Raw genomic sequence first — 144,179 nt, 5'->3', positions numbered from 1 at the left:
TAAATGAAATTCTTTTAGCCATCTTTCCTGGGTATGGAATCTGCTGGTATTCATGAAACAACATACAACAGTATTATGAAGTGTGATATTGATATTCGAAAAGATCTCTACGCAAACAACGTTTTGTCTGGTGGTTCGACAATGTACCCAGGTATTGCAGATAGGATGCAGGTTGGTTTTTCCATTAGCTAAAAAAAATTTGGTTTTCAGATAATGTTTGAATCAAAGTATTGTATGCCTTAACGTTCGGATGTGAATGTGAAACTTTTTTATTTTACTTAAAAATATTCGTGCAAATTTCCAGAAAGAAATCACAGCTCTGGCACCAAGCACAATGAAAATTAAAATTATTGCACCACCAGAACGCAAATATTCCGTATGGATTGGTGGTTCTATCTTGGCTTCTCTATCCACCTTCCAACAGGTAAATCTAATTCTTAGCATTTCCTTTTTTCACTAATAAGTTAGGAATAAATTCGAATCAATGTAAAAATAAGAGAGAGAAGCTTCAGCTAATAAAAGCACTATCAAGTGAGAATAATTGATAATGATAATATATATATCAGTGAATCAATTTTAAATAAATTTGCAGATGTGGATCTCGAAGCAAGAATATGATGAATCTGGCCCATCAATTGTGCATCGTAAATGCTTCTAAAAAACTATAATCAAAAATTTGTTCGCAAGGGAGCAACTCAATATGATGAGTTGCGTATATTCTGCGTTCACGCTAGCTGGGCGACGTGTTCGCATTTTAACCTTACGCAGAACATGTTTTTAAACTGTAATATCAATTTCCACTCCCTACTTCATTTCTTTTACTACCAAAAATTTGCAAAAACTAGTTATTTTGTCAACACTGTGTCACACGAAATTTTCAATCGCCTGCATATGAACTGAGTAAATGAATGAATTTATGTGCTGTTTCTGGTCGTTAAACATACTTCTTCTTGTTGAAATAAATCAATTTCTTGGCTTATTTGATAATACAAAAAAAAAAAAAAAACTTTAGTAAAGATTTTTGTGGCTTTTTTTTTAGCATTTGAAATAAAGATTATTTATTATGTGTAGTCATTCATATTTCCCATCCTGTATAATAATCACTGTCCACTGCGGTGATAAGACGAATCAGAATTTTTGCTTTGTGATAGTCGATGAAATGACTCGTTTCCTTCAAATAAAGTTTACGAAAGTTATCAACTATAATTTTTTGTAAGATTATGCTACGATGTTTCTTATTAAAGAAGGAACATTTTTTCAGATTTCTCATCCTCTTTTACTTCGTAATCAGAAATTCCAAACTGAACTGATAGGATAATTTCTAGACATCTGCGCCAAAAAGATAGAGGTATATAATCTGTTATCTTAACTTTTCTAGATAGACATTTGACTAGCTAGATAACAGATAAATCTTCTCTAATGGGTAATTAATTTATTTGTATAGTATTTCAGCACAAATTACAGCAGACTTTATGGTCAGAAACAGATTGTGTAAAATAAGACTAAAGCTAATATCACTCTCTCATTTTCATTCAGTACATTCTCTCAAATGATACTAATAATATTTGTTGTAAAATGGCGGTTGTTGTCGTTGTTGACGTGAGCAGTGATGTATACGAGAAGAATATTAGCTTTCATCCTTATATTCAAATGATTCTTCCTTTCTTTTTATGTTTTTCTAAATCGAACATAAATCTAAAATTTACATTTTAAAACAGTCAACGATAAAGAAAATTACTCGAAATTCTTTTTCAAATCATAATACTGAACACCGCTGAAATATTAAAAGTATCTTTGTATAAAAACTATTGCATCTTCCATCGTATTTAAATCCCCAATAACTCTCTTCAAATCATCTTGCTTGCAACAGCAACTGATAAGCTGATGGAAAATTTTTTTTAAAAGAACTAGTGAAAAACAAACTATTTAAGAAATTTTGATATAAGTGTGAAAATTTGCTTTTCAGTCAAAATTTTAGGGATCATAGGAGGATCAATCATTATAACCTTGTTGACTAAAATTGCAAGCGGCACAAAATTTAAAGTGTATTACAAAGGCTAAAATAATGATGATCAATAATAATAATACTTAGAACAAAAATATCTTCTTGCCGACTTTTCTTTTTTTTTTTTAAAAAAAAAAGGAGAAAAAAGATAAACTATTCGTATGGAAAAAGAATTCCGAAATGTCTAATATTTTTGAATAAATTACAAAGAAATGATAACAACATATCAACATTTAATCTTCTTAATTCTTCAATAAATCATTGATGTCTAACACGCAATTCGCTGTATTAAAAGTATTGAATTTCCGATGGATAACAAAGCAACCAAAGATGAAATTGAAAGTATAATAGAGTAATACTTATCAGTTATTACCATAGCAAAAACTTTTCAAGAAGCGATTATTTGAAGAATTTATATTTTCATCTATCTTATCATTTTCCTGGAATGCTGCAAATTCAATTTCAATAGTACAATCATTAATTAAAACTTTTACAAACTGATGCTACAGAGTAATCTACAACAATCGTGATGCTTCTAAAACTTAAGATTTTGAAAAATAATTGCAATTGGTAATTGCTATAAAGATTTTATAAATCAATTATTTGAGGAATTACAAGAAATATTAAATATTTTGTTTTAATATGGACAAAAAGAAAAAAGAAAATTCTTACAGTTTTAATAGAAAAATTTTATTAGAATCACTAAAGTTTTAATGTTGTCATATAATTAATGATTGATATATAGGATTCATAGAAAAATCAAAGTTTTTGAAGGAGAATCTGAGATGATCCTTGAGAAAATATTCCAACATAAGATTGGTTTGCAAGAGTGGACAATCAAAATAATATTTTGAAACAGATGACGAAAATTAAGGACATGATAGAATTAATTTTTAATTGCTTGTGCGATATTTTCAAATTGTGTTTTTCATTTATTTTAAACAACAAAAAATCCCGCGCAAATGCTGAAAAAACAATTTTTGCTTGATTTTCGATGAAAACTTTCATTATGTTATCTCTACAAAGGATACAACTTTGAATTATTGAGAAAGATTTTTCAACTTTTCTTCAACTCATCGACTTCAGATTCCTAATGCGGTAAAAACTTAAAATTTTAATTTCTTATTAATGAGTAGAAATCAGAAAAAAAAAAGACTTAATTGACTAATATTGGACTATGGCATATTGTTTGTAATGACTTGAAGTCATTAAATGCTCTCATATCACCAAGAAAAGAAATTTATTCCTTCAGAAGTATAAATTAGTTAAAAGATATGCAAATGACAAAAGAAGTAAAATCGGTGTAATTCGAAAATTTTTCGGATATAAAAATGGCTGAATGAATATTAAGATGATATTGTGCCAAATTATATTTTAAACTGTATGCAATTTTTATTTCATTTAAAAATTAATTGTGACATATTATTAAGAATGCTTCATTTATTTTATCTTTTATCTTTAGCTATCATTTCTTTACATTATCGGTGTCTTTAACAATTCCAGCTTTTTTTTTTTTTTTTTGGCTCAAAAATAAAAAATTTAAATTATACGTCACATACCATTACAAGGTAAAAATAAAACAACAAAAAATACAATTTGTTTGTCGTGGAATATATTGACTGCCAGATATTTTACTTTGCCTCAAACTTGGGTAGTTAAAACCAACAAATCAATATAATAACAATGCGTAACGAAAAGTATAATAAGATGATATCAAAAACTACCCCAAAGTGTAGAATGAATAACTGTAATGGAGGACGGTTGTTTAGAACTGAACTGATCAGATATCCGGTAGGGGACATTTAACTGATGTGAGACAAAGATTGCTAACAAAGGGTTTTTGTTGTATGAGAAAAAGGAATTAGCATAATGGCTTAAATGATCTAATGATCTACACATAGATCAGTTACAAATGTGAAATTATTTGGACAATGACATCTATCAAAGGTATTAGAATTTGAATGCAATTTAAATGGATCGTTTTTTGCGACATTGTTGATGAAATTAGGATAATAAGAATTTTGAAAGCGAATGGTAATTTTTAAAAGTTAGAATAATTTTTAAACTTTTTGCCATGAAATATTTTGATAAAATTATCAATTAAATTAAACAATACCAGACAACCCATAAAAATAGCAAATTTACTAATTCATAATATAATTTTTTTTTTTCATGTTATTTTTACTATTACAGTTTAAATTTAAAAAGTGAGGAAGTTTTTGACTTAATTATATAACAAAATTAACTTTATAAGGTAGTACTATTTCTCTCTTCCAATCATTATTCTGTTATCAGAATAATAAAGCATTAAATGTATTCCATGGAAATTAAAAATTTTAAGCAACAAAAAGAAAAGCTATATTAAATAATACAAACAAACAAAAAAAATAGCAATACGCTATGATCATTTCAATTATTCCTAAAAATAAAACAAAAGAGAAAAATCAGTCAGATTTGGGATTATTTTCAGATTTTTCTTCACAAACAAAAAAATGAGAAAGATTGTTGAAAAGCACAGAGACAGTTGTTGTTATTGTTGTTGTTATTATCGTTATTATTGTTATTGTTGTATGGTTTGTTTGTTGCTATTACTGTCACTGTTTTTATCTTCCAGTCTATATCTCATTGTTATTGTTTTCAAAATAATTCTTAAACAATTCCATCATTCTTTTTCATTTCTTCTGCACAAGCAAAATTATCTTTCTTTGTAGCAATATCTAACTGCCTGGGTATCTCTTTACTTGTCTATTGTTTTATCAATCTATCTATCTAATCATTCCTCTATCAATTCATACCTTTCTTTTATCATTTCTCTCTATCCATCCATCCATCAGTCTACTGCTATCTGAATGAATGTTAAGGAGAGGTAGGTGGGTGTATTAGTTGGTTAAGCTTTTCACGCGAATTCCTCTCTCTTCCCAGTAACATCTACTCTCGAATTCTCAGGAAAAGGACTCATTCGATCCCTCCCCCTCAAGCAATCGCTGAAAAAGTTGCTTGGCTAGAAGCAAGCGATGCCCTTGGTGGCATTATATAAGTCTTAGATATATCTCAGTTCACTGATAGCCCTCACTCACTTCAAGACGACTACCTTACCTTCATGCTTATTATGTTACACTTTCTGTTGCTATCTTCACTTTTTGCAGTTTGTGATGCTTTTTAGAAGTTGAAGAGACTAATCTAAGATTAATTCATTCTTAAATAAGTGAGGTTTAGGAATGACAGGAAATGATACATTTCAAATAAACTAAGTTTCATTACCATAGCTTTTCTATATAATTTATCCAATTTTAATTAGAAAAATTAGGTGAAATAAATGGTAAGATAGAAGTTTTCCATTGTTTTAAAAATTTGATTTTTAAAACAGTGGAAAACTAAGTTACTTTCTTTTTCCAAGTTTTAGGAAAAACAAAAACTTCAAAAGTTTGTAGTCTCGAAAATTTTTAACCAGCTTACAAAAGCGAAAAGCTATGAAATCAAAGTCATATATGGCTTACTAGTATATTGTTTGTTATTTAAGTTATATTTATGGATAAATGAAACGGACTAATAGCTAACGCTGATTTTAAGGACGTACCAATAACATTAGGAAAGTTTGTAGGTTAACCCACCCACCAGTATCAGTTTTAAAAACTATAAATAATGTGCGACGAGGAAGTAGCAGCATTAGTAGTAGATAATGGATCCGGTATGTGCAAAGCCGGATTTGCTGGTGATGATGCACCTCGAGCTGTATTCCCATCAATAGTTGGACGACCAAGGCATCAAGTAAGCTTCTCAGTTCTGCTTGTATATCTAATTGAATTAGAAAATATTGTCCTTCTCAAAGGTATATTCAATCTGAAAACTATAAATTAATTTTAAAAACGACTTTTGCGCATCGATAAAAAAGAGTTTTGCAGGGTGTCATGGTCGGTATGGGTCAAAAGGATTCATATGTAGGCGATGAGGCTCAGTCGAAGAGAGGTATTCTAACACTAAAATATCCAATTGAGCATGGCATTGTCACAAACTGGGATGACATGGAGAAGATCTGGCATCATACTTTCTACAACGAACTTCGAGTTGCTCCCGAGGAACATCCAGTACTGCTTACCGAAGCGCCGTTGAACCCAAAGGCAAACAGAGAAAAGATGACCCAAATTATGTTCGAGACATTCAATACTCCGGCTATGTACGTTGCCATCCAAGCTGTTCTGTCGTTGTACGCATCCGGTCGTACCACTGGTATTGTGCTTGATTCCGGAGATGGTGTTACTCACACGGTACCAATTTACGAAGGTATCATTAAATCGAATCAATCTTTACACTTTTCAATAATCATTTATTTGATTCAGAATATGAACATTTAAATGAGAAGAATCAAACTATGTCTTTTTTATTATATCAATTAAGTTTAATTTTCGTGACAACTCATTTCAAACTTTGGGATAAATTAATTGCACCTTCGTTATTTCAGGTTACGCATTGCCACACGCAATTTTACGTTTGGACCTGGCTGGACGGGACTTGACAGATTACCTAATGAAGATCCTCACTGAACGTGGTTACTCGTTTACGACTACGGCTGAACGAGAAATTGTGCGTGACATTAAAGAGAAGCTATGCTACGTGGCCTTAGATTTCGAACAGGAAATGGCAACTGCTGCATCGTCATCATCTCTCGAGAAATCTTATGAATTGCCTGATGGTCAAGTGATTACCGTTGGCAACGAAAGATTCCGATGCCCAGAAGCTCTATTTCAGGTTAGCTGGACCTTTTTGTGGGGAAAGTTAATATTAAGTGTTTCTTTACTAAATGAAATTCTTTTAGCCATCTTTCCTGGGTATGGAATCTGCTGGTATTCATGAATCAACATACAACAGTATTATGAAGTGTGATATTGATATTCGAAAGGATCTGTATGCTAATATTGTCCTATCCGGTGGCACGACTATGTATCCAGGCATTGCTGATCGAATGCAAGTAAGTTGATTATTATAAGATTATTATTATTATTGTATATTTCTTCAAAATAAGTTAATGTAAAACAAAAAAAAGAAAGAAAGAGATATGCATAATTAATGATCCTCTTTAGGTCTTTATTTCTCCTCGCTATTGTTAATTATTTTACTTATTTTTTTATTTTTTGAAGGATTTAGCTAATTAATGCGAACATTGCAGAAAGAAGTAACTGCTCTGGCACCAAGCACAATGAAAATTAAAATTATTGCACCACCAGAACGCAAATATTCCGTATGGATTGGTGGTTCTATCTTGGCTTCTCTATCCACCTTCCAACAGGTAAATCTAATTCTTAGCGTTTCCTTTTTTCACTAATAAGTTAGGAATAAATTCGAATCAATGTAAAAATAAGAGAGAGAAGCTTCAGCTAATAAAAGCACTATCAAGTGAGAATAATTGATAATGATAATATATATATCAGTGAATCAATTTTAAATAAATTTGCAGATGTGGATCTCGAAGCAAGAATATGATGAATCTGGCCCATCAATTGTGCATCGTAAATGCTTCTAAGCTATTTCATTGCTTGTATATTAATCGAAACATATACCAAAGTGCTCAAACAGCTATTTACAACATGCATGCATACTATGCTTCTTTCATATATCGCCTTCTTACATTTGCTTTTTATCATTATTATCTTATGTGGTGCTGGAAACCTCTCAGAATGATTCTCTAATATTGAAAGAAAGAAGTTCTGCTGTTGTCTGTTTCAAAATTCTATAACAACACTGCCACTTTGGTCAATGTTAATTTTATTGGATGGATTGATAAGAAATTTCTCAGTACCTACATGAAATCCCACTTTTATAAATGTTTTATTAGAAACAAAAAGCATGGAACTGTTGCAATTTTGTATTGTCACATGTTTAATGACAGCAAAATAAATCAAATTATCATTTCATTGTTTGAGCAGTACAACGAATTGATGGTTTATATATTACTGAAATTTGTGTTGAAACTTTTCATATCTCCCGAAACTTTGTAATGGAATGCTTCTAGTACAATTATCACTATCAGCAATTGATTGTTTATTAGCCCTAAAGCACTTTATCAGACATTTTTGAATAGCTTTCTTCTATATGCAGAAATTGTCATTCGTAACAATAAATCGTGAATTGAAGATTTCATTCAATTAATTCAGAGCTATTAACTAATAATGGAATCAAGCAATGTCGTACGTCGCACGAGAACGTCCTGAAATGTTGTATGAGAATGTTCGCATAGTTTAACTTTATTTAAAACACAGATGGATTTTGAAAATATGTTCCATTAAAAATAGTCATCAGTTATCAATAAGCAGCATCTCACTTTGTTTTTTGTTTTTTCTTTCCTTTCTTTTTTTTTTTTACACAACATTTAGATGTTTGATAAGTGAAAAATAATGAATCATCAAATAATTGCATAACATTCATTTCATTTATTTTTTATTTTAATTTTTATATCGAATGCTAAAAGTTATTGCAGTGCAGCAAACAGCGATCGCAAATGATGCGAGTGAGACTAATAAAGCAGTGGTAATTGAAACCTGAAAATGAGATTAGTTTATTCAAATCTTTTAATGTTTAATTCTTATTGCTAAATTCACTTTTATTATTATTTTTTTTTTTTTTTTGAAATATATATTTATCAAGTTGCAAGAGAAATAGAAAAAAAAATGAAAGGTATTAATAACATTTCAAAGAAATTTTAGTATATTCAACCTCTTCATCTTGAATGAATAAGTAGAGGTAATGGAAAGTAACAGCAAGAAAATTACTTTCGAACAAAAGAACTTTTTTTGGGCAAGATGTCGAAGTAAATTTGAATAAGCTATTGTTGTTTCCACTGGGCAACACGAAAACAAGAAATCTTCAAGAAAATAAAATTGTGGTATAAATACACCAATTGGACCAAAGCTAGCAATTCCTGAAGTTCGTTTGAACTGAAATATTTTCATTATATATAATTAGCCTTCAATACTTTAATTTTCAATTTCCAGCATTCAAATAAAGCAGTCTAAAAGCTATGCTGATATTGCAATAAAAACAATTCGAAATTATATAAAAATTGAAAACGCTAATTAATGCTAATTAATAGTTTTTTTTTTTTGAGGTTTTAATAGCTAGCAATCAATTATTAGATTTAAGCTACCTTATTTGATAACATTACTATAATTGGAAAGATGTATGCTTAACATAAAGTGTTAAAGTTTTTTAAGTATAAAAATAACAAGGAAAAGAGTAATAGAATTTTGGAAAAAGGTGTGAATATTAATAAGATTATACCAATATTCATGCAATATTTTAATGTTATTAATATTGATTATATTAATATCAACAATTCATAATAATTTTATTTTTATTCCACTAAATAATGATTGAAATCACGATTAGCCAATCATTTACCGATAAAGGTGAAATGGAACATTGAATCATAATTGGATATATTGTTATTGGTGATAAGAAATCCTTGGTATCAAATAAGAAATCGGGAATAGCTTTCCACTGCAATTGTGGCTTGGTGCGGAGTAATTGTTGAAGTGCTTTTTGTCGACTATCAGGCATAATATCCCAGCCAAGACGAAGCCAAATTTGCCACACTTTGCTGATTTGATTGATGGAAGATTGTTGAAAATTACTGTATTTGTTCAATGGATTAATATTGCTTTCAAAATTATTTGCTCTGTTTGATAACTGACAGAGTGGAACTGATCGAGAATCTCTTTCTGGGATACCATTTTTTAAAAAATTAGCCCTGTGATTATTTTGTTCTGTCCAGCAGTCAACAATACGAAATGGGACTGAAAAATTAGGGTAAAAAAGTTTGCTGTCTAAACTTATGAAAGTTTTAAATTCTTGAAAATAAGAAAAATTTCGTTCAAAAGTAAAATTATATTATTTCTTTTTTTTTTTTCGAGACAATCTTTTCTGTTTTGCTACTATTGAAAAAAATGAATGATTCACTTTTTTTTTGTAACACTAAATTTCTTTATGTAATATTTGAGAATAAATTGTTTGAAATATTTACTATGTTTCGAGGAAATCATTAAACTGAGATCAAAACCAATTTGTACTGATGAATTTATCTCAATTGATTCGCCATTAAGATCAGCAGCTATGATAATATCCTAAATGGAAATAATGAGATTATAAAAGAATTATAGATAAAAAAATAGGAATAGGTCATTAAAACAATCAATGAGGAATCATCATCTTTAATATCATATACATTGATAGTGATAATTTATTCTAAAGATTAGATTAGTTTAAAAAGCGAAATTAGATAAATAAATAAATAAATAAACTAAGCAAATTAGATAAATAAATGAATAAACTAAGCAATGAAATTAAAGTTAAAAACAAAATTGGGACAAAAAAACATACTTTCAACACTTGATCACATGAAATTTCGAATTTATGAATTATTTTACTATCAGCTGTCAATAAAACCTGCAATTATATCATTATTTCTTAACAAATTTAAACTTTTCAATGTTGTGTACTACGTATTGAATATATCTGCCAATGCAATAAATAACCGCCGTATCATTTTAATTATTTAATAAATTTCAAAAAATTTTTCTATTACTTGGTTCTCTAAGGATGACGCATATTCATTACATGAAGCTTTCAGAATTATACTTTAAGAAATAATAACTTTTTGTATTGTATCATTTGATAAGCAAACTTTCGGTATCAGTATACTGATCGGTTGTGAACCTGAATCCATTTCCATTTCACATGTTTTGGTGTAATTTGTGCCGATAAATACAAGTTTCATTGGTTCCTTCAAAATATTTTAATATTTCAAATTATTTGTAATTGAAATTAATGTTACACAACTCCGCTCAGTGCTAAGCTTTCTTAAAATCTAGAATAATTTTTTAAATAGCAAACATAATGTGAATGACATACATATATTTTTATTTTTCGTTGTAAATTATTCAATTCCAATTTAATTTTCAAACCATTTTGTAAACATTCAACAGTAATATATTCATCCAATGCAAATACACCGTTAACTAAAATTGAATTTGTAGAGCATTCCAAAAATTTTTTAAATTGTTAATATATTTCATATACTACGGTATCTGGAGGTACTATCTAGGAACCTTGAAAAAATGAATAATGTCTGATACATCCACTGCAATTTAACTGCTCTATTTGTTTCTGAAAAGAGGCGCATATGTCAAAGTTCATAGAACTCTTTTACAAATAAATTTATTTTTAACTCCTAATACGTAATAAAAATTATAATTTAGAAAAGAAAGAAGACATGAATTCACCATTACCTTTTAGAACTGAAAATATCAATAAAAGAAAACACAGTACATGCATTGCATTTCATTTATTGCTATTTCATAAAATTTCACTATTAAAATATCTTATTTTATAGTATCTAACTAGAACCTTAGACTGAACTCCGCCTTCTAACTTTTAGGCATGATAAATTTGAAATTTTTGATTAACACACTAAAAACCTAACACATGTGACAATGGAGGTAAAAGCTGAAAATGCAAGGAATTTTGATATTTCTTCTGAAGCTATTAGTCATTTGTGTCTGACGTGTACAAGCATGGCAAGCTATTTTTTTTTGACTCATTTAAACAAAATTTGAAAAATTTTTTTACAGAATGTAGAAAACATTCTTCTTTTAAAAACACACACACACACACACAAAATGAATAATTTATCATTGCTGTTTCAATTATTCTTTTTTAAAAAATATCAATTAGTAAGCAATAGAATGATAATAATTCCAATTAGAAATGACACATAAGAAGGAATAATGGGAACAGAAATGACACATAAGAAGGAATAATGGGAACAGTGCAGTGGTAGGTCTTCCCTTTCATCCAGCTTTCTCTACCTCTAATGGATGTGTCATTCATTTCAAATTATGATTTATTAATGGAAAAAATTAGCTATTGAGTGATTTATCTATAAAGCACAATGACACATTTTCTCTCTCACATATTTCATTGAGATATTGCAAAAAAAAAAAAAAAAAAAAAAAAAAAAGAAAAAAAGAAAAACTCTCAGTCAAAGCAGAATGATTAGTTTAGGGGAAAAAAAAACTAAAAAGAAATAAAATATGCGTTGAAAAAGGAACGAATGCCATCTTTGTGATGATGGTGATACAATGGTTGGATACACGACCCAGTGACCCAAATTTCCGGGATTATTTTTCTATCCTCTTTGAACATCGAAACAGCTACCAAAATTTCCACGCTCACTTTCTTTTATCTAATATTAAATGTCTTGATCAGCAACATTGTAATTGCTTTTACTCAAGTTTATCACAAATTCAATTATAACTTTGTTGAAATTTTTAAGTGTATGTAAACAGCCTATGCAAACGTATCATCTAAAAATTTTAACCTGTTTGATAATATTATCAATCCATAATTATCTTCCTATCAACTAGAATGATAAGGAATGAATATGGTGGTAAATATTATCATTTTCCTACACAAATTTCACTCTACAATTTTATAACCTTGAAGAATAGCACGAAATTATTTTCATACATGCACTGTAAAAATACATGTATATAACATTTCCGGTATTAATCAGTTTTCCGGTAGATGTTTTGATCAAATGGAAATTATAGAAGTTTATGAAAATTAAAACAGATTAATTACCCAGAGAAAAAATCAACTGCTTATAATGCATTAAATGAATTCATCGAGTTTTTTCTCTTTCTCTTATGATGAATTTTCTCTTTGATAACCACATGTGAGCAGAAGATTTCTTGTCTCTTGCAAATTTTAAAATTTTATTCGAATTTTACAAATGCCTTTTCTTCTTTTTCTTCCACAAGTTGATTATGATTTATATCGATATCATCTTGAATGTTTGAAATAAAGCTTTCTGTGAACAAAACTATTTAATTTTTCTTGCAGATGAAAAAAGAAAAAAGTATTATTTCATTGCTATCTTACCAGTAAAATTTTCTTTAGCATAAATAGTTAAACATTTTAATTTATTATTTATTTATTTTTTCACTATTACAGTTTTTTGCAAACTAATGAAAAGTTCTGATTGCAAGAGGTAAGCAAATAGCGCAAAAATCTGAATTTTTTATTCCTAAAGGCAACTAATCAAGTAATTCTAACTTTCTATAAGTTTAATTTGATGGAAAACTTTATTGAAATTAAATCAGTAGGATTAAAAGTATGCTGAGAAGCTATAAGAATTTAGTATGTATCACTAAAAAATGGAAATGCTAATGTTTTTAAATATTTTGATATATTAACAGAGAGGGAGAGAGAGAGAGAGAGAAAGAGAGATTTGAGAAATGTTAAATTTAATGATAATATAATATTGATATACTGTAAATTAAGATTAATTATGCCAATATTTTGTAGACGAATGACTTCATCGATACTATATGTGCTATCATATTTATTTGCATTCATATTAGCAGCAAAAATTCCGGAAAAATCGATCAGCAGAGTTCATCGTCCGCAAACGAATTGTAGATTCTCTGTACATAACGGTGGACCAAACGGTGAAGAAATTTCGGGTTAGCACTGCTTAAATTTATTTCAATAAATTTGCTTTCAGAAATTTGAAATTCTCATTTTTAATTATTTTTTTTCTTTACTTTCTTAGATTCTTAATTTAAATAATGAAGAACATAGCATCTGCTAATTATTTCATTAGAAGCATGAATACTCAAAAAAAAAAAAAAAAAAATGCTTGTAATATTAAAATAATTTCTTACTTCAAGCCTATTCTCATATATTCATTAATTAACATTTTGAGTTTGAAAAAAAATAAAATTAAATTTACATTCGGTCTTCACTGTATCACTTTAAATTTAATAAATTGTGCTTACAAATTTGATCACCATCCTGGACGCATATTATTAAGGAAACTTTGATAATTCAATTTAAAATTCGGTGCTTTTCTTAAAGATTTAATTTTTTAGGTACAAATTTGAATTCAGAACTGTATTATAAAATAAAATGTAATAAAGAAAAAGGTTACTGTCTTCATGTTGCCAATTGTACAGTGAAAAGTGATAAGGAAAATACAGAACCGTATCTTATCATTGATGAAAATGGTTGTACCTTGGAGCCAAGCTTATTCGAGCATGTACAGGTAAATTATTCAAATTAGCAAAAGTTTCTCCCGGAGATGGAGAGAATAAATTGAAAGCGAAATGGGAAACAATCACTTCTTGAGTTTTTGAATTCGTTTCTAAATAGAAAGGAGTAATTTATTATCACAATTAAAACTAATTAATAGAAATTAATCATTTTAAGGATAAGAAAAAAGCTAAAGCTTTCATAAATCAAAGACAATTACTGACATTGTCATTGTTAATTTCTCTGACCTTTGATAATACAAAAAATTTTTTGTTTTTCTCAAATTAATTCAGATAGTAGCAAATCTGCTTTTGTTCATCAGTAATTAGAGTTCGATTAAATGAAATTCAAAAATGGTTTAATTTTATTTTTGATTCTAAAATGAATGAAAGGATCATTGCTATTTATCAAATTTTATCAAAATAATAGAAAAAAAAAAAAAAAGATATTAGAAGTGAGTAAATTGAAAGAAATAATTCTGCGGAAAAGTTCAAGGTCATTTCAGTACGAAGATGATTTTACGGCTGGAATATACAATCCGCTTCCGATCCGATTCCGCGGATCAAGCTCATCAGTGCAATTTTTCTGCTCCACAACATTAGTACCAACAATTGATGGTGAATGCTCGCGTAAAATGTGTACCTGGAATGAATATGGTACTAATCATAATTTTGAAAGAAAAAAATAAACTTTCATCTATTGCAAAATGATATTTATCTGTTTGGATTTGGCTTATTTACGTGAAAAGTTACGTGAAAGGTAAACTTGACAACGCCAAAAATTTGCCATTTATTTTTATAAGCCTACTGAAGGCACTGTTAAATCATCATTCAACTATAATAATTTGTTGGTTCACTTTTGTGATTATATATATAATAGCTAATTGATACTGTAACCAAAAAATCATAAGGAGCTAACAAATTTTGAAATACTTACTAATTTTAAGTATATTAATTATTCTACTAGTAATGATATTTATCTTCATTTGATATCTCTTTTCAAATTTAAAAAAAAAGAAAATACAGTCTAAAATTTTGTAAAAGCCAACCATTTATAATAAAGATTGATGTGTAATTCGAATAGTTTACTTAATTTACACAAAAGAAATTTAAATGACTTTTTTACATTATCTTCCACAATTGTTATATTAATATTGACTTTTATCTTCATTTAATTTGCCACTTTTTAGAAAAACAAAAATGCAGACTAAAGTTTTACAAAAGCAAAAACATCTCTTTATTCAAATAAATATGAAATAAGGTGATCATTTCGAAAAGTAAATAAATGAGTCGTATTTCTTTTTGATGATAACGTTATCAGATAATAGATAATATATTGAAATTAAAGCGAATTGAAGCATTTGATTATTTTGTATAAAAATAAGATCAATAAAGTCCGCTTAGAATCTCAAAGTTGAAATATTCATGGCATTGACTTGCTTAATGCATTTTTATCAAATCTAATTAAAAATCTGAGAATAAATAAAAAAAAATGATTGCACTAAAAGCAATTAAAATAGTATTTTATTTTAAACATTATCTGTACCATTTTGAAAGAGAAATTCAACTAACTCTTAATTGATAACATTGATAATCGTAATGATAGCACTTTTTAATTTGTTATATAATTTTATAGTAAAAAGAGAAAGTTCAGATTTTTGGTTTAGAAACTTTAAAAATTTTAATCATCATGAAAAGATTGCACAATCATTTTTAATATTTGGTAATTAAGAAATTTTTTTAATAATTGGTCAATACACAAGTTCTGCTTTGCTTAGATGTTCAAAAGATCATTTGCAACTTTGATCACTCTATGATATTCGAGACATTAAGTCCAGCAGCACTTAATCGAGAATTTAGGACATAATGGAAATATTGAAAAGAGGAAAGAAAAACATCAAAAAAACGAAAAAAAAATGGTGCAAACAACTGAAATTTGAGCAATTGAAAAAGAAATAAGTAATTGAAAATTTTAATGCAAATATTTTGAAACAAAATGTTAATAATAAAGCATAAAATGCTAATGAAGCTAAAACTGATGATTCATCAACATCATTTAATTATTTTGAATCATTTTTACTAACAAAAAAAAAAAAAAAAAAAACTTGATCTTTATTTGATATTATTATTCATCAAATAATCTTCTTCGTCCAGTCAACATCTTTTGGATAATTATAACAATAGCTTTTACGCATCAAACTGCTAAGCAAGTGATAAAATAATAAACCATTGACATTATTTAATCATTTTATTTCAACTTCAAAAGTATTTTTTACTTTATATTTTATCTATTAAAAATGACTTAAATCTTACAATTTAGATCACTTGGATAATTAAACAATGAATTTTATAAAAACAATAGCTCCTATTATTATTATTTAATCATTTTGAGCTCATTTTAATTAACATGATCTTTTTAATTATACATGATTTTTTTCAATAGTAACTAATTCATTTAGTAAAGTATTACTTTCACTTAAATAATATTCTCATCCGCTTACTCTCTCTCTATATGACACTTCTAGTTAAAGTAATTTCTGGTTAAAGTAAGTGTTTCTTAAACAACTTCAAAATTTCTAAAAATTCAATCTTTTAGCATTGATTTAGTGAAAACAAACAAAAGAAACTGATGAAATATATCAATGATAAATGATAAACAAAAAAGGTAATAATAACTTATTATTTGATTTCCGCAAAATTTTCAACAGTAAATGGCTGATTTATTTGATAATTGTTTTTATCAAATTCGTCGGAAAAAGAAAAATGTCACAATAAATTGAATTGGAGGAAAAAATTTTGAAAAAGAAAATGTTGCAACAAACAGAAATTGCAATCAGCACTCAAATAATAATGAAATTACAACTACGAAACAATCATATGCATAAAATATTACCAATTTAATCCTTAGACTAAAACAATTAATTGTAACAACAAAAAAAAGGTGGAATTTTATATGATCAGTTGAAAAGTAATTAAAATGTTTTGCAGTGTTAGAAATAAATATCGGAAATAAGCTAATATATTTGTAATTATCAATTAAACCAAAATTAAAAATTAAAAAATTTTTATAATATGCAAATAATTCTATGTGTATTTTATCAAATAATACAAAAGGCACTATTGAATTAAAATATTTTATCACTCACTGATATTCAATGCCAGTAATTCAATGATTTCCATTCTGTTGTCTAACTTTTAAAATTTGCTTCATCCTTTTAAACATCAAATTGTTTCATCTCAAGTTGAAATTCTGTAATAGCAAGAATGGTTATGAATATATGCCAGAAAGTAATAATTAATTATCAAAGCTAAAATATTTTAAGTGATTCGTTGGTCCAGTAAAGTTACATCAGTGAGATTATCAGTCGATTTAATTAAATGCACTAAATTAAATGATTGGAAAATGATGAGAATCTCATTCTTTATGATGTTAGTCTATACCTATTGGAATGATGAAAGCTTCTTGAGATGTATTCAAAATAACAATGTGAACATTAAACTTAGTTACGTGTTACTATCACACTTTCTTCGGGAGTTTAAATGAACATTTATAAACTGTCACAAGGGTTTAAGAGAAGAAAATATGAGAGCATTGTGAATTAAACAGTGTTTGAACCCTTTAGTCTTTAATTCCAACTAACCTAACCTTAGTATAAAAGACTTCCATTTGAACATTTTTGTCATTTAGAAAAATTCATCTCTCACTATATCTATGGCACATTCATCATTTGATTCAACTTTCTGTTTTGCATTGTTTCAGAACAAAATAAAACTTATCTAATCTCGATACGGATGACACTGTCACATATGTGCACTTATCAGTTCATAATAAAATGTCATTTTAACCAATTTTCATCAATTTACTCTTTTCTCAGCTGATACTTCCGGCCAAACTACAATTGCTGAAGAGAGCAACATCAACAATAAACATTTTTCGAATAGTTTAAATATATTCGATTACAGAGAAAATACCCATACCCATAGGGAATCAGAAACAGATCATAATTGCACTGCGTGAAATTGAAGATACAAGCAATAAAGAATTAAAAATTGAAATTAATCCCATAACAACAGTAAATGTACCTTTGAATGAATGTATCATTTAATTTTATAATTGACTTTTTAATGTCGATTATTCTTTTAATTTTTTAAAGAAATAAAAATATTTTTTCAACTTTGAAACTATGTATATATGTTGAATGTTATGCTTTTGTATTTAATTCTAAGCCATTAAATAAGAAATTGAAAAAATTCGAATTATTAAAAATCATTTCAACTATTTTTTTTTTAATTAGCACTAAACATATATGTTTGATAAGTTAAAACCGATTCATAGTTTCCCAAACAACAAAATTTAATAAAATTTTATTCTTTTTTCATGTTACTTAAGACTTCTGAGAAATTTTCTTCTTATGATTACAGCACTTCAATTGCTACTTCAATGCTTCATGTTCATTTATTTACATTATAGCAATTAATTTCATAGAAATTTTCTACCCCATAGAATAAATTGATTCCGTATTTTCAGATGAAATGAAAAAAAAAAAAAAAGATTAGTTTTTTATTAAAAATTTGATTACTTATTATGTTTATCAGGTAAATTGAAAATACTACAGAGTTGCATTATGTTAAATCATCAAGCAATAGTAGTTGGAAATCCTGATGGTCATTCTTAATCTTATCAATTATAGAATTAGTTTCTTTGTATTCGCAAAATCTTCTGAACAAATTGAAATTGTGTAATGTTTCGAGTTGATCAAAATATAAGAACTGTCAATCTAATGCAATGAAGTAATTAGAAGAAAATAAGAAAAGTTGAAGTTGTTGCTATGTTATCGATGTTTACAATAACAATTGTATCTGTCATAGCATTAACCCCTATTGGTTTATGATTATCATCCGGAGATATGAAAGACATTTTTGACATTTGGAATCTATTAAGGTATATCGTTTCTTGTTATTCATGTTATGTGAAAAAGTTTTATCTAAAACTAAAATGTTATTTAAATGCACTCGGTTAAATTAACATAATAAATGTTGTGAGGGATACAGTACGGGGATTCGGGTATTTTTTACGAAAATCTGCAATCGAAATAAGCACAGTCATATATATCATAACATAACAGTATGAGAATTTGCATTAATCGAATGATTAATCAATTTAAAAAGTTAACCACTAAAGTAATTAATTTGTGAATTCCTTCCATAATTAAATTTGTGTTTTAATTATGAATCGTTTTTTCTCTTTTTTTTTTTTTTTCCACCAGTATCACTTGAGAATCGAAAAACTTATATTTTAATTAGCATTCCATAATAAATAGTATGTTATCATTTCAATTTAAAATAATAATTCAGTTGTTTGTTTCCTCAGCTTAACTGTTTATATTTCTTCTTTTACTCCTTTTTTTTCTCCTTAGTCCTTCTTCTGAACTAACCTTACCCGAACTAACAACAAAACAAGTACTACCTACCCATCCAATCCCTGATTTACCCATTTCATCTCATAACTCATTTGCCGTGACGCTTTGAAAATCACGATCTCATCCAGGCATGTAGGATTTATAGCTTCGATTTTTTTAGACGATTTCCTACCTTTATTTCATTTCCTCATTATGTTTATCAATAAGTTTATTCGCTTCAGCTGATGCTTTATTTCAATCGGATGCTTCTTTAGCGGTCTGAAGAGTTATATAATAATTTAATAGAATGTTTGCTTTTGTTGATGCTATTCCAAGTTATTCAAATTGATTAATTCTTTTATTGTCGTATCAGTTATGGTTAATTATTAGGAATTTAGCAAGTTATTTTAAATTTGATGTAATTCCAGGCAATGACACTTACGCATTCATCACGATTTGCTATTGGTCTTTCTCGGTGAGAGTTTTTTTTCTTCAAATAGTTTTTTCATTCAAAAAATTAGAATATTTGAAGTGTCTCTTCTCTGTCCCCTAGAATGCGATACTTTCCATGTTAGCTTTGTCCTTGTAGTCCATCTTAAGTTGATCCCTCATATCATAGGTGCTGACACCAATCTAGTGAAAGGCACAGGTTACTGATAGTCTGTCTTATGCTAGACTACTTGTTAATATTTTGGAGATTGTGGTTGGATTGTATAAATATTGTCATCTTAATATATCAATTAAAGAAAGATTCCAGTAATCAGCTACACTGGAGTTGTCATTTTGTTGTCTGAAAGCTTATCGATTTTTTTTTTTTTTTTTCATTAATATGGTTTTATCTTGGTTAGTAACTAGGATTTGTAATATTTTTCTTGCAGGTCTATAAAACGAGGTTTCAGTCAAGTGGGTGATCTCGGAAGTGGCAGTGGAAAGGTTCCTTTAATTTTTGGTCATCTCAACTAGTTAGCAACTAGTACGGATTTCATTAGAGTCGTTTTTTTTTTTTTTTTTTTTTTTTGTAAAGAGTTATCAAAACTGATAGTTTCTATCATTTTATTACTCTCTTAAACACAAATAAAAGCATGAGAAAGGTGGGGATTTTATTAATTGTGTGTCAAAATATTTCGGCAAAGCTATTTAGAATAGACATATGACGAGACGAGATGAAGTCCTTTGTAGATAACTGAGAAATTTTCTCACAGCCTGCAACTATTATATATCTATTCAGTAGTTTTTTTTAACCTTCCTTTTTTTTTCGTATTGAACGAAGAATGAAAGAAAAAGTCTCCTTGATCATTAATGTTTATTTCCAAATAGTTTTTCAGTTTACTTATATTTAGGGTGGCGGAGCTGGCGGATCAATACGTGATGCTGGTGGCGCTTTCGGAAAACGACAAGCTGCACGCGAGGAGGAATATTTCAAAAATCTGGTAAAAATGTTATGTCATTTTATTGTTCTTCAGACTTATACTGTGCACTTTATCATATTAGCTCCAAGATTGTTAATTATTTCGAAAGCATTTTAACCACGATAACTGATCGTGCATCCGGTCCTATTTTTCAATGATGGCACGTGTGAAACTATTATGTGTAAATATTCTTGGAACGGGTCTTGTATATTTATAACTCTTGGTCTACATATTTCAGAATGACAAAAATAAGGAAATTTAACTTTTTTCCAGGAAAAAGAACAGCTGAAGTCACTACAAATGCAGTATAAAAATTTGCGCAAAGAAATGGAACGTGAAATAGAAGAACATGAAAGTCATGCTCGTGAACATAAAGAGGCAGCTGAACGACTGAGACGTCGAGTAAATGAGTTGGAAAAAGAAGAGCAGCAGTTGAAAAGTCAATAAGTTGCCTTTCTGTCCCAAAGTTTTTGAGCTTCTGTTTATTTTAAAGATGCTAGAAACAGTAAAATTAGAATATAATTAGACTAGGCTAATGTATAAGAAACAGCAGAATTAAGGAACCAAAATGTTATGGAACTCTTCAATGATTACCCTTATAATTATTTTTAGTGTAGTGTCTTTCTGTGAGCAAATATAACATATGTTTATAAAATTTTATTAAATTATATATTACACAGAGTAATGTATATATTTGAGAAATTAGCGGTTTTCTTAAGCAATAAAATAAGTTTACAGCTTGCACGGGAAAGCATAACGAAAGCTAGGACAAATCATTACTAAGTACCCGAAAAGGCGAAGCTTAAAACGACCCATATTTATCGTTAAGTACATACATTACAAAAACGGTCGAAGTTGTTGGGGGTTTTAATAGTGGAGGAAACTGCAAAAGAAATGTTCTGGAATGTAAAGATAAAATCAGGAACAGCGGTGTTACATTTTATAGAACTGAAAGTTACGTTAAGTGCTAGACCTTTCCAAAGACGCCTATCGTTACTCTCGAAAGAAATCCCGAGTTAATTAATATGGTCTTCTCAAACTTAAAAACCTGCGACTGTAAAACAACAAAAATGATACTGAACAAAAGTAAGACTCAGGAACTTATTAGGATTCGGAAAAGAGTTTTCAGAATTGACATGTACTTGTAATGGTTGAGAATAATTTACATGGATTCTAATACTGCTTCGCTTCATTCATCACAATCATTGATTAAATGGGGTTTTTTTTTTCTTGATACCAGAATGAAAGGATAAACAAAAGTTAGTGAACACCGGTTATATGCATCTATAGCTGCAAAAAAAACATAGAAAACAAAAAGCAATTAGCAAGCAAAACAATATACAAGCAGATTTCAAAGTTCTGATTCCTTCAACAATTATATCTGTCAAACCGTTTTTTTTTTTTTTTTTTTTTTGATGACCTTTCTGCCAAATCGTCTCTATTAATTGATGTGCTTCTATCCTTGATTGTATCACATCATATAGTGAGTGCATAAGTGAATCTATCTCTCAGAGCACTCTATCTCAGTTCTCAACGAATTGAAAATTAAATTTTGTTCAATCAAGAAATTTGAAACAAAAATAAATACAAATGAGTAACAAGTGCATAAAAAAGGACGGTTAAGCTGTAGTTGCAAAAAGAGAACTCCAATGAATAATTTCTGCCTCTTTCGGAGATATTTTTCAATCATTTATTTTCATCAATAGCCGCATTATTTTCCAATGGCTGAAACAAAGTTTTTCTACAAATGCTCTTGTTTTCTGCATTTAAAACATTTCGACATTATCCATTAGCTTCATCTGGCGTTATTTCGAAAAAATATCAATTTAAAGGACCCTTTAGTCCTTTAAATTGGTAACTATTTTAATTTATCCATAAATTTACATTTCATAAGCGCAAATGGAGTCAGAGTGTAAAAGTAAAATATTGTTTTGGTAAGGAAATTATGCACTCCGTGCTTCTCCATTTCACTGTATTTCAAAGTCTAAAGTTGTATATGCAAGCGTGTAAATATAACATCTTTATTTCAAAACTGCGGGACAGTAGTAGAAAATGTCATCGCTTGCTAATATTGAGACAAGTTTTTGTCACCGAATTTTAGAATAGAAATTTTCTTTGATGCTTCGAAATCTAACCTACTTATCAAACTTCAAAACACTAAAATGTGAAACTATTTTGATGAGGTCACAGTTGCTCTGTCACGTTGCACTATAAGTTAGTGACTATAAAGCAATTAATAAATTTGGGAATTTTGATTCAAGTGCCACTTGTATATGCTTATCATACGATTAAGACTGTGTAATGTCTCTATCATTATTTAAAGATACTACTGATAAAAAAGAAAAATTTAGTGTTATTGGGGTTATGTTTTAGGAAGGAGTAGAAAAAGGGGGTGTCGGAAGGATTACCTCTCTACCACCGAATAAAGCATGTTTTTTTCTATAATTTTGAGGAACTGTTGTTGATCGCTATTCTATCGAGTGAATTATAATAGCGTACCCGCAGAAATGGATTGTCGTTAGATGGAGACTGATTGCTTACTGCACCATTATTATTAGTTGTTCGTGTATACTGAAACAAGTAAATGAAAGATGAACACGCATTTAAAGCCAGTGAAAAGGATTATTCATTATATTGGGTGCGAAGAAAACAATAAACAAGAGAAATATGAATATACACATTCGGTCAAGTATGACATAAAGATATATTCGGAATTCTTTAAGAAAAAAATTACGGTCAAAATAGTTTCAACTAATAGAGTGTTGCTAAATAATATCAGCAGTAGTAAAATTCACGGTTAATGTAATCTTACGGCTTGATGTAGTCAATAATTATCATCAGAACTTCACCTGTCACATACGCAAGTACTTTTCTACCGCCTTCAGAACATATGATTGTAAGACAAAATAATTTCCAATTCAATTGTTGTCGAGTGTCTTCCTGTTAATTAACCTTTCAAAAGCTTAATCTAGTTACCACTCCGAATAATACATACCATAGATAGTTGTTGCTTAGTAGTGAATATTTTCGCAAATGGTGCCATAAATGAGGGCATAGTCTCCAATAATGTTGGGTTTGCATTAGTTAAGAATGGCTTCATAAAGCTGCAAATGATTTTTTGTTAAATAAGAGCTAAAAACGGATGAATCAAATAATAATTTCATAATTAGAAAAATCTCAACAGCCAAAGAAGTTATAGAATATGTAAACAAATTTAAGAATTACCACTACTTTTTTTCTTTTTCAAGTAACTGAATGCTTGATAAAAAACTTTGGATCACAAGAAATGACAGTAAGAGACAAAGCACTTACGATGCATCAAAGTTGTACCACTTTCGAGGAAGGAATGCTTTATCCCATGGGTTTTGTCCACTGACACGCGATAATGTATCCATACCTTGCAGATGACTATCATCCTACATTTAAAATTGAAATAGACATTAGAACATTAAATTAGCACACGGCACAAGTAAGATATATGCATTCTAACTTTTTCCCTGAGAAAATATTGTTTTTCAAAATTTTCATAAATTATCACTAGAATATCAACTTCATCCTGAAAAAACAAGAAAAAAATGAAACAATACCAAATTTAGTTGTAGCTGAGAGTCGTCATAAGCATCAACACCGTGCCTAAAGCAATGATTCCAGTGAAAAACATCTCGTCAAACATTACTTATTTTTCACAGCATAGACAATTTGCTTCTCAGATTTTGTACTCAAATTCTACTTTAGTTTAAAAAATTATCAAATTTCGTCAAAAGGAACAAAAATGAAGAGACCTGATACCCAAATACTCAGTAAACCAAGAAGTAAGACCACCATTGAACAAGACAGTTACGATCACAACCATACTAGTTGTAGTAGCCATAATCTGACGATTATCTGTTGACGTATTACGATATGCAAGTGCAAAAGCCATAGCCCCACGCAATCCTTCAATTAAAGCACTGAGTTAACAAATTCACCGAATTTGTACTTGAAGATTCTAATCATATACAGAAAAAAATCTTGATTAACAATTTCGTCAGCAGAGGAATTAAAGCAAAAAATTGACAGTTAAACAGTTTTCTTTAAAAAAAAAAGAAAGAGAAAATGATAAATCGTACCCGAGAAAAGCATCATATGTTGATATCGCTGTGGAATTTTAGGTTTTCGACGGATATTTAACATGGCAGAAACCGGATAAATATGGGCCGCTCTTGATAAAAATACAGAAAGCTAAAAAAGATGAATAAGTGAAAAGACACGTTAAATGCATAAATTTATAAAAAATAAAAATCCAGAAATATAAACATGCTATATTATGTAAAGAACTAAAACGATTTAATCATTAACATCAAAATGAACTGAACATTTAAACTGTTGTTTTTCTATTAGGAAAATTGATAAAGGGAAGCAGAAAAAAAAAAAAAATCTTTTCTTTGGTAAGCTCAAAGAAATTCTTAATAAGCTTAGATATTTAATTTTATTATTTGTTGATATATAGAATGTTCCACTAGAAAAGAGAAAAAAATTTAAGAATGAAACAAAAAAGTATCTCACCAGAGTGCAAAGAAAAAAGGAAATACTCCATTGTTGACTGTGTGATACGAAAACACTTACTCCAATGTAACAAAAGATGAAGCTTTCCATCAAGAATGAAACTTCCTGAAAAATTAATACTCTCTCCGCGGTTACCTGCACTTTACTGCCTTACATCTAACTGCTATGTATGTCGCAACATTCTGGAATATGAAATATGATTTATTCAGTTAGGCGATTCTATAATACTATCATTGTACAATCATCACTTTTCACTTACAGTGATTTTTGAAAAACGTTTTTAGCAAAACGATAAATTCTTTACAACAGATACCTCGAAAAATTGCTTTGTTCTAGTTCTTGCTTCATCTGATAAATTATTGTAAGTATAATGAGCTTGGCATATGGCACAAAAAAGAACAGCCACAATTCCTGAAGCGGCATAAAATTTCAGAATAATTCATAGAAACTTCCCTCTCCATAACTGATCCAATGCAAATGTAATTTATAACATTTGCCAGCCTACATATGAAGGACGAAAATGTATGTAATCATCATGCAAATAAGCATGAATTAGCAAAATCACTTGATTTCGGAACTTATCAAATAATGACATACAAACCTGTCAATTCAACAAATTCGGCAAGAAGGAATGATAAATATGAAAGAAGTATGAAAAGAGCTGCTTCAAGCAATGGGAACTCTTTAATTTCAGTCATTTTAGTGATCAAAGCCGTAGCGCAGCCAATAACTGAACCCAATAGTAGTGATCCTGAAATTGGCAAGAAATCATCTTAGTCTTTAATGGGTAAAACGAAAAGTTTTAAATATTTTCGGAAAAAATGCAGGCTTCGCATTTTCGATAATAAAGATTTGAATAATAGAAATAGAGAAATAAAATAACCAAATATATTAATGTTGATATGTAAATTTCGAACAAATTGTGCCAAAAAAGAAACATACCGAAAAAAACAGATAAAAAATCAATAACAGCAGCAAACAAAGCATCTAAATCGAATGATTTATCCGAAGCTGCAAAATTATCCACTGAGCTGAAATCAGGCAAGTTTAAAAAATTACTGTAGAACACAGACACCATTTTCGATAAATTTAATATTCGACAAATGCTGACAAATTCTAAATTAATGACTTAATATAGTCATTTTTTGATATCAGTAACTACCAAAAAATGTTGCTTAATTAATCCTAACAAAAAATAACGCCATTTTAAATGACCCACATAGTAAGAAAAGGAATCAAGCTCTTTACCGATTTTCAGATTTATCTTGCAGTTGATCTCTTGCATGCTAAAATTTCGGATTGCAGCAACATTAGACAATCACATTTTTGGTAGTAAAATGAAATGTAAATTTACCTTGATAAAACAATAGCAACAGCATCATTTAGTACGCTTTCACCAAAAACCAGTGCATACAGATCTGATTCCACTTCCATCTCTTGGAAGACAGCCAGTACTGATACTAAAATTGGAAAAAAATTACTAAAAAGGAAAAACTTTTAAAAGAAAATAAGTTGCAATACAACTTATAAGAAAGTTTCAGTTTATTCAAACAGAAATGAAAGTTAATCAATTCTGTCAAAAATCAAATGTTAATTATATTCAAACATGTTAATGATGTTGCAAATTTTTAACCTTCTTGCTAAGGACTTTAGTATCACTGATCCAAAGAATAAAATTCCTCCTTCCCTACATAACTTTCATGGAAGAAAGAAGCAAACATGCCTCAACTATTCCCTTAAATTATTTGGACCACTGAACCCTAACTTTCCCAGCCCTTAAGTTACTTTTCAGGTAGGATTTATCAGTTAATGTCACACCATTGCCTCAGAAAGCAACATTCGGAATGGTGCTGACCAATAAGGCAACAATGTATTTTTTTTTGCACACGCTACCAAGTATGAAGGCATCAGCTGAGCCTCCACCCTGAATTATTATGTGCCTCGTATTGAAAGCACTACCACTACACTATCATTTCGCACTACTGTTTCTTAGTATTGAGAAAGCAATAAGTTGGAATATGTCGCACAGATCTTACATTGGTGAAAAAACGGTCGTGCTTACCAACTTTTTATGCAATAACATAATGATAATAATAGTAATCGGATCAAGATAATATTAACAATAATAAAACCAAAATTATTTTTGAAACCTTGAGCAATAAGTAATAATAACTGGTACTTTTCGTATACTTGCTTGAAGTTTTATGAGAAATTGCTTGTTCTAGTCTTTAACCGATCATCTCTGTTTTAATTACCAATTAAAGACGCTCCACGAGAGATTTGTTTCACTTTTTTTTTTTTAAATTCACATTATCGACAAAGAAATTTTGCACAATGCCAACTATTAGAAAATCCTCGCAAAACACAAAAAAAACTAACCGGGGTCGGTTGATGACATCAGCGCCCCGAAAAAAAGGAGTTCTTTGAATGTAAATGATGAAGAGAACAACCAGCAAAACGAATGCATTATAATTCTTTAAAAAAAAAAAAAAAAATTTGGTAGGAAATAAAAAAAAACTGAAAAATGTAAAAAGATTCGAAATATGACGAATAATTCAAGCTTTCCATACATTTTCATTCACTGATAGAGAAAATTTCGAAAATCAAATGAATAAGAGAAATATGGACGAACGTACCCAAAAGTTATAGCTGATATAGTTGTGCCAGCGAAAGCAAATGTTAGAATACTGCCAATATTCCGAAAAAAATGTCGCTAAAAACACCGATCGCATGAATTTTCAGAATCATAAATGATTTTTCTTTGTTGTCTTTGAATGTATGCCGCATGAGAATAAAAGCATAGCTTATTTCTGAGTAATGACTTTTAGTTAAGCAAGAAAGTCGGAATTAGTTCTATAGATTCCACAAAAAATGTCACCACTTTAATTACTGTGAATCATAATTTGACAATTATTAATTACGTACTTTTTTCAAGCTATAGCCAGCATTGAAAATAATTGGTGGAAGAAGTAAGTTGAAAAATATCTCTGGAGAAAATACAGCCTGAAAGCATAATTAACACCAACTTTGCCAATCACGATCAGACACAATAAGAGATAAACAGAAAAAAAAAATTGAGCAAGCTCTGAGGAAAATTTAAATATACTTTTTGTTCGAGATGTCGTTCACTTTGTTTGTCCTTATCTCCAAAAAAACCTTCTATCAGTTCATAATGAAACTGAACTTTCTGCGTTTTTGCTGGTTCAACCTAAAATATGAAAACATTCACTGAATGGTACATCGATTAGAATAAAATGAATAATAAAAAAATCAACAGAATGAAATGATATGATGACTTCTGATATGGTGCATATATGAAGTAAAGTATCACAGCGTAAGATGGAATGAAAAATATCGAAGCAATATTGAGGTGCATAAATTAAAAAAGCTTTTAAAAATGAAAGCTTACAGAGTTCGTTCAAGCACATGAATATTTGAAAGTAAATAACTGAACCTCAAGTCGTAAATAATCTGGTGGGTCATGTACGACAGATCCATTCTTCTGCATTACATCTATCGTTTGACTTTCGATCACCCCAATATTTGTATAACGCAATAAGAGACCAATCAATAAACCTGAAAGCAACTCCGTTTTACATTCTAAATCAAACAGGACAATCCAAAATTCGTCCTAAAAATAATAAAAATATGGAAAGCTCAACAAGGTTTTCTTTTTTTTTTTTTCACTTCGAATGAAGTGAAATAATTGCATAAAGCCATAATAACTAAGGCTATAATCAAATAGAAAAAAGAGAATAGGACATTCTCCACTCAAACAATTAATCCGATTTTTCTAACAAACAAATATGCTGTATAATTTCATTTGGAGAGAACGTGATCATAAGGTTTTTTGTGGAGAAAAAACAAACGAAGAGAAAACCAACCATAACACAATGTAAGACCAGTTTCATGGATAAAGCGAAGGCGATGATGCTTGAAAAACCATGTTGTAAGAACGATAGAAACAAGTAAAGCGACAAAAATCAATAAAATTAAGGTATCAATCCGATGAATACTGTAGGCTCTCTGAAAAAGAAAAGGCAAAGTTTTAAAAGTTTTTAATTTTATGATTTCATTAAATGTTTCATGGACCTTAGTAATAGACATATGAAAATGACGTTTTGAAAAAACTATAAACTGAAAAAATAGAATGAATTTCTCTCATATATTGAAAAATCCCTTTGTTCTTTCGGCAATATTTCTCAGTTCCCATATTTTCTAAGAAGTTTCTCCGCCAAAAACTAGAAATATCTTTAATTACCTTTTCGGCAGCTTGCTCAATGTGTTCAGCCGAATCACGTCTTCCACCAAATCCGGAAACGCACTGAAGACATAGAAGTAATAATAGTAGCAACACTTCACCTGTAATACGATCGAAGTGTTTTCTTTGATGTCTCCAGCAATGTCAAAAAGACAAAAAGAACTGTCAATATTCAATCTGGCCAAATTATGAAAGTAAAACACTTGAGCAATTCCTTGTGAAAAACCGTTTTCCTCAAAATTTTGTTAATTTTATAAATTTTCTCCGAAATCTTGAATTTACTTTATTAGCATCAACATCAAGCAAAATAAAAGTAATCTGGTTAACAACCATGGTACAATATGTTTTCTATAGGCCTCTCAAAAAATAATCTGTGTTGAAAGGCCTTAAAGCATTTATTTTAGTATATTCCTCATAAGTTAGCTTGTTTAATTGCTTAATAGAATAATTTGCACATTAGCTTATAAGAAATATAAGAAATTGTCAACATAGGCTTACACAGGCTTAATTTATCTAATCTACTACTTTATCAGCAAATCCAAAACCTGAAAAATCATTAAATACTGCAACAGAAAATTAAAAACAAACTATATTTTAGTATCCATAAAACTAATAAAATTTACAAGATTTTTTTTAAAAAAAAAAAACAAAAATCAAAAAACTTACACTTATTCATTACTGGCGTTGTTTTGATATGTTCCGTTTCAGGATAGCATTAATATACTATTTTTGCCATCAAAAAGCTGAACAGGAAATAATAAATACCGAAAATGGATAAGGAGTTCAATAACAAGAACGAATTCTAAGGGTAAAATAATAATAACAATAATAAATTTCAATAAACACCAATCTATCTAACGATCTAGGCAGTCAACTAGATATAAACCCAGTCCATATTGATTTCAACAATGAAGAAACTTTTTTTTTTTTTTTTTTTTTAATAATACTGAAGGAAAAGGGACAAAATGAGAGAATGCCTGACCGGAGATACAGAGAGAGAAAGAGAGGGAAAGAGATAGGTAGATAGAGAGGAAAGAGGGAAAACAAAAACCAGTAGTTCAAACGAAGATAGCTTCGCCTTAATAGTTTTAATTAAATATACGTTTCCAACCATACAAATTCAGTACGAACAAATAAATGACTAAAGAATATGCTAGTATTTATCATATCATTGATAACATAGACTGAGAAATAATTTAAATCATGTAAATACCTCTACGTATTCGGCTTCAATTATAAGCGGTAGCAAATCATTACTTACTGAAGTGAATAATATATAAATCAGATGATGCGATTAACTTATCAAGAAACACTTTCATCAAATACGTTGCTTTCTGACCAACACAAACAAGAAACAAGTCATTTCTTCACTGAAACCCGTTTACATTTTATGCAATCCAATTTTATCGTTCGTTCATCGATCTACATTTTTTGACCAACATTTTTGATTCCTCCTTTTTGAATATATAAGGAATTTAACGGACATAGCTTCTCGAGAGTTTTCCAGTCCTTAACCTATGTCATAAACTGATACCTCATGTCTAGCCACAATATAAATAATAGTACCTAATGTTCAAAAAGAGAATTCCAGCTTTTAGTATTAGAATATTGAAATGAGGTGATTTGTAACCGATAGTTAGAAGACAGATTTACTTAATAGCTGAATTGTTTTTTTTTTTTTTTTTTTTTTGCCATTTATCGATATTATTTGTAGCTCATGAATAATTTGCTACTTCATTTTTTTTTTTTTTTGAAAAATATATGTAAGACAAAGGATAGGCATTAACATTTTCTTTCTGCTTAATACTATTATTTTCCTTTTTTAATAAAAAAGAACATGGTGAGCAAAAATATATACGAAAAACAAAGACGATAGGAAGAGAAAAATAAAATAACATGTTATAATTCCAAAAAAAAAAAAACATATAGAGAACCGCGTAACATTTGAAATCTTTCGAGAAAAGAAAAAAAAAAAAAAAACAAGCAAACAAGTAAATTATCCAGAAATGTTACTCTTCACATTACATGGAATAATTTGTCGTCAAAACGCCAAAACAGTGGATAGCTTCATTTATGAGAGTGAGATGAAATGATAGCTGCCAATAATAACACCTTTTCACAGAAATAAAAACATAAAAACTACGCAGTCAGTAGCGTAATAAAAATTTGGTGCTATTTTATTGTACCCTACGTAGAGAAATTTGTTTTCTGTTTCCTGTTTAACTGAATTTCAATTTCACAGATATACAGATAATTCCCCCAATAAAATACATGCAAGAAATCCTGTTTAATAGTATTCTAAAGATATCACCATATTATTTGAAAGTAAATCCTCCTACAGAAAGAAATTTGTAACGAAACAAGGTTTACAGTTAATAATAGATCGGTGCACGCCATTTCATATTAACAACAGCAACAAGAAAATTTAGCCACCTTCAGAAAAATCAGAACAGCTAACCGTTAATGAAATACTTGGAATACCGCGCACTAAAAGTATCAAATTCGTTCGATTTTCATTAAATAATAACCAAATGATTCGATATCACTTGCTTCCTTTGCCTACTTTCGTCTACGTTCACTTAGAAAAGACAATGATTTACACCAACTGCCATTTCACTACTCTAACCAACTGTTTGGTCTTTTAATACCCATACATGCACGATAATCCGGAACAGCAGTCGACTCACGTTATGCATGATTATTACAATGATTTCCTAAAGTTCTCAGCCAATAACAACCTTCAGGAATAAGTGGCTAACGACACAAAATTCGAATTATCTAGGAATTACTAGAAAGAAAGAAAGAAAGAAAAAAAAAAAAAAAACAACATCCTGTCGAAACCCATCAACAAACATCTCCTTACAAAAGGCAAATAAGCACATGACAAACGCGCATGTGCTTGAAAATGAAGACAAATGGACCTCTGCTGGTGGTACTACTGTATAGCATTAAAACAATGTCAGGCATGTAAATAAAACTAAAAATCCTTAGACAAGTTCAAACTATACATATCACTGTACAAAAAAAGAACTATTGTTCGTCCACTTATGTACCACGCAAAAAGAATGATTGGATGGTCAATAATTCCAAAACTGGAGAAATGCATGTCCTCTTGCAACCAAAATGAGATTCAAATTACAAAGCATTTCCATCCCACAAATTCAAAACTCAACAAACCAAAAAACAGCCATTTCATGTGCTATGGAATTTCATTATCAAAGATTCAATAACAGTGATTTTGTGTTGTGGGTTTCAGAAACTCTTACATTTACAAACATCATTTTCAGATAATTTCAAAGAAAGGAAAGGAAAAGACTAATCTATCCAAATCAACAAGAACGCAGAAAACTGCTCCCTTTCCTTCCTTCTCACACCATCAAGTCCAACATCAATTTCAAATATACTGATAAGGTTCTATGATATAAAAAAATAAACAATATCAATAAAATACAAAGTATTACCATTGAAAGTGAAGTAAATGTGAACACTAAAATACATTTAAGAAAAATAGCTTCTAGAAATTAGCTTCGAAATTGAGCATTAAATCCATCTGACTCGTGACATCGCCACCTGTACTCATCGCTTCACGACGTCGTCTTTCCTGCAATTCAGTTGCTTTTCTGCAGATTGCATTTTTTTGCTTTTGCTCCTGATTATAATTTTTAATTTCAACATGATATTTTCACTAAGGAACAAAGTGATAAATTGAAATCAAAGTTTTCAAAGTTTTATGAGCAACAGCATAAAATTATTTTAAAATGATTATCAATAATCTAAATTTCGATGAGAAATTTGAGATGCTAATCAAGAAACAAATTACACTTGAGAGGTGATGATAAACGATATTCAAAAAAAACTTTTTTGTAATATTATCATTTTAGCAATATTTCCAAAGCTTAACTTACTAAAAATAATCTTAACAAATTATTTCTATCACTAAATTCAACAAAATAAACTGCAGATCTAACCTGCTCTTTCTGACGCAAAAGCTCATTCTGCCTTCTCTGCTCCAGCTCAGCAGTTTCGGCTGCAGCCTGATCCTTAGCACGCTCCCTTTCTTCCTGTTCTTTCAAACGGCGTCTTCGTTCTTCCTCCACTCTCAACTGCTTACGCTTTAATTTAAAAAAGTGAAATCATTATAAAGTACCATTTCACACCAAGTAATTTGCTACATAAATTTCCAACATTAACACCATGGATACAACACAACATACCAGCTTTCATCGGCACTACCACTCAAAATATTCTTCCAATGACAGATGCTGGAATATTACTTGCAATTAAGTAACACAAGGACAACCTTTTCTTCCTTTTCTCTGGCATGCTTCCGAAACAATTCAAACTGCGTTGACGTTTGCATATTCAGACTACCACTCTGGCTTTTCTTCGCCAAACTGTCCCACCCAGCTAATTTTTTTACACCAGTTTTGTCCTCCATTTCTAAAAAAAAAAACTAGTTACAAATGGATATCTTCCCAAACTTATTCGCATAGGACAAACAAGATTTGCTTAATATTCTTGTTCAGGTCACTTATTCGATATTTTTTTTGAAACAACTCTAAGATTCAAGGAAAGAAGAGAATTACTGATCTACAGCTGTTTAGATTACAATATACAGCAAAATCATACTGGAGTCACTGTGATAGAAGCACAGAAGATAGAAATACAAACCGTCTAATGCCAACCGCCTGACCAAACTTACTAGTTACTAGTTTTATCCGTTAAAGTGTCAGAAGATTGCTTTGCACAATGACTTATCACTTATAGTTTCTAACCAACCATTTTGCTTCGCCGGTAATAACTGATCAAGTATTGATCCTCCGGAAATCTGTGATTGCGTCTGCTGTAGCTGTGAGGCAACGGATATTGCACTACTCGAATTTACATTAATAAGCTGATCTTCTGCTACTGGTAAAGTACCACTACCACTATCCTTCTGCTCTTCTGCAAAACCAAATGAATATTCTTATATGATACTGGAGAAAACCAAGTATTACCAGATATCATTCACGAAATCACAGACTGCTTCTGAATATAAGTTTGAATTTGCTTGAACAATTCCTTCTGAACATAAAATAAAGAGAGAGAGAAAGAGTGGGAATTACTATAATTAGATATGAGTTATATTTTTCTTTACTGTTTTGTTTAACTTTTTACTCTTCAAAAAAACTTCGCAATACTATGGAATTAAGAGTTAACGAAAAAAAAAAGAGTTACATCATTACTTGCCAAACGGTAGCCAATCCCATAAAAACTTCGTGCAGAAATTACTAAATATTAGTACTGATTTAAATTTTCTAGTCGTAAGAAAGAATTCATGCATCTATCAAATACAAAACCAAGTGTCTAATGCACGACCCTTTCTATATATTTAAATCCATATAAGCTGAAATTACCTTTAACATTCCCCATCTGAAAATGATTTGCAGGATGCTGCAGCACAGAACCAAGTTGCTGTTGCTGACTGTTTGTAGATGGTACAGCTGACGACGTTTCCTTCTTCAAACAACCACTTTTTAATTCAAATCACGAATTCTTTAATCTAACGCAACTCCTCAGTCATACTTCTAGCAGTTCAAAAAGAGTATGGCTGATCAATGCTACTCAGAATCGAATCCACCGCGGACAAAACCTGAACTTTTCTATTTCGCTGATATTAAACCATATATGGGACAGAACTTCACCTTTTCTGTTGAATGGTCAACATCTTGTGACTTTTCAGCACCAACATGCTGTCCCTGATGCTCCGCTTTTGCATTACCTGTGGTCTCTGAAACAATAACCGAGAGCCTTATTTTATGCTGTGCTAGAGAGCTCAATAATGAATAAATTATACAACTCAAACAAAATCCCCTGAATCAAGGACAGTTAATTTCACCTTCACATACAAAACTCTCGCTTTCATAAGATTGGTGATTGACGCCTACCTTTTCTTTATATATTGCATAGCAGTAGTATAAATAAGACTTATTTTTATCGTTGAAGAATGAATGATAAATATGGTGCTATGGAATCGAGCTAGACAAAACAATAATAATCCGTGCACAATAAAAAAACAAAAAGTAGTAAGTAATTCATCATCAATAATGATAAGATCGATGTACTGTGAAATGAGAATCATATTACCAATCAATTAATTATTGGCATCTTAAACAGAAATAACGCTGAATTCAGGAAAACAACGAGAAAAGAAAAAATGCACCATCACAGCATTACCACTAAAATCTTAAAAGAAATAAGCCTTGAAAGAGAAACTGGTAATAATTTCATCGATTTCATGAATCAAAAACAATAGATAAACCCCAATTATTAGTAGGGCAATGAGAATAAGAAACATCGCAATTAAAACCAAATTCGATTACTTCCGCATTCCTTTTCTGCAAAAATTAGAGCAAGTCTAGGATTAAAAGATTAAAGGCCAACAAAAAAAATTTGGGAAACGAAAAAGCCAAGAGAAAATTTTTGCACATCACGAAAGAAGTAGAGGAAACAACTGTCTACAAGAAAACGTGAAATAATAATCTCCGGATAGTGTTTCATTTCTCATTTGTTTTCCTGTTTTTTAAATTTCAAAGGTATATCAGATACAACAAATAAACCCTTTCCGGAAGTGCAATTCCACTTCAGGTTTCAACACAATGATTTCCTTTTTTTTCAAAACAGGCACACTATCCCCGCCATATACTAAGTATGAATAGTCGTCCTAACAAGTGATGTGCAAAAAAAAGAGAAAAAAAGAAGGAAAAAAAAAAGACATTCAGGAAAAAAAGGGTGGTCAGGAAAAAATTTAAAAAATTGGCTGCCATTGTCTACCGAAAATAATGAAAGCAAATCGTTCCGCTCTGGAAATCACTGAGATGTGTAAGAAAAGCGATAGAATCACAAATGATTTTTTGTCCTTAATTATTTCGCCTCGATTTAGCTTATACAAAATAACTTCTAAAACTGATTCTTTAAGAAAATGATACTGACTTTCCCTATTAACAAGCGTCAACCACCGTTTATAGCGAGAGATTTGCATGCGACTGTGTTGCCTGTTGTAGATATTGCACTTACGGGCACAACCTTACATGGATAAATAATAGCATCACATATTCTCGACAACCAAACTTTCGCCATTTAAATAAATCAAAAGAGCACCTCCTCTAATTAGAAACAACAAACTTTAAATTATATGTAATAGGAATCAACAATAAAGAATTAATAACATCGGTGGTTATTATTGGTTTATGCTGGCGCATTCTGGAATAATGATTCAAAAAATGAAAATGCCTCAACTAGGCAACTAAATTACAACAAAATACTAATGAGGTAAGTAAACGAAATAAGTCTGTAAAACAAGATCAAGTAAACAAGAGGGACAAACAAAAATGAAAAAAAAAAAAAAAAAAAAAAAAAAAAAGCTGAAGTGGGTTTTAAACCTCAGGTCACATTGTCAAATAACACTCTAACCTGATTCACTATCTGAGGAATCCGAAGATGACGAATCCGATGATGAGTCATCTTCACTCGATGAGGATTCTGAGGACGACGGTTCACCTTTACCCGTTGTTGTCGGTTCTGCTCGTGCACCATTTTGTGCTGGAATGAAAATTAAATGTTTTGCTTGGTGAAAAATGGGAGAAACAAACTCTTGAAATATATGTTCAGAATCTTAGACCAACCAACAGAAACGACCAACCTACAGTCACTGGTGTTGCAGTAATCACTCCACCCAAGCCTTTGATTTTTTCCTCCAGTTCACGTTTCTTAATTTCAACTTCTTTCTGCGATTTCGGTGCTGCAATGATGAAAATATTAGTATTAGAATCTTAATTGTAAATCTACAACAGATATACTAGGAATCTGAAACATACTATACGGTTTCCTCGGTTTTTTCTTCAAGCACGCCGCAACAAATGCTTCTAATTCGCGCAATGTAGTAGCCTTAAGAGTCTCGAAATCAATTTCAATTTCTTCAGGATTGAAACCCGGAAGTTGCTCTCTTGATTCAATAATACTGACAACCTGAAAAAACAACAAATCTGAACCTGAACATTCAATAACAGTTCATATTTTCCAGAATATAAATATACATTCCTGTCATGGCACAATATTTCTATACAGACTGTAACTACAGCAAAACATGATCTCTGAATTTCACAAACTTTTTCAAGAATCCAAAAATGAAGGATTTCTGCATGGGAGACAGAATAACAATCCAGAAAAATCGGGTATACTGCAACCACAAATCCAATATCTCAAATAAGCAATTTACAAGAAACTTACACTGCTAAGCTTATCACCAGGCAGCTTATTAATATCCAGAGAAAGTTGCCTCTTTTCGTCATAACTCATTGGCTCTGCAGTGCGCTCATCTTCCGAATCGAAGTCATAATCTTCACGCACCCTTCTGGATCCAGATTGCCGCGGTGGGGCGTCTGATACCGTCGTGCCTGACAGTGCCGCATCTGTCTTTGGCTTGTTTTTAGAGCCGGGCTGCCGACCACGCTTCCGCGCTACTGATGCTGGCACACTTTGTTCCGGAGGTTTCTGAGGTGTTCCCTGAGGTGGAACCGCTGTCGCTGAACGTACACCTGGGCTAGACACATGTACTGAATTTTGGACTTGTCGTTGATGGACAGAAGCTTTACTCAAAGGTGAATTCACTTCATGCTTCAGCTCTCGATCCTGCGGTGATATCTCTGCAGTAACATTATTCGTACGCAGTCCTGTAGGTAATCCAGAGGGTTGTTGTTGATAAGTCCTGGCAGGACGACCCGGTTTTTTACGTGACACAGGAATAGCACCACTGCTGGCTGGATATGCAGTAGATGGTTTCAACATCGGAGTTGGGCTACTGGCAATGAACGAAAACTGTGTTGAAACCAAAGACTGAAGAGTGCCTACAGTGGCCGCAGAAAGAACTGGGACGGGTAGATGATTTGCTTGAGCCTCCCTTCGTTTCAGCCTAAAACGGATCAAAATCAACAAAATAAATTTTTGACATTTGTATATTTACACTTCCATTAAACTACTCTCTTCCATCTCTGTTATATGACCTAATACAAAATATGGAGACACAGAGAAAATCAAAAGCAAACCTCAACGACAGAATTTCCTGAGAATGACGCTGAAGCTCAGATATTTTTTCCTGACATTTGGCAGTTTCAGTTTGCAGAGCAAGTAAAATGAGATCAATATGTTCATCACTGTCGATAACACCTGAGGAAACATCCAGTGGCACAAGAGGAAGACCAGAAACCACTGATTCATCCTTGACTATTGCAGAAGCTGATGTAACCGCATGAGCTGATGGTACGACGTGACTTACTGGTGCAGGAATTGCTGTTGCTACCACTTGCACAGCCGTTGTTCCTTCATCAACTGTTAATGGCTCCTCAGGCATTTGGCGCCATTTATCCTCGAAATACTTCTGAAAATCCTCTATTTCACATCAAAAAAAAAAAAAAAAAAAAAAACTTTGGTATTTTTGAGATATAAAAATTTTAATTCAAGTAACCTGAAGAGCTCGACCATGTTGATGGATAGGGTCTGATGTGGGATTGTACTTGTAGCAGTTCTCGCAGACCAAGATAACATCAGCCCGCAGCTCTTCTGGTGTGGCATACTGCTTAGCATCCAACTTCCTCCTTAAATCTATCGCTTTATCTAAGAATATTAGGAATTTAAAGCATTGATCTACTGCTTACGATATTTAAATCCCACATAGACCCAACCGGTTATATTGCACATAACATATCTTAAAATTACACCAAAGACGAAATAGCAAATAAATTGACAGCCAACAACATTACATTTTAAATGAAAGTTGACAACCCATTACCTAATCGTCCCCAAATCCATTGGATTCTTCACTATATCATAGTAATCTTCCAATTTCAAACCCTCGACGTCCACCGGCTCGAGAAATGGCCAAGTAAACGACTTACACTTCTAAATACACACTAATTTTATGCAATAAAGAATATACAAAGAAATGTCAAACTCAGTCCAAAGAACTAAAAAATCGCAATTGAAAAAAACGCACTAGAATTTGATCATTAGCATTATTTATAAACATCTTATTCCTTTAGTTCAAATTCATAGAATCAATGATACGCAGTAAACAATATATTTTTTCCCCAACAGCTGTAGACAAAACTCTTTGAAAATATCTCTGCACCTCCAACAACACAGTTACTGTTGTTTACCTTCGTAAACAATTCGTTGACGAGTCGCTGACAAAATTTCATCTGTTCAGTTTGTTTTCCTTTAAAACGTGGCTTCAACTGATTATAATCAATAAAGTAATTTGGTTTTTTGGGTGGTCGGCCAGATTCTCGACGAGTTGCAATTTTTGCACTTATAACATCATCACCAAATGACGTTGTTGTATCTGCTTTCCGTTTGACGCCTTTCTGAACCTAAAATTAGTTAATATACAATTTGAGAAGCCTTCCTTCGCACTGTCAAAAATAAACATTAAATATCCTTACTAGCTACAAAAAATTATCGAGAGAAATTGCAGTTGATATCGTTCAGATCAAAACAAAAGTTTTACGAAACGAAGAATAGAGAAATTTTCAAAGCAAAAAACCTTCGAAGGAAGAACAGGCTGAACAGGCGCTTGCGATGATGTTGGATGAACATCGTCTACAGTAGATGCAGTAGCATGAACAGCTCCATTTGCTGCAGCATCCAAAATAGATGAACTGTCGGCAGCTCCACGCTGTACAGATACAGACGATTCGCGGCTTCCTGGAATTGAAATTTACAAACCATTAACTACGAAAAAAATATGATTTGAAATTACCAAATCGTAAAACTGCATGAAAACAATCACCTCCTTTAACGACTGCAATACGACCGGTTGATTTCTTCGATTTGCCAGCAGCTCGCTTAGCTGTTGGACGCGGTATTTCCACTTCCTAAAATAAAGAGCTCATAGATATTAAGGCAACACAACGAAAAAACATCAGAGAAAAAAAAAAAAAAAAAAAAAAAAAAAAGAAAGAAAAACATTCACAAACCTGTGGAATACTGCACGTATCGCACAGTGTGAAAGTTTCAAAAATACCTGAGACGGCAGTAGTTTCATTTTTTCCCTGTACAAATTTTCGACATTCTTGCACATAAGTGATACATCGTCCTCATTTTGGTTGAATTTGTAGCAGTTGGAAAAAATGGACTCAAAATCCTGAAAGCTACCAAAACAGATGTACTGAATAATTTAAAAAGCCTTACTTCCGGGGGCATCGCTGCGAGTTTGCTGAGAATGTACTGTTCCAGGTTCTTCGCCATCATATAAACCCCGTACTCAGGAGGGTTGTACGTGTAGCAATTGTTGAACATTGTCATAACGTCCTGAACAAAGAGAACCGCGCTTAGCTGCTAGCTATTTCAAGCTTTAAAGTGGCAACAGTTTTTGCATAAAAAATATTTTAAGCTGCAACAATTGCCATCCACTCCCAAGCAAACACAACAAACTATACAAAATAGATTGCATGTATTCCTAAAGACATACATGGTTTTTTTCTTAATAATTTGTGGTTCAAAAAGAAACCCAAGAAGTATTTGTACGCTTAAAATATCTTACTTCTAGGGATTGTTACCACCAAGCATTTACAAAAAACGAACCCATAAAAGAATCCACCAATACGTATCACGAAAAAATGGAAAATTTAGTCAGGATTGAAATTTGAAAGGCCGAAAATATTCCATTCTGCGGTCAAATCTCACTATTAATTTTCTGGCTCATATATTCGATAATTTCTTACACAAATATATGAAAGTCGTGACCAATGTTGGCAAAATTCCCCTAATTCTGTTTCTAATGCCATCTCTTTTCCACCCCAATGTTTGGTCAACCCTCACCGAATTACTATCATAATTTAAATTTACCGTCGGGACAATTCTGAGAACTGAATATAACAAACATTGGAATAGAATGCATTTTTCGATTAACATTTGCTACCAGAGAAATACCTAGACTTTCACATTTAGCAGGAAGTCATATATTGCAAGGAAAATACAAAAAGTTCCAGAATCGCAAAATCTGTTATGAAAGAAAGTGGCCTAGACCTCTCTGCTTCCACTCCTTATTCCATATCCCCTTCGCAAGTCCAGTAAGGGTGCAAATCTAAGAGCACAATAAAAATTTCACCAAATAATATTTCATGAAGAAACTGAATACTGTCTTATCGCCAGTGTCGGTGGTTTTCCATACCTAGGGTCCCAACTTACAAAACAAACAAACAAAACCATGCATGTTCGGCAGTTGGTAGCATATATTTAGTGCAACTATTAAAACTACAGAGACTAAAGTGCCTTCGATATTACCGTGATGGCATGCAAAATTCGATCATTCTATAACTGTTTATGAACTCCCATGATTCTAATTGACACACTGATTACGAACAGCGGTTTTTCTTATTCACGAATGGTAATTTTCAAATCATATTCAGTCAAAAATAAGAGTGAACAAAAAAAAAAAAAAAAAAAAAAAAAAAAAAACGCAACCCTGTTTCATTAACTTAAAGTTAGACAACTCGGTACTACTTTTAACTCGAAATCAAAAACTATATAACACTGCTCATCCAATCAAGCCTCCAACATCCGAGCTATTAAAAAATTCAAAATATGTCATTACACAGTCAGATGCATATATTCCAGTGGAAGTGGCTCTCTCCGTGAAAGTCCATATGCATTCCTAGTCTCTTCCCTTTCCAGAATTATACAGTTCTGATTCCCAATAAAATATAAACTATATTTTCAAAGATATACCACAGCATATGTTCAACCCATACAGCAAGCCAGAGCTATTACAGCTCATACCAAAAAGTGTAACATTAACACAACAGCATGTTTAGTGCTCCAAAAAAAACATAAAAACACGAAATATAAGAAATGCAGTTAAAAATATTAGCCAAAAGTGAGACAACAAAGCTCCCTCACTCCTCCTACCCGGTAAAACTTTAGAAGATGAGGAAGTGATACGATTTTTTGTAAACGAAAAACTTTACTCTCGTACCTAGTCGGGAATTTGCAACCATATTTTCCTTCTTATATCAAAAACCACTACGTCTAGCATAAAACAGTCCACAAAAGAAGAAACTCGATTTTTTCACGTAATTAATGTTTTGAACAGAAAATAACCCAGCCTTTTTTTCTCCAACTTAAGAAAAAAAAAAAAAATAATAAACAAACACACACAAAAACACAGCTCACTTTTAAAAACACCAAAAATTTAGGAGTGAACGGAAATGAAGCAGCCCAAAACGTGGTTGATTCAAATGAAATTAATGCCACATAATCCTCGTTTTATTCTTTCGTTTTCAACCGAATCAATTATGAAATATGCTCGCGTTGCGATGTTCTCTTTGCAAATGACTTTTAAACAGCGCCCATCAAAATCAAAGGGGCACTAATCAAAGGAAACTTGAAACAAAAAAAGTGATACAGAAATACTTCCCGCTTGTAATGGTTAAACAAAACAATCATCAAAAAGACAATGACAAAAACTCAACCGATTAAGTAGAAAAAACTGATTAAACTGCAAAGATAAAGAAGCGACTTCTTCACTCTTCGGAATACGACAATTTGCTTTTAGAAAATGCAGAACTGAGGCAGAACATCTTCCCAAATTCATCTTTTCCTAGATACTTTTGTAAAGCGGGAAATATTTCTTGATTTAAATCGATGAGAAGGGAAACAAATAGTTGTGTGCACACAACAACCCATTCCATTTTTGTAACCAATTTTATGACACCCGCCCATTTTCCTAATAATATGTAGAAGAGAAAAAACAGAGAGAAAACCATAGAAACATTATTTTAGCAGACCGAACAGTATGCATCCGCACGCACCGTTTCCAGCTCAAAAAACAACGGCCTACTTACTTGCATGCAATCTTTTGCCGAGTAGTAGTAACAATTGCGCAAGCGCTTTTCGATAGTGTTCATATCCATTGGACGCTTGATCACCTTATGATAATCCTTAAAAAATCCAGAGTTATCGTTAGTCCTTAGCGTGTCAAAGATTTGGATCCACCCAGCTCATAGTTTGAAAAGAAGCCATGAGAAAATGAATTAGCTCAAAAATTTACTCACACTGAAAAAAATAACGTACCGGTAATCCCAGACGTACAGCATCTACAGGTTTCATAAATGGCCAGGCGTGTTTATGACGCATCGCTGGTTTTAAAACTTCCTTCAACATGAATTCAAGTTGATTCGTATGCCGTGTAGGTTTACCTGGCGGTGGTATTACACGCGGCTGTACCACCCCATTAATTGCTTCCTAGAACATTTTGGGAATACTTAACAATTAAGTAAAACTAACATGATTCAAATGATGCATGCAAAACTAATCAACCGTATCACCGTTTAATTAAATCGCGTGTGTGCAAGACAAGCACATTAAGTTAAATGATGAACCTGCCGTGGCGACTCCCAGCCATTTATTGATGGCACAGCTGTACCAACATCGGTAGCACTGTCGTCATTATCTCCATCATCAACATGCTGTTCTGAAGAGGCATCTTCTCCATTTTGCGATCCCTCAATTTGAATGTTTTCCGTGTCTACTGACGCTTTCTCATCCGATACAGATGGGTTTTCTGAGACCCCAAGGGTGCTGCCGCTAGTTGTTACTGGCTCATTACTGCTATTGTTCGCATTTGAAGTTGAAGCAGCAGAAAGAGACATTTCTGAAAGTTTCGAAAGTTAAAATGAAATCAACACAACAACATCGTTTATAGCGAAAAAAATAAAAGTGCACAAATCGAAACCCACCCATCCCACCTATTTTCTGATTCCAGATCTCCTGTTTTCAATGATGACCAAACAAACCTATGAAGTTTTTGTGCCCTAAAGTATTACCAACACGCGTAAGTCTTCTGCAAAAGTCTTCTGCAAGTAATGCGTTACACCACGACCTCACACCGAGCTAAACTTATTACTAATATTCTACTCACCACATTCAAGATGACATAAATGCACGAAAACCACACTGGGATTTGATTTTCAGTAAAACGCACTACAGCCACCACACGATGCTTCACGTTACGAAGAGTGGGTTACAGGACTTTTTTCCTCCGCAATCCCGAAGTTCAAGCATGTTATTGAAGAACCATGATATGATTTTACGCATACAGCAAACGAGAAAAAAAAATGGTGGTGGAGAGATTTCGCACATGATTCCCAAAAAAGTCAGTCCGAAACATGCACGTCACGTGAAACGTGCAACAAATTCTACGCACGCATTATCTTCCCAGCAAAATTATGTTATATCGATCGACCTGCAATGCTACCCACACGTCAACGCGGACGCGCACGCAGCATTCATCTCTTTCGCTTTCGCGACGCATTTGCCTGCAGTACATAAGAGTACGCCAAAAAGGTGCATGGGCAGACTAACAGAGAACAAACAAAATAATGAACAACAGAGATGCACAGAAAGAGTCAATCTTTGTTACACTGCTAGCGCACTACGCATGCACTCTACTTTAGGCGAAATGGCGCGTCTGTTGCAAACAACACAAGCGGGCGACCGATCGATCGATATCTGGCAGTTTTGGGGACCGTCTCGTAAAATAATATGCTAATAAAATAGACACAAAGGAGGAACAGTTTCACTTATCATTATGCTTCATAAATTTTTATTTTCAGTAAAAAAAAAAGCGTACAAATGCAACAAAAATAATGTCAGTTGTTAGTTTGTGATAAATTTTATTATAATATAATTTAACATATATTAGCCAAATAGGAATCAACAATCACATCAGTATAAGACATAACGTATAATTCACGTAAATGATCAACATAAACCACGTCAAAATTGTATCACATTCGTGATGAACCTTACGCAAAAATGCGTGAATGACAAATGAAAAGATAAGTGCGCACAGAGCACAGAGCAGCCGACCTAACCAAGCGACCAAACTGACAATGACTAACCCAACCGCCCAGCTCGTCAACCTCATATCACTCTAATCTGATTGGCTGTTGCCATAACAACTGAACAATACTCAGTTTTGTTATAAGCAAAAGTAGCAACAGACTACTGTATTGCGCTTCTTTCTTTTTTGATTTATATGAAATGTTTTTGTTTGGGCGGGCAATAACAGTAATGGTACCGCGGTAAAGCGGGGTAAACAGTTCTAATTGTTGGTATTTCCGGCAGCATATCTTATACAATGATGTTTCATTTGTGAAATTTAAAGAATAGAAAAGACATTAACTTGAACTGAGCTATAATATTTCCATTTTGATTTTAGCTGTCTCCTACTCTTTTCTGCTTTCAGAATTTGATTTTAGCTGTCTCCTACTCTTTTCTGCTTTCAGAATATGATTTTAGCTCAATTGATTCCACGATATCTCAAAAGTATATTACCTTTTAACAGTAAGAAAAGATAAGATTTCTTTCAATCAACAAACGATCATTTCTTCCAGTAATACTTGTCTAAATTGCTATTCTTATTTTCCGATATCTTCAGTAATGCTATATATTCCTTCTTTTCTTCCTTTTTTTTACAGTAACCCGCGACCATTCGTATCATTTGATGCACGCTCTTATTAGGAGACAGAAGGATGAAGTATTTTTCATAATGGTTTATCATAGTACTTTCGAGGCCGCATAAAACAAAGACGTGCGTTCTAGGTCGGGGTAAGAGACACAGGGTTGAATTGGTGATTTAAACTTTCATTTTCCATTTCATCTCAGGCCTATTTTTGGTTATTATCTTTTGGTATTTCAAATTTGTTGGTATTTCATGGCTATTTTGAAGTTATATCTAATTTTGAAATTTGTGAGCTATTTTTGTTTTGTTCGAAATAGTAATAATATTGTTTTCGAAAAAGATGGCGACCGTAGACAATGTACTAGTACGTGATGTGCTGAAAATGGAGCGAATCGGGGCACATTCTCATATTCGTGGCCTTGGATTATCTCCAAATTTGGAACCGGAACGAGTTTCTGAGGGTATGGTCGGTCAGATGGAAGCACGACGGGCTGCTGGGATTGTTGTGAAAATGATTCAGGTATTTAGTTTTTTTTTTTAACCTATAATCTCTTTCTCGAACAGAATAGCTTCTTGAGCAGATTAATAACCGATCTGTTGGAGACTTATTTCTGTCTCGTGGGATTAATTGGCTACATAATATGTCTTCAAACTTCAGACCAAGTGATGTTCGTTTAGCATATGTCAAAACTTTTATATTGTTAGCTATGCTCTGTTTCAGGATGGGAAAATCTCAGGTCGAGCGGTGTTATTAACAGGTGAACCTGGTACTGGAAAAACAGCCATTGCAATGGGTTTGTCACAAGCCCTTGGTGAAGACACGCCATTTGTATCGATAACTGCTTCCGAAGTATTCTCGATGGAAATGAGCAAGACTGAGGCATTAATGCAAGCTTTTCGAAAGGCTATAGGTGTGCGAATCAAGGAAGAAACTGAGGTATTTTGTTATTGAAAACATAATTACTCTGTCACTGCTTTAATTCTTGTGTTTTTTCTGCTTCCTTATGCTTTACATATTAAGATTATAGTCTAAATAATCTTTAGTCATACCGAATTCTGTTAACAGTGTGAAACAGTTTCATCAGTATTCGTTTTTGCTAGCCCAATTTTTGTTTTAGGTATTGGAAGGTGAAGTGGTAAGCATTGAAATTGATCGACCAGCAACTGGTGGTGGTGCAAAAGTGGGCAGGCTTACAATGAAGACAACCGATATGGAGACAATTTACGATCTTGGCAACAAAATGATTGAAGCATGTATAAAACAGAAAGTCGCGGCTGGCGATGTAGTGCAAATTGATAAAGCTTCAGGTTTTCTTTATTCTGCTTATGTAAATGTTTGAATGTTATGTTAGCTAAAGCTGAACGAGAAGGGTAACCATGAAAATTTTGTGGATGTACTTTTTGGATGTTGCAAATTTTATAGAATATGTACTAGTGCGTCTAATAAAATTAAACGTATATGTTTTATGAGGTTGATTAAGTGTTGACTAACTAAAATTTGTTGAAGGTCGTATAACAAAGATTGGTAGATCATTTTCACGCACTTATGACTACGATGCTTTGGGTCCGCAAACGAAATCTGTACGGTGTCCTGAAGGTGAAATCCAAAAACGCAAAGAAACTGTTCATACAGTAAGTTCGCAATTATTAATCTTTGTTATATATTAATGCAAAAATATCTGTAAATAGTTTTGTTTATCCGCATAAAGTTGTTGCAATTACAGTTCATTTTGGAATTTCGTTCGTTAAAGTCTTGATATTTCTTGAGTGGTGATGCCCAGAATGCTGTATACTTTTCCATACATTACTAATTTTTGGAAGATTTTGGTTAATTGATATATGTGACTTGATTCCGGTTTTGCACATTTTTCATTTATAAATGGAAATTTATTTTAGGAAGTAGAAAGATAAATTTGTTCATTTTCAGATTGCATTACACGAAATTGATGTAATAAATTCACGAACGCAGGGGTTCTTGGCCTTATTTTCAGGGGACACTGGCGAAATAAAAAATGAAGTGAGAGAACAAATTAACAAGAAGGTAGGAAAATTGAATCTCGAGATATCAATATCACAGTTTATTTTCTTTCAAATTGCCAACGCTGTTTACTGAGAAATTTTGGAATTTTAATATCTATTTCTTCATTTGGTTTTTCGAGACTTGTATTTCGTTATTGCAGTAACTTAGTTGTGCATGTGATTACCTTTAGAATCAGTCATGTTTCAGGTAGTCGAATGGCGGGAGGAAAATAAAGCAGATGTTATTCCTGGTGTTTTGTTTATTGATGAAGCACACATGCTAGATTTGGAATGCTTTTCATTCTTGAACAGGGCCATTGAATCCGATCTTTCTCCCATTCTTGTAATAGCAACCAATAAAGGACATGAATATATTCGTGGAACACAAATCAAAAGTCCTCATGGAATTCCAATTGATCTTTTAGATAGGTAGTTTACAATTCATTCCATGAGATTTTCCATTGATTTCATTTGAACTTCATCTCGTGTTATCAGAAGTAAAATGAAGACGCAAGTATTAGAATTTTATTGCAATTTTAGATCATTAATAATCCGAACAAAACCGTATTCGAGCAAGGATATTGAAGATATTTTGCGCATCCGTGCACAAGAAGAATCTGTGGAAATGGAAGCAGATGCGTTTGGCATATTAACCTTACTGGCTGGTAAAACCTCGTTGCGATATGCTATGCAACTGATTTCAACTGGGAATATTTTACGTGAACGAAGACGTGGTGAAAAGGTGTCCTTATCTAATACAATATCTTTAATATTTCAGAATTGAGTTCACATGGTTAGAATCTCATGTCTATGTAACTTACAAGTTTAAAGTGTACCACATGAAATATGCAATTTGGTTTTTGAACTTATGGAAACTACTTCCAGGTGTCACCGGCAGATCTCAAACGAGCTTATTCTTTATTTATGGATCATAAAAGGAGCGAAAAGTTCTTGAACGATTATCAGAAACACTTCATCAACGACTAAGTTTCTGCTCAATTGTTGAGAATCTCGTCGATCATTTCTGTTACGCAAATAAGTGTGACTTTGCATTATTCGGGTCTGTTCTGTAGCAACCTTCGCAATTGTCTCAAAAAAAAGGAACAATCTGTCAATTCATTTTGTCCACTTTATTTTCTCATGATGTCCTAAATAATTGTTTTGTCCATAAATTGGTATCCTTTTCCATCAATCGCTCAGAATCTTGGTAATCATACTATCCACAATAGCGTGATCAAAGGAACACGGGATGTGGTTTAGAAATCTTCATCAGTGCTGTTGCTCAGTTTGAGCTGCGGACGTTTTCTTTGATTCAATGGGAAAAATTACAACTTAGCTACTTCACTTTGTACTCATTGCGCTGTACAAAATAGCAAAGGCAACTGAATCAATCCGCAAAAAAAAAAATGAAATTAGTTCTGCTTGATGTTACAATCTGTGGTATACATCCTTTTTTTTTGCAATACATCAATTACTCTTAAACAGACAACATATACAAGTTAGAAAAAAGTACATGCCGTGTTTAAGACGATAACAACCGAATTGCTCTTCACCAAAAATTTATCCGCTGAATAAGGAAATCCTACACAACCAAGACGTTGTCGGACTGCATCCAATAGATTCAAATCTTTTAAAAGTTTCGGAAATCTTTTACACCTATGGAGAAACAGCAAAGAGTGATTGCAAGCTGGAAAAACTAAACACCGTCTCAGCTTCAACTTTTTTTGTTTTCACGACAGGGGATGGAGAAGTAAACGAAAAGGGACTTCGCAATTTGCGATTATAATTGGTCCTCCTCAAGTTTACTTTGGGAAATGTATAAAAAATAACGGTTTGTGAATACAACTACTGTGTCTCTAAACACGGCAGATTTTGTACACTGGACAATAGAATGAAGAAGCACCCGCCTGAGTGAGCAAGCAAAGATAATCCGTGACAACAGTGTACACATAAGTTGAAACTCAAATAAGTGAACCAATGAGATCAATGAAAAAACAAACATTAGTAAGCAAGAAACATCATACTAAGATCAATAAAAACTTATCCTTGTTAGTGCTTCCTTATGTTTAAGCGAGCTAAGAATGGATTTTTGACATGCAAATAATCGTATGTTCAGAATCTGTAGCTAAAACAAAGTCCTCCCTCCTTCACACTTTTAAGGTAAGCTAAATCAACATAAATCTCACAAGTAATACGTCTTAATTACAAATCTTCATTGATCGGAGCGTCCGGCAACATTTCATCTAACTGTTTGGTTATAAGATCTATTAGTGCTTTCCTTCGAAATCGCCTAGCTTCACGCAATGCATAACGTAAGCATATCCTACGATCCACAATACAAAGATCTTCCATTTCGGTGCTTTGCAATGACATCACTTTTTCCGCTGAAAAAAAAAAAAATAACCGTGTTTGAAATATTACGACTGAAAAGAACGCAATATTTCTACGATACCTATATTTAACCATAACATGGTTTAACAATCTATCCCAAGTGAAGGCTCTTTCAAACTTCGACTGTTGACGGGAAATAATGAGAAATCTAACGATGAAGTTCTCTTTGTAAAGATGGTCTCCAACCTGAACCGGTGGAACGTGAATGGACTTCAATAGTTAATTCAATTTTCTAACTTGGATGAAGTTACTAACTGTGTTAGAATTTCGCATAATAGTGATTATGAAGTAAATATTATATGCGATAAGGAAAAACAGCTGGAACAAAACAAATAATGAGATGTTAAAATTATGCGAACAATACCGTTTGCAAGCTTTCTAACAAATTTGCCCAAAAGCAATTTTTTCTCATTCAGTGCCGACTCTTCTAAGCGTGATGCACCATCTAAACGTGATTTTTTCTCCACTGGTGAAAATTCAGACCATTCAGATCTTTTCAGTAATTTTTCATGTACATCACCATTCAATGTATGCTCAAGATTACCATTTAAAGCTGATGTAGACTGTCTACAACCTGAACCAGTAACTTTTTCTGAAAATATTTGAGTAAACAGATGTTGAAAACATACTTATCTCCCATAAATCTACAAGTCTAGCAAACCGTGGAAAGGGAACAAATTTCTCCAACGATTAATTAATTTAATTTTCCAACTGGGATGAAGTTGCTAACTATGCTAGAATTTCGATAATCGTGACTACGAAATAATACATGCAATAAAACAAGGAAAAACACAAGCTGGAGAAAAACAAAGCTAAACAACCACATTATCAATTTAAAGATGTGGTGATGTGGAAAAGAGATGAAAAAATGATGCAGCAAACCCACGAGTATCTTCGGAAGAGAGATCAGAACTGAGAGAAGCTAAGTCGAGATCGGATAAAGCTGATGAACTTGAGGATGTACTATGTCTCCGTCGTCGCCTATAATTGAAAAATAATGTCGCATTCTTACACCGTTTCAGAAAAAATAAAGCAACAGATTTCCTCAGCACACTGAATAATTTAGGAAATTTTCATAACGTTTTGCAGAAATTAAAACACACAAAAAGCTTAAATATAATAAGGCGTTTACCGCCATCGAGACAAGGAATCGGCTGCTAAGGGCCCCGCTTTTCGTCGTGGCGGGCGACTGCTATCTGAACTTGAAACATTTGAACCAGTCGAAGACAACCGTTTTTTTGAAGTTTCCATTTTTGGAGAAGTTCCCAGTAAGTTTCCTTCACCAACTTCATCCACCGTCATAGTTTTCTGCAACATAAAACATTCACTAAAAAATCTAATTTGTTAAGTATTGTAAACACATATCATTCAACACTGAAATGCATATTTTATGGGAATTTCACATGGCTTTTTTTTTTTAAAAAATTTTTCAAAAGAACGCACCTTATCAATTTTAAAAGGGTTCCCGAACGCATGTACACGGATTGCTTGAGGCTCAACTTCTCTAAGTGGACCACGTCCTACAGCCTCAAGACTCTTGATATACTCCTGATAATTACCCATCTGACCAATGGGAAGATTATGCAAATCCTCTGCAAATAAAAGTAAATACAACACGAAATATTTCAGGTTGAAAATGAGAAATATTAGAAACAACAAAACAAACCCGCATGTTGCAATTTTATACTAGTGCCAGGTCGACCACCTTCAAATATTGGTATCTGCCCTACATTGAGCTGTTGCATTAAATTGATTCGCATTTTCTGCACTTGCTCGAAAAGTTTACCCCGTCTAATTTCAAATGGATTTCGAAATTGTAACGATGGAGCAATCAATATTTTGGGGATCTCAACTTGTACCTATAATAAGCTGCATGGTTGACCGATACACTCATCTGGTCTTCACAGTAATGATCATAACTGATCTTCATGCCTACTATGATTACGGTGACAAAACCCAGTAAACAAAAAGGCCTCAAGATGAAAAACAACACGCACACACCAACAAAAAGTTAAAAAAAAGAACCTGGAATCCATGAAAATTTTCCATATCACTACTATATCCAGAGATCCTTTTCATGCCTCTACCATCGCAGAGACGTGTACGCTTCTGAACGCCAATCTAAAATCAGAGCATGAACGATTGTTCCGATAGAGTAATTGGCTTTATACATTTTTATAATTATATTTAAAACAAACCAATGATACAAGAGGAGGCGAAATTTGTAGCGATGCTGCCACGGTACTACATAGCGATTCAAATTCTTCACGAGCCATATGCTTCACTTTCGCAATATAAGACAATATATTATACGAATACTGCTGCATTTGGTCAGGTTCCAACATGGGATGTGAGATACTTAATCGAGTGAATGCCTTTTTTAGTGGCTAAAGCAAAATTTCAATTTTAAAATCATAGAAAAAACAAATATAGAAATACTCTCCCCAAGTTCATTTAAATTATAAAGCCTTTGGAAATACTAAAATCCTAACTCAAGCCCACACACAATCATGCAGTACTTTCTCATTTCCTCGAAAATAACCAAAGAATTACAGTTTTGATACACATATATAAATAATACTATAATAAGCCTAAATAGAGAGTTCAACTTAACCCTATTATTATCCTATATCTTCCCGACCATTGAACCATATGAAAACAGTCACTGGTTGTAAAACACTATGAAAGAGTGATAATTCTGGCCACAAAAATAATATTTACTTGTACATAGTAACTTGGAACTGTGGCCAAATATTTTTCCAAACGCAATCGCCAGGAATGGCTATTTTTGGCTTTCGAGTCCATCTTCATTTCCTCAATTAGCGGAAGCAGCAGCGGATAATTGTAAGGCATTATAAATAAATTTACACATGATAAATTGGTGGCCGCTTTGAGGTATCCGAAAGGAGCCGGTGAACTCCCGAGTACACTTGAATTATGGACAAAAACCTGAAATTTTCATTATTTTTAGCAAAAAACAAATTCAATGGCCACGGTTTGTTATGATATGAGACAAGGTGTATACGAAATTTCTAAAACAAATTCCCTTTGCTAATAACTAAATGAGCTAGCTTTAATTACTTACTCGTTAAGCCCCATTGGTTTTAATACCTCGTCTTGAAGTAACTAAGATGCCCACCTTCTGAACTCAGTGAGACTCATAAAATATATTCCGTACAAACAATGAGGATGGTTAAAGAAGCCGACGAAACTTTCGAGTTTCAGGCCTAAAAAAGTCATAATCTTGTCAAAAGAACATCACAACAATTGAAAAAAAAAAAAAAAAAAGGAAATTATACCTGCCAACAGACTCCAGGTTGTTTACGCTCTAATATAAACCTTGTTAAAGGTGAAGGCTCAAGCTCATATTTATCAAATGGGAAATCCTGACAAACAAGAGGTTCACTAGATTCACAACGAAATGAGATCACTGGATGAGCTTTTCGTGGCGGCAAACTTATCCTGCAACTGAATGTATAAGAAAAAAGAAAAGACTAAATTAGTCAGTGCTGAAGAATGAATAGAACATCGTGAAAATTTCTCCCAAAGCAAGAATATGCAATAAAATATTGAGCAATGTCTTAAAGTTGTAAATCAAAAAAAAAAAAAAAAAATACATGCTGCGATCGGGCCAAAACGCCTCTGGAATGGGCCAGTGCCCCGGATATGATCGTGATGCACGTGAATAGACGGTGCAAGTAACATTATGCCAGTTATCTGAATTAAATGGTTTACCACCAACCGACGCCAATTCACCATTTTTTTTTGGATTTCCGTTTTCAACAACGCCATTTGTTCGGTCTAAAAAAAAAGACCATTTAATTTCCAGAATGAGACCCAAACGAATTTATAAAGCCTTATTTTTTAATTCAGAAGTTGATATTCAAAAAAAAAAAAAAATCGCCGAAAATTTCAAAAAATACCGAGACTTAATGTGGGATCTGGTCCATATTTTTCGAAGCGTAAGACGATTCCCTGTTGTTGCAGTTTTTGAACAATCGATTCAACACACACAGCTAGCATTTTATGCGATGATATGCAATATGACCGCCCTGAAATTATTCCGAAATATTACTACTGTTTAAAAAATCCCATTAATGTACATACAAGTGCGGAAAATAATCCATATGAAGACGAAAAATAAAACAAGAAACTTTTAAACCAAATTTTAAGCAAGCACTGAGAACTGACAAGAAAAATAAAAAGGTCTTTTTTCTCACAAAGGAATCTCAATAACTATGACCACTTACCTCCAGTTGCAATACACATCGCATCAATAGGACTATTATCGGAAGGTATATTCATTCCAGGAGAGATTTTTCCCACAGGATTATTACCACTGAGACGTAGAACTATTGAATAAAGGCGTTGGTCCCATCTAAACGGCTCTTCAATCAGTTCGTTACCAATTGCTGTAGGCTTAGCAACTTTAATCTGGAACGAAAGGACCAATTATCATCATTAATATACAAACTTCACATAATGAAGTTTTCCTGCATTTTCAGGCCATATTTGTAAAATCAATTATTCGCTATAAGAAAAACTTTCGTACATTAGAAACTTTCGCATCATCTGTAAGTAATATACTACTTCTTATTAAATAATCAATACAGCTACTGCATTTATTTAAAAAAAAAACTTGCCATCTTAGTCATCCTACACTATCATCTCAGCACAAACTTAAATAAATCCACTAAACGAAGATTTACCTCATTAACAGCTCCAAACTGGGGACATGTCAAACAGTTACCATCAGTTATACTAATTATAACAACTGGTTCAATATAGAATGGATAACGACCAGCACCAAAATTATCAATGCCAGTTTGCAGTCGATTTACATTTACAAATCTTGAACAAAATTAAAAACAATGCACTGATAATTCCCAGTCACATGCTTTGACATCATAATTTATTCCATTTTTGATGCTTATACTAAAGAGCTGATAATAACCAATTAAAACATTCATGTTTTTATAGTATAACATAGTAACCCCTAACTTATGGATGCTCAAACAAACAAAGATGTTGGTCAATGAAAATCTGTATTACTATATGTCAAATACCTCAATGCTGAGCCTAAAGCAGTACCAAATGATGTTAAACCATGTGGCTTCAGCATTTTCAATTGCTCTTGGAAGATACTCTGGCTTTCTCGCCATCCCGCCTGAAATAAAAATTCATTAGTGCACATGTAACTACTTGCGACAATTTTTCAGTAAGTTTTTCCTTCTCCGTAATTTATATGGCGAATTCTGCTAGGTTATCCATAACTTAGTGATGATTACGAATTACGGCGCTTTTCCAACATACCGTATTTAGCACATCACGTCAAGTACTAATTCTAGACAAATAACTTCTAGTTGGAATATAATGAAAATATAAAATTCGAAAACGAAAAATCTCGACTAATAGCATCTAAGAATTTTGGATGTAATTCATTTATTTTAAAATTTTAAATCATTGATTTCTTATTCCCTTTCGCCTTTTGCACTTTTGGAAATCAGTTTCTTGTTACATATCTACCGCATCCATAGTTATAGTATAGTACAACACAATTACAACAGAGTTAAACAGAACAATCGCTATTTCTAAAAAAGCACCGATTCTTCTCAGGTTATTCGCATGCCTGCCAGGTCTAACGACTTTGATTAGTGTATTTCTAATCAACTGGAACTACATATAACAAAAAGTAGGATAGTTCGTTCATCCATTTTAAAATTCGAAACTCTTAACCCTTCCTTTTCAATGAAGAAATTACAGAGGAATATAACTTTCCCAACAGCATCCACAAAACTATCATTGCCGACATACTACACCCTCCCAATATTTTCAGTAAGACCGTAAACTGAATTCTCATTTCCTTTCAACTCTACCCAATCAATGGAGCAAATATACTCCAGTAATTTCAGTACGTCACAGTAACTCTCTAACGATCATCCAGAAGTTAAAGGGGTCATTTTTTTTAGCAAATGAAGATACGCTTGTTAGATTCCAGCAATGGATCCTTTGCAACCGTTCTTATTCGCTGAATAAACATATTTCATCATAGAATATGTGATTTGCGAAGCAACTGTATGCATTTCACCAATACGCTGCTGGCCGCAGCATTAGGGTTAGCATAGGCACAATCATCACCAACACTTTGTTCTTCTCATCCTGAATACTCTCCCGTTTATTTCATTCTAACTCAACTCTATTTTCAAACCACGAAATCCCACCAATTCTTTAACCAGTGTGGCTCTTCTTTCCCTTCCCTATACGTTTCACACCTACCCTCCCTAATTTTGTTCACTCTCTCTATCGCAAATGACAACATTTCTCTTCCCCTAATCGTGGGAACAGGAGAAGCGCCCCGACGACTACTTTGCACTTTACCGTTCCTCCTTAACCGAATCAACCAAACCCAAAGACATCAGCAAGGATGGGTATACACAACCCCACAACATTATATTTGAACTTTATTATGTTTCGAAAATTTGCTTATTTTAGAAATTTCCTTTAAATTTAAGTTCGATTAAGTCTTGTTCGGAATCTCGGCTGCAGTGACTAGACTACCTCCATGCACTGTATAGTCGTAGCTAGTCATGTACATTCAGTTTCACGACAATATAGAACATTACCCCTTATGCGAAATTCAACGATCGTTCCATATGCCTAATGGTAAGAAATACTTCTCATCCCGAAGTAGATAGCTTTCCAATGAACTCTTCAGATGAGTTCAGAAGTGTTAAGCACACTGCGTCAAAACCTCTAATGATAGCGGCAGTAGTTCAGGCCTACTTCATCCACAGTTTTATTTTTATGATCAGCTTTCGAAATATGAAAATTTCAACTTTTGTGCGACTGTCTTTTCTTTTTTTTACTTTTTTCATTTTAAATGCAGGAATTGTGCGCCATTCTTGATGATGTCTTTTGGCGCTTCTCCTTCCTTTTTCTCCCTCTCTCCACAGTTTCCTGAAAACTTTTTTCTCCCGCACTCTCATCTCCAATCCAGAAAGATGCTGTTGCCATTTATAGATTGACATCTCCAATACTGTTAGCTCAGCTTTTACGAACCTTTACATTCATAGGAAAATCTTCGAACGACATCAGCATATATCGATCACCACGCGCACTTGCATCACGTACCCGTTGCTGCAATTTTCTATTTTAAACACTGTTCTCTTTACTTTAAAAAATAGAGATAACAAACACGCAAAAAAATGTTACAAACTATCAATATTGTATGGGAAAGTAAAATTGAAACAAATGTAACTTTTTACTTCTAAAAACAGCTCAAAACAAAATTTGAAACTTTGTAAGCAGTAAAAAAAATGGTTGCATTTCTCCTGAAATCCATCATTCCAAATAGCGACACTCTGAATCACAACTGTGAGAAAGGATGAGTAAACAGCAGGCATGGAATTACCTTGAGGATCAATTCAACAATAGACCGAGCTACATCCAGCATCGCGGTGCCCTGATACGTTTTTTGAGCCATCGAGGCACTGGAATCGATGAGGAAAACGACAATTGTCATTCTTCCACACTTCACATCCCCACAGAACCACCGTTCGAATCCTTCGCTTCGTCCTCGTCCGTTCTCTTCCTCCTCCTCCTAATTAGCTGTCAGCTGAATCACTCTTATTACCACTGTATCCTTTTTCCACAACCACATCAAAAAAGCAGTACTACATTTTTATTCGAACTAATTCTTCATCTCTACCAACCCCTCTCTCTCTCTCACTCTTTATGAAGTAATCGAGTAGTAGCGAAATCATGAGTTTCAAACCATACAGCAATAAGAAATGAAATTTGCTTATCGGTAATTATGTTTTCAAAACGATGGAAAAGGAAATAAAATGCGAGAATCAATAACTCACAATACCAACAAAACCCTTCACTCTATCCCTATAACACACGCCACCCTAACCACACCACCACGTCACGTACGCCCCCCACACGTCCACTAACAAACACACCAACTTCTCCCCAACCAATTACAACGAACTGAATCGAAACATTCCTTCACCTCCCCTTATATATTCTACCTTATTACCTCTCACATCCCCACACTCTAACCTTTTTCCACATTCTCTAATTTTCAACTACAATTCCTGCCAGGTTTAGACACAAATTGCCAAAGTGACAGTATTGTAGAATATTGTGAATAATAGCTAGTAATAGAGAAGGAGAAGAGGAGAGAAAAGCCAACTGCGAAAGAAAGAAAGATAGGGAGAGATAGCAGGTAGTGAATATTTTATGGACAAGTATTATATATGGGACAGTTTTTGATACAAATTCTTTTGCTTTCTAACCTTTCTTGCCGTCTTCTCTCTCTCCCATTCACTCACTCTCTCCAATAAAACGTGTCAATTGCTTGTGAAGCAGACGAAAAAACAAGAAGAAAATAGTGCAAGGACGAAAAAAAGTTAAAAACTTGCAAAAATTACTCGTCGATTTTTTCGGCGATTTTGATTCGAACCCAAGCTTCCTACTATTGCAGCTCCATATCATTAACTAATTGCCAATGGCGGTGTTGTGCCTGTGTGTATATGCGCCCATTGTGCCGCCCTCCAGCTTTCTGGTCTGTTCAAGTCAATCGTTTCGTCAAATTATTTATGTGGGTGGGGCAAGTCTTGACGGGCAGGTAATGGGCAAGTCACGCCCATCATTCACATTTATATGAATTGCCCTATATCACTATTGAAATTGACGCTTTACGTGACGTTTGCGCTGTTGCCATGCGAAATTAGCGTGGAGAATTGACGTGTTGTGCACAATGTAACATTAACATTTGATTTCAACTTTGTTTCGTAGTGCATTTTGCATTTCCTTTCTTGAATACCATTTAAAGTATATGAAGTACAAGATTGCGTAAGTTTTATAGCGCATTCCAAATAAAGCAGATAGAAAAATTCTGAGAAAATAAGTAATTTTATAGCATTTTACTCGATCTCTGGACCTGTGAATGTATGCATATCTAATTGAGATAACTAAAATGACTAGAGTTCCAAAAAAAAAGAAAAAAAAATATTGCTAGGGATTATTCTTTGTTGTTTTTGCATTTAGCTATTACATAATGTTGCTAATGTTTATATAAGACTTAGTAATTTTTCGTACTGAAAAGTTAAGTTTCAGATCGTTATTGAATTTTCAGTTATGCAATGCAAAATTTCCCTTAGTGATTATTTTCTATAATTTCATCTCCTCAGGAAACTATTTTATTGATTTGGACTGCATTGTGCCAGCAAATTTGCTGCTTCCACGGGAAATTTTAACTAGTACATGATTAATCTCACCTTCTGATGAGATATGCTATCTGATTTTACTGGAGAAATGTTGAAGATTATCAAAAATTAAGGAACTTTCGCATTGCAATTCGAAATTCCTATTACTCCAGTGATTAAAAAGACAACAATAATAGCGAAGTGCTATGAATTGATATATCACGGTAAATATAAAGTTCTTTTCTTCTATCAGTTCCTTGTTTAATGAGTTCTAGGTTGTAATCAGACAATCTAGAAAGATGTGTAGAATGTATTAAAATAAGTTTTATCTAAAGCAGAGAAATCATTGGAGTTCAAAAAATCCACTAAGAATAGTCAAACAAAACTTGAAAATCTTTAGACTTTTTTAAGCTCTGAAAATCAGTCGTATAAACATTCTGGGTAAGGAATATTTCCTAAGCTGGATTTATGACTGTGCGGTGTTACCTTTATCTTTTCTTTCTTTATTAATGAAATGCTGAAGGAAGATCACAACTATTCTTTTGTATGTTATCAAAATGGAAATTGCAAAATAATTAAAAAATTTGAAACCGAAGTAATCTTAAAATAATTTTTACTTAAGGAAATAGTTGTGTTTCTAAGAAATCAGTGGGTGAAAACGATGGACGATGAAGAATATATGAAACCGATGTTACCAACTGTACCGGAAAAATGCGGACCACCGGTGATTCCGTTAGGACATCTGATTGAATTTGCCGTACAGCAAATTTTTCATGAACTTACTGTTCTCTCCGAACTGTAAGTTATCAAGTTTTCATTACACGTCAGGTAGCTTGATTAATTTAAGCTTGCGGAATAATTTTGTTTACAGGAATTTTCTGTCAGTTTCCAATAGTAATAGCTTACGGTTTTAAAAATTAATGTGTATTCAAATGAACCCAATGCTGTATAAGATGGCCAAAACTACATTTTCATACAAGCTGTGCACTTCTGCGAAAAGCCTCTTTACTGCTGATTGAGTGAAATAAATTTCTTTTTTTTTTTTTGAAACGGAGAAAGAACAGAGAATGTAATCACAGATATTTAACATTTCAGATTGCCAAAAAAGCTCGATTCTGATAGAAAAATTAGCATTGTACAATTTGCACATTCAACGCGTGTACTTTTTATCAAACTTCTCGCAGTAGTGAAATGGGTCAAATCGTCAAAGAAATTTGAATCGTGTGCTGTAAGTATTATTTTATTAATTAACGCATTTAATATGTAAATGTTTCGTAGAAAATTTTTCTATATAGACGTATTTTCTAGTCGATCTGCTACTTCCTGGACCAGCAATCACAGTATTTCGTGGATACAGCTGATCGTTTGGTGCAGCTAGCACGAGAGGAGCTTGTTTTTGCCAGGTTGATTTCATCTTAAAGAGATGAATTTGAAAATACTGAAGCATACTAAATTATTTTATGTAGCACGAGGGATATTGTTTTATGTCTTCTCAAATTTTTGTGCACATTGAACGTTTGGAAAATATTTATAAAATTGTGAAAGAAAAAAAAAATATTGATAAAAAAGTTGATATGTAAGTAAAAAGATGTGTTTAATATGAAAACGAAGGAATGTGGAAGCAAAAATTTTATGAAACATTTCAAAAAATCAAAACTACACTCATAGGAATTTATGCTGATGTTTCTTTTTATCAAGGTTGCCAATCTTCCAAGTGGCTTTAGCTGTTGATGTTCTCACAGTTGGGACATTTCCACGACTTCCATTGTGCATAAAGGTAATAATCCTATAATTTGTTATAGGACATTCAGTTCTTTTAAGCATAGTTTTTTGCTGTTTTGTGGAAGACAGAAGACATGTTTTGTTGAAATCAGTATTTAATCACAATCTAGTTCAACGATTTGTTATTTAAATTGCTGAGAAATAGCTTTTATGTCAAAATTACATCTTCCTCAAAAACATCTATTTGCAGAGTCGTTTTATCCCTGATCCACCAATAACATCACGGGAAGAAGCATGTGTCTTAGCTCGACTCAATCAAGTCATACAGTATCGCCTTTCAAGTTACGGGACGAAGCTTTCACCTCGTATATCAAAAACTGTGATTAGAAATGGAATGGTAAATTTTGATATTTATCCTGATTTTGGGAGTTGCAGCATAAGGCTATGTATGAAATGATTTTGTGATACAACTCAAAATCGTTTGCGTAGTCTTGCTATAACAAATGATATCACATTTTTTGTGAAAGTTTTGTTTGGGGTGAAAATTAACTGTGCTATTCAAAAAGTTCTCCAAAAGATTTTAAGAAATTTTATAGGTAACGATGACTGTTAATGGTGAATTTGAAGTGTCACTAACCTTATTGGGTGAGCGGCCAGCTACAAAATGGACTTTGCTGAACATCAAAATATTAGTCGAAGATTATGAAATTGGTTTTGGAACTAAATTGGTCCATCCATTACAAGTCAATATGCTCCATAATGTTTTGCAGTTAAGGATGGATAAAAGTTTAGAGGTTGGTATTTGTTGCGAGTTTGAAGGATTAAATCTAGCATTTCCATCAGTATCCATTTCTAGTGCATAATTGTGAATTTTTTTTTTAGTTTCTGTTAACAGACTTTAGCTTACAGGAGAACCAATTAAGTTGCAAACAATAATTCATAGATAATAATTATCCGGAAAAATCTTTGTAATGAGAAAATCTTACCAATCGGTTCGTATGGCAAAATTAATAGTAGCTGGAGCTTGAATACATGCGAAGTGATAGAATTTTGTTTGTGTAAAATCTCCACTGCATTCAGTTTTAAAGTTTTTTTTTTGGTCTTATTTATACAGCCTCTAAAGAAATTTAAATTGTTGACCCTAGGTCATATTTGTTGCGTGTTTTTTCTAGCCACTTGAAGAAGTATATAATTTGCTCCATTCATTCGCACAAATGTTACAACTGGATGTGTTGTTTTGTCAAGCAACCCAAGTGTTCAGTGGTGACATGTGTCAGTATGCTGCTATTGAACGGTATGATCGGAATATGGGCATTCTTACACTGGCATATTGGCTAAAAAGAACACATAATAGGTACTTGCTTATATTTTAAAATCTGCAAGTTCACGTTTTACTGCTTCCCTTCAGTGTAATAGATTGTCATGAGAGTATTTCGAGAAAAGCTATTCATTAAAATACTGTTTAAGTGCTTCACTAGTTTATTGTTTGTTGCTGCGTTGTTCTTGGGTTTTTGACAACTTTTCATTTTATTGAACAATTTCTACAATTCATTGCAATCCTGTTTATAAATTTTCAGGTACACTTCTCAATACAAGATTAAAATATTTATCGATAAAGAAAATCAACATAATGGTTTACGTGTGCGGCATTTTCCGGTAGGCAAAGGCTTGCCGTATATAGATGATCGCAGTGGGTGAGTTCTGATGAATCTGTAATTTAAGATTAATATGACGTTATCAGTTTGTGCTGTAAGATTATGATAATCTTTTATCAATTTTTTGCACAAAAACGAGTTTTTCAACCATGAATCGTTTATAGAAGGTTATCAATTAATCGTCTGCTATCCGAAACAGTTGGTGTTCGTTGCCGTGAACGACTTCTGCGTATCCGTGAGAGGCTTGGTTTGCTGAAACCACCAGTTATTGTATCACTTACCGGTAGAGCTGCTCCCACACTCACTTATCCATTATTAGGAGCCCAGTCACATGCTGACGAAATGCTCGTTGTATCAGTTAATGATTTTTCTGGAAATGTGATTGCAGTTGTGCGAGCATTAGGTAGACTTCTGAATTTCTTCGAAAGAGTATTTTCTAATGTTGTTCGAATATGAATTTTATATCCCGTGACATTTAAATAAGTAAAAGAGAGAATTCCAAGTCTTCATTTTTGGATTCTCTTGTAATTTTAGGATCATGCACAGAGCTTCGAGAGTTGGAACAGCTTATCGACGATCGTGTACCTTTGCAAACAATCACAGATAAGATGGAGAGGCTAAGGTATTTTATTGGACTCATATAACATGCCAGATTCAGGATTTTAAGATTTGTTGACTTGTTTGTTAAAGTGGAAAACACTGAACGTTTTACAGAATTTTATTAATGTTGGAACGGTATCGTAAAGCGGTTGCACCTCTCCCGGTCCGGATTGTTCCAGAAAACGTCTTTTGCGCTCGTCTATCAAGTTTGCCAGAACTTCCGCCTGATAGGATATGCCTTCAGTTTATCAAAGAGGAAATGTATTATCTTGTAAGCGTTTTGTTGCTCTTCAGGTGTAATTTATGCACTTATGATTCAATTATTGTTATTTCATTATCGAAGGAATATTTTACAGGACTAAAATATGAGAATTATTTATACTTTTAAAAAGCGCTGGACAATTGTGGAGATATTTATAATATCATGGCTGAATATAAAATATTGATAGACATTATAACAAAAACTCACCTATATATACTAACACGTTTAATTTTCGAAGATTGTAAATGTTTTAATTTTACCAGATAGTTTCGTTTACTCCTAACGGACAAATTGGAGTAAACATTGATATGTATTTATTGTCAAACGTTGAGCGAAAGCTGAATATGGTGCGATTGCATCCTTCTCAATTGCTGACAACATTACCGGAGTCAAGTTTCTTAAGTGGGAAAAGTGACGATGATTTGGAACCTCCCACGAAGGTATTGCCAATATTTACATGGGTTTTCTTGACTTGATCTTAGAAAATGAAAACTTTTTCTTTAATCATATAAACTCCCACAAGCTGTGTTTTAGCGGCGCCGTTGGTTAGGTGACAAAAGATTGCTAACATCAGCCGTAGCAACTTTGGATGATCGACTGGCATTTATGAGGATTTGTGAAGAACTCGAGCGCCGTAATGTGAAGTATAAGCCTCTTACTGTGGAACCAACAGTTGGTGGCCTAATTTTGCATATAACAGAGTAACTTTTTCTGTTTCTAAATTTTGGTTCATTTTTAGTTTTCGAAATTATGTTTAAATTAGGTTTTCTTTTTCAGCTTTTCTGAAGCCATACCCGCAGGATCCGATGATTTCTTTTCATCCGTGATTAACTGTTGCCTTCGACTGGATACAAGAACTCGAGTTATTTGGCCGTTTGAATGCACTTTGATTAATACGCCATTGGTTGCTGATTTCTATGAGCCCATTATGCATGTTGATTATGAGTCCGCAAAGGTTTCATGATTATCTCCACATTAGAAATCTTTTGATTGGAAAAAGTATCATACTGGAGAAACTTGTTAAGTAAAAAACCATAAACTCAAGTGTCGCTTATTAACTAATAAAATAAAAATGGCTGTTCAGACGAAAACGACGGTTCTGGAGATTCATGGTAGTGGAGGAGTTTCATCACCAAATACGTCGGAGAGTGTTTCAACTCACATGATTGATCGTTTAATCGTTTTTGCACATATGTTTGATCCAGTGAAGGAGTTTGCAGCTGCTTATTATAGTCACTATAATAAGTATTGTAATGTATGCTTTGTTTTTTTTATACAAATTTTAACGTTAGGAAGTGCATAACGTGAACACAAACTTTTCAATGAGAGATCTTTTTCATTTTTAGCTGTAACTAGTAGACGATATTAATGTATAACGAGGATCATTTGGTTCGCACAGTATTTACTCAATTGATTTTGATGTTTCATTTTTATAATTAAATGCTGATAGCCCATTGTATTATAGGTTGTTGCATTCACCTATCATAAACTTGTATTAGCATACGGTTCAAATCGCAATATGTTGATGATGCTTTCATGGAGAACGCAAAAAGCTCCAAACAATAAGCAGTATTTTTATCTTACATTTGGAATTGGACCAAGTCGTGCGACAACAACAGCTGATCTTAGCAATTCCGAAATGTATGATTTTTACATATTTTCTGTCATGAAGCTAATATAACTTTTATGTCTTCTCATTTCTTTCGTTTTCTTCTGCTCATAAAATATTTTTTCTTTTTTGTTCACTTATGATGAATATAAAAAGGAAAATTTTAACAAATTTTACTAATAACCTGTCTTTTAATTGCCTCAGTGTATTGGCATTATGTTTTGTGATTCTTTTAGTGACGCGATATCAAATAGTATTGTTTTCGTTGACTGTGATAAGTCAAGTTATAAATATTGGAATTTATTGTTCAGAAAATAATTGTAGATTGTGGAATCCACACATACTGTTAGCTTCTCGTCTTCAAGAACGATTCAATAAACAACGTTCCCTTATTGGTCTTGTACAATATTTAATTGATTCTGTTGCTCCGCTTTCCGCACTTCATTCATTCACTCGAATTCGACTTCAGTCACTGCGTGCATTTTGTCAGATGATGTGCTATGATGCTGCTTTAGCATTGAGTTTGCAAGTATGCATTTGTTAGTAAATTGGTTGGGAGCTTTCTTAATTTCTCGGTTTTTTTCCATTTCTATCGTCACATCGTGTTATGGATTAGATATGGTAGAGATATCAAAGCGTGGTAACTCTTCGACATTTCTGAAACTATATTACGCTTCTGTTATTTCCACTTTTTTAAACGATATTCAGGACTTATGTGTAAGATATATTTATGCTAACCCAAATTACGAAATGGAGAGGTTTAATTTCGTTATTAACTCAAGAAATAGTTGTTTTCTTCTAGGTCACATTATCAATAGTGGACGAATACAGAATTCGTTTGATTTATGGCCATGTGCATTTGGAATTCTTTTTATTGGGTAATTCGCGTATTGGTTTACGTGACTGTTCACTGGGTTCAGCATGTGCATTCCGTTTGCGCCAGTTCTGTAGTAATTTCTTGAGGTAAGCATTCCTTAATTGTTATAATTAAACATATTTTTATTTTTCTCTTGAATTTACATTCTTCAGTTATGTCTTTTCCAAGTCTCATTCTGCGGGAAAATTGTGGAGATTTATATTGATCCAAAGCGATCTACAGTGCAGTAAATATTATTACTTCATATGCTGCTATCAGTGCAAATCTTCTATGCTTTTTTTTAGTCCTGAACTGCGAAGCGCAAATGAAGAAAAGTCGCCTAGTGCCTTTGCCTGGACAGCTACCAGTTCTGGACCTGGGTCGCTACCATCTCATCAGGTAGTTCATGCTTTTTGTTGTTTAACAACCAGAATTTAAATTTTCGAGGTGTAGTGTTATGCACAACTTTAAATAGCATGAAACGAAGGAAGAGTAAAAGTATTTTCAAAATAATGGATTCCCGACCTGTGTTTTTTTTGTATTTATCTAATTAGTCGTGCAGTTTTCGCTTTCAGATGGTTCGCTCTCCGGCATCGAGAATTGTGTCATCACCAATGTCACATATGTCATTATCGGTTCCACCCTTAGATAGCTTTGGTTCTTCCTTACGATATTCGTCAGACTGTCGCTCGAGGACTCCAATTTTGCTGGACCATGATTCGCTGCATTGCATGACATCCGTTGATGAGTCTGGTGGGTTGCTTCGTATTTTTTGTTGAGTGCTACGTCATATGCCCTGGAATGTGCTTCATCACTAATTATGTGATGCTGTCAACGAATGTTACAGGGAGTTGTGCTCTTGATCAGTATTTGTTTGCATTAGCATACTTATCAAAATTGGGACCAGCCTTAGAAGGATATCGTCGAGAGCATCGTGGATCAGGTGCACATCCAGTCATCCAATTTCGACAATTAATTGCAACTGCAGAAAGTGTTCGATTATCAGTATTGGGTGCTGCACCACCGAATCTAAAACATGAACCATTCTTGGTTAATATGAATATCTATTTGGATGAAGAAACAATGAGTTTAAAAATGAAGTTGGATTTCGGCAAGTTTTTTTCAGCTGACTTATTCTATTATTCGATCAGTTTTTATTGTTGAGAAAAAATATACCATTTTTTATGTTATGTCAGTAAGATGCTCTGTTCTTTTATTTCCTAACAGTTTTTCTGTGCAATGGTAATTGCTTTTCAAAAATTAAAGATGTATTGAGATTAGGATATATAACTTTTATTCATGGTAATATATAGTATACAGAGCGGAAGAGATTTTTATGGAAAGATATACTCTCAAGTAATAATATTTTTTTAAGTAATTGTATAATTCAGAAAATTCAGAATTTTCAAGTTTTTAGATGGTGAAGATATTCCGGCTGATAATGATATCCGTACAGCGGAGCTTTACTTCGTGAGATTTGTTGCTCGATTGGGGAATGAAATTGCTGTAGTTGCATTCGCTAATGCCTGCAGGCTTGCTGCACCGGGTGCATTTTCGGCTATTACTCGTATAATGAGTGTACAAATGGTAAATTATTACATTTGTTTATGGCAATAACTAGCTTTTGCGATATGTGTTCAGAAAGTTTTCTTCCTCATCTTTTTTTTTGTATCACCTAAGAAATCAGGAATTCAAATTTGTGCATTTTATTCGTATATATATATATATATATATATATATATATATATGTATTAAATTTCGGAATATTTAGGATGTACCGGGATAGATGCGGTACTTATCATAACATATAGTATACTTAGACTTTTATGAAAAGATATACTCCGAAGCAATAATATTTTTTTAAGTAATAGCATTTCCTACATTTGAAAAATTAAAAAATTGTTTCTACTCAAATAGAATTGGACCGAAGATACTCCTTGGCGTCCATCAATCCAATTGGTGATGTGGAGCCAGGAAGGATCAGTCCCAAGAGCACGCATTTCACCTGGCATTGTTATTGACCAGACGAATATCAGTGTTCTCATTTTGGTAAGTTCCCTGAATTGAAGAACTTATTAGTTCTTTGAAAGATATGCGTTAGTTGTGTTAGACCTCGAAATGACATAAAATATATGAAGGTCATTAAAAAAATCATTTCTGTATATCATTTATTGTATCAATTTTTAAAACTTTTAGCTTTGTCTAAGACCAGCGCGTCATAATCCGTCAGAAAAAAATGCAGATGCATCGAAACATTTGATACCTCTCATTTACAACACTCAAACGTGAGATTTATGATACTTTTTCTGAAATAACTAGATTTTAAGTTTTAAAAGGTAATCAAAAAATGAAACTGACTTTATTTTCTATATTGAAGGAAATGACAAGTTAAAAAAGTTTCTTATTTTGCTAGTAACTTTAGTTCAAGTTATTTGTTTTGCAAATGAATTCACTGATATCAGTCGTTTCAATCCTTGTTATATCTTCGATTAGTGTCGAGCTTATCACTTAGTTGCTTTAGAAATACCGTAGCTCGACGTAGCAGCGGTGCAGATGATGATGCTAGCAATGCTACAACTGTATTGTCGAATATTTCCGAGCAGTACTCCCTGACAAATGAACCAGCTTTGTGGCCAGCTATCTATTCTCTTGCTCATAATTTTACTGTACAACGATAGCGAGAGCATTTTTGTGGTACCTCTTTCTCAGGTTTAAAAAGCGTCGAGTTTTTCCGGTTATTTCGTATATAGGATTTGCTTCTTTTATTGTGATGTTTCTTAGTATCAAGTGTCTTAAATGGATAGAACGATCCAGAACTGAGTTGGCGATTTCAGTTTTCCATAAATTGAGTAAAAAATTCTTGGGTTTATTAACACCAGTATGAACTTCTAGTATATTTTCTGACAAGTTTACGTATCTAGCGAAGATATGGTAATTACTACACTGTCTTTACAACAGCTTATTTATAATCACTGGTCTTTTCCTCTTCCATTTTTTTGGTTGATCACTAATTCTACCACAGGTTTTCTGGGAAGTTAGCTTAATTTTTAAATTTGGAGAGCCGTTAATCAGGTGAAATCTTTGAAGACAAAAAAATGTCTTCAAATGTTTTGAACATTTCCATTTTCAAAGTTTTGCAGTTGTTTGTGAATGGTTTTTGAAAAACTAGTATTAATGTACATGAAGAAAGTCACTTTTTTAATAAATGCTGAGGTTTCATTATTACTGGTAGAAGAGAAAAACATAGAAATAATCAGTCATAATTTTCGACGACTAATTGCAGTGCATTTTTAGTGATAGTAATTATGAAAAAAAAAAAAAAAAAAACCGAATAAATGAAAATAGTGAGATTTGGTAGTTTTTCAAATAATGGATAATTAATAATGATCTCAAGTTCATGTTTGGTTTACTATTTTCACTTATTCATTTTGTGCATCGTTTTGGAATTTTCGTATTTCATGAATTTGTTTATTATACGTTTGAATTTCTTGTTACTTTTTGATGTTTTTTGCAGGATTACTTCAACTTGTATTTTTGAAAAATGCATTTTTTAAAGCCTTTTTTGACTGCATAAAAAGACTGTTTCATATATCTTCGTAACTTCATCTTTTATTTCGTTGTTTAATCCTTTATTTCAGGATATATTATTTCATACTTTTAGCTTTTGTTTGTATATTTATCAATGAAATCATTCCCTACTACATACAACATATTAAGAGCATCTATCGTTTCGCAGAAGTCTCATTCTTTAACCTTCACTATTTTGTTACTTTCGTTATAAATGTGATTGTTTACAATAATGGTCTATTTAAAGAAAAGAGACAGTTGCAATATCATGAATAAATCTAATATTAAATGCTATTAATAACTTATGTTATTATTAAATTAAATATACTTCATGAAAGTGGACTGTTAAAACTGTGAAAGTATTGATTGACTGATGGGATTTTTTGAGCGAATGTTGATTCAGAAATGGAAATTGATCAGCATGGTGCATTTCATCATTGTACTCTAGATATGGGAAGAGGGATCATTGCATCTCTCCCTCTCATATATTCCTACTTTATTCCACCTGGTTACACATTCCTTTCCAATTTCATTGTTTTGTATAGTATTTACTTACAAAGATTGATTTTTAGGAGCCTGAAATAATTAGGTATTCAAATCAGTTCGACACTCTCCACTCAACTTTGTTGCTTATTTGTTATTAGATTTTTGCTGTGTCGGAATAATGTATGTGTAATAACTTTGAGTTTATGGTTGCTAAATGTATTTTAGATTTATTAACAAAAGGTAACTTCATAATACAATGGGTGCGGCGACGTCTGGACTTCAATCACAAATGCAGCAAGAGCATGATCCAAATGCTGCTTTCCCATGGTGGGTGCGTTTCCTAGCAAAAGGACTTGGAGTACTTGGTGGTTTTGTGGCTATTTTCTTTGCCGTACTTGGCTTAGTTTCATTGTCTGCAACCTGTATCATTGCTGTTCTATTACAACTGTTAGTTACTTTTATTTAGTTACACTTTCATTCAATAATTATTATATTACAGAAGCTATTAATAGATTTTAATTGTTATAAGGTTAATTTTCTATATGACTTACCAAAAGTCTTACACTGGTCTTAATCCTTTTAAGAATTAACCTTTGTTTAATCACGAAATAATTCATGGAGTTTATTTTAAAATTCATAAATGCCTATCAGAGATGTCGTTTTAACATTTCAGTGTCACTTTAAATACTAGTAGATTTCTATAGCTGTTCGTATGTTGCAGAGCGTTTGGTATACTGACGGTAGCATTAGAGGCTCCGTTTTGTTGCATGTTTATCGATTTCATTGAAAAAATTGCCATGTTTTCGGAATCACGAAAATATTGGCAGAAAGGGGCTCTTTACTGTATGTAAGTTTTTAATAAGTTTAATGCATGTTAATTGTCATCTGTTTCAAAGATTCTAAGCGAAAAAGACTATTAATACACGTAGAATGGTTCTTCTCAATACTAACACAAATGGATAATTATTACCTAACATCTTTACAACACCGCTGTTTATTAAAGTACTTTTTTTGAATTTTTTTTGAAAAGAACATTTTTCGATGTTTGTTTTTTTCCTAAAACTATGTACAACTAAAATTTTATAGCATGGGCGTGCTACCAATATTGTTGTGCACTGAGCTAAATACGGTACTTGGTAGTGGAATGATTTTTGCATCGGGCACTGTATATGGTTTCTTGGCACTGGGCAAAAAAGCAGACTTATCATCGATGGGCGGTACCACAGATCCAGCGTGGAATGCTAATGTTAACCAACAACAGACACCGGCATCCTTTGGAAATCCATCTATGGCTTAATTTGATGTGTATTTGGAAAATGATCTCAATTTTTTTATTACATTCAGTAATTTTTTTTTCTGAAGGGACATGACGCTTATCTTCCTGTTTTTCTGATCTAAATTTATAGAAGTAAAAAGTATTAAAATATGTACTAACTGGAAGTTCCACTTTCTTGTAGGTTGTTGGAATTTTGGAAGGAATTCAAGATACAGAAATTATGATTCAGCAAACGTAGTTTAATTTGCATGTTGATCATAATAGTGCGTGATATGATTGGTTGTAATTCCTATTTTTGAACTGCTGGCGTTTTGTGCAATTCTTTCCTTCCGTTATTTTTGTGGCAACACTAGGATGATTCTTCACCTTCTACATATCTTCTCTTCGCTAGGCTCCTTTTCACCCAGCTTGGGTCTTTTCCTTTGACACCAAATCATATTTTTCAGATTCCTTATATGCTATGTCCTAGAAAAGTTCCATTTTGGCATTAAATTATGTTAAGAGTTGCATACTTTTTTGAGCTGCTTCTTCGCCTACTTTGTTTTAATTATTTTGTCTCTTCATTCCAGCGACTGACTAATAAGACGGTCTTTTAAGAATACTAAAACTTGGCGTAATGACTCTATGAGAATTCTCAAAAAGTTCTTTTTTTATTTTATGTGATTAATGATTGTTCTTCATTCCATATGAAATCAGACAGTAAAAAGGCTTGGGTATCACTTTATAAAATTCTTAGTATCCAGGGTTTCTACACCCTAATTTCTAAATGGAATCGTTCTCTAAATCTCAAATTCCTAGGTATCTGTGATTTCTTTTAAAATTATTCTAGGTACTTCAAGAAATTTTAGCTGTGATGTTACTGGAGCATCCGGTATTTTGTACTAGTTTGCCAGCTCATTGCTTCTCAATATTTCCTATTGACCAGTACGTATTTTTAATTATTTGCTGTATTGCTTTTTTTAATGGCTGTCAAATTTTTTATTTAAAGTCTCTTTTGCTTGCATGTTTGATATATCTACCAAGAAAGTAATTTATTCAGACTAATTTTACTCATGTAAAAAAAAAAAAAAAAATAATGCTTTCTGTATGAGAAAGAGGAAGAAGGACATCCATTACTGACAAAAACCTGAGTCGTTTTTTAATGATACGGATGTCCTCATTTGTACATCATTTCGCTGTCCTATATCTTCCCGAGCGCTACACATTTCAAAATGTAAAAGGAATATATAGTGAATGAGGAAGTATATAGCAGTAATGTAAACGAAAGTATTTATTTGAAGAAGTTGCTGGAACAACACATAGGTGAGGATATATACATCTTAGTGAAAAGTTAAGTACAGTTAATGCCGAAAGAGGTTTTAATATCTTTCTGGGTGTGGAATATGATCTAAAAGTAAACGTGACAAAAACAATGCCGGAAAATATCTTCAGAGCAAGGATGAAATGTTGGTTGGCCATTTTTTAGTAATGCTATATCCAATAACTAAACACACTTGGACAAGATGATTACAGTCTCAAAAAGAAAAAAACCTCCGTAACATCAGCAGTGTAAGATATACACAATGTAGAATTTATATAAAGTACCGGATTATATCTTAAAAAGACAAGGTATCTGTGCCCTATGAACCAGAAAGCATTCACCAAAGAGATTTCAAAGTTTTCATTTTCATTGTAAGCAAAACGAAACGTGAAATAGGACTACCAATTTTTACCAATTCATTTGCCGTTATTCCAGCCATTTGAAGCGACTCGTGAAGAATTTGAAACTTCTGGAAATATTTTTTGAACATGAGTAAAAAACATAAATTGTATAACATCGGCTAAGTGGGAGTGCAGATCAGAAAAACTTTAAGGTGATACTGACTGGGTGGGATTTAGGATGGTGAATTTGAGAAATCAATCTTTAGCTTCTTTCTAATCTAAGATCTTCACTTTTACGAATTGCTAATTTACGTGTCGAACAGTTTAAATTCCAATGCCTTTTCATTTTTCAGTTTAGGATTTGTCGAAAGAAATGTATGATACAACTGATAACAAAAATGATAAAACATGCCGTTTCTGGAGTGTCTTCTCGGTAAATAACGTAATCATTAACATTTAAACAATTCACAGCTTCATCATGCTTCACTGTGAAAGTTTTGTAGCGGAAGGTTGCTTCACGTTCCATTCGCTAGAAAAAAACAGTTGTTGTCAACAAAAATAATAGTGCATTTGAACTGTATACCGTTGAACTGAGTAAATACGTTTTTGCATAACCGAGTCCTCTGCATATTTAAAGAATAAAATAATTTGAAAAGATACTTGTATAACTTGTTTCGCTTCTTTAGAACTGCCTACTGCAAGGACATCTGCTGAAATGAGTGAAACGTAGTGTCTTAAAGGCTGATTTCCGGGAAGTGTAATTGGTATTACAGCTAAGTCAGAAAATGTTCGTGCAACAATCTAAAAATAAACATTAGCTAAAAATTTTTTTCATAATGATATCTGTAAATGATAGCTGTTGTATAAAATGAATTACTGTTCTACAAATAATAAAAATTAAATTACCAATGCACCTTCCATGTTGGTACCATTCTTTCGTATACCAACAAAGACCTCTTTACCAGTGTATAGCACATCACTGCCCTCGAGCACAATTTCTTTATTATGTTCGGAAGCTTGTGGTGTTTCTACAACCTGCCAGGCAAGTTGATTAAGCAAGTTGCTAATCTACAAACAATAACTTGTCAATAACGATATGAACTCAGTATTTTGTCATTAATATCCAATCTGACCTTCTATTATTGAATACTATTTTTGCTATCTGCTGTTTACATATTTCATACAGAAATATAAGCAAAATGATTCATGCAAGTGCTGGGAAGAACATTTTGTTTTGAAACTGTAAAAAAACAAAGAAATATATATATATACCTCAAGTAAGCGATTTCCATTTTTCCTTGGACGAGTGATCAAGGCAGTACCATTGATACAAATGGCAGCATCGCCAGTAAACAAACTTTGCTGAATACAACGCTCTTCAGCTGAAAGTTCAATGATATCAACACCAGCCTGAAAAAGAAATTAGTAAATTCACATAAATATTGCATTAAAAAGTTAAGTCTGCATTAGAAGCATTCTGCAAAAGACCATCTTAGAGAAAAGTTACACCACTTTTACAAGTACAAAAGTTTCATCAAAGTGATAGCTATAAGACTTAGATACAAACTTCTCTAAGCGTCTCGCAAAGCTCCTCCATTTGCTTCGCAGCTAAATCCAAATCAATTCTTATTCTCTTTTCCATTTTTACTTTGCTTGGGATGCGAACAACGATAGCATGTGTGTACCGCATATCGATACTGTAACTACAGAATTTAAAATCTCAAAATGCCTTTTTTTTTTTTGAAAATTATAGGACTGACTAATAACAAATCGACCGGAAAACTACATTCATGTCATTTCGATGTTATTCCAGTACTTTTTTAACCTAATATTTTTGAGCGTCTAAACTCTCTCCTAAATCCTAACTAACTCTTGGGTACCGAATCCCACTTCTGATTGATTGTTTCGGCGAGTTCTCCAATTATAAAAAACAGACTCTTTAAACTATTCACAAAGTAATTCTAAACACTGTCCCTCTTATTTGTCACTTTTTTCTTCTTTTGCATTTAAAATTAAGCAAAGAAATTTCACCCTATATTATTTACCAATAGAATTGCTCAGCTATTTATCGATGAAGGGCAGCACTCTTATTAATCTAAATTGCACCTCATACTCTTTCTTTCCTCTTTCTCTCTCTCTCTCTCTTTCCCAACAACGTAGTACAGAATAAAGAACATTTCTGACTTTACCATTTCAACTATATCGTTACTTCAAAAAATTTTTAAGAGTTTCAAAGCACAAAATGACATTGTACGGATTCGTTTATCCTTTAAAAAAATTGATGAAATCTGCGATATAACAAATCCATTTATTCACAACAACAATACCAAACAGAATAGTTTAATAGATTTTACCCAACGATAAAATTCACAGTGCAGCCAATATATTTTTGCAAAAATCAAAAAAAAAACATTCAAGAAAAAAAGAATAGTAAGCATATAATTCTCGATAAGAAACATTTACCTAAGCATAACAACGTCATCTTCATCATCATCATCAATAATTAATGGCCTCTTGCGTGAAAATTTTACTGTTTTCCCACTGCAAATCAATTTTGAAGGAATGGAGAAGGTAATTCGGTGATCAGATCTGTTCTCCATTGCAATGCTCTTTTCGTCTGGTACAACATAGCTAATGATTGAATATGGTGTGAAATGGAAATCTTCCTGAAAAGCGATAATTCCAAAGAAAAAAGAAAACGAATAAACCACTGCCCGTAGTCCTAACATTTTGCAACAACCCATTTTTCGTCAATTTTCCAGATCCATCAGCTTTTTCTAAGAGGTTTTTTTCTACGGTATTTTTCTAAAATGACTATCCAGTAAATAGGTCTTTTTTCTTCTTTTTCATTGTATACATCGCAAGTATCATTCCCACAATTAATCCAGTTATTCTTTTTTGTCATATACTATTTTCACCATTTATTCGACATTAGAAAGAGATTAAAAATTTTCGAAAATACGGTCGAGATTGCTAACATCATTTTGGTAAACAAATTACTAGATATTTGGCTTATTTCTAGAAATAAAGCTATATTTGTAAGGGATAATGATAACTGACTAAGACTATTGCTAATTACTACTTTAATATTCTTATCTCAACTTTTTTCAACATCTGTTTCTACAAAAGACTTTATAAAATCAATAATTTTATCATATAATAAAGTTTTCTTAGTATGCAAAAGACGCCAATTTTTTGAAGCAAAATTTCAGTTATAAAAAAATTGCTAAATATAAACGCTGAACGGAACTCACTTTAAGATATCCATCAAGGATCAATTTTGCAACCAAAAGTTCGATCAGTTCTCTACTTACCGAGCTAACTTTCTTCCAAGTTAACTCTACTAGCTTCATGCCCGTTATACGATTATTATCAGTTTTTTGAGCCTTAAAGTAAAATAAGAAATCTGTAAAAACAAACAAAAAAGACTAATAGAGCAAATCCAAAATAATTATATTCGTTCCTAATTCATAACCAGAAGAACTTCAATTTTAGGCTGATCTAAATTTGACCCATTTCCAGAATGACTATCCCATTTATCATGGCTTTTTTGATCTGTAGTTCTCATAACATGAATTATAATTTTTTTGGAAGGAAGACTACACAATCCATACATTTAGCACCTCTAGCATCTGTCGCCAATAATTGGTCACATCTATACATTCAACAGCATTAGTTTGAGCACATATATCACACATTTTGGAACATAATGATGAATTCCACTCCACATTGAAATGCTCGGCTATAACTGACCGCCGACATTCCGAAGCCTGGAAAAAAACTTAAAAAATACAAATTAAGGAACTTCTGAGAGACAAACAAACAGAATTTAATAAGCAGAAAATTAATCCCTAGTAAAAAAAAAAATAAAAAAAATAATTTTCTTAACAGTGTTTGCAAATGAGATACTAACTGAAAAGCAATCCTTTTATCTCCAAAATTATCGTTAAGATCTGAACGAGTGGAGAATTTCTTTTAAAAGCTAAGAGAAAATCTCCCTCACAAAGACCTGCAGTCCGATCCTCTCATTGTTTTCAACTTAGTAATTCTAACTGGTAACTAGAAAAAACTCACTCTTATTATTCAATACCACATTGTCCAATCTTTTTCTAAACTGCTTTGAACTAGAATAGAACTATCACTTAGATAAACTATGAGAAATAAATTATACCTCAATACAATAAGACAACACAGAATATAAATTCCGCACACCAGTCTTTTCCGTACAAACCATTGTACTTTGCCGAAAGAGATCATTTAAACGATAAAACAAGATACAGTGAGCTTCATTACCATCTCGTCCGACGCGTCCACTTTCCTTAAAAATAGATTAAAATTTAGAGATTCAAACATGGACAAGGACTGACTATGACACTTATAAACTCAATTAACGGCAAATAATATGGATGCACGAGGATAAAAGGAAGCAAAACTTTGTTTATTCCTTCTTTATAACTTATTTTACAGTAACCTTTATCTGGAAAAATAAGAAGCCATTATGTTGAAAGGTACAGTGTACTTACTTGATTATTTGAGAGCTATTTCAAATAATCCAATGCGTTACAACTAGAGTTTAAATCGAGCATAATGAAACGTTTACTGATACTTGACAGTCATAAAATATGTCGTTCTAATTAAACAATGTAGTCATACCACTATCAATTAAATTAAAATTAGGAAATTGAAGATAAATGAAGAAAGTTTGCTTTTTTTTTAACTCAATGCTTTAATTAAAATAAATACTTGGTAGTAGTTCTCCAGCGATTTTGGTAATGAATGATGTATAACGTAACGAACATTAGGCTTATCAATCCCCATACCTAAAAATATTTTTTTAAATTCGAGAGAAACTAAACTGAGAAAACATATTACTGTTACACAAATATGTACAAATTTTAATGCACAATTACCGCTTAAGAAATAAAGACAAACCAAAAGCTACCGTCGCTACAATAACATTAATCCCGCCATTTAACCATTTTTCATGTGTAATGTTCCTTTTACCAGCATCCAAAAAGGCATGATAATGTGACGCTTTTACACCTTTTGCACTGAAAATAAATCAATGTGAATACCAAACAATTTATAAAAAATAACGCATTAGACAAATAAAGTATCTCTTATTCAAAGGAACTTGATTGCATGGAAGACAGATGACAAAAAAACAAAAGAAAATACTTCGTTTGTCACGTATCAGCCTTTCTATTTTCCACTAAATATTTTTTTATGATAATTTGAAAAGCTCCTCAAATTGTTCTGTTTCATAGTAAAATTATAGATAAAGATTGTTAGGAAAGAAGCAAACTTTTAAATATCGGGAGCCAAACAAGAAGTTGAGTACAAAACGCTACCGTAATGATTTTGTAAGTTCCTCACATTCTTTACGCGAAAAGCAATAAATAATTCCACTCAGTCCTGCAAACCGGGTTTTAATTAGCTCCACCAGAATATCCACGAATTCAGCATCTGACGATGGCTTCTGACATACACTGTAATGCAAATTTGGCCGATTGAAACCAGCGCGAAATACCACAGCAGCTACAAAGAGATTCAATTAATGAAACAAAAAGGGAATAAAGTATTTGAAAAACGACCACAGAAAGAGTTCTTTTATAGTTACTATAAAATAAGTTTAAAAGAAATTTTTAGTTAAAATAAGGAACAATGCAGAGACTTGAAACTTCCGAAAAACTAAGCCCATTTAAAAAATTAGTCAGATTAGTCAGAAATCACAAAACCTGGAATCCCTAGCATGTTTTTCACATCGTCAATAACATCAGCAGTAGCGGTTGCAGTTAGTCCAATCAGCGGTACAGCTTGAAATTGACGTTTCAAAACATTAAGAAATTTAAAATCTGGCCGAAAATCATGTCCCCATTGCGAACAGCAGTGTACTTCATCAACCGCAATCAACTAAAATTTATAAAAAAGGTAATTTCACGAATTTAAAATTAAATTAATCTTACATCACGATTATACTATTTAAAAGTCACATTCTATTCAAAAGCTTCAACAGAAGAAATTTCTCATAAAAAGTAAGACGATTCCTTCCATAGTAATGTCCATGTTTCATTTATTAATTCATATTTTCACAAATAAATATAATCTAGAATTAGTCTGCCGACAGTTGAAAAGGTAGAACATAGAATAAATAGTATGGAGAAGTTGAAAGGCTGCTTCGTTTCAACAAGTAAATAATTGAAGAGAACTTAGAAAATACAAAAAAAAAAAAAAAAAAAAATAAATAAAACTGAACTGGCCACACTCAACGACTAACTTTTAATCGTTTCATTTCGTTACATTTTTCCAAACGATTCATAATCCTCTTACTTTTTGCTAATTTTTCAGGCGTGACATAAAGCAAGCGTAGCGATGCCTTTGAATCGGTAAGTGCTGTTTGTATTCGATTTACCTATCAATATATATCAGTTGTTATTTAAAATTTTATTACCACTTTGAAACAGTACTTCCTCCTTATCAAAGCAATAAATCCCAAATAATGAATTCAATTAAAGGATCCAGAAGAGAATAGTTTAAGGTAGCAGTTAAACCCTGTTTACATGTGCAACAAATTATGTTATCTGTTGTATGTTTCTCCGCCTCTCATTTCATCAAACTATATTATTTACGAAATCAAAATCTTTGCTTTGAAAACTAAAATTTTCCTTCATTTCCTACCACTTAATGTTGCCGTTTAATTAGAGAATAAATTAAAGCAAATGGTTAAACAGAGCACCATAAGCGTTCTTCCAAAATATGCAATATTTGGCTACAGATAATTTGTAGCTACAACACCATCAGTGATGTGCTTTAATGAATTTCCAGAAAGTCCCTCCCAGAACACTTGAGAATCTTCGATGCAGTAATCTAATAGAAATTATAAGCCATACAATATAAAATAAATGAACTTTGAGGTTTCACAATCAACACTTAATCTTATCGGAAAAACCACGATTTATAATTTCCAGTTCAAGAGCTTAGACGCCTAAGCTATTAGCTACGGCTGTTTCATTACCATAAATTCTTCTTTGATGTATGACCAAAACTTTTCTATAATATCTATTTCTTGAAGAGACTGAATTAGACATTTTCATCGACTCAACATCGAGGTAGTGTGGTAAGCTTGTTGGCAAACAAAACTCGACTTTTAACTACATAATAAAGATAAAAAAAAGGCCATTACGAATTATAAAATATCCATCTTAGAACTAATTAAGTTTGATGTATTTTTTAGTCAGGCATAAATAAAATTCCTTTCTTAAAAATTTAACGATATAAATCAATTTCTTACCTCTTGTTTCGCAGTGGACTGATTGAGTGTTGCTGCATCAATGCCCAATTTTCTTAATTGGTGTAACTGATCTTCAATAAGAGCTACCAGAGGTGATATAACCAATACGATACCTATAAAAACAAACAGAAAGTGTACAGAGCTTATCAATTTCCTGAATATTGCGTGATAAACTGCATTGTTTAGATATAATTTAAATAAAAAACTGAATACTACACCTTTCATAACAACAGCAGGTAATTGATAGCAAAGACTTTTCCCGCTTCCAGTGCTCATCACCACCAAACAATCCTCCCTCGACAATACTGCATTGATAACAGCTCTAAAGGAAAAATAAGCGATACCCGCTAAAATTAGCTAATTGGGGATGCAAACTTCTGTCATAAACAAGCAACTTTTGTGCAATAACTATGTTGAACAGATTTCCTATTATTAATACTGACATAGAAAATATGAAATTCCGACTAAAAAAAACCTTTGTAAAGGGCGAAAATCACTGAGTTTAAAAATGTCGTGTAATATACGACGACAGTCCTTCATCCACTGAAATTCATCTGAATCCCAAATTCTAAATGAACTTTCATTCTCCACATTTCGCTCAACTATACGCTTTTCGATCTGGAAAAATCGTAGTCTAACAAAAAATATGGACAGTGCAAACGATCTAAATCTCAAAATTTACAACAATTTCTAATCGTCCTAAAAAACCTTCACAATACTGTTTTATTCGCGTGACTGCACTAAACATTAACATATTCGAATGTAACACCTCAGTCCTTTCAGGTAAATACATGCCAGTTTAATAATATACAATAACAAACCTGTGCTTTCCTTTCCAATAAAGTACGCTTCCGCTTTCTCAATGTACATATATCTCCTTCGATCCTTTCTAGTTCTTCATCCAGTTTTGACAATTCCATCGAAAGTTTTGCTCCGAGTGATCCTGTCGCTTCCATTTTCGTTCATTGATAGAGTAATTTATTATCAATAACTGAATACTAGCACAACTCATCACTGATACGGAAAGATACAATTACCACTTTGCTCATCCCTCATCGCTTGGCTTAGCTTCTCATTCAATTCAACACTCAAAACGAACATCGGCCAACAGTAACCGTAAAACACCACCTGCTTCTCTCTTTTCCAGGAGGGAAGAAAATTCGAGACTTTATTCCGATTAGTGATGTTAGATGGGGCACTTAACAAGTGAAATTAATTTTGGAGCTAGAATTTATTTAAGATTATTTTAAATTAAGGGAATGTCAATTACTCTCAGTGAGCCGCGTAACCATTATCGTAAACGACTTCTGTCGAAATCTCAGTGATTATTTTGAGATATACACACAACATCCATCTCTTTATATCTATATCAAATAAGCGAAAATCTAACATAAATTACCTCAACGCCACATTTGAATAGCTTATAGGAGATGGTATCTCAGGTAAACAGACGTTTAAATACTTAAAAATGCTATTTTCGTTTACATGAAAAACATTTTTTTGTTATGCATCAAATCTGTTCTCGGTTTCAATTTCAAGATACAACTTTTGAAATTTGTTCATAGATTTCTGTTATAGGAATAGCATTAAATTTTAAGGCAGTTTTGCTAATAAAAATCTTCCAAAAAATTTTAGAAATTTTCAGATTCAGCGGCAAAATAGTGCAAGTGAAAAGGTCAAACACCAAGCTGTGATGATTTTCATATACCAAGTCAGTGTTTCTACCGGTAATGACTGAAATTTTTGGCTCAAAGATTGATTTTTATCATACTTCTTACTCTACAACCAATAAAAATCACTTTTCTAACTCGATATAATCGTGATCTTTCCATTCGATAACTAATGATAATCGTGGTCTTTCTATTTGATAACTGATGATAATCATGATCCTATTCAATAATTGATGACGATCATGTTCCTTCTAAGTCGGTAGTCGGTGATAATCATGATCTTTCTGTTCGACAATTTATGAATCATGATTTTTCTAACTTGATAATTGGTGATAATCATAGTCCTTCTATTCGATAACTGGTGACGATCATGATCTTTCTAACTCGATAATCGGTGATTATGTGTTTTTTCGATAATTGATGATAATCGTGACCATTTCAACTCAATAATCGCTGATCATCACGACCTTTCCAACTGCATAATCAATACCATCATAATCTTTCTAGAAGTAATAACTCTAGCACACATACTCGACTCAAGATGAAGTTTTTCTTTTTGTGTAACAGAGTGTTAATACTTGTGTATCAGTACTTGTATTATCGGAATAAAATAGGAAATAGTATAAAATAGAAAATAGCAAATAAAAATATAAATAAAAATTACAGAAATGAGAGCGAGATAGAAAGAAAGAAGGACAAATTCATTAAGTTTCAAATTCGTTTTAATTTTAGGTTAGGCGTTTCGAAGCCGTATTCTAAAACGGATGAAATGATTTAAATAATTTTTTGATATCAGTGATTAATGTTATTTCTTTCTTTCCGTTTCATCATTTTATTTCTTTAACTTCTCTCTCTTACCTGTTTCCTTTGAAAAAAGCTAATCAGGGTTTTAGACACTAAAGATTAAACTAATAAGATGGTAAAATTTCAAACCCGAAATGTCAGGTGAAATATACATAAAATCAATTAACATAGCACTGAAGGGCTATGAAGTATACACGTATAAAGAGAGATAACAAGAAGTAGAAGTGCATATGAATGAAAGGAAGTGGATAAGTCAGTCAGGATAACTCCTTATCCCTCCTTAAATAAATTCTCCTCTGAAACTTAAATTCCATCCCGCTGCAGTTATATTACGAAAGTCAATAAATTTGAATACAATTTATGGATGATTACCTGTATAGATAGACATACACTATAAATTAAATAAATAGATGTTCTGATTTACATTATATAAAAAATTCAATGGAATATTGCCACAAATTTGGTAAATGAAAGATCAGCAAGTTATAACAATGAAAACTTATATTTAATTCCTAATAATAGAACATTTTATTTTATAAGTATTTAAAATATTTCCAAAATAATCATGATGATAAAGTGACAGTAGGAATGTTTCCTAATACTGGTGATTTTGTACCACCATTGGTGAAAGTCATATTCTTTCTGACAATACCAATTCGTTCATCCTGAAAAAAATATGCTCCTGCGAAAATAACTATGAAATGTTCATAATAAAATAATGTAGAACAGATTAGAGGACTACAAAAAATGCAAGTATACAACTACGTAAAATGATTGAAGCAGAAATTGGAAGAAAATGAATGATCTTGCTGATCATTGAGTCATACTTGCTTCTTCTCGAAGTGATACAAAAAATACTTCAAGAAAATGACCAGGAAATATTTTACCCGAACATTATCTAATGGATTGATCATGATGTTATTCTGAGCTTTTCGTGGTCTCCTATGTTCCACTTCTAGTGAATTGTTATGCGAAATTCGATGGACTTGAAGTGTTCGCGATTGGCAGAAGCCTTTTTGACATATGTCACATTTGAATGGCTTATCTTTCGAATGAATAAATCTGAATAGAAAGAAGGTAAAATATGATTTGAAGTGCAATGCAAAAAAAAAGATTATTAATAAGTGTTATGTAATGCTAATTTTTCCATACATAATCTATCATTTACGGATTTAATGCACATATCACGTTGATTAATCACTTAGATAAGGAAGCATAGAAGTAGCTAAGAGTAAGTGAGACGTAGAAACGTGAAAGAATTCTGCTGGTCATTTATTATTTAGTAGCATAAAGATTGAGGATCACAGAATGCAAGTATAATAATTAAATTAGGAAAGAGTTTAGAGATTTTTTTAGCATACTACACACCTGAATTCAAGTGCTAACTTGTCTCTAAAGTTTTTGAAAAATGAAAAGATGATAAAAAGAAATTTAAAACCTGTGATCTCTTAAATGATCTTGTCTACGAAAGGCTTTGCCACAAATATCACAGTCATATGGTCGCTCATCAGTATGCGTACGTTCATGTATTAATAAATTATATGATTTGGTAAAATGTCGATTACAATATTTACATATAAACTCTTTCTTTGGACGAGCTCCCCTACCAGTATTACGTTTTGGCAATAAAAACCTGAAATTAATACCAAAAGATCTTCATTTCATTAAAAAGTAGTATTCTATTTCAATCAGCTTCATCCTAATGTATTTGATATAGGCTTTTTATTTTTGAAGTTGAAAATTATCTTATTCTATTCATTTAAGCTTAATTATTTGTTAGCTAAATGAATTGATTTCGAAACAAATTACTCACCATGGTTTATTAAGGTCATTGATTGAAGTGGTAGATGCAGTTGATGTGTTTGGTAAACAACTTTGTGCTAATCTGTTATTATTTTTCGTTGCTTTTGCCATCTAAAATTAATGAAAACAAGAAAAAAATGAAATGAACTGAAACAACAATACAATAAAATGATAATAGATAGCACAGTTTTTTTCTTTCTTTTTTCCAAAAATAAGCACACAAGTTAAGAAATCAATGAATTCATGAAAATGAACTAATTAATATATTCGAAAATAGAAAAATATTTCAATCATCTTTTCCTAAAATACTACTATTAATATAAAATATAATTGTTTGCTAAATTAATGCTACTAGATACTAAACTAATGCTACTAATAAATCAAACTCACTTTGCTTTCATTCTCGATGCTTTTAGCAAGTTGAGTGAAATCAAATTTTGGATGATCATTGCATGATACCAGCGATGCATTTCCGCCGTTGTCTTCTATTGCGGCTTTCATTGCCATTTGTTGATTAAAATGGATGATTCGTTGCCTCTAAAGAATTAGTGAAATGTTAAAATGATCACTGCTAACACTGATCATCTATTTATACCTTATCCGATCACTATGATTGTTTAACATTGCGAATGCCATTTTTCTAATCTAAGTACGACCAATTTCAACAATCTCTATTAGTTCATATTCCAGAGACTGTTTAGGATTTACTTTTGTGTTTATTAAAATAAATTTGTTTGATGATACCACAGACGAATTTATCAGATATCATAGTAAAAAGTTACCTGTGCATCAGATGAAATCTGTGCTAACATCATTTGTCGATACAAATGAATGTAATAACGATTCCACTGTTCGGCTGAGTAATGACTAGGAAAGATCGTTGGTGCCGGTGGTACCGGAGGAGTCGATTGTTGAGTTCCAGTCAGTGCTATGAAACCACTGAGAGGATATGGCACGTGAAGAGGACGCATTCTAATTTCTGTAATTGTACGATTTTGTAGCATTCGGAAACGTGCCAACTGCGCCACAACACCTGAAAAATTGGTGCAATCACTGAAATATTTTTGTCTTCAATATGAGAAAACGAAAAAAAAAAAAAAATATTTTTAAGTAGATTATAAACTAATGTAATTGGGTAGATACTATAATTTTTTAAGTTGAGAATTCTAAACTATTCAAATTCTCCGTTTTTTCTCAGATATGAAAAAGTTTTTTTTTTTCTCAAGAAAAATATAAATTTCCAATATTTTTTTTAAGAATCATTCTATCTAACGATTCGCAATAATAGGCATTACGAGAATGTAAAAACTGATATGATTGACAAATTAGTGTTTATAAAATATGTCGGCACACTTTGTGGCTTTTTTTTTAAACCGTTTATTTTGCATTTGCATGTGAGGTAGTGCAGTATGTATCAGTCAACTGTTATGTGTTGTGTTTGTATGTCCGCAAACAATCATGCATGCATGTATGTATGTGTTTGCCTGTCACTAAGCTTTTTGATATCTTTTGCGCAAAGGTTATAATAGTATATAAATGGCGGTAAAGATGAAACGTTGTATATTGCTGCTGATATATCGGGTGATATTGTCAAGTGATCAAAACGAAGAGTACCAATCATTATCATAGTGACAATAATCGTTCTAAAATAGCTATACAGAAAAATAAATACAATTGTATGCACATACACACATACACATACATTCACACATACACTTACATATACGTAAACATAAAACACGCAGAAATACATACACACATATATACTTAGATCATGCACTATAGTGCACACGTTATTCGGAAATAACATCGAGTTTTAGCTGTCAGAAAATTACAGCAGACTATCTGAAAGATTGAAATATCTATCGTATAACTGCTGAAATCTTGAAAATTTATTCTTTTCTTTCAAGTATTGTCATAATGTTGAAGTTTTACAGTGATACTTTTTTGAGTTTGATCAATCTAAACTTAGCTAGTTATTACTTATGTGGAAAATAATAACTGCAGAATTCTTTCTGCAAAAATATTAGTAGCAATAAATATACATGTTTTGCCCTATGTTTATATCAATTTCTCTCTTCTCATATCTTTTCTCTCGGAATCATTAATGAATGCGTCAAATAGTATTAACATTGTAGAACAAAATTCTCTGCAAAAATACTAATAAGTATGAATATTTCGTCTTATATTCATGCCAATTTCTTTTCTGTCATATCCTCTGTCTCCAAATTATTTTAGCCATCAAAGGAGGAAAAAAATTATTTCAAATATTCGTTTATCACTTATTCTTCATGATCATGTAACTACTATTATCGCAACAGGAAATTTTTTCAATTGAAATATGTCCTTATCACCTCATGATAACTAAATTCTCCTACCATATTGCTAAATGCTGCTAAAGAATAAGACTGAAAGAGACAAAATGTAAAAGCTTTCAAGGAACTATATCATGAAATGAGAAGATGGAAATGCTCTAACACATCTGATTGAATGCATGAAAAAGAGGAAGCTAAAGGTGGGAGTAGCTGAGAGAGAATTGTGCGGCACATTCTTTTGATCATTTTTAAAAATCAAACAGTGAATGATAACAACACGAGAAACTCTTTCGTACATAAATATAGTGCTGAAATTTTGCTTCTGATTTGAATGCTTCACAAAAGTAACGAGACTAGGACCATTCCGCTATTCAAGCATCAAATAGATGAAAGGATGAAGCCGCCGATACCTCAACATCCTGAACTGTATGTGACTTCTTCATACACCGCTTCTCATGCCGTTTTCTGCATCCATCTAAACCGATCCTTCAGATGACAACAACCATTGCTGGCTGTATTATGCTCATATTTTTATACCGTTTTTTGTAGCTTAAAATTTTGAATGCTTACCGCTTCCTTTCCATTTTCAATCATCAAATGAAAGCATTCACTATCATCAGCTTTTACTTAGCAGTATTTCTTTTTCTTACATATATATTACGTTTTTACAAAAATGAAAGAAAAAGCGGGAATGGAAATCTTTTGAAATAATTTTACACTAAAAAAATTTTAAACAAATTAAAAACTTTATTGCACTCTTTGCATTATTTTTCAAATGTTTTAATTTATCGTTTTTGATAATAATCAAATAGCAAAATATCATCACTATTTTCAGAAAATTTTTACTTATCAAAATTATTAGCAATAAAAATTTATAAGAAATTGAATTTATAAAAAATTTTTGGAAATAAATTTCAAGTTGAAAATACATTTTGAATTACAAATTTCCATCAATTTTTTTTCCTTTTTTTGAGTTCAAAAAGTAAAAAAAAAAAAATATATTTTATGGATTTAATAAAATATTGTAAGAGATGTCAATAGCTCTTATTGAGCTATTGACTAGAAGTTCAGTAATATATTTTTGCTTGAATTATTTTTTTTTGTAACTGATCTCCGTCACATATGAATAAGTAAGAATAAATAAGCTTAGCATTTATATTGAGTGTTCTAACTATGCTAAAAATACTTTGGTATTCCAAAAAGTATATCAAAATATATTTAAATCCGAGTTAAATCGAATCCAAATTCAAATTACAGCCAAAAGAAAGTTTAGTAATATATTTCCACTTGAATTGTCCTACTTTAGAGAGCAGTGAAACTAAGATAAGTTTACTTCAAAGTAAATTAAATTTTCATTCCATACTGTTCATTAAGATAATTACACTAATTACTTTTAAATAATCTCCTAGTGCTATAGTTTTTCATTTCAAGTTGCCTTCAAATCTGAATAAATTTAATACGGAAATTATTAAAATTTCTTAACAGCCAGCGTTTCAAATTAATCTTTTATTAATTTCTTTAAGATTTTTTAAAGCTTAATTTTCTTCACAACTCACCATTATCTTTTAAAATCATTTCGATGCACAAGTCACTGAGTTGACCGAATTCAACTCAACAAAGATGAAAGAAATAATAGTGCAGGCGGAAATGTATGAAAATATCGATAGTGATGAAATGTTATCATTTTGATAACAAATCATAGAAATGTGATGGAGCAATAAAAAAGATGATAGGAAAAAGTAAGCAGAGAAATAAAAGACAAGAAAGTTGTATGAGAGTAAAGTTTCAAACAAATAAATTATTTACCAATATTTTATAGCATTATTATTCATTAATTTATTATGCAAAAAATAAATTATGACAGAAAACGGGAATAAATCCATAAAAATAAATAATGGTTAAGTGAGATAAATTGAAATATCATACTGAAAGAATTCTTCTACATTTAGTTTTATGCCTTTGTAACAGAAATTTATAAATTTTTGTATCATAGAATCTTACATCAATTCCAAATATGCAGTGTACAGGGCGATAAAGTTTTTTGAAATTGACACAAAAGTAGCAAAAGTAAAGTTAAATTTATGATGAAAAAACTAAAAATTGCATAACTAAGTATTTAATAGATAATGAATATAACTTTGTGATATATATATTTGACTTTTTAATATATATTCGCGTTGTTAAGAATTTATAAATTGAGTAAAAATTAATAAAAAATATTAAAAATAAAACTGAATTTTGATTGATATTTTTCTCCGAATTTTTTGCATTTATTGCGGGATTATTTTTTTTTGATGAAAAAAATCACTCTTTATTTCAAAATTCTTGTCTTTAAAATTAATAACTTAATCATGAATTAGTAACAATTACTGTTGGAATTAGTTGTTAACTACTTAGTTCAGAAATAATATATTTAAACTATAAGCATATATGCAACAATCTTAATTATTTTACAAATAAGTGGATTACCTAAAAAATGTTGAAAATTTACATACAATATTGAGAATAATTCCACAAAATTACCTCTCCCCTCTCCCCACTTTCGGTATTTACTTAATCACTCATTACTTATACTTTTCTACCTTTTTTTTTTCTTACTCATATTTTCCTTTATTCTCCGGATGGAAATGATTTTAAATCCGTAAGTGATTTAGTGTAAATCCGTTAACTGCTAAAAGCATTCGAAGCATAGAGTTGGACATACAGACTAAACCGATAAAATGAAAGAAAGATTTGTTCAGAAAGTGTGAATTAGTCACACCGTTAGCGACGAACACATTTACTGGTTGGCAGTAGCCGCTCATTGCAACAGCGCCACAGATACTTATCTGCCTACCGTACTCAACTGACAACGCCTACTGGTTAACGGCATCAGGAACAACTCCGCCCATAGTAATACTCATCGGAAGCTATCAAAAAAAAAAAAAGTAATAATTTCGAAATTTTCTTTAAAACTTTAAAATCATAAACCATTAGCAATTAAATCAATCAAGTTAGCTTATTTTTGTAGAAATAACTCATTAATTCAAGGAAAAAAAAAAAAAAGCGCAGTTTTTTTCTTTCACAAAACTCTTATTTCATTTGTTTTGCAAACAATAAAGTCGCAAAGTCAGATGGAAAAGAAAATTCTATATATTGTTTTATAAACTATTAATAATGAAATGAATAAATAGATTAAATGAAATTTCGTCACAGCTAACACTATGAATTACTTTAAAAAGCATAGCTGTATAATATACGTATAATATACGTGATGAATACGTTAAATAACTGATGAGCAAAAAAGTTTCTCAGCAATACATTGAAAACATACGTAGAGTATAAATCATCAATGAATTGCTTAACAAATTTTGCAAGTCAAGGAAAGCATATGTTAAATCACAACTCTTACTGATCAGGCAATATTAAAATAGCAAAGCCAGTTAGACCGCAATCTTCATGTCCAAGTATTTTGATAAGCAATTGTGCCATTCCCTTGATACTGATGGTGACAACAGTTCAAGTTTTTATTAGTAGCTTATTTTTTTATTAGAATCTATCGTATAATTTTTGATATTTGATTAAATTTTCAAAACTAAAAGTTTTCTTTCTTCTAGAATTCTAGAAAAACTCGTAATTCTTTGTTCTTCTCCCTTTCACTTCTTAAAATATGCATTATATGAAAGCATTAAAGTAGTGAAAAAAATTCAAAAACTAAAATAAAAAGAAAAGAAAATGTTGAAAAGTACTGTAGTATGTTAAATATTATATTTTGAATCCGACATTTAGCACTTATCTTTCCTTTTATCATTATCATTAAGGCCGTCACTTTATCTTATCGCTAAAATATCATTTACAAAGTAACATTGGTGAGAAGTGATTGCAGCTAGAAATAGGAGAAAGAAGATGGTGTTTTGGGAGACATACAAATTGTTATCATTAACCTACCTTTTCCGGTTGCAGAAACACTTCCTGGTTTGTGCATGAAATTTTAAAAAGATTTTATGTGTCAATAATGACTAATTGTTAAGTAGCTTATAATTTCTAATTTATTAAGATGTTAAAATTTTATGCTTTCACAAATGAGATAGCAAATTTTTGATAATGGTTGAAAACTTCTTCAATTTAATTCATATTCCTTACAGTTTTGTCTAAAATAAGAAATAAAGAAAGAATTAATCAACGATTGCAGTGTCTAAACTTTCTGAATGCCAATTATGCAATATAAACAATTCCCACAAAATTTTTATTGAGTTGAATTTCAAAAAGGAAGTTTTTTCTTTGAAATATGATTAATCTATCAATGAAAGGTTACGCAATATAGTTTCACTTGAAATAAATCTTCTCTGAGAAGGAATAGGTTCAGAAGTTCACGAGAATCAGTCACAGGTCACGGAGTTGTCTTTTGAAATTGACCCTCCTATATATATATATATATTATAAACTGCTATATGTGTGCATCTTTTACATTACCTAACACAAACACCTTGAATGGATTAGCTCACCTGGATCCGTGGGCATGCAATGAAAAATGCAACGAGATTTTTCCATTTTAAAAATTTGCAAAAGGCGAAAAATTAGCATATTAAAGAGATTAGTAGGGTAAAATGTTTATCAGAAGTGTAAAATATCCCACCCATTCATCAAAAGTATAAGATTACTTAGAAAGATGAAAGTAAGTACCGGAAACAATAGAATGGAAATGATTGGAGTCGGGAAATGGAAAGCACTTCAAAATATACAAACGGATTGAGCTTTAACTATTTTAATGTTTGTATACGCACTAACTGCGATCTGATCAGCTCATAAATAAACCAAAAAATCACTGTTTAGCAGATTTCGATGATTATATGAAACACATGCTGGGAGAAAACAACAATATAATATTATTTATTAACTCTGTTGAAAAAAAAAAAAAACTCAAATTGCCAAATTTATTTGCAATTAGATAAAAAACACAATTCAGATTTATTAATTTTAGCTTAGTAATTCAAACCTATCAATCTTAGTTTGTTAATTAGACTTATCAACCCTGATCTCCTAACTTATATTAATCTTAGCTTGTTACAGCTCAAAGAATAAACTATATTTAGTTCAGTGCTATCAACTAACATACATAATCTTATTCCGAAAATCTCATTCCATCAAATTATCCTCAAATCTTAAGACGACAATAAGAAGATGAAAAATGAGAAATGTCAGAAATGCCAAAAATAAAGTTAAAAATAATAGATAAGAGGAAAGAAATAAAGATAAAGTATATAGCTTTAATCCGGAAGATAAAAAAAGGAAATAAAATCAAAAATTGCTTGAGATAGTTTATAAAATCTAATTAGACAGGATGATAATTTGTTTCCTTTTGTCATTATCATTCATCGCTTTCAGAAATATCGGAATTTCTTCAATGTTTTTTTTTTTTTTTTAGATATTTTTAAATATTGATGATATAATTTAAAATTTTGCATGCATTTAAACTCATAAACGATATTTCTCTTTTCTCATTCAATTTTGAACATTTCACTGATTATTTTTATTCGTAGCCCTTCTAACTTTCAATTTATAAATAAACGGTTGCTAATGTTTGTTGTCTGATTGCGGTTCAAATCAAAGGCGGCAATTAAGAAGCTCTATTCATGAAATTGTTCAAACAATTGAGGTTGTTTGAGATGGAAAGAAGAAATGAAAGAAAGAGAAAAGGAAGATACTAATATTAAAACTTTGATGCATTACGGTATTTTATAAAGGAGGACCGGATTTAGGACCTCAATACCGGGAAAAGGGTGCCAGTTTTGATAGGATAGAATAGCAAAAAGAGGATTTGCAACCTCTCATCACTCAGAAGCTCTACTGCAAATAATCAGCGAGAAATGGCATAGTGATCATGTAAAAGTATGAGAAATAGAATGGGTCATTACACAGGATTGGTACAAATGGTCTGCATTTATGTGTCTGTGTATGTGTATGTATGTGTGTGTGTGTGTTTGTGTGTGTATGTGTGATGTGTGTATGTGTGTATGTTTATACAACATTTTATGTGAGCAATATTGCTTGAAAGCTTTGCACCGATAAACGGTTTATGTGTCCTTATCAACTTGTGCTAGGCTTTGGTAAATAGGTCGAAACGGAAGGGACTTTTCCCTCATTAACAGAGTTTCATGGAAAAACTAACAGATTTTTGACAAATGGATAATGAAGTGTTATTAGCACTTTCGGATATTTCCGCTAAACTAGTTTCATCTATTTCTAACTTAGTTATATTTAAGTATTTTGATTATTTTGAATGTTCCCAAGGATATGTAATCATATTGTGGTTCATTAAAAAAAGCGATTATTACATTAGATGCTAATAAACAAATATGTACAATAACGTATGTTATGAAGAAATTTGATTAAGATCCAATTTCTTGACTATATTAAAGGTATGAAATTCGACTGTGAATAAATAATGAAAATTAAGAGGAAAGAAATTCTATATAGTATGACAAACTGTACATTTCACATTTTATATGGCTTATTTGTCATGCAAATCAAATATAAATTCGATTTAGTGTATTTTTCTTCTCCTTTTTTGCTATCAGAATGCTTTAATTTCTTAAAGTAAATAAACAGATACGAAGTGGTAATTTTTGAGGACATAAGGAGTCGGCATATCAATAAGTGGTAATTTGATACGATAGCACAATTTAAGCAACATATACCGTCACTACTACTACTATTATTGTTATTATTATCACTGTAGTCATTTTAGTCATGCATCATTTCAACCGCATGCTGCATCAATTTGCTGTTCAATCCTTTTCGATAATCTTTTTGCTAACGATTAGTGAACAAAACGATAGCAAGAAGCAAAAGCTTTTTTAGGGCTCAATTTAAATAGCACTACAAAAATTCCATCATTGATAAATGTATGATAGATTACCATTTATCTAATTACGTATAGCATCATTTCTTCAAATTTAAACACCGACTGGTGTCATCTTAAAATTCATTTGGTTAATGAAATATTAAAAACAGAGGAAACAAGATTAAATGAGGTAATATTATAGAAATTATTATACTTAACAATATCAGTAGTGCAACAAAATCTACTGATAAAGTAAAAGGTAAGATAATGAATCTATCTGTTCTGTATAAATTAAATACTAAGAAATTACACTAACTGCAACAGATGTCATTTTTCACAAGATATAAATGATGTAATCTGTCAAATACTATGTGATACATTAATTCTATGTGATATATCAAAAAAAAAAAGTGTGACATGAATAAGACAAAAAATGAGAATTGACGAAAGTAACGTTAAAATGAATGAAAAAAAAAAAAAAAAAAAAAAAAATGAGAGGAAAAAGACAAGTGATGGACAAATAAAATCCGATCAAAACACTAATTATAAATAAATGATTTTCTGAATTGGTCGAAAATTTCAATTTAAAATGTTTAAGAATAAAACATAGCTTAAGAGCTTTTGTAGGAGTAAATTCTTTTGCGTGTAGGAGAGATGTATGTAACAGTAACTTGCAGGACAATAATACCATTATGCAAAATTAAATGCTAATGATTTTTTGTTAGTTGAAGAATTTAAAATGAAATCTAGAAAGTACAGCATTTTGCTTTGTAATTATTCATTGCAAAAGAAGCGTCAAGAAGCATTAATTTTAATGAATGTATGAAGTTTGCCGAATGACAGTGGAAAAGCTTTCCCTTTTCCTTCTCCTTTCCTATTTTCCATCGAATTCAGTAATAAAAATACTTAAAAAGAAATTGTTTACTTAAGTGAATGGATTTATAGGAAACGTATTGCGCAATTTAAATTTTATGGTAGTGAACGCTATATGTCAGCAAAATCAGCAAAAGCTGATTCGTTCCTTTCAAATGATATTTGCAAAGTTAAATTTTATTGGACAAGCTAATTTATGTAAAAAATGATGACGAAATTCTTCCATCATTCAATTCATTACCAATTTTAATTAACGAAATGGTCATCTTTTCTGCATTTGAATTACGAAGCAAATACAGTACTTTGAATTCAAGGCCTAAAAAGAATGTATTCTTCAGAAATTAATAAAATTATCAAAATGATCAACAAATTTTTATATAACAGTAAAAACAAATGCATATTTGACAATCTGCAAAAAAAAAAGAATCAGTGGCATGTTATTTTTTTGTAAACTGTTAAGTCTCTAAAAATTTAGCATCTACTTTGCCGGTATTTTCTTTTCCAAATTTGTGATAACAAAATTTATAGGGTCCAATGCATAATTAAAAGCAAACAGTTGACTAAACAAGAAAGCGAAAAGTTATGTCATTAATTTGCAAAATAGAATTCTTGCAAAGTCTTTATTTTTTTTTTTTTTTTTGTTTTTGTAAGACTCTTCAGAACTTATATAGTACTTTCTTTTTTAAATTAATAAATTTCTAAATTTCAGACCTAAACTCTGAACATAAAAAAAATAGATTGCGGATTTTCAAAAAAAAAAAGACCTTTGCACTCATCTTCCAATTCGATAACAATGATAAAAGGTCAAACAGGAAGATGAAGATAAAATGAAAGAAAGTAATGAGGAAAATTCTATGAAAGATTTTTATTTCCAAACAGTTGAAATGTTTGTTTAAGAAATGATAGGTGGCGTCAGATGGCTGTGCTTCCTTAAGTAAACCGCCACGCCTCTTAACATTGACAGCACAGAACGCATTCTTTGCTTTCTGTTATCAATTTCAAATTTTGTCTCCAGTTAAAATTGGAGGATGTTCGAGCATCACAGATTCATTCTGCTGGATCACTTTGATTAATCTGTATAACATATCTTGCTCTCTCTTAGGAATTCTTTAATTCAATTCTTTTCATCTCCTTAAAAAAAAAAAAAAAAAAAAAAAATGTTCGAGACAAACATATAATTCCTAAAAATTAATGAAATGATTTTTTTCTTTAAATTCCAATTCATCTAAAGATTAAGCTTAAGTGATGAAGTATTATTTTGTTAACGATAGTTATGATAATAATCTATGACACTTTGTTTGTTTTTTTTCTTTTCAGATATCTTCTTTGCTTCTTAAAAAGCAATAACAAAAATGTTAATTTTATTGATAATAAAGCATTCCGCTAATTAATTTATCATTTATTTTTATTTAAAAATTGCGAATCATTCGCTTTTGAAACAATTTCATTTGAATTTTCCAAATCTACAAATATATTACATTGTATTTTTAACGTCACTTAGATATATCGTTAGTAATCCTCAACTATTGCTATTATCATATTGCGGCTACTCAAACATTTTGATAATGATATGATAAGTGACTAATTACTGTCAACTTGTACAGAGGAAATGTTGTAGTTTTATTTTGGTGATATGTAAAGGATGATAAGCTTACACTAAATTTATTGTTTAGTGATATAATTGCAGGTAATGATAAATATGAAAGTAACAGTGCAATCGTTTCCATATAAACACACAAATATACATACATACATGCACACATGTACACACCCCATACAAATACATACAACATACACACACACACACACCCATGCAAATATGTACTCTATTACACAACAAATAGATTGGTAAAAATTTTGCTGGCTTCTGAACTATATGTAAACAAACTTTCTTTTGATTGGTTTTGTCATGCGGAAATATCAGATACATAGGCGGAGATGGAAGTGTTAGAATAGGAATCAATAAATACCGCATCGAATTGAGGTGAGTAAGTAAATGCTAGTGTATCAGAAAAAAATAAGCGGACAGTAAATAACGGATTAAAAAAAAAGCTAGCAAAAAAATATGCTTTCCATAATATTTCTAGATATGAAAAAATAGAAAATAATTACGAAGTAATATGTAAAGTTATAAATTTCATTATAAATTAACACTTTTTAATTTTACTTATACATATATTTCAAAAGAGTATTGTATTACAAGAAATAATCTTTAAAACAAACCAAAAGATAATGAACAACTAATTTCCTCTTTATTCATCCAGTTTATTAATAATTTGCTAATTTAGCTAGTTTGCTTGGAAAAAAAAATAACTGAAATAATTGAAATTTCAAATATTTATTTCAACTTATACATATAATAAATAATTTATCATATATTAAATAGTCTATCAATAAAAATGATACTGGAAAACTTATATATAACAATCTATCATTAAAATGATATTAGGAGAAGAAAAAACATATAAAAGATAAATTTTAATGAAAAAGTAAATGATTTATTTATATGATGGGAGAATTTGAAACAGTCATCATTCATTTGTGAAAAAAATTTCCAACAAATACGATCACATTCGTTAAAAACTTCTCCACCCCCATTTTTTCAATTCTTTCTACCGTAATAATATTAGCACTCGTAACAACTAAACAGATCAGTCATTCAACAATAGTCAGTGTCAGATCAAAAGTGAATTTATGATATCTGAAGTACTTCAGTAACAGCAATGCTAGCAATAACAGGTAAGGTACTCGCTGGTGATTATATTTGAATCTTACCGACGTTCTCCTCTTTGGTTTTCTCAATGTTCTGTTTCTAATAATGATGATCTAAACATTTACAAAAGTAATAAATCATTTTATTTATGCTAGTACAAGAGTTTATTTATCCCAATTTTAGGATTAAATATAAAAAATTTAGGTATATGAAAATTTTTTTTTTGCTTAAATTAAACTAATTTAAGATTTTTTTCTACACAATAATCACTTGAACTTTGAAAGTATCATCTAATATACGCCAGATACTCTTAAAGGAAAGGTGTTATTCGTTATTTCTCACTAAAGTAGATCCCACTTATTCATAGTGGTCTTTCTATCATTGGTATCTAAAGTACTCGCTTTAAAAAATGATGATTTGATGAGTAAAAAGATATGTTACAAAAATAATTACGTTGGGATATCATTTACACTTAAAATTTTTCATTTTAAGTGATTATTGATTAGAACCAACTCATTAGAACTCAAACATTACTAAATTAAATTGGGTATTTTACTTCTTGATCTCATATAGTGTTTCAAATAGGATAAAATGTGTGAGTTTTTCTAATAAATTTCAAAAATTGTAAACAGTTGTAAATAGTAATAAAATGTCCAACTAATGACTGAACTGACAAAAAAAAAAGTGATGAAGAGATTCAAATGTTCACCACAAACCACTTTGACCACATCGTTTTCTCTCAACCTCATAAAACGGAATAGAACTAAATGACCTTTGGAATTATGCAATGATATAATTCAGGTCAAATAGCAAGAGTAATTGACTTCCTTATTTGTCGCATTGCAGCAATAAAAGTTACTTTTATTTAAATTTAAACAGAGAACTGAGATAACTTACTTTCAGATAAGTCAATTTTCTGTAATACTTAATTTTTCAAACATAATTTCAGAATTTAATTGAAAACATCATCCAATTAAACTAAATTTTATTTCTTTGGCATTTCAAAATTTTGAAACTTGACTTCACTAAAATTTTTAGTGAGAATCAAAAATTCCTTCAAAAAAATGTTGGATTGGTTTCTGAAGGATCAGACTGTTGAATTCGGCTCCTTTTGATGAATTCAGGAAGTGTTATATGTCGTCGGCATGCACACTTGTATTCACTCAATTTACAACCTTATACTATAACAATAATCGTATTCTCACAATCATCATCATTATTATTATTATCACTGTAATCATCATGAACATCGTATGTAACAGATTTGCTGACATACTTAAGGATGACCTGTATGATTTATGAACAGAAGTAAGATCCTTTGACGATATACAACACCAAACTACCTGTTCAGTCAGTGTTCTTAATGATACTGGAAAATTTGAATATTGCTCTATAAAAGGTTATATTTTATAAAATTACAAGTAGATAAATAGTTATTTTAGAATTTATTTGAGACAAAAAAAAGTCAAAGAAGAGATGTTAAGAAATTAGCCGTTGAATTATATTAAATAACAGACTTGCAAATATACGAATATCTAATCTCTGTTATAAATTAGTGTGCCAACGATTCATAATAATCATTGTTTTTTTCCATTAATAATTAAGAAAGGTTCACGCATAATATGACAAGAAAAAAGTGATTTTAAATGCTAACATTGTTGCTCGTTTTCTAATTAAAAAAAAAAAAAAAAAAAAGAAAAACCTAGAAGGTTCATACCGATTCTTTGATTTATTATTTCTTCAAAATTCAATTATCATTTCCTTTTATTGATAGATTTAGTCATGGAATATTATTCCTTTTCCTAACTTTTTTTTTCGTAAACTTTTAAGTTGATTAATTTGTCAATTGTTATTAGCTATCAAATTTGTAAAATGAACTGAAAAAAGCAATGGACGAGAGTAATAAAAAAAAGGAAATCAATGTAGAACAAAGTGACAAAATGATAAATTAAGAGTTGAAGTGACAAGAAGGCGACTATTCTTTTGAATGGCAACGAAGAATGGATTGAAATAGCCCATCTCATCAGGAACGAGGAGGAGGACAGAAAAGGTATGAAAAGTAAGTTATAGTTTCGAATCTTTTTCTTCTCTGAGATGTAACGAACAGCAATGGCACTCTTTGTTTGAGAGGAAGTAATAGAAGTCCCACAGAGCTGATCATTATTAATTAGTTCACTCTTTTTCCTTCACCTAATTTCTTTTTTTCTTTTCTTTTTTTCTTGCTAATTGACAACAATAACAACAACAACAACAACAACAACAACAATGACTGCAAATTTTGATACTGAAATCTGCTACCATTCAAAAAAGGATTGGATGAAGTAATAAAATGAGGATATAGAGCTCGCGAATATATCCGTAATTTATTAAGTTAAGACTTTTAAAATTTAACAATTATTTTGTCTCATATAATTTCATCTCTATTCTTTTCTTTCACATACACTTTACTATATTTTATGGCATAAATATTTTCAGAAATTGTTAGGATGGACCAAAGGAATTTTAACATTTCATTTCAAATTGATATTTTTTTGGAGTTTTTAATATGAAAAAATTAATATATCTAATTTAATATATATTTAATATATATCTAAAATTTCAATATAAAAAAAAAAAAAAAAAAGAAATTTGAATACTAACCAAATTCTCCTTCAGCGGTATCTTCTTTTTGCTGTTGAGATGGTACTACTGTTGGTGGTATCATCATGGTAACATTCTTTCGATCTGATCTATTTCAGGTCTGCAATTCATTTTTTAAATATCAAACTTCATTTGCTAATTACAATTTATCATTGTTATTATTATTTAATAAAACATTTTACAGTGCTGCATAATATATCTGAGAAAATTAATCCACAACTGATTGCTGATAAAGAATTCGTTTCGTCCGTGCATAAAACGTTTGAAAATTTGCTCAGAGTGCGTCAGCTTATGAGATCGAATAATGCAAGATCTATAATACGTTCAGCAGATAAATTGTTAATCATCTTTGAATGAGCTATAAGGAATAAGCTGACGGATTAGCATTTAATGAGATTAATTACTCATTGCAAGTTAACAAACTTTGTCGTGAAGTGAATTTGACTTCAGGCAAATGTGAAAATGAACAAAACAACATGAAATAGATTGAAAGGAGAAATTTTTAGTCATCCAAAGGTATTTGACCTCTAGTTAAGAACATAGCTAAATCAACATTCTACACAAGTGTAATAGAAGTATATTAGCCTTCCACACAGAAATCACACAGGTATGCCATGTCTTGCACACAAATATGACACAGGTACGTCACATCTTTCACACAAATATGGCATAGGTATTCCAAGCCTTTCGCTCATATAAGTTGAGTCATTTAATCTATTTCATTAATTTCACTTTGAAAGAATCATTTATTCCTGATTTGAATAGCATTCATTGCTTGCCAAAGGAAATATAATTTTTTTTTAAAGAAAGAGAAAAAAACCATTAAATAGGTAAATTAACGGTAGCATTTCATTATTGGGAGGATAAAATGAGGCGATAATTGGAGAACATTCCACAATGACAAAAGAAGGATTGCGCCTTTTAAATTCATTTTTCAGAAATGGTAAACTACAGTGTATGTATGTGTAAGTATTTGCGAGGATTTGTTCATAGTCTGCGGTTTTCGCAAATCATTATTACTTCACAAAATAGCAACTATAAATTTGGTCTACACATCCACATACATATACACAGACATATGTTTGATACATTCGTCACATACATTATGCATTGTGGGATAACTATCCTCTAGCTAACAGTTTTTATTTTCTCTTTACCATTATCTCTTTTACACACACATCACACACATACACACATGCACAACACATACACATTTTTTATTTTTATTTAAAAGTGCTGAAATAGCTTTTTTCTGAAATTCAAGTTTTATGCTATATCTTAAGCTAACAAAATTATCAGTATCAATATACCTGTTAGTCACCCTTAGAAGTAGACAAACTGATAACAGTGTGATGTGGAAATAGTCATAATTTTTGATGCCTATTTGTGGAAGATGATGAAGGTGATAATTCGTTTACTTTATCTTTTTATTACTTCTTTCCTCCTATTTTTTAATTAATATAGCAAGATTTAGAATTACAATAATACGATGAAATGTTAGAAGTAGCATTTCTATGAATAAGGAAAAAATAGATTGCTAAATTTTTTCGGAAGTTTACTTATTGATATTTAAAAGCATTGAAATTGTTTTTGATTTATTTTACATACTAAAATAAACATTACGATAAATGAGTGGTGAGAAATTATCATTATTATCATTATCACTGTATTACAAATTGTAGTTTGCAAAATTGAAAAGATGATGTATAATGATACAGTTGTACAACGGATTGAGGAAGAAGAGGAGGAGGAAGGAGACAACGGGGTTCAAACATGCCGAAAATCGTGGAGTCCAAAGGCGCCTACATGGAAGCAGCAGACGGTGATGATGATGATGATGATTATCATTATCATCATCTTCATCATCATCATCATCATCCCTATTGGCTTTTTCTGCTTCCAGCTTCTGCTGCTGTTAATTTTTTCCTGTTTTTTTTTATGTCCTGTTGTAACAAATTCCTTTTGCTTCTGATTCTAATTCCTACTGATGAGCAATATCCGCCCGGCATCTTGGCTCCGTCTTGCATTCATCATTTTCGATTCCACTAATTACAATTTCAATTCTTTTTGACCCCATTATAATCAATTATATGAGAAAATTTATCTTTCGCTTTCTAATCAAATACAAAGTTTATAAATTAATTTAGAATTTTATTATTTTGTAAAAGACATGATAATCATTGGCCATTTTTAACAAGGCTTAGTTTGGCTATGAATTTAGGATTGTCATTATAGATAATCTTACTGCAATATCTAAGTAGGAAGATTGCGTCGATCTTTGATGATAAATTGCGTTTTAAAAAAAGCACTATTGATGACATATCTGATCATTTATCCAAGATAATATGATTGAATAATAATGTTATCTCATTTACTTTTTTTTTTTTATAATAGCATATTTCATTTTCTGCTAAATAAAGCAAGCACTAATTAAACATTGGATTTCAAATAGCCAAATGTGATTCAGTGCTTAATCTAGCTAAAAATGATCTTTAATGTGGAAACATTTGGAATAAAAAGACAATAATATAAATTAATCACTCATTTGCAAGTACAGAAAGTTTTACAGAGAAAAGGTGCATAAATAAAATCGATACTTAAAAGAGATCCTAAAAGTATGCAGTAATAATTTTCAAAACTCCAATTGCAAAGTTTTATAAAATTCCATTGAAGTTATTACTAAAACTTCCAAAAAAAAGAAGGAAAAAAAATGGAATATATTTTTCAAAGGTGAAATGCAGCATTTTTTGATCATAATCGTACCGAAATGTTCTGCATTGATACCATTCGTTACACTGAAACCGTTTCGCTGTATTCATAAATTTTGCTTTGATATCACCGACCGGAAATCAAGAATTTCGTCAAAAAATAGCTAACAACTTAACTTTAAAAATTACAAACATTCGTATACACACATTATTTGGAGCATAGAAAGTCTTAAATTACATTAATTTTGTTGCATCGTCAATTAATATCACTGTTACAGTCATTGTAAAGATGTTACTGATAATATATCCAACAAATCATTGGTGATAATGATAGTATACGTGAAGCACATGTACTAACATAATGATAAATTAAATCATTCAATAGAAAGTTTATATGAAAAATGGAATCTTTTTATTTTACTGAAATTGGAATTTTAAATATTACTAACTTAAGAAGCAGCAAATTAAAATCATCCCAAAATTTTGCAATAGTACGATTCCCTTTTCAATATTTCTTTTTTTATCCATCGAGTTCATTAATTTCATTTCTGATAAATTTTAACGCCAAAATCAAAATTATAGTTCGATTAAAAAAACAGGAATGAAGAATGTATATTTTTTGTAGAAGCATAAAAGCATAGTGAAAAATTGCGTTAAATGTTGTTAATTTGCATAGTACGTTATGATTGTAAAATATTCATGTAATTTTGATAACAAATCAGTAAATTCTTCATTTTCAGCGTTATTTACATCTCAATCGATAATACTAACAAATAATTTAGTGTTAACAATATTATCTAATAGGGTGACAAACTAGTGATAGAGAATGGAGATAAGATAGGTTTGTGTACGGTATAATCAATGCTTACATTTCATGAAATATTAGTGGCAGAAAAAGCCATCAACAGTTAATTATAAACATTCATCCTTAATTTATTATCATAATATTCTTTAATGCTAACTATTTAAGAAATGCATTTGTTAGCATTTGTTTGTGAATTGAGTCAGCGCAAAAAAGTCATAAAACGAATGCCTGATTAAGTACCAATCTATCTATCGTCGATCCGTTTAGCAAACTTTCCAACAGTTCATCTATCTCATCGATTGATATCTGTGTGTGTATGTTATATGTGTGTGTACAAGTCTGTCTACTTTGTGGCACCATGAAATAAGTCATCTATTGAGATGTTATATTTAACTAAAAAATTTTTTACATGGAATATTTCCCTCTTATTTATTTATTTTTTTTTTTGTATAGTTTTCAAACTAGAATTTGTATGTATGAATTTTTTAAAACAATTTAAACAAGAATTCAAATCTTCCACTTTTATGGGAAAAACTCTGAAGTTATTTCCAATAATTTTTCTTTTTTAATTTAAATTTAAGTTAATTTAATACAATTCATTGTGTCTAATTTCGATTATTGTCGCAGTAGTTTTTTGCTTTACTTCGATCACTGTCATAGAAACAGTCATGTGAGCATATATTAATTCTAAAACTACATATTTTGAACATCTCTTAATAATCAGACAATAAAACTGTCAACAACGAAATAATAATCGAACAATAAAACATTTTAAAAACAATTTTATCGATCAATTAAAAATGATTTGAACTGTTAGCATTTTTAGGTATGTATAAAAACATTTTGCAATAAATTTAATACTAATTTTATTTCATTAATTATAAATTTCCGAAATTAAATAGTAATTCAAAGTAATATATTTCAAAGAAGAAATAATTCAGAAACAAAAATATGGGCCAGATTATTAATGGCAATAAAGATACCGTAGCCTTGGATATCCGTTACTACTCCAGAGGCTCAATTCAACTCCATCAATCTAACTACCATTACTGGCCTATATCTAGCTTCGGTTTATATTTCCTGAGAACCAACCAAATTTCATTATTTATCAGAATGATCAACAATAAGTACACACCGATACATAACACCATAAGCAATAGGTGTAAATATTATAAAATTTTGTTAAATCTTTCACGGATAACTATATATAATGAAAAGAAATAAATCCAATAAAAATGACAAAATGACAAACTTTGATCTGTGATAATGCTTACAATAATATTATGCACTAGATTTGGAACTCCTAAGACTTTCAAAATGATGAACACAAAGAATTTAAGATGTGCAACATAATTAATCTGAGCTTAAAACGTGAAATTTAATTAATTTTTCGAAAAAAAAAATTACGAATAAATGAAACAAAGCAAATGGTTAATCAAAATGAATCCAATAGCATACCACTATTAGAGACAAATATTAAGCCTAAAATGGTGTGGTAATTGATTGCATGACGTTCTCGAAATCGTCATTGTCATCATAAATAAAAAAAAGAAAAAAAATACGCCTAAGACATCAAAGGCTCCACACCGACTGCTGGTAGTGTCCAGATAAAAAAGATTATTTCTTAGCAATTTAAAGTCAATAAAATATTGCTTGCAAATCATGCAAAAATGCATCAGGACAAAATTATACCTACTCGCATGTATTTACCTCTATCTCCCTGCTCAGGTAATTTTATTCCGGAAATACAGAAGCAGAGAAATTGAAATTTTGACATCTTAATTTATAACCTTGAATAAGCTTTTCATATTTAGGATTATAAATTCAGATAACAAAATTTCCAGCGTTTTTTGGGAAATGACTGAGCTAAATATATTAGTTAACTTACACAGTTCACTAAAGATTTCACATACAACACTATCATAAAAATTGAATTCGACGTAACATAAATAGTATCTGCTATTTGGACTGTCATTAGAGACGTTCAGCTTTGGTTTGCTGGAATTGAAAACTGATGACGCCTACAATAATCAAATCATTTCGTTTTTATTCGTTGCTGTATTTGATGTCAAAAAGAATAAACAAACTTTCTGGTAACCAATTAATTTACATATTAAACTTAAAATCATTTCAAGTTTGGATTTCAAGAAAGTTTACAAATTTCTTTTCTACATTATGAATAAATTTGCCATTCTTACCAAATAGTTCATTTCAACGATCAGAAAAAGAAAATACTAGGCCCTAATGGTACAGTCATTGCCATTCTCGGTAATAATTTTCTGCAATTCAATCAACACAAAGCAAAATAACGCACGCGGAAATTGCGTTGTGATAAGCGTCTTAAGCTAAATTAGAAAAAAAAATGGAAGGAAGGAAACTGATTCAGTCCTTAAACCCTAAACTCATCGTATCATGCTAGCAGTTCTTATTGCGCCTTTTTTACTTTTATGGAAAAAATGAGTGAAATTTTATGAGTCTGAAATTATTTTCAACGAATAATAGCAACTGTCCATCACAGTGTCTCAAAGGATAATGAAAGGTCACTCAAATAATGGACAAGGTAAATTGAGGAAATTTTCTGACATAGCACTAACTTAACAAGCATTTGGATTGTTCAGCGACATTTGATAATATAAATTGATGGATAGATTACTGTTAAATAGAATTACTGTTAACAAAACGATTAGAAGTGAATATATGCCTTTCTTTTCAAATAAATGTAAATAATAAACCATTTTAGTAATTGCAAGTTTATAAAGAATATTATCTTACATTACCTTCCATCCATAATAGTTATGCAAAAGAATGGATGGAGTAATGCAAAAAGAGAAGAAATGAAAAAGTTTTATCAGGAAGAACTCTTTAGACTAAAAATCAAATTGCTTTCCATGTATTAATAGTTACAATCAGTTTTAAAATAAAAATAATAAAAAGGACAGTGATGAGAAGCTTATGCGCTTGAAGGTATGCCAATAGATAAGAGCTATTGGAAGTGATAAAAAGCAGAAAGTTTAGTAGGGTAAAGTTCCTATTCTTGATCATTTGTCATATCAGTCTTATTATTGCTATTTGTTATCACTACCTTAGTTTTTTCCTATTAACAGCTCGAAAGCTTAGTTACAAGCATCAGACAATATGCACATTGACTATTGCATTTTGGGTCATCAAAGTGGCGGAATTAGAGTTGTTCAAATTGATATGGTTAGGTGATGTGTGGTCTGTAATTAACTAATGGAGATGACAGAGGTTGTGAAATATTTGTCATATGTGGTCCATTCTCGATGAACCGTATGATATGTAATCTTTTAAAAGCTGGATGCTTGAATGTAGCTTATTTTAGTGCTATGATTTGCTAATTTATTTCTTGGTAATGTGGTAAGTAGGTTAAATTCTTCCAAGTACATGGCGAAATTTCACAAATTGATTTAAAAGTTACTCCGGGAACTGTATTCATATCTGCATTACCTATTTAAATTGTTCCATTCAGAGATATATAAAATTACTTCCGGTCTTATCTAGTATATCTTTTTTCAGTTATTACTACTAGTTTTGGGAAAATTGTGAATATGCCAGGTACGCATACATTCTACGATGGCTCGACTGTTTTACAGTCCATTGCTGATATAATCGGTCTTGAGGTTGATAAGGTAAGTCCACCTTGTTTGGATTTCTAATTTCCGTTTATACTCAAGACATAATGCAGAAATTATTTTGGTCTTTGGTCTTGGAAGTTGCAAAAAAAAACACGGGGATTTTCAAACTGTAACGCTTCATTTCTTCACAAATAATTTTGCCATTTCATCCATCAGTTTCTATCTTTGCAGACATTAATGTTTAAGAATTTTGATAAACTATGGGGTTTAGTTATTCAGTGTAATATTTTTAAGTCGAGGGAAATGAATAGTCTTCTTTTGCCTATAGGAGAGTTATGTAATACTTATCGCGTATGGCTCTCATATGATTATTATTATTCAGGTCAATTTGCTTTTGTGTCAGCTTATATCGTTACCGTTTGCATATTTCCATTATCATATGTTTACTTCGACTGCAGTTTCGCAAACAGTACGTATTGCATGTCCCACAATTTTGGGTTTAATGTTCTGTTACTTTTGTTTTGGAAAGTATGTTTTTTGTGTTTCTTTTTATGCGAGTAATCCAGTAGTTAGATCTCATTATAATGTATTAAAAGATATCTATAACATATTGAATATGTCTTTTGAGGATCTCACTTCCGAATGGTTGTTGTGCACTGTAGTTATAGATATCAGAAGATATCTATAAGGCTGTGCTTGAGACATGTCCAAATTCTGTCTAAATAATTAACAAGTCAGGAGTAAAGTTTAACGAGCAAAACACGTTACTTTGTAATCTTTGGATGTAAAGTTAATAGAGAGTTATCAAAACTCCTTCGTTGTCTAATTTCCATAACTTTTAAAATTATCTGTATCTTTTCAGTGCATTGAAACATTTGATATTACTGGTTGGCTTGTCATATATAATTATGCGTTTGTCTCCTCCAAGAATTGTACACAAGTAAGTTCATTTAATTTAAGACTGCATGAAGTTTCTCTAGAAATGCAATTTTTAATTCATTTGTTGTAAGATTAATGTTCTATTCATAAGTAGCTTATAGCGTTACAGGATGGAAAAGCAAGTTTTCATTTGCATTGGAGCATGGAGAAGTAAATACACATCCTTTTTAGGGGATAGCAAAGCAGAATCATATAAACAAAATCATATAATTTTTAGAAAATAGAAGTTTCGATGAAAAGGATTGAGTTCGTGATAATAATTGATCAGCAGTGTTTTTGCATACTATAACTTTGGAATAATATTAATCATATTGCATATTATAAATTGGGCGTAAAAAAAGCGACTAAGAATTATGGATATAATGTAGTATATATATATATATATATATATATATATATATATATATATATTTTTGTTCTCTTGGAACTATATTTATAGGATACTTTCTAGGATCTGATTGTTCCTAATTTCCGATATAATTGAAACAGTTCTTATTTAGAGACAGTTTATCATGTTTTTCTTCACAGATGCATATTTACATTCGCTATGGGTTACCTCGTTTTTCTACATTGGTATCGTTGGTATGTATTGACTGCTTACTATCTCGATATTACCGGTCCAATGATGGTTAGTTGTTTGTTTGCTTGTTTTACCGTTATCACTGTTGTTAGAAATGTGGGGAGTTTCAGAGTCATCAAAGAATGATTGTTTCTTTTATAAATGCTTTTTTCAGATCACAAATCTTATAGATTATGTACATTTGTTAGGAAAAAAGATGCATAATAGATTTCCATTCGGATATGCATTCTTCTCTGTTTTTTAGATACTCGTTCAAAAAATCACGATGCTTGCCTTTAATTTGCACGACGGGAAAGTAAAGAGAAGTGAGGAGTTAAATGATATGCAGAAAAAAGAAGCCCTTAAGTAAGTACTGAATTTTGCTTTTAGCTTATTTTCATTTTTATCACTTTTTGAAGACCAATTTTAGATTGACCTCGTGTACAACTGCGCCATTCTTAAAGAAAACATTCCGATTTTTCATTATTTATTTCAGCTCAGTACCTGATATATTGAGCTTTCTGAGTTATATGTTTCATTTTCAAGCAGTATTAACAGGACCAGCTTGCTTTTACACCGACTATATGGCATGGATTAATGGAACAGCGGCTATTGGTAAGGATGGGAAGGTTAGTAATGTTTAACTTTATTTTATGTTGAAAGTGGTAATGTCGATCATTCAATATATGCTAAGGTCAGAAATATTCAGAAAAATAAGTCTTGAATACTTGGTATCCATCTAGTAATTTATTTTAGATGAAAATATAATCACAGAGTGAAATAATGTCTGGAAATGAGAGTTCATTAACAAAAGCTATGTCCTAGTTCCATGCAGTAAAGCGACCTTTCATTGGATTTTTTATTTAACTGACTAAATTTTATTGCATACTGCTGCAATCAAAGAATTTAGAGAAATAACATTTTAGATCAATTTATAACTTCTTAATTAATTTGTAGATTGAGAAGCCATGGCATGTAGTATTAATCAAATTATTGCAAGCAGGGGTGTTTATGTTATTATATGTTTTTCTTGGTGATCGTTTTACTCCTGACATTATCATTGATAAGAAATATATGAATCTGAATTGGATTCAGTGGATATTTGTATTGTACATTGTAATGGCATTTCAACGTGTGCCATATTATGTTGCGTGGACTTTAGGTTAAATTTCTTTGCTACACTTTTTTTTTTCTTATGGTGTTTCTGTATGAATTGTAGGAGTCATGGAGTTTGTCATCAGTTTAATATTATCGCTGTCCTTTATGTTCCTTTACTACAGTCCAATTCCTCTCGTTTGATGAATAATGAAGGCTAAAAAAGAAATTTTTATTATTTTTGCTATTTAAAAATAGCTGTGGAAATTTTCAGCTGATGCAATATTTAATTTAAGTGGATTCGGGTTTAAAGGTTATGATTCAGACGGGAAACCTCAATGGGATTTAGTTTCCAACGTCAAGCCATGGAAAGTGGAGGTATCATTTTGATATTTCTTAGTTGTTGAACTACATATTCGTTGCATTGAGAACTGTTTTTCTATCTAAAAACTAAGCTGTTAATAACTTCCAGACAGCGTTAAATTTCAAAGAAACATTAGAGGCATGGAATTGTTGTACGATGTACTGGCTGCGACGTGTTGCATATGATCGTGTTCCAAAAGGGTATGTATGCTTTTTGTAAATATTCAGGAAAACTTTTCTTTGTTGTGTATTCATCATTGTACACTTTGCTAAAGTTTTTCAGGTATCGAACTTTATCGACGTATTTATTATCAGCAGTTTGGCATGGCTTCTTTTTGGGTTACTATGTCACTTTCTTGACTGGAGCTCTGTTCACTGTTTCTGCACGAACGGTATTTTCACATTTTAATTTCATGTTAGCATGCATAAAATTCAAGTTAAACTTATGATAATATGATTACTGTTATAGATTAAACAGCAAAACTTAGTTTGAAAAAGTGGATGGACTGAAGAAAAATATTTATTGGAGTTTTATACATGGGCCAGTATTCCATGTATTCAATGTTTTTCTTCTTTAAATTCAGATACGTCGTTGTTTACGTTGGCGTTTCCAAAGAAATGAATTTCTGCGACGTTTATATGACTTGCTTACATTGGTTGTAACCAAAATTGTTCTCTCGTATGCAACATTTCCATTTGTTATGATGCATGTCGGTCCTGGTTTATATTTTTACAGGTATTATTTAAATTTTTCAGTAAAATTTGGAAAATTACTAAATATCCTCTACTGTACAGTTCATTTTGATTTACGAACCTATAAAAACTTAAAGTACAAAACCAAAAGTAATTTTATCGTATTAGGGTAAAAAATACTCATATTTTTTTGCATCTTGCACTGTTTGTTTACTAAAGTTCAATTTTCAGTCGCATGTATTTCTGCTTGCATATAGTTGCTTTTCTTGCCTTGTTTGTCCTGCCACGAGTAATGCCTCCAGAATCAAAATCAGTTCAAAGCAAAAATGATTGTGATACGAAAAAATTATCATAATTGTTGAAGTTAGTATCTCGGCAACACTTTTTAGGAGTCTGCAAAATTTTCTGCATAAAATTTACTGTAATAAGAAATAATGACCACATTTCAATAATATATAAGGTATTGTTTTTTTTTTTTTTTTTTTTTTTTTTTTTAATTAGTACCAGTGCTATGGTAAATTCCTGTTACAGAAACAAAATATAAATATTTTCAATATACTGTTTAATTTTATAATGTTGTATTGTTCAGTTTGGAGCTCTCTTTTCCTAACTTTGTATTCTTTTACATAAAAATATACATTTGTGGTTTTTAACCATTCAATTTTCGCTGTTTTTCTTTTTTACTGTTGAGCTCTCTGTGTGAATTCTTTGGTTCCTTCATTTGTTTTTTATGTTCGAGATTTGTTTTTCATATATTTCGTATCATTTGTTTTTCTCATATTGCAGGGAAAGCTTGTAGTTTTGCTTAAAATGTATTGCTGTTGATATAATTATTTTTTATATGCTCAGTTTTTCCTTTTTTCTTCCGTTTTATTAAATTTCATATCTAGTCTTCTCAGTGTCATTTTTTCTTCATAACAGGCGTGTATCGACTCATTTCTCAGATGTCTAATTTCCGCTTTATTTTTACTTAATTTTTTTCTTCAGCCAATACTAAATTTTTGTGGCACTGTTCCTAAAATTTCTCTACTTTTGTCGTTGTTGGAGAGCCACTCCTTTCAGTTCTTCTTGAATTTACAATGGCGCACAGATTTTCATTCGTTGTTTACATTTCAATGCTCTTAGTAGGATGCCATTCTTATTGTTTTGCTGTTTTTAGTTGTTCCCTTTTCTTTGTTGTTTTATAGAAGATAAAATGAGAAAATTTCTTACAACAAGACCTTTCGCATCTTTTGATTTTTGTACCAATAGCGTTTAAGATGCAGCCGAAATTGGGGTTACTAGAAAAAGGGTACAATCCCTGATTTATAATGATCGAACTTCTAATTAATTTTAATATCAAAGATTTCCAGCGCCGTAACGTGGATAATATCCTTTTTTTTCATTCGTTTTTTTTTTTTTTTTTTCTTTTTCCTCGTGGTTAGAAATATTTAAGTGTTATACTTTTACACTTCATTTTTGACAGATTCCTGATATACTAATAAAGTTGCTATTAATAAAAAATGAGCACTACTGGGATTTTATCTTGCTGTTTGGATGATGTCACCGTAAGCTCATTGCCAGTAATTCATTAATCATCAATAAGCATATCTCTTAGATCAATTTTTTTAGAATTTTCAAAACAGTCTCCTTCAGGCCGTATTTCTGTTTTATCCTTATGTTTTGCCATAATGAATCCTAATTGTTCCTTGGAGAGATTACTTTCTATTACTTATTATTCTATTTTGGTTTATCTTATCTACCATATCTTTCAAAAAGCCTACTCACTGCCATTTTTAAATTATTCCTACTTATCTAACGATAGATATATCGTTGATTCAGATTGGCTGATCGGATTAACAGTTGGTAATATCTTCTTGGTTAGCTTGTTAATTACCTTCAGATACTTTTGATATTACCTTGTCTTGAGGTTATTATTCAATTCACTGAATGTAGTGAATCATAATTTTCAAGTTTGTGAGGTTATTTAGAGGAATTTTTTGCACTCAGAACTTCAGTTATATTAAATTTCTCTGTGAGACTAAGAACGGTATAATGACCATTGATTAGTCACAATGTATAATGTGATTATTTTGATATGGATGGGCATTTGCGTAGTTCTATCTTTCTCTCTCTTTCACTACAGGAAGTGGAATTTTCGGATTTTATATTAATAATATGACATTTGGATGCGATATATGTCATAAAAACTACATCATTCTTGGGATAAGTTTGTACGATGAATAAGAATATCACTCTTTACTAAATATTCTGAAAGTCTGATTTCCAATCTTATCCATTTTTCTGTAATTATTACGAAATAATATATAAATCGTTTCCTTATGAATCTTTCAAAACATTATTCTATACATACATTTTCTCACATGTATCTATTGTTAGAGCTTTTTAATGTGCAAATATGTATAATTGGATTGTGCAAGTTGCTGAAATTAATAAATTCATTATATGTGTGAGTTCTTTGATTTGTCAGTAATAATTTTCATTTCAGAAATTGTCAGTAATTATTTAGTTTACTATTAATTAATAATGCCCGGTGTCCATACATTTTACGATGGTTCAATTCTCTTACAACCAGTAGCAAATTCATTAGGCATTGGAATTGATAAAGTAAGCATTGTTTCAATTTTAATTGTTTTTTATCTAGATTTTTTTATTAACGATCGTTATGGTTCGTTTTATTGTGTATTGTTGTTTTTATAGTTTTTTTTTTTTTTTTTTTAATTCATTATTGTAGATTTAAAATTTTAGGACTGCGCTATTTTTCTCTCTTCTTTAGCGTCTCAAAATTCCGATATTTGTAGTTTTACTTTCAGTAAGAGTGCTGACTGGTAATTAATTTATGCCCATTTTCTCCGTCATACGTTAACGATCCATTCAGCGTGAATTATCTTCTGTCAAATTATTTGTAGGGTAAAAGTTTACCTAATAATATTCTAAATCTCTAACTCAAAAATGAATATCTGCTTTCTTTTCTTTTTTCTCGATCATCATAATTATCGTTAAGCTGTTTCAGATTAACTTGGTGGTATGTCAGATTGTCTCGTTGATGCTCGCTTACTTACACTATAGCATCTTCAGTGCAACTAAAGTTTCACGAATGACACGTATTGCCTTTCCTGCTATTTGTGGATTATTGTTTTGTTATTTTTGTTACGGCAAGTGCGTTCCTATCATGTTTACCTTAATATTATAGAAAATTAGAATACTAATAAAACTTTTGATTTTTAGTGGACTTTTTGTGCATCGAAACCTACTTTGTATTTTAACTAACTTAACTTTCCATTTGAACTTTGAAACTAGTAAATACCACATATTCTGCTATTATGTATTTTTTACTTAGTTTCATAGTGCTCAATAGATTATCAGAGGAACACGTCTCTTACTATTAGCAGAACTGTAGATTACGGAGAGATGTGAATCATTCAAGTCAGCAATCCGGTTGCTTCGTCTAATCCATTGCTGGTAGGCTGTCGCTGATTCATCAATTGAAAGAAATGATTATTCTCTTTCAAATTAGTCTGTGGCTATCATCAAATTTGAGCTACTTTAGGAATGAAGGTTAGTTGTCCAAGGACATGATTGCCTCTTTCCAGTTCAAAATTCCGAGTGCTAAGTGATTGAATAATTATATGTTTTCAGTGCAATGAAACATTTGGTATTATTGGTTGGTCTGTCATATGCTATTATGCATTCTTCTCCTCCGGAAATTGTGCATAAGTAGGTTTATTTGTCATAAGTAAGGATAGTGGTATGACTGATTCAGTGTCAGTCACTTATGTAATGAAAAAATTTTTAGAAAAGACCGCGCTATAAGCGATTGAGACTGGATTCTTCATACTTTTATCCTAACTTATAACCAGTAAAAATCACATAATACGTCTCGACATATCATGTGATTGAACTTTGACATATCTCTTTTTATATGTAAAACTGCAAAAAGCTTCAGCGGAGGGATACCATAAGAAAAACGAAGTTTTTTTAATCTGGGTTAGTCATATGAAATTTAGGTTCATATGCAGACCGTTTAAATAAGCGATCTTTTTTATATTCCATTTTTAGATGTGTATTTTTATTTTCTATGGGGTATCTCGTTTTCATACATTGGTATCGGTGGTATATACTAACAGCACCCGCTATTGATATTACGTGTCCTTTGATGGCAAGTTTCTTTTTCATCTTTCTTTTTTCTACTTCTCCGCAATTTATCAATCACTAACTATGATTATCTTTAGTAGCATGTATTATTCTAGCAAATAAGAGCACTTTATTTCTACTATTTTATCATCGCTTAAATCATAAATCTATTATCTAGCTTTGGTCTTATTTTTTTATTTTATTAATCAGCTCTTGTCGACTTAGTTAAATTTTTAAACGATGTTTCTTTTTATACCTGTATCCTCTTCATAGTAAGTAGTTCTTATCCTTTATATATATGATGTTCACACTTTAGAAGGTTTTTCTTAAAAAGTTGTTATAGATTTTTCTTCTAGAATAATGTTTAGGATTGTTTTATACATTCAATGGAAGTTTAGTGGCAAATGATTTCGAGGAACACGGTGTAATACTTCTCATTTTTTCTTTCTTTTTTTTTTTTTTTTTAGATTATGGTTCAAAAAGTGACAATGCTTGCGTTTTCATTACATGATGGTAAAGTGAAAAAAATTGATGAGCTAAATGAAATACAAAAGAGAGAAGCCATCAAGTAAGTAACTCCTTTAGATTTTACTATGTTCTAACCTAGCCTATTCTTTTGATTTTCCAATGCTATTGGATCTTATCTTATTAAAAATTAACACCTACAAGTTAAAAGTCGGATTAAAGATCAGTTTGTTAATAATGACACATTAATAATAATAATAAATAATGACAATAATAATAATTAATAATAAATAATAATAATAATAGTAACGATAAATAATGCAACAGTGAGATATTGAGTCCGCATTCTTCAATACTGTTAAAGTGAATTTCAGATCAGTACCTGATATATTGAGCTTTCTGAGTTATATGTTTCATTTTCAAGCAGTATTAACAGGACCAGCTTGCTTTTACACCGACTATATGGCATGGATTAATGGAACAGCGGCTATTGGTAAGGATGGGAAGGTTAGTAATGTTTAACTTTATTTTATGTTGAAAGTGGTAATGTCGATCATTCAATATATGCTAAGGTCAGAAATATTCAGAAAAATAAGTCTTGAATACTTGGTATCCATCTAGTAATTTATTTTAGATGAAAATATAATCACAGAGTGAAATAATGTCTGGAAATGAGAGTTCATTAACAAAAGCTATGTCCTAGTTCCATGCAGTAAAGCGACCTTTCATTGGATTTTTTATTTAACTGACTAAATTTTATTGCATACTGCTGCAATCAAAGAATTTAGAGAAATAACATTTTAGATCAATTTATAACTTCTTAATTAATTTGTAGATTGAGAAGCCATGGCATGTAGTATTAATCAAATTATTGCAAGCAGGGGTGTTTATGTTATTATATGTTTTTCTTGGTGATCGTTTTACTCCTGACATTATCATTGATAAGAAATATATGAATCTGAATTGGATTCAGTGGATATTTGTATTGTACATTGTAATGGCATTTCAACGTGTGCCATATTATGTTGCGTGGACTTTAGGTTAAATTTCTTTGCTACACTTTTTTTTTTCTTATGGTGTTTCTGTATGAATTGTAGGAGTCATGGAGTTTGTCATCAGTTTAATATTATCGCTGTCCTTTATGTTCCTTTACTACAGTCCAATTCCTCTCGTTTGATGAATAATGAAGGCTAAAAAAGAAATTTTTATTATTTTTGCTATTTAAAAATAGCTGTGGAAATTTTCAGCTGATGCAATATTTAATTTAAGTGGATTCGGGTTTAAAGGTTATGATTCAGACGGGAAACCTCAATGGGATTTAGTTTCCAACGTCAAGCCATGGAAAGTGGAGGTATCATTTTGATATTTCTTAGTTGTTGAACTACATATTCGTTGCATTGAGAACTGTTTTTCTATCTAAAAACTAAGCTGTTAATAACTTCCAGACAGCGTTAAATTTCAAAGAAACATTAGAGGCATGGAATTGTTGTACGATGTACTGGCTGCGACGTGTTGCATATGATCGTGTTCCAAAAGGGTATGTATGCTTTTTGTAAATATTCAGGAAAACTTTTCTTTGTTGTGTATTCATCATTGTACACTTTGCTAAAGTTTTTCAGGTATCGAACTTTATCGACGTATTTATTATCAGCAGTTTGGCATGGCTTCTTTTTGGGTTACTATGTCACTTTCTTGACTGGAGCTCTGTTCACTGTTTCTGCACGAACGGTATTTTCACATTTTAATTTCATGTTAGCATGCATAAAATTCAAGTTAAACTTATGATAATATGATTACTGTTATAGATTAAACAGCAAAACTTAGTTTGAAAAAGTGGATGGACTGAAGAAAAATATTTATTGGAGTTTTATACATGGGCCAGTATTCCATGTATTCAATGTTTTTCTTCTTTAAATTCAGATACGTCGTTGTTTACGTTGGCGTTTCCAAAGAAATGAATTTCTGCGACGTTTATATGACTTGCTTACGTTTGCTATCACAAAGATCACTTTATCTTATACAACATATCCATTTGTCATGTTGCATCTTGGACCCGGTCTATACTTTTACAGGTATTGAAGGATTTTGACTTCAAAAAATTTTTTTTTCAACACACTGCATGGTTCTTGCTTTGAAATTTGCTCACTGTGAGTTTGTTCCCTAGGGAGCTCTTTCGTTACTTCATATCTCAGTGCATTAAAACCTTTGTTTTATAAGCTTTTGTGAGTAAACAACAGTTATGGTTGTTATCCAAACTAATTGATTTTACACTATTTGATTTATTAATCTATTTCATCAATCGGTTTTTAGTAGGATACATTAAATAATTATCGTGAGGGATGGAATAAGAAGAAATTTTTGAAGTAATCTTTAATCAGTGAATTTATAGTTTTCAAACGTTCGTATTTCGCTTCTCTCAAATTGACAGTGATTATCATTCCTACATTTGTGGGATGGAACAGCTTATCATTTCACAATTATTTTTTTTACAAAGAAGCTGATTTTTTTTATAGGCAGATGTATTTTTTTCTGCACTTCACTGCACTTTTTGCTCTATTTATCTTGCCTCGAATATTACCTCCAGAATTGAAATCAATTCAAACTGAAAATGTTGACGATATGAAGAAATCATCGTGATTAGATCTGTCATGCACTCATTATGCACCTTCCTCCGTCGTATCTTTTATGGATGTAACACATTTAATATATCTGTTTAAATTGTGTTTAAATTGGAGTATTAAGCAGTAGTACTATATTAAAAATATAAACTTTGGTTTTTGCACTACTTTTATTTCACTGTTACAACTTAATTTTTGCTGTAGTTCATTATATATTGCAGTGGTTATTTTATCCATAATTCAGTTGAATTTTCATATTCATATTTTCAAAAACACTTTATCGTTATTGTCATTCCAATTATCATTTTCTATTGATTAGTGGTTTTTGAGTAGAAAATTCCTTTCAATTTTTAAAATGTATGTTTATTTGTGCTTGGTAAATTTCTCTTTTTCATTTCAGATCTCTGTATTCTCAGTATTTCGTTTAGAGTGATAATGCATTTACGGTATTTGTCAACGAAATCTGAAATCATTTTTCTCTTTTCAAATTTAATACACCTCTGTCATTTTTATAGGTTGTAATATGCTTAGATTTACCACGTAGAGTCCGAGTGTATCAGTTTGCAACTGGTTGCAGGAAGAATTGCATAGATTAAGTACTGTAATGAATCGAGCGGTACTTACCCCTTCTAAATATTTGTAAAAAGTCTGATTTATGGCGAAAAACTGTCAGGAAGCTATGTTGGGATTCGTTTCGTTTTGAAAGTCGGTGTTGTGTTTTCTTAGAGATTACTATTAGAGATAAATGTAAACTATTTTCTCGATCGTCTTTCGTGAGACTTTGAAGTTCCAGTATTAATCTTTCTATTGCATATACTCGAGATTTTAGAAGGCTTGAAAAGAGACGAGATGTTACTGCTCAATATCAATACCATTAAGTTCCTTTGCCATATTTCATTTCACCGTTCAAAAAGACTACAAAGTTTTATCTTTCCATTGTTTATCTACTGTGTTCGCTTCTACAATATGATACGTGAAGACCAGTTTGCTATTTTGTTTCTTTTTTATTTTATTTTGTAAGATTGATTTTGTGTCTGAAAATTCTTCGTGATTTTTGCAAGTATCACTTTTTAAATTTTACAAGCATGTATTGTTTCATTATGATCTTTGAGCAATATATAGCTCAAGTGATAATGAGCATATCTTCATTATTTTCTCGACTGGTGAAAGATTTGTCAAATGGTATTATTGCCGTAAATATAAAAATTAAACAGAGTAAAGTAAGAAATCGATGAAAACAAAAGAAACAATACCAACATATCGTTAGTGTTGTTCAATTTCTTATATATTCGTAAGATATTGCCTCGGCTTTGTATACTCACTACCTTAATTGCACAATGAATTCCATAATTAGGTGTCTCTTACTGAATTTAGAAAAAATATTAAAGATTTAATAAGCTTCTTTTTTTTTTTTTTTTTTTGTGTGTGTGTGTGTGTGTGTGGATCCCTTATACAAATAGTGAGCACGATTTGCTTCCAAGCTTAGAAGAAGCGATGCAAAAATGATTCATATGAAATTCAAATAAACATTATGTCATAATGCTTATTTAGTGAAAGGAAAACTTCATATAAAACTACCGCATTAAAAATCATGAAAATGAATTAGTGAGTAATGATTCAACGAGTTGTACACTTCTTAACATTTTCGTCTTAGCGTAAAATACATATTGTCCGAAAATACATAATTTTTTAGTCTGACGCTATATTGAAAGCTGCGGTACAAAGACCTTTAATTGAAGAGGAATACTACTTTTTAAAACCTCTATGTGATACGTTTGATGAAATTCATTGCGAAATGAATGCAGGAGAAAACAGTGCATTACGAATTTCTGCCGAAGAGGTAATCTTACACAAAAGTTTAAATCTTTTTAATAAATATATATATCAGAGAGACTGTTTTTGATTTCTTTATTATATGGAATATTTTTCACAGAAAACCGGCAAAATCTTCGCGAACTTTTCTATACTTAATTCATTACAGTTTGACTTTATTGCTACCATTTTATTTTTTTCGTAGATTTTCCAACATGTTTATGGATTGGTCTCTCCTCTCGATTGCATGGATGAAATAAAATTATCTCTTTTTGAATTATCCTTATCAATGTTATTAGTTGTGAAAACTTTGCAAGATAATGATACGACAGTAACTGAAGAAGAGATTGAAAATATAGCAGAACATGTCACAAACGCCGATCAAGTAAGATTTTTTTTTTATTTTAGTGCCGAATTTAGTGAAAATTTTAAATTAGACAAAAAAATCGAGACAAAAATTAAGTTCTTACTAGGTAAAGTGAGAATACATTCTATTATTATACTTTTTCATAGAACTTGTAATGCTGAAGCTCTTACTAATTTAATTAGAATATTGATTTGTTTGATAATTTCTCAGAAGTTAGCAATTCTACTTTCATACTAGCAATAAAAAATCTGAGAAAAATCAATAAAAAATTTGAGAAAAAAAAATTTGTTGAAAAAATTTGTCTTATGTTACTACTTTAGATACAAGCAAACTATAAATCAATTTCAGCTGTGCAAAGCTCTTTGTAAACACCCAGATAGACTGATAAGGCTTGGAATAATATCTGAGCAGATGTCACAGTTGCTGAAAAGATCCATTTTATGGATGGTAAAAAGAGGTAAACTCGGGCATATCATTTCCTGGAAATATGTTAAATATTTCGAATTCTATGATGAATCCAATATTAACGAAATTATCAGTATTGCATCGGTGGAAATGGTTAGTATTATTCTCTATTCAATTAACTATCTTATGATATTAATTCGTTGAACGAACTGTTAAAGCAAACTTTGTGTAGTATCAGAGTTTGGTTCTTTATCAGTTCAGCATACCCCAGCCAATAACAATGTTCTAAGATGTCTAATAATTATTTATTTTAGTTGAAAAATTTGCTACACTCATCTTCGCACGATCTTCAACCATCGAAAAAATTTGCATTATATTTTGCATTGGCAAAACATCAAAATGAAGAAAAGAGAAAACTATTATTTGCTGTACTTAAAGATGTACTGGAAATAGTAGTAGATATTGCTGGAAGAGACTATCTGACAGCTATTGATTTTCTGAGGCATATTCTTCCGGTAGGTTTTTTTACAGGCTGCTACACTTTACTATCTCCCTCTCTGCTTACTTTTTTATGTGATCCAAATAATGTAGTTTATCAAATTTATTCTGATTTGATCAAATGCTCGACTATAAATGGGTTAATATCGATCTCATCTACTTTTCATGTAATTTCATTATTTGTCCTATCTGTTATATGCAACAGATTGTATGAATTTAATTAAAAGTTTGAACTTCTAACACTTTCTAGGTCGCCACTGGTAGTGCATATGAGAGAGATTTTGTGTCATTTGCTTTAGCAATTCTTGCAGTGAACTGTGAATCGTTATCCTCAAATTTTGTAGCGCTACGCAAAACTCTTTCTCTTCTTCTGGTAAGCATTATAATTAATTGTGTAGTTAACCGTATATATTCATTGGGATTAATTGTGTAGTTAACCGTATATATATATTCTTCAAAGAAGACTTTTTAAATTTAAAATATACATTTCTGCATAGAGCTATTAGCTATAAACTATACAGGAACAGTTTGCTAGAAACAGGTTTGTTACGAATTGTATGTATGTTTACATTTATGATGAAACAAAAGCATTAAGCAAAGAGCAATTTTCGTATTTCTCATTAAATGACATTCATTTATTACTGTTACTAATGAAGGGACGAAATGATGGAGGTAAATTAAGGACAAGAAAGGGATAGATGAACGGGAAGGTGGAACAGTATCGAATTTTACCCACTGAAAAGTCATTCTAATTAATGCAGAAATATAATGTTTGAGTTTTTAGAGATACATTTAAAAAATTTTTAATCAGAAAATTGCTCTGATCGGAAAATGGTAGGAGTCTTTTTTTTATGTTAGGAAAATAAAGAAAATAATTACGGAATAATTTGAATGGTACGCTTTGCAATTATCAACAAACAACTGTCGTTTAATTCTCAGCGATTCTTCAACTTATGAATAACTTCTTGAGTGCGCTATATTACGGGCCTAACAAAATAATGTTATGACTTTTTAACATTAATTTTAGTTCATAAAAACTTATATGCGACAAACAGGTGTGACCGCGTTTTATTCGTTTGAATTGGACCTTGTTAACAACTGAATTTTATGACTTTTGCTAAGTGATTTCTTGAATAACAATTCAACTACTTTCCTTACTTTTTACCTTAAATTAAAGTGAAATGCAATGTATTTCAAGATTCTGAGAGGATTGTTTTCTTTATTGCAACCTTATTCGGTCGTTTTAGGGCAAATTTCTGAAACAATTTTAAAAATGCAATGTGAGCCATAACTGTACTACAAAAAATGTAACAAGGTAAAAGATTTTCATTTTTAATTCACATAATATAGATTTGAGCATTGGATTGATTTATCTTCGAGTACCGTCCTCGAAAAAAACACCACCGTCGATGGCGCAGTATTTCGGGCAGATACCTTTTTCACCGGGAGCACCAGGTTCTCCTGGTTCTCCTGGTGCTCCAGGTTGGCCATCGGCACCGGGTTGTCCGGGCGGTCCTGGCGGTCCTTTCGGTCCAGCTGGTCCCGGCGGTCCATCGGCACCTGGTTGTCCCGGTGGGCCTTGTGGCCCAGGTGGTCCTATATCGCCTGAAATATTTGTGTAAGTTTCAAGATTTCATTCCACACATTTGATAAACCATAATTCCCTTCACTATGGCTGCACTAATACTTTTTTTCTACAATTTTAAATCGCAGAATTTACCTGGTGGTCCAGGTTCTCCTGGAATGATGCCTTCGTTTGGCGCATCCTCTCCTGGTGGACCCGGTGGTCCTTGTGGCCCAGGTTCTCCAGGCAGTCCTGGTGGTCCTTTTGGCCCTGCTGGACCCGGTGCTCCGGCTCCACCTCCCAGGCCTGGTGCTCCGTCTGGTCCTGCATCTCCAGGTGGTCCTGGTGGTCCAGGAGGCCCTGGTGGACCAGGTGGACATGGCTGACACGGTGGTGGTGTAACTGGTTCACACGGTTGGCTTGGTGGTCTTCCTGGATTTCCAGGCATTCCTGGTATACCGGGCCTACAATGAATGGTAGTTGAAGTCAAATTCGAGTCAAATCGAATAATATTTAGTTGCAGAAAAAAAAAAAAAAAAACGAACTTAATAGATAAATTCTAAGTTACCTTCCAGGTTTTCCAGGTCTACCTGGTGTGCCTTTTGGGCCTGGTGGACCTGGTAAGCAGCAACTTTCGCAGCCAGAAGCTCCTTCTTGAGTAGCTCTTTCACCAGCGTTTACACCTATACTAGAGCTGTACCCTGCTTGCCTAGCAGTACGATTTTTATTAATCGGCATTTGCTTCAAATGACCCACTTCCATCCAAATATCCTTTGCCGAGCCCTACAAATTAATAACTACTAGTAATGATGTGCATAATATCAGGCCAAGAAGTTTGTCAACAAATCATACAAACTTTGTAATGCAAGCCATTTTACTTTTTGTTTCAAGTTCTTCTACCTTATCACCAAACTTGTCTTATTATTATTCCTGAGAAAGAAATAATTCTATTAGCTATAAAACGATATAATCCAAACAATCATAAAATATTAGGTTAGTTTTTCGCTAGTAAATTTACTGAAAATGACAAATAGCTCACATACGGCATCTTCATAAATTAAACATACTTCATTCTTAATAAAAATACAAATTTATTCATCTCTGAAATTCCATCTCTGAAAAGGAAATAAATTATTTGACATGAGTTTCTTCTCCTTTATTCTCTCTCTCTTCTCTCCGATATACTTTCTTATCCATTAACTTTTTAATTCCTCAAACCCTGATAGCCTACTTCAAGCTAAATTTATTGTAGAAGTGTAACCAATCAGGTGAAGCATCAGACACACAGAAATATTTGCTATTTCATAAAAAATTGCTTATTACTCAAGTACATTCTCCGTAATCAGTACCCATCAAATAAACTTTGTTGATATTTTGTCGTATTGTGTTGTTGTTGTTTTCTTCTTTTTAAGAGATGTTATTTCAGAAGAAATATTTGATTCTACCATATTTTTAAAAACAAAATTTGTTCGTCGAAAAACACTTACTATCTACATCATTAATAATGATGACAGCAAAATTAAAAAATAAGATAATTGTTGATAATAATCGATGTAAATTCTATGATAACGCAATTTTTTAGCGTCTACAATTATTCTTTTGAAAGAGTTTATTCATATTTTCTTGTCCTATATGAAATATATTAGAGATGCTCAAATCAAAATATTCTATACATGTTTCATCATGCTTCATCAAATAATTTTCTGCGGTTTTCTGCAAAAATATTGCTATTACAAAGATCGTTGATTTTTTGTTCAACAGATCAAAATGTTACATATAATGTTAAAATTAATGCTTTGATTATAAAAGTAGAAATAATCAACAATCGACGAAGCTAAAAATTAGTCAAATTGTGAATAAGCTTCTGCACTCTTCCAAGTACCAAACTAATTCTCGTACTTCTGTTAATAGGATGCTAATTATTTGTTATTATATGCTAAGCTAACTTTTAATGCTCTAATCTAATATTAATTATTTATTAATTACTTATCAAATGTAATGTGCAGCATAAATTTTTATTATCTCAGATATGCTTACCTTGCAGTAATTAATTTCGGAACGCATTTGTCGTCGAACATGATAGACATAATTGTATACCATTGGTAATGTTACGCATACTGATAGTACAGCAACAGTAGAAAATGTTACCGCAGCATAAGAGACAAATTTGTAAGCTTTTATACGATTATCGAGATCCATTCTCGATTATCGAGATCCAATAGTTAATCAGATTAGCAAAATTCTTCTCTTGATTTACTATTATTACTACTACTATTACTACTAACTACTACTATTGATGTTGTTGCTGCTACACGTAATGACACTGAATGACATTCATACAATCTTGTCAACTATTTATAGAGAATTTTTTTCTTTTAATGTTGTGATACGTCGGTTTCTGACAGGATCGTATAAAACGGAACAAAGGTGAAGAACTGGGCGGAGTTGCAATACAGGTTTATTGCGCCTTAAAGAGAAGGACATTTATTTATGTTTTTTTTTATATGTATATATATCTTCTATTAGTAAAGAAAAAAGTTCTTTTTTTCAAATGTTTTTGTTTCCTATATTTTTTCTTTCCTTTCCTGCTTTTTGCAGAGAAATAAAAATTTTACAAAGCATTGAATAGGTTCTCTGCGAACGCATCACAAACCATATAACGTTAATAGGAAGAAAGGGAAAAGATGTTGTCAGCAAAAAATACAAATGTAATTTTACGGTTTTATTCATTCTTCTTCTTTCATTATTAAAATTTGTTAAGTTTTTTTTTTTTTTTTTTTTCATCATATTTAATTTACGTAATTGAAATCTAGCACTTCAGTTTCTTTACTAATTTAAATTAGTGTCTTTTTTTATCGATTAATATAAGAGGTCAAATTTGAACACTAATACTTTAAACTTTAAAAAATATTTCTTCCTTTTAGCTTTCTGTTGTGGTTAATATTTAGCTAATGAATTTTAAATTAAGCAAAACATGCATTTGCTCATTGTAAAGCACTTTTCATCACTTATTATTACCTTAATATTATCACGCAGCATTTCAAATGAAATTAATTTTTGAAGCAATCAAACAAATTTTTAAACTATTTTTTTTTGTCAACGAATCTAAATTTTAAGCTATCATTGAAAAAGCCGTAGAAATATGGAATTTTTTTTTGTAAAATCAATAATTCAAATGAACCCATTCGAAGGCGAATTTAATTGAAAAGAAGGTGATAATTACCTTACAACAGAATGATAATTATGACTATAATTCTTTTCATCTGTTTGATTATACATTGTGATGCGGAACGTTCAGGGAATTTATCATGAGAGGAACAATTTAAATTACAAAATTATATTATTTTGTTATTTTTTCTTAAAAATATATCTGTTTCATGCCTTCCCATTTCTTTTCTACAAATTATAAATAAAATTCAACAATTCATTTCGGATAGCTACTTCTAATTTCATAAAAACGGCAAGAAGTTTTTAGAAATCTTTTAAGTATTTTACAAAATTTTGTAACTGAATTTTAGAATATGTTAATAACCCAAAAATTAACAAAATTCAAAAAGTTACTTTAAATTTCTTACTTTATCGTTTTATCGTCAAGAATGCATTAATTTGAATATTTCTATTTTTTTGTCCATTTATGATTTCTATTACTTTTTGCTTCCCGCATTTCGGATAAGCACTATATTTGAGAAGTGGACAATTGCGCAGCATTTGCGTAAGCTCCATCATTCTGTCTTGGAACAGATTTCAATTGTTGAATGATTTTCAAGAAAACTAATTCTTTTTTTTTTTTCTATTGCCAGATTTTTTCATAGAAAACATTTCCTCGCATTCGATTTATTTATTTATTTTTTCATTTATTGTTATCCAAAAGAAACGAAAAATTGCAACAATTAGAAAATATTACTAATAACTATATGAATCTGTAAATAAACTTTGAACATTTATTTGCTGAAATATATTTTCAAATTTCTTCACTTTTACCTCAGTTGTGTTTTAGTATAGGCCATAAAGTTCAATCTTCTGAAACATAAAATAAGTAGTATTTAGTGATTTGTAAAACTGTTATTAAGGCTGTTTGAAATATCAAATGATTTACAAATTTCGAACAATTTTTAAAAGTTTTAAATGTGCGGAAAACATGTCCCAATAATTCACCAACATCATTTCATGACATATACACACATACCACATACACAATATCCGTAATATTGGCTGTAACTTCGTAAATTAGGGCAAAATGTTGAAACTTAGAAATATTGATTATTGAATAAAGAAAAATCAGTCAAAGTGCAATTTATGGAAGAAATTTGTTTTGAATTTTTTTAGGATATAAATTTTGGAAAAAAACTTCGCAATATGAATAGATATTTTTTATGCCATGCCAAATAAATATTGTCAACAAAACAGCTCAACACCGTTCGTTTCAAATTACTATTATCTACCGTAATAGAAATGACTACAAAAAAAAAAAAAAGAAACGTTTATTTCATTAATCATTAATTTTACATTGCAATTTTTGCAAAAATCAAATTTCATTTATTCTTATTGTTAATTTTCTAAGTATGTCTGTAAATTACAATTAAGTCTTAACTTTGCGTCGCAATAGCAAAATGTTACATTTAACTTTGCAAATTTTGCTTCAAAAAATTTAACCCGATAATCTTTTGGAATTTTATTATTTTGTAATTCAAATTATACCACTCTATTTACAATTTTTTGTTTTACAATGCAATATAATGGCCATTCTCAAAATATAATAATTTTCCACTTTACAAATTTAGGAAGGATACGTCATACACAGTTATTACTTTTCGTTTTTTAACTTACACTCTTCTTTGATGTTTAATGTTCTTCTATTACAATAAAATAAATAAAAAAAAGCAAACTTCTCACAATATTACAACTTTAGACAGTACACTCATTTGTCGTGTTGTACTGATATTACTATCGAAATTGTTTAGAGTTTGTCAGGTGACTTCTGTTTTTATTTAACAAAAATTCAAAAATCAAGAAAAAAGTTTAAAAATTTTCATGAAGAGTTTTTAAAACATTAAATCTACTTATTGCGGCCTTTTCTCTTATTTTTGTTTTTTTTTTTTTTTTTTTGGTGATTTTTATGAGTATTTGAGAGAACGATGTTTTTGATGCAATTGTATAAACTCTTTTCATTAACAAAGTGTTTTAAATAAAGTTTTTGAAATTGGATGTTCGAGTACCGAAACAATGTCTAATCTCAATTAGTCAATACGAAGTACAAAAAGTGTGAATGATAGCAAAATATAAAAAAGGGACTATTACTATTAATGTTGCACTTCATTTCATACTTCAAAAATGATAATTTTAAATATATTTCTCCTTTATTACGATTCTTAAACTCGAGATGTATTGCTGCTTTTAGTGCAAAAATCATTTCATAAGATGTCTGATATATTGAGTGATTTTTTTGAGAAACTTTTTTCTACTATAAATCAAAATTGCATTCTTTGAGATATGGAATTATAATAATCTAAGAGATTTATAAATTATTATATTAAATTCTATCCAATATTTTCCGAAAAGTTCAATATGACAAATTGTTTTCCTCCAGTTATCCTTGTCTGAATTATTTGTATTCAGTAATCATTTGACACTATTGTGCCGAAAAAAACCGGAACAATTTTATAATATAAATATATTGCTATAACAAAGATATTTCGAAATGGTTTAAGTAAGAATGTAAATATTTGAAGAAAAGATAGGAAATCATAAATGTAACTTGAAAAGTTATAAATAATATAAAGAATCTCTATCATTTTTTCTCTTAATTTTGATTGAAATGGAGTACTATATGCTTTAATCAAATCCTTAATCTCAAACGATACCTGGCAATTAATTCTAATATCGATATTCTCTGATTGTTGTTCTATAACATCTACAAAGGATAAATCTTTTTGTAATTATTTGTCTATTTTCAAACAACACAAAAAAGTATTCTCTCAAGTTATTGGTACAAAAATTTAATTACAAATGTTTTCACTTTTTTTTTCTCCATTATACAACCTCAATTATTTTCACGTTAAAATAAAAAAAAAAAAAAAAAAAAAAAAAGTTTATTATGCAATAAACATCTAAAGCTCTGTACGCAAATCACAAGTGATACATTAAAGTTTCTTCTTTTCAAATTGCTCGAATTACTGTTATTTAGGAGATTTAAACTAAACTTTTTTTGTACTTGGTATTGATAATTACTTAACAATAAAAAAGAAAAAGTGGAACTGGTTTTTTCCTCAGCGATAATTTTCCCTTCCTCTTTAAAAAACAAAAACCAGAATTTTTATAGGGAGCAAGAAGTACAGACGAACGTCTTCTCATTACTGGTCTTCAACAAATCAGAGTGATTTGTGAATAAATAGGTAAATAGAAATGGTTTGTTTCCACGTACGGCGCAGGTGTTGTTACAATAATTTAATTGCGAAATTCAATAATACAATGAATGATTTGATATTATTCTCTTTGTGAAGAAAGAAAAAGATTGAGTGAATTAGTAATTAAAAAATGTTTGTTCTCTTTCTCCATAGATTCATGATTCAAATTACTATGTCATTGCAATAATGAGAAAAAAAAAAAGGAAGACAAAGTTAAGGAGAAAAAGTACGGAAAACTGATCGACCCATTTCCATGATTTGCATATCTATTATCTAATTTATCGAAAAATCAAGATGAAAGAGATACAAAAATTTCTTATTAGAAAAGAAAATTCAAATGTTTTAGAGTTTCTTTTCTTTTTGATTCTTTCTATTTTTATCAAAACTAACGACTTATGCTTTTTTTAAAATAGTTATTCAGCAAATATCATCAACAAAACCGCTTGTAGTGTGCGTTATAATTCAAAAATTATTTAAATTAAACATTTCAACTCACCAAATTCCTTAAATATTTTGGATTAGAGGAATCTAAACTGCGAGTTACAAAACATAACCAAATATTTTTCATAGTCAGTCATGAACTATATTAAGACAACTGCTGAACTGAATAAGTGCAAATCAAAAATCTATTTTTTCAGGAGGAAACCGTTCATTTTAATTGATAATTTCAAACATTATCAGACCTTATCTAATATTTTAGCTTACAGAATGTTGAAAAAAAAAATGGATAAGCCTTTTGAAAGAAAACCAGAATTATCAAAATTCCAAGAGAGTGTTTTTATTTTAAAACTTTTCTTTAACAAGGGTCGAAAGTACAGAATTCATTGGACAAAATGATTGAGAAATTAAGATTATAAGCGATGTTCAACATCCACAGAAATACTAAAAAATACAAACTTGATTTTTCCCTTATTAACTCAATGTTAAAGTAAATCAATTAATTATAGAACTTATGATTAGTTATGTTTACAAAAATTATAACACTAATATCTTTATATTTTCTAATTTCTTTTCGAAATATTTATCTTAAAAAATGTATTTATAATTTGTAGAAGAATCAAACTGTTATGAGATATTTGCAATATTTATTCCATGTAATAAGTTTAGCTTAAGGTGTTGTGATTATTCTAATGTCAACATAAGATTGTTAATTTTGATTGGGGATCCATGAAAATTTGGGAATGTTTTTTATCTACGGGATTTCATTAGATTTTTCACATATATATTTAAATAACATTAGCTACTAATCTAATAATTATAACCTTCGACCTTCAAACTTTCAATGATATAATTTTTTTTTTTGACGAACCAAAGAAAAGTATTACATATAATTATCTATTACGTATTAAGCAAAACCATACTGCGTGAACAATATTCGATAAAGTGGCTAACAGCGCCAAGAATGTGGTCGCAATACTAGTTAATACAAATATGCCGTGATCATGCGACGAAGCCGAAGTAGTATAAATAACAATTGGCAAGATGCGAAATACTGTTAGGAGTATATTCAGGAAGAGATGAAAGGTGCATTTGCGCTCGTGGTGCCATATCGAAAGAGGCTAAAATTTAAATTTAATGAGCACGAACTATAGGTAATTAAATCACTGATAGTAATATTCTTCTCAGACAATTTATTACTGATTGAAAAAGATTTTTTGAGTCTTACCGGTAGAATAATAATAAGAAGAACTTCAACAATTTTATCGGTATCTGCGCTCATTATTCCTTAGGTGTATTGATTATTGGTGATGTAGAGCAGTGATTGTTGATATTATTCCTGCTGGATTTGTTTAAATTCTGAATAAAACTTTAGAAAGAAGCAAAAACGTTTTATCCGATGTGTTATATTTGCCTTATTTATTGATGCTCTTATCGATATGAATAAATTAAAAATGCAAACACGCGTAATAAATATAAAATTACAATTATAAATTAAAACGTATGCTAAATCGACAATACAATTTACTAAATTGATTTCCTTCCCAATCAAGAGTGTATAATATACAAATTGTACTAGTTTTATGAGAATCTCATACTTGGCAAGTTGAATAAAATATATCAGTTAGTAAACCAAGGAAATGTTAACATAACTGGAAAGAAAACAAATATAAAATGAGCAAAACTTTGCTCGTGCAAAAAAGTTGGCTTACAATACGAAAGTTACCTTAAAAAAATAAGAGGATTGGAGCAGATTAATTATAAATGAATAAATAGCAGACTGTTGACTGAAGCCATTAAATTCATTGCATAATGAAATTCATAGCAAATTGTGCTCAAAAAAAAAAGGAAAAAAAAAATAAACAGTACTGATTATAGGTTGATCATGGGAAAGAATGAATAAATATTGCATACAAGTGAATTCAACACTGGTAACTGTAAAAGTAGATTATATCAAGCGAACAAAGATCATTTATAAAATCAATGTATGCAATAAAATCTTTTTCTCAAATAAAAATTTGTTAAAGTGAGTTTTGTCCACTTATATTGAATCAGATTTTATTGAAAAAATAAGCATTGTGCTTTCGTTCGCAAACATTGGAAGAGCGAAAATAATAATGAAATAAGATAATAAAAATGGCTTAAAGAGAAATGATAGAGAAAAACCATTGCTAGAATTGTTTATGAATAAAAAAAAAAGAAAACAATCTGTATCAAAATATTATTATTGTCACATTTAATCACAAATTGCTTTATCGTATCGTATTTACAGTAATTGTACCATACATCAGAGCAATGAAATACAAAAGATGAAATAGGTTTTAGATAGAAGTTGGAAGCGAATCAGAAGAAAAATTGAAGGATCATATTGGAAGTAAAAGCAATGCTGATAATATCACATTCCTCGGCATAATCTTCTTGTAATATGGAGGAAGTAGACAAACATATGATTAGATAATTATCATGAGAGAATACAATTTTCACTTTGCTATGGAAACGACGAAACTTCGCCAATTCATACTTGATTTTTGATCTTTCCTTCTCTTTGACTATTGCAGTCATGTGATTACTAGAAGTTTTTTTTTAATTTATGGTCTTTTTTTATACGAATATCAGATGGTTATGTCTGTTTAATATACATTTATTCATATTTGATATGTATGTGTCGTGAAACCTCAAACTTGGGTAATTAAACCTTTATTTAACATGAAGCAAATAACAGCGCTTTATACATATCGTACGGATGCTACACCGATTAACAAACGCGTAACGAAAGATATAATTATAAAACATTAAAATGATATCAAAACCACCCCAAAATGCAGAATGAACCACCGTATGGAGGACGATGGTTTATATGCAGAACTGAGCTGACCAGATATCCGGCAGAGGATATTTAACTGATGTGAAACAAAGACTGCTAATAAAGGGTTTTGCTAACAAAGGGTTTTTGTTGTGTGAGGAAAAGGAATCAGATAAGAGGAATTTGTTAGTTTTGGATATAATAATTTAAATATTTCGTCTTTCACGACACTCCCGACCAGAAAAGGTGGGTAATGCGTGGGGTTCATAAGAAAGTGGGGGTTGTTTACTTCCATTGATCTGTTTTTGATCGTGTAAATCTCTACAGGTTTCTGATGATGGTGCGGTGATAGTTGTTTGGTCCTCCTTTAATCGAGATTGTCGTTTTGTATTGCTCTTAGTTCGCATCGCAATAGGTTCCTGGAGCTCCTTAGTGTTCTGTTCGGTTTCCGGAATTTTCATATTTTCTTTCTTATTAGGTTTAAAATGAATTTCTTCATCATTAACTTCGAGAGGATACAAGACATTTATTGGACGATCGAGAAGTTTCCCAGTGGGAGTTTCCACCTGAACGTTCCTAACTTTACCGTCTTTATCGATTTTGATGTCCTTGATCCGTAATAATTTCCACATTCCTCTTGGAATTCCCGATTCATTTAAGAGTACAATCTCTCCCTTTCTTGGATTATTGTTTTCCAGTCTCGGTTGTTTCGTTTTGTAGATATGAGTTCATTGTAAAGTAATTTTCTTATAGTGGAAACACGACCAAATTTCTCCACTAATAATTCTCTTATAATTCCATAGTTTTCAGGTGCCCTATCGTAACCTCTTACTAGCCGTAGGGCTTTTCCTCTTAAGCAAGAAACCAAGTAATTTAATTTTTGGATATCTGGTATGTTTTGAGAGTGTACGGAGGCTTCGAAACTACTCCAGAATTCTCTCCATGTTTTAGGGTCTCCACTAAACGTTGGTAACGACAATTGTGGTAAATTTACTACTGGACGACATTCAGTTAAGCTAGGTTCTTTAATTTGTGATAGACGTTTAAAGGCTAACTCTGTATCATCCTTGTACATAGATAAGGTTATAATGGTATCCGTACCTATGTTAATTAATTTTAAAATACCTCTATCGTCGTTCGCCATTTGTTCGTATTTTTCTTCTTTTTTCTTTTGCGACATTGGGGCTAGTTGAATGTGTTCCAACCATTTGTCGTTGATCTTCTCAAGAGTGCCAACGTATTTTTCGAGGCGCATCAACTTTTCTTTGATGATCCTTGCCCTTGCTTCATATTGCTGGCACAATACTTCTACTGTCGCTTTTTGGTCTAACGGAGTTAGATCCATTTGTTGTATTTCATCGAGGAGTCCCTCGAGATTTGCTTTTACTGGTGTAGCTTGAACAATTATACTGGCCGACATACCTCACCTCGGGCACCGAAATTATTCTTTGTCGTGAAACCTCAAACTTGGGTAATTAAACCTTTATTTAACATGAAGCAAATAATAGCGCTTTATACATATCGTACGGATGCTACACCGATTAACAAACGCGTAACGAAAGATATAATTATAAAACATTAAAATGATATCAAAACCAACCCAAAATGCAGAATGAACCACCGTATGGAGGACGATGGTTTATATGCAGAACTGAGCTGACCAGATATCCGGCAGAGGATATTTAACTGATGTGAAACAAAGACTGCTAATAAAGGGTTTTGCTAACAAAGGGTTTGCTACAAAGGGTTTTTGTTGTGTGAGGAAAAGGAATCAGATAAGAGGAATTTGTTAGTTTTGGATATAATAATTTAAATATTTCTTCTTTCACGACAGTATGTTTTAAAGTCATAAATCGTTAAGTCATTAAATCTTTGCAGGTAAAATTGTGAGAATTGCATTATTCATTGTTTGTATCATACTAACAAACTGTGATGCGAAATTATTAAATTCAAAAAATGTAACTTTACGGATCATAGAAAGATGTTTACTTGACTAATGAAATGCTTTAGAGCATGTGAACTGTGATTTTTGAAGCGGAAATTCAATTTAATGCATCTTCTTTAGAAACTGTGAAGTATTAATACCATCAACAAAATTTGCACGATTTTTTTCTAAAAAATTATAAAATTTCAGTGATACTTGAGCTTAACCGTTAACCAAGACTGGTTAAAGAAAGGGATATATCAATATAGATATTCAAAAATTATTTGTCTCTTTAATGGGTGTCAATTTGCGCCGAGCTTCTATAAAATGATCTATTTCCTATCTTTTTTCTCTTGTTTAATTTTAAAGTTACAGGCCAGTTTACTTTATGAACAAAGGATGTTGACAGTAGCTAATATATTAACAATATGTTAAACTTGTAGTAGCGAATTAAAAATGTGTACGTAAATATATGACTATTGCGAACAGTTCACAGTTCACAAGTATTGTTGGAAGATAAGAACTCTTCCAAAATAGGTATTATAATTTCAAGGAAATGATACTACAATTTTTTTTGAAATTGAAATATTGTAATTTCAAAAAAAAAGTTTCAAAAATGATATTGTAACTTTAAAAATATTTCCGATCGGACGGAAGCTGGATCGACAATAATGAGTCATTGCGGTGCTTGCTGTTTACGACAGCAGTTATGATAGTGTCATGCGATGAGTCATCATGTTTTTATAAATTATTTCCTCCCATTTCTTGAAATTGTTATTTTTTGTAATTCATTGAAAAGGTATGATTTATCGTTCTCTTTCGCTCTCATTTTGCTTCTTTCATTTATGTTTATCTATTTGTTATGCACTAAGATAATTTCATTACTGCATTGAAATGATTTTTCCATTCATGATCCCTCTATTCTTGTTCACGTATTTATCTGAAATTATAAAATTTGCCCACTGTCGAAAATTTTTATCAATTATAATCTATCCGACTGGGTGGTAAAAAGAAAAACCATTTGTTGCTAGCCAAAATTTCGAAGTGAAGGAGCAGATCAGAATAAATTATTTCAAAGTTGTCTTGAATATAACTTTTTGCAAAAAATTTCTTTTGTCGATATTTTGATTTATAATTCATTTTACGCATATTCTTTTACTATATCATTTTTTTTTTTTTTTTTTTTTTTTTGTATCGGAAATTTCATTCAATTTCATTCAAAAATGATATAAGTTCAAAAAACATTTCTGGCCGAATAAAAGATGGATCGATAACAACGAAGTGCTTGCTATAGCGACAGCAGTTATGATAATGTCAGTGATTTGAGATTGCTCATCAGTCAAATCCAGTCAATTTTGATCAAATAAAATTCATAATTCATTCTTGTCTTTTTTCGGCATGTAATATTGTAATAATATCATAAATTATAAATTTTATGATAGATCAAACAAATTTTATTAGTCAATTCATAACAAGGTAATTGTTTTACTGATAACTGTTCTTGATTTGGGTAAACTATGTGAAATAATCGATAAAAAGTATGCTAAAAAAAGTATATAGATGTCTCAATATCCATTCAAAAACGAATCTGAAAACTTTTCTTCAATGCACAGCAGAACAGAATAAATCACTGCAAAAGATGAATCGTTGCTCTAATTTGACCTTTGTTAACTGAACTGAAAATTCAGTTCAATACAGTTCAAATTTCATTCTTAATTGCTGCAGGAATGTGTTTTGTAGCATACTGAAAAGTATCGTTGTGATGCGGCTTTATGAATCTTCAAGTTAGCTTGGATTTCTATTGATGGTAAAAGTAATTTAAAACACAATATGTTGTCATCATTAGATTTCGATGCAGTTGATGAACTTTATAAAATTTTAAATACAAAATTCTGCAGAAAATACGATTCAATAAAGCAAAAATTTGGATATCACGAAATCGAACTTTGGAAAAGATTAGATTTTAGTAAATCGACGGATAAATAAGCAAAGAACCTGGAAAAATATCTTTTATGTTTTATGACGAATCTAAAAATTATAGGTTAGAAAATAATTTTTAAAATATCCAAATTTTGATGTTAATATAATTCAAAAAAATATTGGCTTATAATTAAACGAAGGAATAAGAGCAACCTAGATTAATAGCTTTGATAGTCCCAAGACTAAAAGAAGCATTTCTGTTTCATAATCGATTTTAGAGAGTCACACAAATATTTCCAGAATTACTCACAAATATTTTACTATGTGTACTCGTCGTCCTTTACTATTCTCCAGTGTTCCACAACTTTTCATTTCTTTTGCTCAATATATTGTGAAACAAGTTTTTTTTGTAGAAATTAATCAATCTTCTTCAGACTTTTTGGAAATTTTTAAGAATTGGAACTTCTTTTCTTAACATTTCCAATTTATAAACCATTTAGATATTATCGAAGTGAGATTTCGAAAGCAAAATAGTGTGTAATTACGAATGATAAAGAAGAGTTAATGCTAAGTGTTACAGTAAATTTTTTTCTATTAGGCATTTAATTTTGAGCAGTTAATATCAGTAATTACTTTTAACAGTAAGAAATACAATCTTTTGATTATCTTTCGTCACAAATGTAGTGCTACAAAAAAGTTTGTTAATTTTTATCCAAATCTTTGATTTTTTCTTTAATTTTATCAATCTTTTTTTTCGTTTTTAATTTTATCCAATTTAATTTTGATTTTAATTTTATTAAAATTTTATCTATTTTTTAATTTTATTAATTTTATATTTTAGCTTTAAACCAAATCTGAAAATTAATGATTAACTTTTTATATAACATTAGAACTCTCCTACTTTGTTGAATTATCGAATTAATGATAATTGCTATTATTTAATTTTATTATTGAATTCATCGAATTTTTTGTTGATAATTATTGAATTCATTTCTCTACGCAGTATTCAGAGGATTTTTGCAGTGGAGAAATAAGCACACACAGCTGAGGCATAGTGTTGTTTTTTTTTTTTTTATTTATTTTATTTGCTGTTTTAATGTGGAATAAATCTGATATTCGATATTTTTAAAATTTCTCTCTTTTATTATCTTAAGCATTTTTTTTTTTAATTCATAACTGGATAAAAATTAATTTGCGTTATTATACCGTAAATAAGACTGAAATTCTTTTTTTAGTGGCATACTGGTTTTGTTTTATTGAAGTTCTATTAGCTTCTTTTCTACCAATTCTCTTAATAATTGCTGAAGTTTGTTATTGACCATGATTCCTTTTCTTTTGCTGACAAATATTGTGTATTACTCAAACAGGTAGCTCATTCTATAGAGATATCCATACTACAACGTTTGAAATTATCGCTGATCGCATCTGATTGTCGAAGTATTCTTCCAGTTCCTTCTGTTATTACTTCCAATCTTCATCATTTCATTTGATGGATTGTAATTCTACATATGAAGAGTTTTTTTTTTTATAATGGATGTCTTTCTAAATTTTTCAATTAAAGTTTTTCTAGTCAATGCCATTTTTTTAATGAGTAATATCGCAGTCTTTAACAGTAGAACCTTCTTTAGACAGGGCATTAAATAACTCAGTTTTTGAAGGTCTATACAGTTTGATGATGAATTGCTACATCAAAACTATTCCAGAATTATCTCCATATTTTCGGATCACCGCTAAATCAAATGTTAAAGTTTTAGATCTAAAAATTATAGTTGAAGCGAAAATGATTTTTATAAGAATCGAATAATTACTGGATAATAAATCACATCAATTAATATCATTATTTTTTAATGATTTCCTTGTTATCTTTCCTTTCCTCAAACAAATTATCATTTAAAGAAAGAAAATGTTCTGTGAAAAAAAAATGGTACTCTCAGTTGACCTTGAAATAAAACGAGCAATGAAATATCCAAAAGGTATCTTTGTGTAGTTTTTTTGCTTAATTTTAAAATTCGTTTCATTTCATACATTTATAGTCAAATCAAATTAAATCATTTTTAAGATCTGTCTGCTACCAGAGAAAGGCTCCAGCATTCATCTGCTCCTCACTTTTTTCTTCCTGTCAATTCAATGTCAACAACAATAACCACAGCGACAGCAATAGTATGCACCCACGCAGCAACTCATTTAGTTGCAAGAAAAATGTTTTTGCTATTTGTATTACATATAATTGTCAAATTCGATTATTAGCTGTTTTTTCTTTCTTTTTTTTGAATTCATTTATTCTATAAATATGAACAAAAAACTGAATAATGAATGAAATGAAACGGAATTTTGAAAAAAAAACTGAATAATGAATGAAATGAAAGTTGTTAATGTAAAGGAAAAATTATGTGAATGAAATGAATAAGATAAATTTAAGATCAAAAGGGATGGAATAAATGTTGATCTATGAAGTTCATGTGACTAAAAATTTATTCAAAAATTTAACGATGATATTAGTAGAGATTGTTTTGCTGCTGGAATGAATGACAGATTTGATGAATATTTCGAGGTTTTAAAAAAAGCTTCCAAAATTTTCATTTTACCCGAAGATCTCAATTTGTGTGACCTGTCTAAAAGTGAATCATTAATCGAAAAATTCCAAAGTCATTTGCTAGGTAGGCTTTATCATGAGTGGAAGGAAGAGAGAAAATAAAATGGGGGCAAGAACAAGTAGTGAGTTAATAAATAATAAAATGAATTTAGTAGTAAATGAATGACTCATTTATTTAAAAAACTCAAACAGCAAACCTTTCAATGGTGAAATAATTTATATTTCAGCCTTATTTTAGATGATTTTCATTCAACTAATTCACTTCAAATGCATTCCATATCAAGATTACGCATTCATCGGTTAATATTCTATTTAATGGTATCCCATTTAATGTGGAACATCTGCTGCTACATCATAGCTTCTTATTAAATTAGTCATCTGCCTTTTGCGCTAAATTTGTGATACTTTCATTTATGGCTATGTGAAATCAGCATATTTTTAGCATTCTTTCTTAATCATAAAGCTAATTTCTGTGATACTTGGCTTCTTTTTCGGAGAAGATCAAATGTAAGATTGGTTAAGTCAGATTTCATTACGAGTGGTCAAAACAATAACAAGATTGTAAGTTTCTACAAATTGCATTTAAGAACTAGTGCCAAAATTTTTGTTTCTAAGAAATCGAGCTAACATAGCTATTCAAATCCGCCAAAGAATTGAATCAAGCTTTCTAGTTTCTATGATTTCGAAATTTACTTAGCAGATTTTGTTATTGTGCTTGTCAACTTGAATTTACTGTGTACGCTAAAACAAACAATTTGAATTAGCATTTCTTTCCATGAAGAATTTGAATTGACTTCCTGTGAAAAAAAGAAGGGAAGATGAAATCGCGGAAATATGAAAATGTTGAGTTAATTATAGGTTGCAATTTGCTTTTTTAAACTCAATAATAGCAATCGATTTTTTCTTTTGCGATAAAACTGGCTCCATTACGATGAAATTCTATAATTTTGAATGAGATAATATATAGTGGAAAGAAATTTATTTACATATCGTTCTGTTCGCAAAATCTTTTTTATCAATGTATCTTTGTTGAAATCTTTGTATTTTAAGTGATTAAAGAAAGAAAAAAGGCATCATGTGGTTGTCTCTTTTTTTTTTTCAATCTTGATTTATTCTCACTATTAGACTTAGATAGTAATATAATTCTCACTTAATTATTCCTTGCCAAAAAACTTTGTATGTGATGCAGTTATGAGCTAGTTGTGTTCTTGAAAGTCGGTATTCGATATTCGAGGTTATTAAATATATTTTTTCGTCTGCTTTTTTTAACTTCGTTTTTTAATCAGTAACCTTTTCAACTCTTATATATCTTAGACCACTTAATATAAAATTTCTGAGCAATATTAAACAATTAGATAGGTTTTGCACATTTGTTCATTTTAAAATGTTAGATAAGACTGTTATCAAAGTTTGTTCATTGCTTTTACATGGAAGATGACCAGAAGAATGGGAAGAAAAGTGAAGATAGTAATTAGCTGAAGAAATTTCATCCCATTTATGTAGCACATGAAGTAATTATAAGCAAGCTCTGCAGCAAATTAGCTTTCCAAAATTCAGTACAATGACAAAAATAATAATCATAATGATTACATGTTATAATTTTAAACTGTAAAAATTTATCAAAATACAAAATTATAGTGAATAATTGATCAAATGCTGCAAACATTATTAGTCTTAACAAATATATTTATTCAAATCATTTTACCTATCTGATTTTTATAATATTGTTTAAGAAACAAATTCGTGAGATAAAATGAACTTTTTTTTTCAAATTGAAAAAACTATTTCCTAGAACTTTTGTTTTGTTCATTTGCAAATTATTCTAATTTCTTCCTCATCTCGAATTTTCTATTGCGCTAATTTAACTAAACAAAATGATATTGATGCTTCAGTGAACTCTTACTTTCTGCAAATAGATTTGCGCACATAGACGATTAAAATAGAAGGAAAGTGGAAGACTGATTAGGGAAATGTCTAAAATGCACATTTTATATTTTGGCAAAACTAACAAATATCCGCGTTAGTTTTCTCTTAGCAGGAAATGATGTAAACAGAAAAGTTGAAATCACTCGGCTGTTTCAGCCGAATATTCATTTGTAGAGGGAAAAGTTTTGCCAGGAGAAAAAAATCACTACTTTGCCGGTGAAAAAAATGCTGTTAATAATACTATTGGAATAATGTGGAAATATTGGTAGTGATGAATGAATGATAGAAGCAGAAATGGAAAAGGCACAACTAGGAATTAGTATTCAATCCGGTTTTTTATAAATTTGAAAAAGGAATTTTGTAGAAATTTTAAAATTTAGTTGAATTTTATAGTCAGTCACCGTTAGCAATTATATCTGTTTGCTTCTTTTCAATACGGCGATTGGAACATTTGTTATGTAATGGGAATCAATTGACAAACATTTACTATCGAATGCTTCTGCATTCAAAAAAGATCGAAATGGAGCTTATTTTTATTTCACCTTCCATTTTCTTCCTTTCCATTCGGGTATGTCCCCATTCTCTGACTCCATCACATTTTTATCATGATATAACTAAAGTAATGTAATATGTCATCATTTTTCTTTTCAAAACAAAACCTGTGCTTAAAAACAAAACACTTCCCCAGATAATTCAGAAAGCGTTTTTTATTTAATTAGAAGTGAACTTTATTTTGCCTGAAACTTTGTTTTCAGAAAATTTGTGAATTTTATAGGGTTAGTCCCTTTCTCAATTCTGTTGATGAAAAAAGTTCAATTTTTCTATGTTCAGCTTCGAAACATAAATCTAACTGCAAACAATAACACAATTTTTCTCCTTGGTTTTTTTTTTTTTTTTTTTTTTTTTTTTTTTTGCTGATGTTATTTATAAATTTGGTCTATTAATTGGAAAAAGCAAGCCTTAAAAATCTAATGCGATAAATTAAAAAATTTATTATGATAAATGACACTCGTGCATTTTGCTCGCCCATTATCATTTTTAATGCAAAAAAATTTTTTGACAACTTCAAGAAATCTCTATTTTCTTTATTTCAGTTATAATTTCTGGAAATGAGAAAAGCGCTATGTACGATTATTGGCATTTGTTCATGCTCTTTATTCGCTGTTCATGCTGGTGATGCTAATGTTCTTCGTAACTTTCTATTTTGATATTTATTTTAAACATTAATGGTTTTTAAATTCTTACATTGTTAAATAGATTAAGTAGATCCATTTTCTCCTTCGCTAATACCACCATTCTATTTTGGAATCCATTTGAATTTCAGTGATATTTATCTCGATAAGCTCAATATTATTTAGAATTGTTGATTCCTCGAAATTCCTTAAAGAAATAGTTGATTATATTCATTTACAAAATGCTGACACTAGCAACATAACGATTCCGGAGAGAGAGAATATGAATTAAGAAATTTTTAAATATTCAGAACGAGTTCAGTGCGGTGGCGTAATATCACCAGAAACAAGGCGGCATGTAAATACATATGTATGTCCGACAAAACTTCATCGTGAAACGGAGAATCAATGCTGCAATCCGCCTAAAATTAATTGCTGCCGTGAACCGACATTTCTCGAGAATCAGTAACTGCGTTTATTTCTTGTTAACAGTAGAAATGATGTTGTTATCTCTTAGTAGTAATGATAAGTAGTTAAGAAATTTCAACTCAAAGGAAGAGGATAGTATCTGCTAGGCCTTAACTTGATATTATTTTTTTTTTTCAAAATAAACTGATTAAAATTTCCAAACGCAGTATATGCTAAACATTGTTGTGAACAATTTCATGGTAGTATGCTTAGTCCTTGTAGACTAGATGCCGACATGTTGCCATTCATTCAGCTTCAATAAGAGGAATTTAATAAAGAATTTGTGGACTAAACATTAGCAAAATTAAGAGAAATATGTTGGGTTCAAATGTCCATTATGAGAACAAGAATGTGAAGAATTTTATGAATTAACCTAGCATAAGCTCTACATTGGATTTATGAACAAATCTATATGTCGAAAAATGTACTAAATTGTTGAACGGAAAGTGGAGAAATCATAATGCTCTTTGAAAACGATATCTCTTATAATTCTTTAAGTCAAAATATTTAGTCTGCTTTTCTTATAGCATCGAACTAAGCAAATAGAAGGAAAAAGTGCGCATTTTATTTTAATTAACATTTCCAAATTTGATGTCATATGGAAAATTAATGAAATTTCAGTTTATCAGCAGTATTATCTACAATATTGATTGTTACTTTTGCCTTACTAACAATACTCATCATAGTTTGTCTCTGCTGGGAGAAGTGCTTTCTGCACAAAATCATCCGAAGGAAGCCGACGCTTGATTATATCGGTTAGTTTTTAAAAAGCAAATTGTATCATAATTCATATCACCAGCAGGCCTAGTAATGATAATACTTCATAACTGATATAATTATGCGATGATTGCTTTCTTGAAAGAGACATGATTATTCGAAGTTGGCAGTATATATTTTATCCGCTATTTATACCTGCATTATGCAGCATTTTCTGGTCATTGTATAAGGAATCTTGAGATACTTTTTCGACTGTGTTTCATAGTTAGTAGCCTTTTTCAAATTCTAGACCGTAGATTAGATTTGATTCTTCGTTTTTTGGGACAATCATGCAGATGTGTACTTGAAACTGGTTTATAGTCTAATTATTCCCCGTGTACGTATTGCATTCTAGCTCGACCAGAAGAGACAGAACAGTTGAATGGTTTGAGCTTAGCACATGAATATTCTAGTGGAAGGAATGTCTACGAAGTGAATACAGGTATCGCCAATGAACTCAACAAAGATCTTTTATGAAGATTGTGTAAATTACTCTCAAAAGAAATACTTTGATGATAATTTTGAGAGAAAGTGTTTATTCACAAACACTGAATTCCTAACAAAATTTTGTTACATATTTGACAGACTCATAGATTATTAATTATTTAAAAGATTAGTTACCAAATCTTTCCAAATTAATAAAGTGAAGTGGCAATTTTTGTCAATTGACCACTTCTTTCTATCATTCACATTAGACCTTGTATTAACTACACTTTCCTATGTCCT

At 31.0% G+C, this 144,179-nt stretch overlaps 19 protein-coding genes across 29 annotated transcripts in view; 12 read left to right on the top strand and 7 right to left on the bottom strand.

The window, feature by feature from the left end:
* Positions 1-658, top strand: part of Bm9238 (actin 2, putative) — a gene marked incomplete at both ends in the record, with an annotated part of 1,811 nt that extends 1,153 nt beyond the window's left edge. The window contains 3 exons of the mRNA XM_001898398.2: positions 19-171; positions 305-424; positions 593-658. Coding sequence (XP_001898433.1) covers positions 19-171; positions 305-424; positions 593-658 — 339 coding nt within the window. The remainder of the gene's footprint in view (positions 1-18; positions 172-304; positions 425-592) is intronic.
* A 5,037-nt stretch (positions 659-5,695) lies between these two features.
* On the top strand, positions 5,696-7,523 carry Bm9237 (actin 1, putative; the record flags this gene model as incomplete). Its single annotated transcript, XM_001898396.2, has 6 exons — positions 5,696-5,773; positions 5,908-6,286; positions 6,465-6,751; positions 6,819-6,971; positions 7,170-7,289; positions 7,458-7,523. 6 exons carry the CDS (start codon positions 5,696-5,698, stop codon positions 7,521-7,523), a joined length of 1,083 nt encoding a protein of 360 aa, XP_001898431.2.
* A 919-nt stretch (positions 7,524-8,442) lies between these two features.
* Bm337 (Uncharacterized protein) lies at positions 8,443-10,772 on the bottom strand (the record flags this gene model as incomplete). Of its 4 annotated transcripts, none has more annotated exons than XM_043075651.1 (6): positions 8,443-8,538; positions 8,770-8,934; positions 9,398-9,792; positions 10,020-10,119; positions 10,376-10,441; positions 10,650-10,772. In XM_043075651.1, 6 exons carry the CDS (start codon positions 10,770-10,772, stop codon positions 8,443-8,445), a joined length of 945 nt encoding a protein of 314 aa, XP_042931585.1. The 4 variants fall into 4 exon arrangements, with proteins under 4 accessions (XP_042931585.1, XP_042931584.1, XP_042931586.1 ...); XM_043075650.1 differs by having other exon boundaries at positions 10,680-10,772; XM_043075652.1 differs by lacking the exons at positions 8,443-8,538; positions 8,770-8,934 and having other exon boundaries at positions 9,442-9,629.
* A 2,595-nt stretch (positions 10,773-13,367) lies between these two features.
* Positions 13,368-14,777, top strand: Bm4164 (Uncharacterized protein; the record flags this gene model as incomplete). The annotated part of the gene is made up of 3 exons (XM_001898395.2): positions 13,368-13,521; positions 13,930-14,102; positions 14,595-14,777. 3 exons carry the CDS (start codon positions 13,368-13,370, stop codon positions 14,775-14,777), a joined length of 510 nt encoding a protein of 169 aa, XP_001898430.2.
* A 5,141-nt stretch (positions 14,778-19,918) lies between these two features.
* Bm1847 (Mitochondrial ATPase inhibitor, IATP family protein) lies at positions 19,919-21,343 on the top strand (the record flags this gene model as incomplete). Its single annotated transcript, XM_001898394.2, has 4 exons — positions 19,919-19,962; positions 20,366-20,420; positions 20,828-20,917; positions 21,170-21,343. 4 exons carry the CDS (start codon positions 19,919-19,921, stop codon positions 21,341-21,343), a joined length of 363 nt encoding a protein of 120 aa, XP_001898429.1.
* Positions 21,344-22,582: 1,239 nt separating this feature from the next.
* Positions 22,583-30,378, bottom strand: Bma-nhx-5 (sodium/hydrogen exchanger 3 family protein; the record flags this gene model as incomplete). Its single annotated transcript, XM_043075649.1, has 20 exons — positions 22,583-22,621; positions 23,396-23,467; positions 23,892-24,000; positions 24,209-24,312; positions 24,484-24,529; positions 24,679-24,832; positions 25,006-25,117; positions 25,442-25,546; positions 25,755-25,852; positions 26,043-26,192; positions 26,384-26,472; positions 26,796-26,901; positions 27,821-27,915; positions 28,078-28,154; positions 28,367-28,444; positions 28,548-28,649; positions 28,896-29,017; positions 29,326-29,467; positions 29,703-29,803; positions 30,369-30,378. 20 exons carry the CDS (start codon positions 30,376-30,378, stop codon positions 22,583-22,585), a joined length of 1,911 nt encoding a protein of 636 aa, XP_042931583.1.
* A 2,838-nt stretch (positions 30,379-33,216) lies between these two features.
* Positions 33,217-44,389, bottom strand: Bm4523 (Bromodomain containing protein; the record flags this gene model as incomplete). Of its 6 annotated transcripts, XM_043075643.1 has the most annotated exons (21): positions 33,217-33,303; positions 33,671-33,814; positions 34,003-34,142; positions 34,482-34,646; positions 35,099-35,201; positions 35,387-35,472; positions 37,155-37,283; positions 37,384-37,482; positions 37,559-37,709; positions 37,971-38,652; positions 38,786-39,117; positions 39,205-39,334; positions 39,529-39,638; positions 39,896-40,108; positions 40,282-40,442; positions 40,528-40,612; positions 40,762-40,881; positions 40,929-41,048; positions 43,583-43,678; positions 43,812-43,982; positions 44,120-44,389. In XM_043075643.1, 21 exons carry the CDS (start codon positions 44,387-44,389, stop codon positions 33,217-33,219), a joined length of 3,594 nt encoding a protein of 1,197 aa, XP_042931577.1. The 6 variants fall into 6 exon arrangements, with proteins under 6 accessions (XP_042931577.1, XP_042931579.1, XP_042931578.1 ...); XM_043075645.1 differs by lacking the exon at positions 40,762-40,881; XM_043075644.1 differs by lacking the exon at positions 40,929-41,048.
* A 2,154-nt stretch (positions 44,390-46,543) lies between these two features.
* Positions 46,544-49,209, top strand: Bma-ruvb-2 (RuvB-like 2, putative; the record flags this gene model as incomplete). The annotated part of the gene is made up of 8 exons (XM_001898390.2): positions 46,544-46,723; positions 46,925-47,140; positions 47,322-47,511; positions 47,711-47,835; positions 48,131-48,244; positions 48,431-48,651; positions 48,763-48,964; positions 49,108-49,209. 8 exons carry the CDS (start codon positions 46,544-46,546, stop codon positions 49,207-49,209), a joined length of 1,350 nt encoding a protein of 449 aa, XP_001898425.1.
* A 1,215-nt stretch (positions 49,210-50,424) lies between these two features.
* Bma-dic-1.1 lies at positions 50,425-58,135 on the bottom strand (the record flags this gene model as incomplete). Of its 2 annotated transcripts, XM_043075641.1 has the most annotated exons (17): positions 50,425-50,606; positions 50,978-51,205; positions 51,500-51,594; positions 51,746-51,921; positions 52,057-52,205; positions 52,280-52,472; positions 52,639-52,734; positions 52,812-53,000; positions 53,335-53,562; positions 53,913-54,075; positions 54,231-54,414; positions 54,537-54,665; positions 54,864-55,047; positions 55,323-55,464; positions 55,680-55,780; positions 57,673-57,750; positions 58,025-58,135. In XM_043075641.1, the coding sequence occupies 17 exons, from the start codon at positions 58,133-58,135 to the stop codon at positions 50,425-50,427; spliced, it is 2,628 nt and encodes an 875-aa protein (XP_042931575.1). The 2 variants fall into 2 exon arrangements, with proteins under 2 accessions (XP_042931575.1, XP_042931576.1); XM_043075642.1 differs by lacking the exon at positions 58,025-58,135 and having other exon boundaries at positions 57,673-57,711.
* A 2,351-nt stretch (positions 58,136-60,486) lies between these two features.
* On the top strand, positions 60,487-69,207 carry Bma-rgr-1 (Mediator complex subunit rgr-1, putative; the record flags this gene model as incomplete). The annotated part of the gene is made up of 25 exons (XM_043075640.1): positions 60,487-60,623; positions 60,921-61,053; positions 61,134-61,228; positions 61,524-61,602; positions 61,798-61,944; positions 62,144-62,341; positions 62,720-62,901; positions 63,125-63,241; positions 63,367-63,605; positions 63,737-63,824; positions 63,917-64,073; positions 64,328-64,504; positions 64,599-64,765; positions 64,842-65,019; positions 65,149-65,319; positions 65,530-65,705; positions 65,998-66,202; positions 66,476-66,636; positions 66,835-66,928; positions 67,105-67,282; positions 67,377-67,640; positions 67,947-68,116; positions 68,447-68,578; positions 68,726-68,814; positions 69,051-69,207. The coding sequence occupies 25 exons, from the start codon at positions 60,487-60,489 to the stop codon at positions 69,205-69,207; spliced, it is 3,891 nt and encodes a 1,296-aa protein (XP_042931574.1).
* Positions 69,208-70,838: 1,631 nt separating this feature from the next.
* Positions 70,839-71,879, top strand: Bm3461 (LD28933p, putative; the record flags this gene model as incomplete). The annotated part of the gene is made up of 3 exons (XM_001898387.1): positions 70,839-71,029; positions 71,304-71,429; positions 71,669-71,879. The coding sequence occupies 3 exons, from the start codon at positions 70,839-70,841 to the stop codon at positions 71,877-71,879; spliced, it is 528 nt and encodes a 175-aa protein (XP_001898422.1).
* Positions 71,880-73,495: 1,616 nt separating this feature from the next.
* Bm4769 (ATP-dependent DNA helicase, RecQ family protein) lies at positions 73,496-81,746 on the bottom strand (the record flags this gene model as incomplete). 2 transcript variants are annotated; one of them, XM_043075638.1, is made up of 19 exons in its annotated part: positions 73,496-73,627; positions 73,912-74,028; positions 74,160-74,300; positions 74,406-74,567; positions 74,772-74,909; positions 75,067-75,196; positions 75,963-76,165; positions 76,754-76,885; positions 77,114-77,269; positions 77,671-77,817; positions 78,243-78,319; positions 78,432-78,550; positions 78,851-79,037; positions 79,238-79,412; positions 79,777-79,911; positions 80,791-80,903; positions 81,009-81,112; positions 81,266-81,408; positions 81,612-81,746. In XM_043075638.1, the coding sequence occupies 19 exons, from the start codon at positions 81,744-81,746 to the stop codon at positions 73,496-73,498; spliced, it is 2,646 nt and encodes an 881-aa protein (XP_042931572.1). The 2 variants fall into 2 exon arrangements, with proteins under 2 accessions (XP_042931572.1, XP_042931573.1); XM_043075639.1 differs by having other exon boundaries at positions 77,123-77,269.
* Positions 81,747-82,220: 474 nt separating this feature from the next.
* On the top strand, positions 82,221-82,528 carry Bm335 (Uncharacterized protein; the record flags this gene model as incomplete). Its single annotated transcript, XM_043075637.1, has 2 exons — positions 82,221-82,232; positions 82,436-82,528. The coding sequence occupies 2 exons, from the start codon at positions 82,221-82,223 to the stop codon at positions 82,526-82,528; spliced, it is 105 nt and encodes a 34-aa protein (XP_042931571.1).
* Positions 82,529-83,827: 1,299 nt separating this feature from the next.
* On the bottom strand, positions 83,828-100,498 carry Bm9236 (Zinc finger, C2H2 type family protein; the record flags this gene model as incomplete). The annotated part of the gene is made up of 7 exons (XM_001898384.2): positions 83,828-83,929; positions 84,152-84,326; positions 84,703-84,897; positions 85,078-85,178; positions 85,458-85,604; positions 85,850-86,100; positions 100,432-100,498. The coding sequence occupies 7 exons, from the start codon at positions 100,496-100,498 to the stop codon at positions 83,828-83,830; spliced, it is 1,038 nt and encodes a 345-aa protein (XP_001898419.2).
* Positions 100,499-105,614: 5,116 nt separating this feature from the next.
* On the top strand, positions 105,615-111,541 carry Bm2942 (MBOAT family protein; the record flags this gene model as incomplete). Its single annotated transcript, XM_001898382.2, has 13 exons — positions 105,615-105,672; positions 107,479-107,591; positions 107,920-108,065; positions 108,400-108,477; positions 109,005-109,104; positions 109,301-109,401; positions 109,532-109,664; positions 109,993-110,197; positions 110,405-110,508; positions 110,603-110,694; positions 110,777-110,885; positions 111,078-111,229; positions 111,418-111,541. 13 exons carry the CDS (start codon positions 105,615-105,617, stop codon positions 111,539-111,541), a joined length of 1,515 nt encoding a protein of 504 aa, XP_001898417.2.
* A 2,171-nt stretch (positions 111,542-113,712) lies between these two features.
* Positions 113,713-118,422, top strand: Bm9234 (MBOAT family protein; the record flags this gene model as incomplete). Its single annotated transcript, XM_043075636.1, has 12 exons — positions 113,713-113,793; positions 114,200-114,345; positions 114,826-114,903; positions 115,246-115,345; positions 115,788-115,888; positions 116,160-116,292; positions 116,621-116,825; positions 117,033-117,136; positions 117,231-117,322; positions 117,405-117,513; positions 117,706-117,857; positions 118,299-118,422. 12 exons carry the CDS (start codon positions 113,713-113,715, stop codon positions 118,420-118,422), a joined length of 1,425 nt encoding a protein of 474 aa, XP_042931570.1.
* Positions 118,423-119,536: 1,114 nt separating this feature from the next.
* On the top strand, positions 119,537-122,587 carry Bm9233 (Uncharacterized protein; the record flags this gene model as incomplete). The annotated part of the gene is made up of 7 exons (XM_043075635.1): positions 119,537-119,623; positions 120,097-120,243; positions 120,421-120,600; positions 120,931-121,140; positions 121,302-121,502; positions 121,736-121,858; positions 122,513-122,587. 7 exons carry the CDS (start codon positions 119,537-119,539, stop codon positions 122,585-122,587), a joined length of 1,023 nt encoding a protein of 340 aa, XP_042931569.1.
* Positions 122,588-122,854: 267 nt separating this feature from the next.
* On the bottom strand, positions 122,855-125,248 carry Bm18057 (Uncharacterized protein; the record flags this gene model as incomplete). Its single annotated transcript, XM_001898379.2, has 4 exons — positions 122,855-123,090; positions 123,206-123,513; positions 123,618-123,832; positions 125,087-125,248. 4 exons carry the CDS (start codon positions 125,246-125,248, stop codon positions 122,855-122,857), a joined length of 921 nt encoding a protein of 306 aa, XP_001898414.2.
* A 16,918-nt stretch (positions 125,249-142,166) lies between these two features.
* Bm11022 (Uncharacterized protein) lies at positions 142,167-143,930 on the top strand (the record flags this gene model as incomplete). Its single annotated transcript, XM_043075634.1, has 4 exons — positions 142,167-142,230; positions 142,541-142,694; positions 143,319-143,452; positions 143,809-143,930. 4 exons carry the CDS (start codon positions 142,167-142,169, stop codon positions 143,928-143,930), a joined length of 474 nt encoding a protein of 157 aa, XP_042931568.1.
* Between the last annotated feature and the right edge of the window lie 249 nt (positions 143,931-144,179).

Source organism: Brugia malayi (assembly GCF_000002995.4).
Source record: "Brugia malayi strain FR3 genome assembly, contig: Bm_v4_ChrX_scaffold_001, whole genome shotgun sequence".
Lineage (NCBI taxonomy): Eukaryota > Metazoa > Nematoda > Chromadorea > Rhabditida > Onchocercidae > Brugia > Brugia malayi.
This window is presented reverse-complemented; position numbering and strand designations above follow the sequence as displayed.